This window comes from Ursus americanus, chromosome 24 (genome assembly GCF_024610735.1).
Source record: "Ursus americanus isolate L20-20 chromosome 24, mUrsAme1.1.p, whole genome shotgun sequence".
Taxonomy (NCBI): domain Eukaryota; kingdom Metazoa; phylum Chordata; class Mammalia; order Carnivora; family Ursidae; genus Ursus; species Ursus americanus.
Window position 1 is genome coordinate 39,945,777 of NC_142150.1, and position 121,896 is coordinate 40,067,672.

A 121,896-nucleotide genomic window follows, 5' to 3' on the forward strand; every position below is an offset into this window, starting at 1 on the left:
GTAATTAGGGGCTCCTGGGGGGCTCTGTCGGCTAAGCCTTCGGCTCAGGTCAGGATCCCTGGGTCCTGAGATGGAGGCCCTGCTCCGTGGGAAGTCTGCTTTTCCCTCTGCCCCTCCCCCTCTCATCCCCGGAAGCCCCCATGTGGCCCCACCGATGTCACTGCTTCCTGCACACCCGGTTTCCCGTCCGCCCGCCCCTGATGCAGCCCTCAGCGACGCGCTCACCCTACAGCAACACCAGTGTGCAGTTCTACAGTCTTCCACGGCTCACTCCCTGCAGCTCACTAGGACGTGACCCATCCTCACCGTGGACGGCTGGGGCACTTCGCTCCCTTACACGCTGATGAAGCTTGAAAGCGAGCCTGGAGCGGAGCACCTATGGGAACCCAGCTCCCAGCTCAGGCCCGGGGCCCCGTGCGCTGGGCCGTGAGTGTGGAGGACAGGCTGGCGCTGTGGTCCCACAGTGGCAGGGCTGGGTCTCCAGGGCCGGTGGCAGTGGTGGGAAGTGTTGACTGGATGAGAAGGGGCCTGTAAGGTCTTGAGCAAGGGCTGACATGATCTGACCGGGATTCTGAAAGGCGGCCTTGACCCCGAGGGGGCGGGGGGGGGGGGGCGCAGGGGATAGAGAACCCTGACAGAGCTGCGGGGCTGGGGGTGGGGAGCCCCCTCAGGCAGCTGTTGTGTCCGGGGGAGCCCCCTCAGGCAGCTGTTGTGTCCGGGCAACAAATGAGCCGCTTCAACCAGGGTGCCGGTGGGAGTGGTCGGAGGGAGGGCGCGATGTGGATGGAGTCCCCTGGACTGGGGGAAAAGTCAGGAGTGGCACTTGAAAGATAGGAAGCCTGAGGTTTTCTGGATGGCCACCTGCTGGGGACTTTCCCAGGTGGGTGATGACTTTTCCCCAAAGGGACAGTGATACTCGGGAACTCAAACTTCTGGGAAGAGCCGGGAGGGGGGTGGGTGGGCAGAGCAGGGCTCAGCCTCAGGGGCCCCCCCCAGGCCACTCCGGCCCAGACAGTGTTGCCCTGAGGCTTGAGCCCAGGGCTGCCAAGCCTCCCAAGTGTTTTTAAGTCAGAGGCCACAGTTTCCACGTGAAATCTCCAGAATATTCAATGTTGGCTCACTTGTTTAAAACACAGCGTCGGGGCCACACCACGCGTGTCTGGAGGAGCCAAGCCTCTCTCATGTTCCAGCTGCGCCAGGAGCCACATGAGGACATCTGGCCGGAGAGGTCACCGGGCTCCCACCACTCACTTTCCCAGGCCCCTCCGGCCAGACTTCCCAAGACTGGGGTCATCTGTGTAGTAGCAGACCCCTTTTCACAGCCAGCTGTGACCCAGCAGTCCCCTGTGCTGTCTTCCTGACGTCAGGACCTCAACACGGCCCACAGTGAAGTCTTGACCTTCCCCCAGACCCGAGATGGCCCTGTGTCCAGGCGATGTGGAAGCCAGAGATCTAGGAGTTGTCCTTGAACTCTCCCTCTCGCACCCCACGTCACCAAGTCTCACTGTCTCCCTCTCCGAGACATACCTGCCATCCATCTATGTCTGTCCTCACCATGGCCACCACCCAAGCCACTGTCCCCTCTCCCTGGACACCGCAGGAGCTCCCACTGCTGCCCCCCGCCCTCCACACTCAGCAGCCAACCACCACGTGCTCTCCAGGGCTCCTGTCACTGCCCCACAGGAAACTCTCCAGTGGCTCCCCCACCAAGGGTTCTCACCAGACCCCCAGGACCCTGTGTGACCTGGCCTCGTGCCCTGCCAGCTTCCCCCTCACTCACTTGGCTCACGGCACCGTCAGCGTGGCAAGTCCTTGCCCACCGCAGGGACCTCACACACGCTGTTCCCCTGCTGTTCTGCTCTGTCCTCAACACTCAGCCCCTCCCCAGCCTAGGGGTGAGGGCTCATCTGTCCTCCGCAAGGCCATCCCCACTGCTGGCTGAGGGGCCCTTCCCACCCCTCCCTGTTACTTCTTTGTTTCTTTCATTATTACCCTTACAGAATCTGTCTTCACCGAGTTAGTGGTTGGTGGGCCTGCGGACCTTGGCCCTCCCCCTCCCCCCCTCCCTCCACCTCAAAGGCGGGAATGGATCTGTCCCCAGAACTCTGCTCCAGGGCCTGACTCAAGGTATGTTTTAAATAAGCGTTGGTTGGATGAACAAATGAATGAGTGAATGAATGAATGAATGGGAGAGAAGAGAGTATGAAGAGGCCAAAGAGAACATTCCATTGTTCAGTGTCCATTCCCTTTGCCTCCACCTGCTGAAAGCCTAGGGCCCCACCTCCCCAAGCTCACTGTGTGGCCAGGAATCTCCAGGGCCCCCCACCCATCCACAAATATCCCCTTTTCCACCCCACCTCCAGGCACCAACGTCAGCTCAGGCTTCCTGCCCCTCCCTCTCCCCGCAGCATCCCTGGGAGGCACCATGTTCTTTGGGTCCAGGAGGCAGCATGTGCCCTCACTGGCCCACCAGAGCCCCCTCCCTCGGTGTTTCCAACCACAGGAAGAAAGAAAATCTGCCCTTTTCTGGGACCGGAGCAGCAAGGATTGACATTTTGGGGCATTGGCTGCCATGCTGTCCCCTGTGTAGAGTAAACAGATCGTAGCAGGACTGAAGCCAAGACGGGGGCGCCTGGGGGGCTCAGTGAGTTAAGCGTCTGACTCTTGATTTCGGCTCAGGTCATGATCTCAGGGTCTTGGGGATCGGGCCCCATGTCGGACTCTGCACTTGGCATGGAGTCTGCTTGTCCCTCTGCCCCTCTGCTCCCCTGCCCCATGCACGCTCTCGCTCTCTCTCAAATAAATAAATAAAATCTTAAAAAAAAAAAAGGCAGGGGGAGATTGAAGCCAAGAGAGAAGCAGAAGCAAGGGACAAAGGCTGTGCTCAGCCCCAGGGCCCCTCGCCGCCAGTGCACCCCCTCCTCCTGTTACCAAAACCCAAGTCTGGCTGCCCGTCTGTCGTCCTTAGTGGCTCGAAAGGCCAATACTGAAGAGACAGGTCTTGACTGGAAAAGAGGATGAGGGGAAGGTGGATTCTTGTCTAAAGGCCAACAGGAGGTATCTGCCTGGCCCGCAGATTTTTAAAGGGGTCTGTGGGGAGCGCAGGGGTCTGTGCTTTCCTTGCTTATGTGAGGACTCGGTGATGCCGCCTCCAGCGTTATCTCGGTGCTCGGAGGAGGCACAAGACGGTCTGGTGCCTCGGTGCCCCGGGTGGTTGAGCAAGGCTACTCTGTTCTCCCTGCGAAGGGGGGCAAGTCTTGCGCAAGGGGAAGGCAGTGAAGTCTTGGGTGTGACCTTAAAAAGAAAAAACATTTCACCGAAAGATTGCTGGACCAACCCGAGAGCCAAGGCAGCTTCGAGCAGACTTTATGGCCTCTTTGGCCTGGGAACGTTCTGGTCCCTTATTCCCCAAGGTCAGTGGTGTGCGAATCTCAAAGAAAGCAAATTGGTTCTGTTACAGATCAAGGGCCTTAAGTCAGCGGGCAAGGAGTGGGTTAACTTCTTCACGTTAAGACCCAGTGGAGTGCGGTTACCCCCCCAGCTCAGGCGAGTGGAGGCATGTCAGCCCCACCCCAGAGTACCTGATGACGCTGTGCTGGGGGCCCAGGCCTGGCAGCGAGTGGAGGAGGGGCCCCCACAGGAACTGAGAACCGACCCCCTCTCCTGGATACAACTGTCTCCAGGAGGATCCCCCCACCCCCATGCGGAGTCGCATGGGGGAAGGTGAGACCCTGAGGACACCTGGTTTTGCAGAAGGAACTACCCCACAAAAGAGAGGACAGAATGGTCCCCTGATGGAAGGAGCAGACCTCTGGGGCAGGAGGAAGCAGAGGCGAGAGAGGGGAGGGCGGAGGCAAGACTGTCCAGTTCCATCCAGACCTGGATGTTCTCATGGCTGCGGGGCAAACGCGCCCTCTGTGCATGCCAGCAGTGCGTGTGTGTGCGCGCGTGCGGGTGTGTGCGTGCGTGCACGCGTGCGAATGTACGTGTGCATGTGCACGTGTGTGCGTGTGTGCATATAAAGGCTGGAAGCTGGCTTTCGGTTTCTAGGATACAGAGCCATGGAGTGTAGACACGGAGGGAGAGTCACAGGCCCTGTGGCAGACAGAGACTCCAGTGTGGACAGGAAGTAACCAGGAGCCGGGAAGCCCCACCTTCACTGCCCACGCCCCCCCCAAACCCTCCTGCATTTTGTTCAAACAGCATGGACAGGGAGTGAGCCCCAAGGTCCAGTCCCCCTCACATTCAATTAGGTGCTCTTTCTCCAAAAGTACAAGTTCCTCATTAAAACGGCCAAGCAAAAATCAGCCATATGTGAAAAGATGAATCACATTCTGACCCAGATTTACCTCAGCCTGACTCTGCCGCGCACTGTCGACGCCCGTCCTTCAAACAACATCTATCCCTGCTTGACCTGATGGCGGGCCAACCCCAGCTTCCCATGACCCCTTCTCCAGTTAGCTTCCTGGGGTGACCAGGTGTCTCCCCCATCCTCATTGTCAGAAAAATGAAAGATGTTGGTAATAACATTAATAATGGGCATTCGCTGCTCACTGGGGGCTGTTGGAGGTGATCTGCTCCAACCTTGCTCTGTCCTCACGGGAGCTTTATGAGATCAGAACATCACCCCCATTTTTCAGAGGAGGAAACCGAAACACAGAGAGGTTAGACTCCTTTCCCAAGGCCACACCGCTTGGGCAGAACAGGGATTGAGATCCAGGCGTCCTACTCCAGCATCTGCGTGCATAACCTTCGGGCCACACTGCCCCTCGTTCCAGGGGAATTCACAGGTTTGTTAAAAACCTGGCTGGCGCTGGCTGCCTGCTTCTCATCCCCAAAAGCAGGAAAGAAAACTCCCGATCACACATTGTGTTTGCACGCTGCCGGCCAAAACCTGCCACTATGTTTTCTGGGTGAAATGAGAGGGATTTTGCCAAAATCCCTGTCCTGCCTTCCCCCCTCTCCCCCGCCCCGCATCCCCCCAGCTTGTCCTCACACCGGCTAAAATCACTGCTCTTGACAACAGGCTGAAACTCACAAAATGAAGAAGAGACAGGGCCCTGCTAGAGGACCAGGCGTTCCCAAGATGCGGCTTATTCAGTAAGGATGCTGGAATCCTGCCCTGAAGGCTGAGGACCATGCCCCCGCCCCCCCAGGCAGGGCTCTGGGGCCCCGGTGGGGGTAGGGGGTGGCGGTATTTGCACCAGGCCTTGTTAAAATGTGCCAGCTGGTCGCTGCCAGCGGTGGGCCGGACCCTCCGCAGAGCTAGGCAACGTTCAGCCTGAGCGGCCCGTGCTCTGACAAGTCCTATTCCGACAGCTGGTTAACAGCTCTCCGTTGAATTTTAACATGAAATATCTTTTTGACGCAGCAAGGAGAGCAAAGTCCCTTAGGTGAAGGAAGGCCAGGCGTGCCCGCGCCGCCAGGCACACGAAAGGGAAGCTGCCCAGCGCTCTCCTTGACCTATTTAAAGCACTTTTGTTCAATGGGCTGGAGGCACCTGGGCCGGGGGCTGCAGTCAGGAGGGCTGCGGTCAAGGCCACCGCAGCTCACACGAAGAGGCCAATTAAAGCCACAGTGTGGTCACCCGCGAGCCCCAGCCACCTGCCCGCGATGGCGCCGAGCCGGCCACTCGCAGATGCCGCCCACCCAGCATCCCCCAAGTTGGCGATGGCTACCGCAGGTGGCCGCCCACCTGCTCCCCGGGGTCAGCAGCCTCGAGGCCAGAGGAGAGCGCGCCCCAGCGCGGCCAACGCCTGTGACTGCTCTGGAGCCGTGCCAGGGACAGGAGGCCGGGCTTCTGGGCACCAGGGCCCGCTGGGGCCGCATCCGAGGCAGCGCCCACGCGGTGCAGCAAGGCGGCGGGGGGGGGGGGGGGGGGACTCTGCAAGTTGGCTTGGGGAAGGCCGCGTTTCTGTCCGAGGAAACCTCTGGCTGAGTCTCTCAGCCACACAAAAGCAGAGCTAAAATCGGGTCCAGTGCAAGGGGAGGCCGAGCTGGCGGCTTGGAGCAGCAAAGGCGTCTCTGGCGCAGGCACCGAGGGGCTATGACAGGGACTGACTCGGGGCTGCCCCTCGGGAGGTGCTGAGCTAGGAGATGGGGGCACTGGGGCTCCAGGGAGAGGATCTGAGGATAGGGGCTGCCAATGGGAGGGGAGCAGGACCCCAGGGAGAGGGACAGGGGCGCTGAGTCAGGGACACTTGCCAGAGGCTTTCAGCGGCTTCCCGACATCCTCCCTGGCTACCCACCAGCCTTCAGCTAACCTCAGAAGTTAAAAACAGAGCTACTGGAGCTCAACAGCCCCGGGCTGGGGTCCCAATTCTGCCACCGAGTGGCTGTGTGCCCTGGAGTCACTGCTCTAAGCCTCAGGTTCCACAGCAGTGAAAATGGGTATAAGAATGGAATATCTCATTGGAAGCTTGTTGGAAGGATTAAATGAGTTAATACAAGGAGAGAAGGTAGAATCGTGTCCAACACAGAATAAAGACTCAACGACTGTTAGCTATCGGCCCCATCACCGCCATCATCACGAGACACTGAGGCACTTCTCAGCTGTCCAGTGGGGAATTCGGAGTTGAGCCCGTGGCCCCATGGGGGGCACATTTGCTGGTGATGAGGAGGAGGGGGGCCACTGTGTCCTTCCAGAAAGGAAAGTTCTAGACTTTCAGAACTGCCCAGAATAGCAGTTTGGAACAAGGAACAGGCAGGAGACCAGACCTTCAGAGGTTCTGGAGACGTGGTAACTCCAGGCACTACCACGTGTGTTGGGGGCTGTCTGGAGAAGGTGAAGACCCCCTGAGAACCACGACGTCTTGTCCTGGAAACAACCCCGTGAAGCAGGGTCTATGATGCTCTTTCCACCAATGAGGAACTGGAGGCTAGTCAAGCCCTGGTCTGAACGCCGGGTCCTGCTCTGGGCTCTGTCCGGGGCACAAGGACTCCGACCCGGCCCTTAGGATCCATGGAGCCATTATCTGACGAGGGAAGAGCTCAAAGCCAGGGCAGGGGCAGCAGGGAGCAGCTGAGAGGGCGGGGTGGGCTTAGGCTGATGGGCTGGTGGCAGTGGCCCTCGGACAGAAGAAAGAGCAAACAAGAGGAGACCGCATGCGGGCATTTCAGGAAGGAGCCGTGTCTGTGGGGGCCGGGCCCAGGCCACGTGAAAGAAGCAGCCCAGCGAAGGCTCTGAGGGTGAACTGGGGAGCCAAAGACTCCAGGCGGCTTGGCCTTGCCTCTGGAGCACTGCGGTGTCATCAAAGGCTTTGCACGAGGGTGACAAGCTGGAGGCTGGCTGACACCTTCAAAGGGATCAACCCAGAGTACTCTCCCGGGATAGCCATCCTGTCTTAAGGAATCCAGCCCATGGAGATGAGGGAAGGGAGGAAGGAGAGCGGAGGCTCAGATGCCGCATTCATACTGTGTCCCCAGTTCTGGGGACCCTGGAGGCAGGAGCAAACCCAGCTGGCTCTGGCTGCCTCCTCCTCCAGCCTCCTGCCTGGATTCTGCCAGCCCTGCTAGCCGCCTGGGGAATTTGCTGAGTCACTGACACTAAGCACTCCCGCCTGCCCTTTCTCTTGCCTGGCCTGGGACCAGAGGCAGCTGCTGACACTGCAGGACATCGGGGGTTGGGAGGAATCACAAAAAAACCCTACTGCACGATCCAGCCAGAAAGATGTCCACAGTGCATCGCCAGGTCCAAGAAAAACCCACGGTGACGAACACGGCGTCTGTACCCATTTTCGGGCGGTATACGTTCTCTTGAGAACACCTGATACTCTCCAAGGCGGGTTCTGGGCAGGGGACTGCTAGGCCTCTCCACAACGCCATCTCCCCTCTGTCTTCTGCCCATCTGCCCCACCCTCTGCTCCCCGTCCCTCTCTTCTCCCCCTGTCACAAGCGAAACCACTCACTTTTGCGGGATCATCCTCTTCCTGACCTCTACAAATTGGCTACCAGGGGCTCCGTTTCAGACCTCATCTCTTTGCTCCCTCCGTGACCTCACCAGTCCGGGCTTGGAACGCCTTTCAGGCCTCACGGTATCAAGGGGCTGACCCACCCATCCGGCCGCATTGTCTTCAATTTGCTTCTTTTCATCAGGGAGAAGATCCTCAGCTGAGATGGACATCAAAGGACCCTTGTGTTCTCGGTGTAGAGCTGTTGTCTTTGGGAAGGCTTCTTTCTCTCTGGGTACATAGTTTCATTCTAGCTTAGGGGAGAAGGCCTTTCAGAAAGTTCCTATCAGCTTCCAATGTGACCAGTTTCTGACCGTAGAGCTCCTTTTTTAATCCCTTCAAATATCTTGTTAAGTTGCAGTGGGAGCAAAGAGTAAAGATTCCTGGTAGTATTGAAGGACTCCAGGGATGCAAGAGGTGTCCCCAGAGAGGGCGCAAAAGGTATCACCCTCCCTGAGGCGCCTGGGTGGCTCAGTCGTTAAGCGTCTGCCTTCGGCTCAGGGTGTGATCCCAGGGTTCTGCGATCAAGCCCCCCATCGGGCTCCCCGCTCAGCAGGAAGCCTGCTTCTCCCTCTCCCACTCCCCCTGCTTGTATTCCCTCTCTCGCTGGCTGTCTCTCTCTCTCTGTCAAATAAATAAATAAAATCTTAAAAAAAAAAGATACCACCCTCCCAAGATCCAGAGCCACTCCCAAAGACGGCCAAAAGAAAGAGGACTGAGATGAATACCCCGAGAGCTGGCAGCAGGTGGGACGACCCTAGCTGCAAATGGGGTGCAACCCATGCTTCTGTCCGACCATATTTTGGGGCCCCCAACGCAACGTGGAGCTGCCTGCCTATACCAGAACTGATAACCAGAGCGCCCTTTGTAGACAGGAAGTCAAGCAAGTTCTCGGGATGTGAAACCAGACAGACAAGGAGGCTATGGCTGTCCCCAAGAGAGAAAAGATCGACAACCACTGCGAACCTGAATTTACAAGAGTCTGGATTTGGAAAGGAAGGGACAATGTGAAATTTTACCTTCCTTTTCAACAGGGCTCTACAGAGATCCGGGAGAGCAGACTCTGGTCAGAATTCTCACCGTTTGCACCTGTACCCCAATGTTTCTAGCAGCCATGTCCACAATAGCCGAACTATAGAAAGAGCCCAGATGTCCATCGACAGATGAGCGAAACGAGTCAATCAGGGAAAGACAATTACCATATGATCTCACTCAGATGTGGAATTTAGGAAACAAAACAGAGGATCGTCGGGGAAGAGAGGAAGAAATAAAACAGGACAAAATCAGAGAGGGAGACAAACCATAAGAGACTCTTAATCATAGGAGACAAACTGAGGGTTGCTGGAGGGAAGGGGGGCAGGCGGATGGGGTAACGTCGATGGGCATTAAGGAGGGCACGTGATGTGAGGAGCACTGGGTGTTATATGCAACTGATGAATCACTGACCTCTGCCTCTGAAATCAATAACACATTATATGTTAATTAATTGAATTCAAGTTTTTAAGAAGAGGGGGGAAAAAAAGAATTCTCACCCTTTGCCAGCTTCTGCCAGTTTTCCCAGGACCCCACCTGCAGTCTGCTGACACGGTGCCCCGGGCAGGAACAGCTCCATCTGGGGCCTAGAAAGTTGTTCCAACAGGCCCCCAAGCTTAGGCGGTTGGATTAAAGCTCAGCCTTGCAAGGAGAAGTCCTTGAAGATGTGAATTGTCCCAACAACAGAGAAGAAGACCGAGGACCGGGAGTGTGTGGGGAAGAGAAGGAAACAGCGAAGGAGACAGAAGCAGGTGCGGACGGTGCAGGCCCAGGGTAGTGCCTTCCAGAGGGAGAAGGACCAGTGCTGTGCTGGCTCAAGTAAGGGGAGCCCTGAAATCATCACCGAATGCAGCCTCAGTGAGGTCATTGGGGACTGGGGCGTGACAGAGACAAAAACCTGATGGGAATCGATCCAAAAAAGAATGGGAAAAGAGACATCGGAGGTGAATGCCAGTAACGCTTTTGTGGGATTGTACTAGAAATGGTAGCAGGAAAAGAGGTGGGTGCTGAAGAGAGGCATTAAAAGGGAGGGGACTTTTCTAGGATTGGGGGGGATGGCATATTTGTGGGTTTTTAAAATTTAATTAATTTATTTTTTTAAGTAACCTCTACCCCCAAGGTGGGGCTCGAACTCACAACCCCTAAATCAAGAGTTGAACGCTCTTCCAGCTGAGCCGGCCAGGCGCCCTAGAAATGGGCATATGTGTACATTGGTGGAAACTACCCAGTAGGGAGGGAAAGACAGATGCCAAAGAGGCTTGAGCGGGTGGAAAGGTGAGCTGCAGGGCACATGGCGAGGGGGCCATGATGAGGGGAAACATGGGGGCCATCGAGGTGGCAGGAGCAAAGGTGGAATGGGGTGGGAGGCGAGGCAGGTCGGAGAACGAGACTGTTTGCTTCTGATGACTTCTATTTCCTTAGTGAAATAAGGAGACAGGACATCTTTTGAGAGAGGATGGAGGAGGAGGGGGCATAAAATAGCTCCAGGTAGGGGGGTAAGCTCCCATCAAAGGCTAACAGAAATGCAATGCACCATCGCCAAGCCAAGACAGAAGCGAAATAGAGCAAGAAAATGCAGTGGGTTCAGCGAAAATAGGAACAAGGAAACAAAGACGTAAAGGGACAATACGGCAAAGAAGAAAACATACCGGAAGTGCACACGTGACCAATAAATGTGAACAGCCTAGAATCGCCAGTTAAAGTCAGAGTCTTTTTGTTTGGGTTTTACGAGAGGAGACGTTAAGCTTGGTTTGCAGCCCCGAACTAAGAAGCTGAACGTGCCCATGACCAGAGTGGACTCTAGAAGTATTTATACCGAAGGGTCAACAGCAGCGATCACTGTGGGAGAGTTTGGGACTGATTTTTGTTTTCTTTGTACATTTCCATATTTTCTGAAATTTTTGGAAGATGTGTACATTAATTTTATACTCGGAAAAAAAAAAAAAGAAGAAGCTGCTGTTAAAACCAGCTGGAGCGAATTTTTACAGAGCCTGCACCGGCTGTCCAAATCCGTACTGGTCGCAAAGGCGCTTTACGGAAGGATCCTTGCCCTCCAGGACCTAGCTGGAAATGAGACCGGCAGGATGGTAATAGAAGGGTGCAGGCCAGTGCGAAGATGGGGCTCCACTCCTGACTTAGAGCCCAGGAGGGAGGCAAGAATAAGCCAGCGGAGCCCCCTGGAGAAGGAGGCACTTACGGTGCCTGCAAAACGTGGCGCAAGGGTGAGCCCGGGGATGGCATCCCAGGCTGGGAGCCCCGGCAAGGACGGGAGCCCATTAACCAGCCCAGGGCACACTGGGGAAGCAGTGGGGGGAGTCAGGGGACAGAGGCCAGGGAGGCAAAGAGGTTGTACCTGGTGCACTGTGTGGATGGGCAGAGGGAGAGCGGGCAAGACAAAGAGCTGTGGGAAGGGAGTTACTCCTAAAATAGACAGCCTCGTGCCCCAAAGCACAGGAGGAGAAATGGCTGGGTCACCGTCATTGCTCCCTTGCCCCTCCTCTAGCTGCCACACATCACACACACACACACACACACACACACACACACACACACACACACGAGACGCTGCAGAGCCCCATGAAGGGCTCGGAGAGGGGGACAGCCAAAGGAGCAGGGGCATCAGTGGAGCAGACAACAGAGTGGGGGGCTGGGGGACACCCACGGGTAGGTCGGGGTGCAGATGGCTGCCGACCACGATGACTCGGACCCAGGCCCCACACACACACACACACACACACACACACACACACACACAGAGAGGTCCTCCCAGCCCACAGATGTCGCTCCTGGCTCACACCAGTCCCAGGATCAGTAAGGTCCCCGGCCAGCGGCTCTCCTGCTTGAGCCCTGGAGAGTCCCCCTGTGAGGCAGGCAGGGGTGCAGAGGGGAGGCGACAGCCCTGCCGAAGCCTCCCCCACACCTATCAGAGACCAGGTGCCCCTGGCCAGGCCTCCCCGCCGGGCAGGAACAGCTGTGGTCTGGTCTCTGGGCCTCCCTCAGAGCTGGGTTAAACTTTGACTGGTTCCTAACCCCTGTTCTGTAAATGTCACCTGGTCACAGTTTAATTCCAGTGTGGGTGACTTCAGTCTCCACGTTCCCCACTTCCTGTAACCAGCTTCTCCTGGAGGTCCAGGGCCAGCCGCGTCTCTGGAAGGATGCTGGTGGCTTCAGGGTTATGCATCACAGCTCCTGGTCCCGGTTGGAGCCACCCTGAGTGACCGTTGCTGGAGAGACATCTGGAGAGCCCTGGCCCAGAGTCAGCGAGGCGGGCGGCCTCTGCCATGGCCCAGGCTTCTCTGCTGGAGAAGCAGGTGCTACTGTGAGGGAATCAGGCCCCCCGGCGTCGGCCCCTTTGCCTGGGCCAGCTTCTGTGACGTGGGCACCTCCACTGGACCCCCTGGGCAGGCTCCATGGCATTTTCTGAACTTCTGGACCAAGTGGGTGGCCTGGGCAGGTTCCAGGTTCTCCAGGTGGTGGCTCTGGTGGTCCCCATCATGTGGCTGACCACTCAGAGCATGTTGGAGAACTTCTCGGCCGCCGTGCCCAGCCACCGCTGCTGGGTACCCCTCTTGGACAACAGCACTGCCCAGGCCAGTGTCCCCGGGACCCTGGGCCCCAAGGACCTCCTGACCGTCTCCATCCCCCTGGGCCCCAACCAGGAGCCCCACCAGTGTCTCCGTTTCCGCCAACCACAGTGGCAGCTCCTGGACCCCAACGCCACGGCCACCAACTGGAGCAAGGCTGCCACGGAGCCGTGCGTGGACGGCTGGGTCTATGACCGCAGCACCTTCACCTCCACCATCGTGGCCAAGGTAAGAGCCTCTCCTGACACCTTCCTCGAGTCCTGGCACTTTAGAGGCCAAGGTCAGAGCTCCCATTTGACTGGATTCAGAATGGCCCCAGACTGGGAGGGACCCGCGTCGCCTCGGCAGGCTTCCTCACTCAGCACAGGTGGACTTCCTGCCCCTCCTCCAGCACATCGCCCTACAGGGGAGTCGGCAGCAGGGCTCCAGCCTGGAAGACTGGGTGGTACCGAGAGCTGGGGCCCGGGACAGCCAGGCGGGCCGGCTGCTGCTGCTTAGCTGTGACTCAGGCAGCTCTCCGCAGGGACCGCAGGGCCCACTTCGGTCGCCGGTCTCAAGGGGCAGGCGACTCCCCGGAGGCAAATCAGGCAAATCTGGGCAAGTGGGAGGGGCGGCCCAACCCAGCCAGGGGAAGGGGCCTCTTCACAGAGCCAGAGAGGCCTGGGGCAGTGGGGACGAGGCATGAGCTCCGGGTGGGGCTGCCGAGTGGGTGAGGCAGGGGAGAGCAAATGAGTCTCGAGAGGGCTTGACCCTGGACCAGAGGGCACTAAGGGGCCAGCCCTGCCCCACCACCCTAGAGGTCAGCAGGCCATCACACACACCTAGCTCCCACGGGCCTTCCCATCCAGCGCCTCCGCCCCCTCACCTCTGGGCTCAGCTCCCACTCCTCTCCCACCAGTGGGACCTAGTGTGTGACTCCCACGCCCTGAAGCCCATGGCGCAGTCCGTCTACCTGTCCGGGAGCCTGGTGGGAGCTGCCGTGTGCGGCCACACCTCCGACAGGTGAGTGCCCCCAGCTCGTGGCCTCGCGCCCCTGCGCTTCTACAGCCCTGGCGTCTTGCAGTGGGGGTGGGGAGAAAGCGCTCCTGGCGACAGGTGGAATGAATGCCTGCACATGGGTCTCGCTCCTGACACCTTCCAGCTCTGCCGCTGAGCCAGCTCATACCCAGCCTGGCCTTGGTTTCCTCCAGGGCTGTAGAGGGTTCTCTCTCCTATCCAGAGTTCATTGCCAAAACCCGCTCGGCCCCAAGCCTGCCTTCACATGTGGCTTGAGGGCTCCCGCTGACGGGGAGCTCATTCTCTGCCCGGCGCGCCTTCGAGGTGCCCGGACCTTGGGGGCACTGCCCGTGCATCCCAGCCTTCCGTGGGGGGTAACTCAGGTCCGGACGCAGGCGTCACTTCCGCCCCAGCTCAACACGCAAGCCCAGGGTGGCCCGGGGCCCCGGGGCCGGTGCAGGGGTGCGCTGCAGACCCAGCCACTGTCTGCGTGTCTGTGCGCCTGCAGGTTCGGGCGCAGGCTGGTGCTGACCTGGAACTACCTGCAGATGGCCGTGTCGGGCACGGCCGCCGCCTTCGCCCCCACCTTCCCTGCGTACTGTCTGTTCCGCTTCCTGGCGGCCTTCGGCGTGGCAGGCGTCATGATGAACACCAGCACGCTCCGTAGGTCACCTGACCCGGGCCCTGCCAGGGAGGCTGGCGCAGGCTCCCGGCTGATGCTTGCGGTCTCCTTGCAGTGATGGAGTGGACGTCGGCGCGCGCCCGAGCCTTGGCGATGACCTTGAACTCCCTGGGCTTCAGCTTCGGCCAGGTGCTGATGGCCGCCGTGGCCTACGGTGTGCGCGACTGGGCTCTGCTACAGCTGGCCGTCTCTGCCCCCTTCTTCCTCTGCTTTGTGTACTCCTGGTGGGTGCCAGCTCCCTCCTCCGAGAAGACCTGTGAGCAGAAGGCCGGGGGTGCAGGAGGCCAGGGACGCGGCTGGAGGGGGGCTGGCACAGCTGGCGGCCACAGGCCCACGCTGCTCACCCAAGTGCCCGCAGCGCCGCTCCCCTCCCTGCTCCTCCCAGGTGCCTCCTCCTCTACTCATCCTCTCCCACCCCTTCCTTCCCATCACCTCTTGGCCCTTTTCCCTCACGCGTCCCTGCGTGCCTCGGCCCGCTTCCCACCCTCTGTGTGACAGCTCCGTGACTGGGGTCTGGGCATCATAGATGTAACATCTCCTTGCACCTGCTGTTTCCCAAGGCTCCCCCAGCATGGATAGCAGCCCCCGCCCACCAGGTCCCAGAGTCAGAGTTGCCATGACACGTCCTGTCCCTCCCTGTCCGCCCACCCCAAGTCCAGCAGGTCGCTGGGTCTTGTCGACTCTACCTCTAACATGTGCCTTGAGTCCCCCTTCTCTCCCCAGTTCCGCTAACCCTGAAGGACCTCAAGGCCCCGTGCACGTGGCACAGGCAGCCCCAGCCCTGGCTGCTGCTCCCGGGGGGACAGGGGCCTGGATGGGGGACCTGCCTGAGCACAGGCCCGGAGGCAGGAGCTACCGTAGCGTGGTGGGCACAACTCAGTGGGCTGGGCCAGTGCAAGGGGTCTGGGCTGATGCGGAGGGCGGCGGGGGCCACGTTAGTGTTAGGGGCTGGGTCCAGGCGTGAGGAGGGGGAGCTGGGATGCGCCAGGCCAGCTAGCGTTCTGGCATGGTCGACAGGGTCCAAAGTGAGGCAACGGCAGTGGGACGGGTCAGGTGCAAGGGGTACTGGAGGTGACAGGAATTGCTGGCTGACTGGGTACAGGTGGAGGGGGCTGGGGATGTCAGGACCAAAGGCTCTGCTCCAGGCCTGAGCCCCTGGCTGGGTGTGAAGCCACGTGCAAGGAGGAGCCCCAGGAGAGGAGCCAGCTCCTGCTGGAAGGTGCGGCCTTGAGGGTGAGCAGGAAGTCTGTGTGACAGCAGGGAGGCACCGGACAGGAGGGGACACTGGGGGGCTTGCAGCCCATGCTAGGCTCACAGGCCTGCCCTCCTGTAACCGCTGGGACTCCTTACTGCACAAGGGCTCACCTGGGCCTGGTTTCCAGGTGAGGCAAGGGAAAGGCCACAGGGTCAGGAGGGAGGCAGGGGGGGGAGGACAGGGCCTCCCAACCGCCATCCATCCGAGAGGGAGAAGGAAAAAGGCAGAAAGGGGGGCCTGAGCCTGGGGCCTGTGCGGCCAGTGAGGCCACCCCCCAGGGCAGAAGGAGACAGATGGGCAGTGAGGCTCATCCAGGCCAGGCCCTGGGGGCCACAGGCAGTGCCCCTCCCATCCCCCCCCAAACCCCTGCAGGTGGCTGGCAGAGTCTGCCCGATGGCTCCTCATCACAGGCAGGCTGGAGCGCGGCCTGCGGGAGCTGCGGAGAGTGGCTGCCATCAACGGGAAGAGGGCGGTGGAGGACACGCTGACCACCGAGGTGAGGCCAACCCTCAGACCCTCCCCCTGCCCCCACACAGGGCCCCTGGGAGGACGAGGGTCAGTGGGAGGAGGGCCGGCCCAGTGCTGCCAGGGCTGACAGGGCACCCTCTCACCCCTCCACCTCCCCACCCCCGCAGGTCTTGCTCTCGGCCATGCAGGAGGAGCTGAGTGTGGGCCAGGCCCCTGCCAGCCTGGGTGCCCTGGTCTGCACACCTGGACTGCGCCTCCGGACCTGCATCTCCACTCTGTGCTGGTAGACACCCCTGCAACCCCGCCTCGCCCGTGGGCCCTGCCTCTGCCTCTGGCCTCCCTTGGGCTGTCCCCGGGGACCCTAGAATCAGGGCTCTCGCTGGCATCCAGTCAAGGGGCCTCTAATGATTCCCCTGTCGGTCCCACAGTCCTGACAGCACCTCCAGGACAGGGCGTGCAGCATGGCCACCTCTCCTCTAGCAGTCAGGCTCCCTGGAAAGCAGCCCAGGCCAGGTGGGGGCAGGTGGAGGAGAGGGGCGGCTGAGATGCTGGCTGGGGAGGAGCTCGCATGCCCCGCCCCCCATCTGGAGGGGCCAGGGAGGAGGGAGGGGGATTATCAGAGCCCAGGAGCCAGTGTCACCCAGCAAGGACTGGAACCACTGAGGCCACAGAGGAAGGACACGCTCAGTAGAAGCCTTAGCTCTGGAGGGGACACGGCACCCCGAGGGGGAGGGGAGGAGGGAATATCCTGGCCTTCCTGGCTGGCTGGTGCACCTGCGCCCCTCACCAGGGCCTCCATTGACCAAACCTCACCATGGCCAGCATCGGCAGGGGAGCCCAGGGAAAGGTGGTACAGAGAACACACCTCCGTGACACAGAGCGGGCAGGAGGAGGGTGGAAGGGGTCTGAGAGGAGCCAACTAGGAGCCCCGTCCCCAGCCTGACTCCACCGGCCCCGCCCGTCAGGTTCGCCTTTGGCTTCACCTTCTACGGCCTGGCTCTGGACCTGCAGGCGCTAGGCAGTAGCATCTTCCTGCTCCAGGTCCTCATTGGGGTGGTGGACATCCCGGCCAAGATCGGCTCCCTGCTGCTGCTGAACCGTCTGGGCCGCCGGCCCACACAGGCGGGGTCCCTGGTGCTGTCAGGGCTCTGCATCCTGGCCAACATGCTGGTGCCCTACGGTGAGCACGCGGCCTGGGCGCGCACGGCTGTGGCCCGAGGCTTCCCCAGCTGGGGCCTCCGAGCCAGGAACAGAGGCCCTGCCCCCCCCCCCCAGGGCGCCGGACCAGAGCAGCGGCCTGGTTAGGAAGGAGGCTGCTGGGGCATCCGGGAGAGAGGGCGGGGGCCTGTAGCAGGCAGCAGGGGCAGGGATGGCGTGGCGGGGGTGGCATCGTGACAAACTGCGGAGATAAAATAAGGCTCGGAGCCAGAGTGCAGGGGGGAAGGTGGGGAGCAGGGGGTCAAGGAGGACCCCCAGGGTCTGGCTCCGGGTGTCAGGGTGGGCGGCAGTTTGGAGGCAGTGAATGTAGCCATGAGGTCACTCGGCATGTGTTCTGGGGTCACCCAGGTGGAGGTGAGTCACAGACACTGGGAGGTCAAGGAGAGGTCTAGGCTGGAGAAAGCCCCCATCGGGGCCCTTGCCACCAGCTTTGCTAACCCCATCTCTGTAACCCCATCTCTGTCCTCAGAGATGGGGGCCCTGCGTTCAACCCTGGCTGTGCTGGGACTCGGGGGCTTGGGGGCCGGCTTCACCTGTATCAGCGTCTACACCGGTGAGCTCTTCCCCACCGTGCTCAGGTGAGGGGTCGCCTGGGGCTGGGAGGTCAAAGCCACAGTGGGCAGGCAGAGGGGGGGCCCTCACTGGTGTGTCTGCGGTGACAGGATGACCGCGGTGGGCCTGGGCCAGATGGCAACCCGCGGGGGAGCGATCCTGGGGCCTCTGGTCCGGCTGCTGGCCGTCCACGGCCGCTCGCTGCCCCTGCTGGTGTATGGGGGGGTCCCCGTGCTGAGCGGCCTGGCCGCGCTGCTGCTCCCGGAGACACAGAGCCTGCCACTGCCCGACACCATTCAAGATGTGCAGAACCAGTGAGTGAACTCCGCCCCGGGACCACGCCCTCCGTCCCTTCAGGGAAGCCCAGGATGGGGCAGACCTGGCCACCCACGCCTTCCACTGGGCAGAGGGAGAAGCAGGGGTGCAGAAAGGGACAGGCCTGGCTCAGAGTCACACCGCACGTCTATGGGAGAGGAGAGACCAAAGGCTGGGTCTCCTGGCCGACGGTGCGGACTGGGTCTCCTGCCCTTCATCCCGCCATTTGCGGCCCTGATAGGGGGGCTGCCCCCCCCCCCCCGCTCCACCGTAAGGGAAGTCAAGGGGAGGGAAGTGTGTGGTCCTTCAGAAGAGAGAAGGGCCAAGGGGCGTGACAGGCGTGGCTGGGAGGCCTCACAGGCCCCAGACTTTACCCCTGAAGCCCCGGATGGCTGGCAGGGCTGTCACCACTCCCCGCCGCTACCCGGGCTCCAGAGAGCAGCGTGGCAATACTTCCTGAGTCTCGGGGAGACACAGTGCAGGGGTCAGAGGTCACGCTGCTCCCACAAGATACAACCCTCTTGTCCTTTGTGTCTGAACAGGACAGTAAAGAAGGCGACACACAGCACCCCGGGGCCCACTGTCCTGAAATCCACGCACTTTTAAGCCTCCTGAGAATTCAGTGAGGCAATGCTGGGAGGAGCACGTTCCGTCCTTCGGAGAAGCAGGATGGCAGAGGCCGCCGTCTCCAGAAGAGGGTCCGGGGGCTGCCCCTCTCCACCTAAGGAGCCACCTTCAACAGTGAAAGGGCGGAGGATGGCTTCCCTGGCTGGGGGTGCCCCGCGCACCCTCAGGGGACCCTTCCTCGTGACTGCGAGAAGCGGGACCCGCTGGAACCTGTCCACCCCCTGCTCCCCACCTCACGGCACACGGCCCCGCGCTGTCCACTGCCCCCCGCCCCCCCCCCCAGCTCGGAGGCCACCATCACCCACGGTCAAAACTTCCCCAGCTCCTCCCACAGCCCCCAGGGCCCTGCACAAGTCTCGGCTCCTCCGCTGTTCCCAAAAGGGAGCTCTGGCCCCCCGGTCTTCCCTCTCCACATTCCAGCCACAGGACCAATCCTTCCTGCCCCTTCTCTACCTGACAAAGTCCCTCCGAGACCCAGGGCAATGGCCTCCTTCCAGGGGCCCAGGGCCCAGCCCAAGGCCCTAGTGAAACCCGTACCCACAGCCATGGCCCGGCACCTGACTCCCACCCCGCCAGCCTCAGAGTCTCCAGAGGGTTGGGTGGCCTGCTTACCCCTTGACCCCAGCTCCCACACAGAGCCTGGCAGGAGGGACATTGGTGCGAGGCAGACAAAAGAGTGAATAAAGGAACAAATGTCAGCCCCTCGCTGACTCCGGGGATGAGCTGTGGGTGGGGGTGGGGGTGAGGGTGGCGGAGAGCTCTGGGGAGCTCCTCCAGGGCCTGGCCCATTCCCAGGCCGGTTCGCCTGCCCTGAAGGCTGGGCCAGAGCGTCTGCCCTTCCCGGGCTTTGCTGCGGGCTAGCACCGCCCTGGACACCTCAAGGCACCCTCTGATCTTTTCCCAAACCCTTCAAGGAAGACAGCCCATTCTACAGAAGGGAAAGTAAGGCTCAGAGAAACCAGCTGCCCACGACCTGCAGCTGGGAGGGGCAGAATCAAGAGCCCAGCTCCGGTGTCCAGAGCCCCGCCCTGACTACGACACCCCCCCGGCCCCCCGGCCTCAGGCCGCACAACTGGGCAGCCAGTAATGCTTCTCGAGGCAGGCACCCCGCTCTCAGAACCAGCCGGGACCCCGCAGAGTCCACTGGCACCACTCACAGGAAAAGCCCGGGCAAGGGCTCAGGTGGACAGGGATGGACGCCCAAGCTCCCCTAACACAAATGCGGGTGCAGGCGGCCCATCGGGGACCCCAGCAGCTGCTGATCTACTGAGCTGCCCCAGACCTGTGCTCAGGTGATCTCTCCATTGCCTGTGTCACTGCTTCCGGGCACCTCCGCAAAGGGCTGTGCCCCTCCACACGTGCGTGCGCACGCACACGCACAGTGATGGACGCAGCTGTGCTTGCACACGCGGGAAGATGAATGGAAAAACAGAAAGCCCTCCTTGCCCCTGGGAGGCAGGATCACTCCCTGGCCTGGTCTTATCCACCGCAGCCCCTGGGCCTCTTTGGCGGGGGGGGGGGGGGGGGAGCGGGCAGAGGGATCGTGCCTCTCAGCCATTGGCCTGTGGCCACCCCTCAGTGAAGACCCCCAGGACAAGGGGGGTGGGGGTGGGGATCATGTTTGCAAAGCTGCCCGAAGGCAAGGGTGTCTCACCCTGCCCTGAACTTTGGTCCTGTCTGCCTGCTGCCCAGCGGAGCCCCAGCTACTTTCTAACCCTTGTTCAACATTCTTGGGGCCCCCTGGTGTCTAGAAGCTTCCAGAAGAGAGAACCTGGGGCTGGTGAGAGATGGCTCCTCCTTTCCCCTTACAGCGTTCTCCCATTCGCCACGTGGTCATAGCTATCCCTCTGCCCACATTCACAGCAGCCTTGCTCCTGGCCTTTCCAGGGGGTCCCAGTCTTCTAGAACCCAGGACCTACCTGCTCCCAACATGTCCTCCCCTCACTGAACTCCACAGGACCTGGAAGCTGGGAGGGTCCAGGGCCCTGCCCCTCTCGGGCAGCTGGGGGGTGAGTGTCATCACCATGGCGGAGTGGGTGCTGCAAAGGGAAAGGGGGCTCTCTTGGCAGCAGTCACAGGCCTGCTTTCCAGCTGCATGCCACCACCCAAATGGCAGGCCTTCACTTGGGACACCACAGGGAGCTCCTGACCCCAGAGACTACAGGGGCACCCTGAAACGGAAGAGCCAAGGGAACTGGGTATGGGAAGGAAGAACCCATCAACTACCCCCACAGCCTCATTCCCCCCATGGCGGTAGAGGCCTTAGGCAGTGGGGACAGGAAAGTGGCTCAGGACCCACTTTGGCCATTCTCCTGTCTCCAGCCAGGCCTGCAGCTCTCCCAGAAGGGTGTGTGGGGAGGGCAATGCAGGCTCCCTCGGCTCCAGAGCCTCCTCCAGGAAAGCGACATCTTCCCAGAAGAGTCCCAGCCCTGGCTGAGCCTGTGTTCCCTCCCCTGGGGGGTCGTGTGGTCTTCAAGGTCAAGGTATCAGCTAGACTCCACTTTGAGCTTCCTCCCCAACTCTGTCTTTGACCCTCCCCAGGTGGAATCCCCTGACATATCCCTACAAGTAGCAAATGTCAAGGAGCAAGCTTCCTGGAGTTTCTGTCACCCCCAGATGCTGTTTGCACAATCCTGGAGGTCACTGCCAGGCCAGCCAGACCCTGAGAAGCTCACCTCAGGCTCAGTGTTAAGTTCAACATCAGATGCCCAGACCAAGGAGCTGAGACTGAGGTGACTGTATCTCACAGATGGGTAAACTGAGTCAAAGGTAGAGTCCAGAAATCTTTCCTCTTACAACCAAGCCCTTGAGTGACAGGAGCTCTTAGCCTCCTGACACAGAGAGGAAACACCCAGTCCTATGGCCACACTGCAGTGAGCAGGACTGGGGCCTATCCTTCCAACGCCTGCACTGTCCCTCTTTCCTGTCCCCTACTCTGACAGACTGTTCAGGACCATTCTAGAAATTTCTGGAGTAAGAACGTTCCCTTCTTGGCACCACGGAACTCCTGCCTGCCTCTATTTGTTTTCTTTGGCTGGTGGTGATGGGGCAGGGGAACCTGAGATGTTTCCGAGCCTTAGACAGAAGGAGCAGCAGCCAAAGTCCCAGGGGCAAGGGACAGGATGCCCTGGCAAGACTGTCCCGAGTCAGGGCCTCCCCACCGGCTTCCACAGGGGGTTAGAGCTTACCTCAGTTTCCAAGACTGCGAGCAGTGGGGGACAAGCAGTGCCTTCCCCAGGTGTTGGTTCAGGAGGGCCAGGAGAGGCCAAGTCTATGGAAATCCACACCTGGGGGCGGCTGCAGGAGAACCCACTCTCCCGCCAGTGACAAGAGCCTAGGGAAGAGCCCTTAAAGGTCCCTGGGGAAACACCCCAAAGTAAGGAGGGTCCTCAAACAAAAGCCTCATTTCAGGATGGAAGGAAGGAGGGGGAGGCGGGGCTCCTGTGCACACCAAGCCCAGGACACTGAGCGGTGTTCAGGCCTACACAGACCGGGCTTGGGAGCCGGAAAATGCCGCAAGAATGAGCTGGCCGGCAACGGAGCCGCCCGTGGATGGCAGCTCGCGAAGCCGATCCAATTGGCGGAGGGCGATGGCGAGCCAAAGGCCCAGGGAAGCGGAGCCAGGAGGGGGAGGTGAGATGCACTGAGCTAGAAAGTGGAGGAGACCTGAGTGGCGGAAGCGTGGCTGAGTCACAGCTCATGTGTCCAGTGGCGGGGCGATCCACCGCCACCACCTGGGAGATGAAGGCCACCCACACTCTCCCCCTGAGATGCCTGCCCGCTCGGGTCCTCACGTGCAACCCTTGCCACTGACAGGCTTAGCAAATACACACCGGTGTCTCAGCGTGTGTGGGACCGTGGGCCTGTTCAGTGTCTCCAGGAAGCAGCACACACCTGGGGATGAGGTTCCGCAGCCCCAGGAGCCCCCCCAGTCAGCCAGCATGGACTGGAGGGGACTGGGGGAGGGGGGCTGCAGACCATGGGGTCCAGATCCTTAGGGATGCGGCGAAAGCAGGGACTTTGGAGTTAGGCAGAACTGGGGGCGAGTGCGGACTCAGCCACCGAAGCTCTTGTCACCCAGGAGTAAAACCACCTTCCCCCAGGGCCATAGCAAGATCCCTGCACAGGCAGCCCCCCCAGAGGCCTAGACCCCTGTGAGCCACTAGGGGGCCACATGATGCTCTTGCCTCTGGGGGGTTGTCCTGACCCGCTGGGGGGGGGGAGCCCACCCCATACACCAGCTGTTCCTCAGCCCCCTCCTCAGGCCAGGAGGGACGTGGGGGGGGACAAAGACAGGCCACCCCCAGGAGCCCAAAACCATGCTCAGCCCAAAACTCTGGAGGCTACTTACCAGCTCTCACCGGCCTCAGTTCGGGCCCCAACCCCAGCCCAGAGCCAGGACTGATGTCCCAACAGTACCCATCCCGAAAAAACTGCACAGGACCGTTGGATTTGGAAAGTTTTTGTTTTCTTTTCCCACACATTTCCGGGGTTGGGGTGTTTTCCAAGACTCAGACACATTTGTTAACAAAGAGAGAAAAAAAACTGGGGGAGCAGGGAGCCCGTGGGCAGAGAAGTGACCCCAGCAGTCAGCGGACAATGCCCGGCTCTCTCTTCCCTGGTGCCCGCGCCCAACGGGTGCCACAGGCTGCTGCTCGCGGTATCTAGATAATTTGTCTTTAATATATATCTGCATTTGCCTTTCCCCTCCCACCCGCCCCCCCCACCCCTGCTCCTCCAGCAGCTTCCCTATCAATGCACGTCGCCCGGCGGCACACAACAGAACAGGCCTTTCCCGGCCCGAGCCCCTTCCCTCGGAGGCACCAGGCCAGCGCCTCCTCCTGGTGGGCAGAATCGGGGCGCTGGGGGGGCCGCCCTACTGCCCCGCCCCGCCCCCGCTCCCCCTGCTGGGCTGCTCGGCCCACCCGCCCGTCCTTCTCCCTCCGACTCTGGAAACCCAAAGGTAGGAAAGGGAGAAACCAGACACACACAAAAAAAGAAGTGGAGAGGGAGGGTGGGGACAGAGAGACACAGCAAGCCTGGGATGGGGGCCGGCGGGCTTGGGAAGAGAAGGAAGGCAGGAGGGACGGAGGGAGGAAGAAAAATGGAGGAAATGAACAGGACGAGTGGTGGACACTTTACAAAACCCCCAGCCTTCCTTCCCGCCCAACCCCACCAAAATAAAACTACCCCCCCTTAAAAAAATAAATCAACCCAGGGCTGTGAGCACGTGCCCTGCCCGGGGCGGGCGCAGAGCGGAGAGGGACAGACAGCCCCAGGACTGACAGTGCCGCCGCCCAGGACGGCAGGAGGAAGGGGACGAGCACGGGGTTTCCTTTCCTATTTTTTTCTTTCTTTTCATTTTTTTTTCTTCCGTTCGTTTTTTTCTTTCTTTCTTTTCTCCTTTCTTTTTTTTTTCCTTTTTGTTTTTTCCTTTTTTTTTTTTTTTTTTTTTTTTTGCGTTTCCTCTTCGTGAGAGAAGTCTGAGGCAGCCAGGGAGCGGGTCCCCGGAGCCCCGGCAGGGAGAGGGCGCACCGTCCTCCCGGGCCCTCCCGGGAGGGGCAGCTGGCAGTGGGGTGCGGTGCCGGGGCTCAGACGTAGTACTCCTTGTCTTTGTTCTTCTTGGCCTTGCTGGGCGTCTTGGGAGCGGCCGGGGCCTTCTCTTTCACCACCGCCCCGTTGCTCTGGGCCGAGTTACTGATGTAGTTCCGGCTCTGGTCCACCTGGTAGGAGCCCTCGTCGCGGTTGCGGTACTTGTACATGGCGTAGAGAAGGATCAGAATGCAGAGCGCCGCTGCCGCCACGATGCCCACCACCATGCCCGTGGTGCTGCTGGACTCCCGGATCACCTCCACGGCGCCCGGCGGGCCCCGCTCCCCGGGCCCCGTGGGGTTGGCTGTGGGCAGACGGGGGAATCCGGGGGCGGAGGTCACGCCGGGGCGCAGGGGAGGGGGCCTCCGCGGCTCGAAAGACGTGGGGGCCCCGGGCCCCAGGGGTGGGTTCTCCAGCAAGGGCTGCAGCGGGTCTCGGTGGTTCATTTTGCCCGCAGGCAGGTTGGGGGCCGGGGCGGAGGGGGCTAGCAGCACCCCGGGGGCGCCCGTGGCCCCATCTGTCCTGAGGTTGGGCCGGGGAGCGGGTTTGCGGGGTGAGAGGAGGGTGGTGCGGTCCGTGACCAGGGGGAAGGTGGTGTAAAAGTCCTCGTCGTCCGTGGGGGGGAGGCTGGAGTCAAAGACCTCCCCGGACGCAAAGCCCGAGGCCTCGATGGGCTCCTCGCAGTCGCTGTCGTCCTGCTCGGCCTGGCACGGGCCCCCGGCGGGCGGGCGGCGGGCCGCGGGTGGGGGCAGGGTGTCTTGGGTGGCGCCCACGCCCGTGAGGAAGGGATAGAAGGTGGGGGGTGGGGGCACGAAGGGGGATCGGGTGGCCACGGGAGGGGGGTCTAAGGAGTCCTCCGTGATAATGGGCAATATTAACTCTCCTCCTAGAACAAGAGAGAGAAGAGAAAAGAGAGGGTGTCAGCGAGGGCGCAGGGTGCAGGCGGCCGGCACAGAGAGAGAAACAACAGCCTCACACACCCAAATCGGTTCCAATTGGCTTTGGCGGAGACTAGAGCGGGCCGGGCCCGCCCGCCAGCCGGAGCACTGCGCTTTAAGCGGGCAGCGGCTCAGATGCCCTGGGCACCCCACGCAGGGGCTCTGTGGCTCACTGGGTTTTGGTCTTTTGTTTGTCTTAAGAAACCAAAAGGAACAGAAAGGAAAGGAAATCGAAAAGAAACGGAAAAAAAAAAACTCTACTGGTTTAAGGCTTAAAAACAGATACAAGAGCAGCATTTAAACAAACCTAACAACAGTATCTTTTAGGGTTTTTTTTTTTTTTCTAGATTTTTCTCTTTTTTTGCTTTTTTTTTTTTTTTCTTTTGTTTTTAAAAAAGAAGATAGCATACCACGGAATTCAGGCAACTTACATCAACAAATAGGCCGTGTGATTTTAGCATGAAGAAAAAAATTACAAACAGAGCTGTGTAAGCGGGTTCTCCCGGAAAAAATAAGAAAAAACAACTTTTCCGTACAACGTTTTCTGTCTATCTGTTTGGTATCTCCCTCCCTCACTCTTCTCTCCCTGGACATCTTGCTTCCTCCTGAATACTCTCTCTCCTCCCTCACTTGTGCCCTCTCCCCCTCATTAAACACAAAGCTAAAATCTGCACAGTGCAGGCTGGCATTGAGAAACTGTTACCACCACTTGGTGTCAGCGTGCAGGGCGGGGGAGCAGTGGGAAGGAGGGCTGGAGGAAGAGGTGCATGACTGGCAGCTATGTAGGAATTGCTACATGGGTGAGAGGACTTGAGAGGGGATGATCATGGGAAGGAGCTCTGAAGGCTACTTGCAAGCCGGCCATGGGAAGATGAGAAATTGAAGGTGGGAGGTGACAAGGTCCATGAGAAAGAGTGGGCAAGGAGGAGACAGACACTTTGGAGAAGGGTCCTGTCCCATTGGACTTTGGGTGAGGTGGTGAGAAGCCATGTAGAGGCAGCGAGGTGGGGAGGGGGTGGGAGTGAGGGAGGGAAGTGGACAGGGACACATGAGTCCTGAGCTAACCCTAATTCCCCGACTTTCTCTTTCTTCACCCTCCACCTCTGACCCCCACTGGCTTCCCCCCTCCCCCTCCCCAGAACCCCCATGGGCCGCCAGGACCTGACCAGGGCTTGACTGCCTCTGGCCCTCTTATTATTGTTAAAACAATAATAAAACAACGGAAAGAAGAAGAAAGCAAAAAAAGAAAAGAAAATACATACACAGCCAACTGGGAAGGAAGCACTTGCTAATACAGGGCCCGGGGCGGGGGACTAGTGGGGAAGGTTTGGAGGGGGGTGATTAGGTCTCCTCTCTCCCTAGGTCTGATAACTGAGGTACCTTGGGCATAAACTGCAATTCCCATCAGCCCCAAAGAGTGAGAACTACAACTCCCATTAGCCCTTGGAGGGGTGTGGACTACAATTCCAAGCAGCCCCTGGGTCAACTCCCATGAGCCCACTGCCCTTTCCCCAAATACTGCAACCCACTGGCCTGGGGTAGAGCCAGCTGGAGTCTGGCTCTAGGGGGCTGCGGGGAGGGCTTCCTCCTCTTGGGCATCTCTGGGTCTGGCTGGGGTTGGAGATTTCCTCTCTAGCTTTCCCTCCACCCAAGCCCTGCCCCCATCTGATTGCGTCTCCCCAGTCTCTGCAGGGTGTGGTTTTCATAACTCCACAACCCCCTACCCCCTCCATCGGAAGCATCCCAGAGCCCCACTGCAGCCAAGCCAGCCATGGGCCACTGCCACATCTTTGCGTCCCTTCTCCTGCTCCTTGCACCCTAAGCCCTCCAGTCTCTGTGCTTGCTCTTCGAGCACTGCCGATCTTCACAGCCCAAGCTCCAGCAACCTGGCAGAGCTGTCCTTGGCCACAACTAGCCCACCACAGCCAAGATCTTGCCACTGAACTGACAGCCTGGCCGAGCTCCTCAGGCTGCTCCTCCTACCAGGCTCTACTCTCCCCCTGGGCCAGGGCTCACCTGCACCCCAGACTGTGAAGCCCCGGGGCACCTGGCCCTCCTGGGGCTCAGTCACACTGACAAACTGAGCCAAAAGCAGACAAGCATGTTCTGTGGAGCTGGGACCATCCAACACTGGCCTTTTATGAGGAGGATGCTGTGGCCTGCGGAGGGCAGGACTTCCCAAGATCACGAGGGCCACGTCTCACAAGGAGCCTGGAAAGGCCTGATTCACCCTCCCCGCGCCTGTGGTAATCTGCTGGACTCTTAGCTTGATTGTTCACCTGGGAGGTCGCCCCGTGTGACTGTGGACAAGCTCTTCTTACTCTCTGGACCTCAGCTTCCTCATCTATAAAATTAGGGTACTGGGCTCCAGGCCCAGGGTGAGGCCAAGGCCTGGCTCCCACAGACCTCCAGCCTATGGATGAATAATTTGTCCCCCTAACCCCTCCTGAGCCCTGGACCCACTATGGATGGCCCAGCACCCGGGTCCCTGGGTAAGGGCCGCACTCAGCTCTCAGCTCTTGGGGGAGGCTGGCAGCCTGTGTCCAATCATGGCAGGGTTCCCCTCCCTGCTGGACCATACCCCCTGCCCTCTTCCTGACTTTGCCTTCTGTTCGCAGCACCTTGCCCCCGCAGATCTCTCACTCATCCTTCAAGTCCAGCCAAATACCTCCTCTTCCAGAAAGGCTTGAGGCCCAATTGTCTGTCTCCCTAGCCCCAGCACTGGGCCTGGTACAGAGGAGGGGCTCATTGTGTTTTGACCAACGGAAGGGGAGGAATACTCATCAAGGATGTTCTCTGAACAACGCCAAGGCAACGGGGTTCTGAACGCCCCACGTCTCCCAGCCCATGGTCAGCAGGCACTGCTGAGTTCAGCCTGACAGGTGCCTTGCTCCATGGGCCCAGCTCTCATCCACAGCCGTCTCTACCTCTGATCTTACATGGGGCCACCAGCGGCTTCTGGCAGCTTCAGGATCAGGCTTGTGGCCCTCAACCAGCTGCCCATTGCTAGGGCCCAGGGAGGAGTCCCTTGTTGGGGGCACGTCATGCCCTAGAGGGGTTGATCAGACCAATCAGGGCACAGACCTTGTCTCTCTACTCTCTTTCTCACCCCCAGATAGACTGGGGGGGCGGGGGGTTTCAGGCCTTGGGCCACAGACAAATCCTGCCCAGCCTGAGCCCTGTGCAACCATTTGCCTCAACTGACTGGTTCTTTAGGTCCTTGGGGCACACAGGCCCCCCCCCCAAGTTCCCCCTGTGCAGTCTCCCCAGGCTCCAGAGCCCTCCCAGGCCTGGTCACACTGACTCTTGCCCCTGCCCTTCAACCCCAGCTGTGTCCTGGTCTCCATATCTGGGTCTCAGCCCTGTTCCTGCTCCCTCAGCGTCTGTAGGACCTGTCCCTGGGCCCTGCTCTGTGCGTGGCTGTGACAGCGTCTCCTGAGGGTGTCCTGCACTCACCCACATCCTCCACACCAGCCTCCATCTCTGTCCCCCGCAGCTCCTGCTCTCTCCACAAGATAGCATGCTACTGAGACCCCACACTGTCTTCCTTCCCCCATATTCACTCCAGCCGATCTGGGCTCTGCGGCCAGCAAGTCACATGCAACATAGGGTACTGGGTTCTCCTGGGGTCATACACTGGTCTGGGAGGGATCAGGCGAGCTTGCCCTCATGAGGGTCTAGAGGAGGGGAGGACCCCTCAGAGACTCCTCACTGTGAAAGTCCAAGCAGCGGCTCCCTGGGCCGCCCTTCCCACTGGGAACTGGAGGGAGCAGACTCCGGCACCACAGCTCTACAAGGGTGCACCCAGGGATGGGGTGCCCCTGGGAGTCTGATAAAGACCCTACGCCACTCCCGTCCCCTCCCCCACGTCAGGCAGCCACAGCGCTTGGAAGTACTCACAGGTGCATTTCTCACAGACGCCACCCCCCTCCACTCTTACGTTGAATGTCAGGGCATGTCAGTCCCACTTGCTAGAGAGAATTCCATCTGGCCAAGGAGACGAGCAGCCATTCCTGTGTACCCCTCCTCCCCCAGCTCCCCTACCTCTAGGGGCTGCTGCCCCAGCAAGCTGAGCTCTTTCTGCCTTTAGGACACAGAGGCTCCTGACTGGAAATCGACCCAAGAACCCCATTCCCACCCAAGCAGGTTGTGCCCACCCCCAAAGGAGCAAGGACAACTGAGGCCGAGTGTCGGAGCTCAGCCAGCAGCCGGCAGAGGCCTCACCCACCAGCGCTGGGTACCTGCCAGAAAGCCATTAGGCCACAGGGCATTTCGTGTGGGTTAGAAACAAGGCAGGGCCCTCGACATGGCCATGGCCCTTCGGGTGCATGACCTGGCCAACGGTATCTCTGTACACAATCAGAATAAGGTGTTCTGTCTTCCTGGGGGACACAGCCCTGCTCCCGGGACCGGGACAAGCGGCTTGGTGAGCAGAGAGCACGACTAGATTTCAGCCCTTACTCACCTGTTCCAGCAGGTGCGGTGGCTGGAAGGATGGAGCCCCACCCCGCTCAGACACCCCAGCCCAGCAACAGCAAAAATCAAGGCGGACGCAAGGTCAGGCGGGGGTGTGTGTGTGTGTGCACGCGCACGTGCATGCGCTCAGAGTCTGTTTCTGTGCACCTGGGCATTCGTCTCTAAGCCTGTGTGTGCGCGTGTACACGAACCTCGATGGACCTGAGCGCACGGACGGGGTGTCAGGGAATCTGCAGGTAAGCGAGCCTCTCACTGTGTCCACCCGCCTCTGAGCCTGGGTCAGAACTCGTGTGCGTGTGCGAATGCCCGCCTGTGCCGCTGAGAACGTGTGAGCACGTAGGCCTCTGTGAGTGCCCCTTTCCCCAAATTCAATTTCTCCTTTTCCTGGCCACTGAGACTACATTTCCCAGCATCCCTTGCGATTGGGTGTGGCAACAGGCCTGAGCCGTGGGCTCTGCTGGGTACTGGCCCACAGAAGTCTCCTGTGTGGATCTCCGTGCTCTCTCTCCTCCTTCCGGTGACCTTGCAAACCAGCTGAACGCCGGGGAAGAGCCATAAGATGGAAGGAGTCTGGATCAAGCACCCCCTTGGGGCAGAGCCACCTGCTGACCAGGAGAGCCCTGGTGGGGCTTCAGCTGACAGAGAAACCTCCCTCGAAGTACCCACTGAGATTTGGGAGCCATCTATTCCAGAGACCAATGCTACCTGAACTAATACAGACACTGAATCAGAAATGTGCGTCACAAAAAACGGCAGCATGGGGCGCCTGGGTGGCACAGCGGTTAAGCGTCTGCCTTCGGCTCAGGGCGTGATCCCGGCGTTATGGGATCGATCCCCACATCAGGCTCTTCCGCTATGAGCCTGCTTCTTCCTCTCCCACTCCCCCTGCTTGTGTTCCCTCTCTCACTGGCTGTCTCTATCTCTGTTGAATAAATAAATAAAATTAAAAAAAAAACAAAAAAAAACAAAAAACGGCAGCCTTCCCGTAACAATCCAAGGAAACGGCTGGAAAGATGCAGAACCATAAAATGCGGGGGCAGGACATCCGGTTCAGACCCTGCTTGTGATGACCATGTGCCTGTTGAGGCTCAGGCACAAAAGGAACCTGCCAGAAAGTCGGGGTGACAGTGCTGGCTTTTCCTGTCTGCTTTCAGTCACATACCACAAGAAGCTGACGTTAGGCAAGAGTGGGTGGGTTTGCAAGCAGAGAAGGGAACAGAGAGAGCCCAGAAACGTGGGGCTTGCCAAGTGTCAGAAGAGCCCCAGCTTCCAACCCGCAAATCACAAGAGAGGTCAGGAATGGCTTTGAGGGACAAAGACCCCGGGAAACCTCCACCTGAATGAGGAGGGCTCAGCCGCGCCCCACAGATCAGACTACGGACGTGGCCTCCCCACCTACTGTTTCAAATGCCCTCAGAATAGTCACGACTAAATTCAGAGACAGGCAAGGAATCAGAGAAACAAGGAAATAGACGCTTGACACGTCTGTCTAGGAAAGAACACGGAGTATAGTTACCTTGACTGCTTGAGCCTTTGGGCCCCCAAACATGTAGGAGCAGGAAGTGGGCTGCCAACACCATGGGGCCCCACGAAGGACATTTTACCAACACCCACTTCAGAGATGGCCATGGAGGACAAGAACTGGGAAGAACCTCACGCCAGGGCCACAGACAGAGACGAGGGAGTTTGTCTCAAAGACAGGAGAGGCAGGGTGTAAGAAAGAAGCTTCCCCACTGCAGGGCGGGGGGGAGTCTCTCGCAGTGCGAGCTGGCTGGATTTCCTCAACGCTTAGAACTAGGGACCTCTGGGTGTCGTCTTCCATCCCTCCCTTTTTTGAATTAGAGTTTTTACTGTGGTGGCTGCCGCTGGCCCACCCCTGGATTCGGGGGGTGTGCTGAGCTGTGTGGACAGTGAGATCCGGACCACATATGGGTCCTCGGGAGCAAGTCTGGACCCAACAAGTGGGCTGCCACCTGCCAGACGCCCTCACCTTTGCCAAGAGGGCCCCAAGTGGGTGGGGCTTCAGAGTGTCTCCCTCGGGGAGGGGTGGCTGTGCTCTGTGGGTGTCGGGAAGAGTGAAGTGGATGGTTGGTGACCCAAAGGCCACACTGGGCAGGTAAATTGCTAGCTGGTCCCCAAATCTGTTTCTGCTTCCTCCTGGGGGCACAGCAAGGCCACACCCTCCCCGCCTTCCTGGACGCAGAGCTGCGGCCACGTGACTAAGCAAAAGCAGCAGGTGTCCTGTGCGTCTGGCCCCCGGGCCTGACCCATAGAACCCACCCCTTCCTGAGCCCGCCTGTTGGTCACCTTCCACCACAACCGAGAAAGTCAGCTGGGGAAGGGGACGAGGCCCGGAATCAGCGCCTGCCGGGGAGCTGCCCACCCACCAGGAACACTGGTTTGTAACCTTCCATGAAGGACAATCACAGGTGTTGTGGAGGTCACCGTTACAGCAACAGGTGTCACCCGAAGAAACGCTGGGATGCGAGCACATTTGTGCCTCCATGTTTCTGAGCTAAGTGTGTAGGTCTGAGCGAGTGTGTCTGTGTGTCTGTGGACTTGAGCCTGTGAACACCTCGGAGGGCCTCGTGTGTGTGTGCATGGGGGCCAAGGCTCAGGAGGGTGCACACCTATGGGGTGAGTGCACGAGCTGCTCCCGTGGCCTGAGCACACGTGGGCGTCTGGGAATCTGAGTACGCACGTCCACGGGCACCCTTGTGGGTCTGAGCAGCTCGCACGGAGGTGGGCATTTTGCTGGGTCTGAACCTGGCTGTCTGGCCTGAGGGCCTGAGGATGGGAGGCCTTCCCCACGCAGCTCAGGCGTACGTCTGAGCACGGGAGTAAGTGTGTCAGTACCTGTGAGGGCCCCTGTGGGCAGTGTAGACACGAGTGTGTGTGTGTGTGTGTGTGTGTGTGTGTGTGTGTGTACACACCGCTGTAGGACTCAGGACGAGTCTGTATGTCTTGAGAGGTCTGAGCATGTGTGTGGCTCCCAGCATGTGTGTGTCTGAATGTATGTGTCTGAGTGTGTGTGCGTGTGTCTGAGCGTGTGTGTGTCTCTGAACACATGGGTGTGAACGCAAGAATGAGCCTCTGCAGGTCTGAGCTATGGGGGGCCTCGGAGGGTCCCTCTCATGGGGCCAGGGGAGGGGGCAGGCGTGGGTCTAAACGAATGTCCAGATGAGCATGGCCCCTGGGGTCTGGGGACACAGAGCCCACCTCGGCGGATGTGTGCACACGTACCCTGTGGGTCTTGGCACACAGGTGCCTTTGGTGTGCACGTGGGCGTGCCTCAGTGGGAATGAGCCACACATGCTGGGACACGACATCCCTTCGAGGCTGTGTTTGTGCGTCCTGGCGCCTGTGAACTTATTCTCGGATACCGTAGGTCACGCGGGATACAGCACAAGTGCACACTTGGGTGGAGCTGTGCCACATGCTCCTCTATGAGCCCGGGCACAGATGCCTGCCTCCTTGAGCACATGCAAATGGGTGTGCATGTGTGTGTGTGCACGTGTGCGGCTACACCTCGGAGGGCTGAGCACACGTTTCTGCACATGCGCACACGGTCCCTCTGAACCATCTGTGAGCACCTGTAAGTCCGAGCACGCACGGAGGACGTGGCCGGAGCACGTGTGTTATGCAGGTGGATCTGTACACATGTATGTGCCTCTGCGAGCTGACTGTGGGGTGGAACTCTGGGAGTCCGAGGACGCGTGTGGACAAGCTCATGCTGTCCACATGCAAGCTCGCACATGCACATCGCGAGCGTCTGAAATATGTGGGTGCCTCTGAGCGTGTGCATGTGATCCCAAACATTTGGTCTGTGCCTCAATGGGTGTGAGTGTGTGTGAGCGTGCCTCCGTGGGCTGAAGACGCCCCGTGTGTACACCTTGGTGTGACGAGCACATGTAAGTGTGAAACACTGTGGGTCTGAGCAAGTGGGCACCTGTGAGCGAGTGGGCAGGTGTGAGTTTGCTGCGAGATCCATAAATGTACATGCAGGGATCTATGTGTGTGCACCTCTGCGTGTGCACGTAAACGTGCGTCTCTGCGGATCTGAGTCTGGGTGTGCACTTCCTGTGCACCTCAAGGGGTGCACGCTCCGATCCCTGCAGGGGCCAGGCCCACAACATAATGTGAGGGTCAGGCTGGCTAGGACAGGGAGACATTACCCACTTTGCAGAGCACGCCCCGCTAACAGCGCTCCCATTCAAAAGAATCTAAACACTGTATCCGGCAAACAATACCCTTCTTTGACTGGATTGTCAGCCTCAGGTGAAATGCCCATGTTAGATGATGATTTCACCAAGCTGCAAGGAGGAGGAGGAGGAGGAGGAGGAGAAGAAGAAGTGGGGTCTGGGGTCTGTGAAGGGGCCCAAGTCAAGAGAAAGGGTGGAAAGCGAGTAGGGATGATCCGAGGCTTGACAGCTGGATGCAGGGAGGAGGGTCTGGCAGGTGGGAGGGATGCAAATGCCCTGGGGTCCCTTGGTTCAGCCCGTGGGTAGCCACTGTCTCCAGCCAGGCTGCCTTCACCTCTAATGCTGACCTTGGAGCCCAAGGAGCTAGAGGAAAAACCCTCCCTGTACGGGGACACAGGAGGGCCTCTGGCTGGAGTCCCCTTTCCCTCTAAGTAGGGGAGTGGCATGGTCTAGATCAGCTCAAGGGGCTCTGGAGTCATCTTGGTGTTCACCTGGCCTCCCATCAAGATAAAAATCCCACTTGAAGCATTTCAGAGTGCAAATGCAGGCATGCGCCCTGCACGTCTCAGGGAGAGCCGGGACCTTCGGACGGCTTCCTCTGGAGGCTGGAGCACACACTCTGCCCTTATTTTGAAGCCGGGTGCCGGGCTGCCCACCGGCCTCTCCCTACCCCCCAGCTTCCATTCCTCCTCTGCCCTCCATCCTCCCCTCCCTGGCTTGGCCCTTTGACTGGGGGAGGGCGGCTGACCCTGCCTGCTTCAGCTCCACCTCACTCCCTTGTCTCCATGCAGCCTGAGGGAGCTCGGCCCCCAGTGCATACACTCGGCGCCACAGCTGGGAAACTAGAATCTTGGTAGAGAGCGTGTGGCCCTGGTATGGCCCAGGATGTGCTGCGTGTCCCCGCACAGTGGCCGTCTGGCCCAACACTCCTCTCCGTGGGGTCCAGGGAGAGCAGACCCCTCCTCTCACCCGGCAGCCCCCGCCCCTGCAGAGTGAGCACACGTGTGCAAACACATGGGACGGGGCCAAATGCCCTTCTCTCATGACCCGCCAGCCCTTTGTCCCCAGAGTCGTATCCCAGGACTCTCACGGGGCCATTCATCACAGCCATTTGTGGCAGGCCTGGGCTCGAGCACGGCCTCCACCTCCAGGAAACCCCAGTCTGGACGAGTCAGAGGGGTAAAGCAGAATCTGGGGGGAGTGCCATATTGAAGCTGCCAGATGCGCAGAACCTCCCAGAGCAACGGCAGAGCATGAGGGTGCCTCCCTGAGCTGAGATGGCCTAGTGAGATGGAGCCAGATGGCCCCCCAGCGGAGGGGCCTCCCCACAGTGGAGGGCATCTGTTCCAGAAAGCACCAGCTCTTGGCTGTGGACACAGAGGCCTTTCCAACCCAATAGCCTACAGCTCCTCCAAGTGCCTCAGGGCACAGGACCACCAAACAACCCTCTGCAGCCCTGGCCTATGGTGTCGGGGCCTGTACCCCAGAACTGCCTCTGCCCTTGATCTCTGGAACCTGAGCCTCTGCCCCAAGGCTCCATGGTTTTTCTTGCTCTTCCACAGTTGCGGCCTGTCCTCAGCCTGAGCGTCTCCTCTGGGACTGGCTGACACCCCCCCATGCCCCCACCCCAGGCCAGATTCACAAGATATGCCCCAGTCACACTGCCTACCTCACCTGACCAATCACCTCCCCCAACCCTGCAGGCATCCGTCCCAACCTCCAGCCTTCCAGTAGCAACAGCCCAGGTGCCACGCATTGCAAGGTAACCAGGAGAAGTCTCTGGAAACCCAAGCCAGGGATGAGGCTCCCACAGGCTCATCCGGGCCACCACCAAGTCCTATGATCCCTCGCTGCGAAATCTGGCCACATTCAGTCCTTCCTCCCTCCCTGCGGCCAGCTGTGAGCACAAGGACCTCAGCCCCTCAGGCTCTCGCTCCCCCCCCCCCGCCCCCGGCTCCCCTCGGCCACCCCCAACCTGCTCAGCTGAGCAGCCTTTGCACCCCCAACCTGCTCAGCTGAGCAGCCTTTGCACCCCCCGCACGGCTCCGCTCCATCCCCACACTTCTCAGTTGGCACTCAAGGCCCACCCTTCCTTTGCCAGTCGGGTCTCTCTCTGGGGCCACACCCTTCTCTCCAGCTGAAAGGATCCAGCAGAGGCCTGGAATGCCACCCCCAGGAAGCCTTCCCTCCCAGCCCTGCTCTCCTGCAACAGCAGCTGCTCCACTAGAAATCTAGACCAGACCTCAGGTCCCAATCTCCTCAAGGGACCACACATCTGGCTAGGGGCGCCTCCCAGCCACACACTGCCTGACACAGCGCTGCCGTGAGGTTGGCCTGGCAGCCCTGGCAGAGTGTGTGGCCACCTCCCTGAGACCAGGAATGAGGAGGGTCCTGGATGCAGCCGAGATCGCCTCTACTGCTGACCCAGGGAAAATCAGGCCTCAGGGACTGATGGGAGTTGCAGTTCTGGACCCAAGAGCTGATGGGATTTGTAGTTCCTAGGCCTGCATTCCCCCACCTACCCCCCCCCCATACCCAATAGACTCATGGGAGCTGCAGTTACTCATCTTGCTAGGGAAAAGTCTCCCTCTTTCCTTCCCAGCATTCCTTGGCCCTGAACCCCAGGATCCCAAGCTAAGGACCTCACTATCTCATGGGGCCGGGGCATCAAAGGGCCATCAAACTGCCTTGCCGGAGGGACAATTTGAGGGACCTGGAGGGGAATGGCAGGAAGGCAGAGGAAGCTATCGGGGAAAGGTAAGGCCTGGCAGCAGGCCCCTTGGGCTGGGGCCAGGTGGCAGGGACAGTCGCCCCCCTCCCACCAGCGTCACCCGGGCCCGGGGCAGGGGAGGGGGGAAAGGCACTCACCAGTACTGGGCTCACACTCTTCCAGGTCCTCGTCATCACTTGGACACTCGGCAGAGGCCACCAAGAGGTCATCTGTGTTCTGTGGGCGAGAGGAGGGAGGGGTGGGGAAGAGGGTTCGGGGGTGCGTCAGTAGGCCCCAAAGTCACCTCTTGAGGCGTGGGGCCACACAGGAGATGGGTGCTGGGCTAAGACACACACCCTGGTCCATGCCCCATTTCTCCCATTGCTGGCTGGGTGACCAACAGCCCCCCCATTCCCCACTGTGCAAAGACAGACTGGCCAGCACCCACCCCGAAGCAGCTCCCACGGCTCCCAGGGATCAGTGAGATGGCTCATGCTGTGTCTTTTATTTCTAGGAAGCCGGGGAGACTGGACGCTGGACCTTGGGGTGCAGGGCTGGAGCAAGGGGGCCTAGGGCATCAGGGAAATGAGGCATGGGGGCCTCTGGAGGCCAGCACAGGCAGAGAATGGGAGCAGGACCTGGGGGGGGGTGGCTCTTGGCTCCAACCTCACTACCCCACCACCCTCATCTCTCTCCCAACCCCCTTCCCAGAGCCCGGAACCAGGCTGCACACAATAATTAGGGCTGTGGTTGCCATGACAACGGGAGTCGACTTTGTCAGCATTTTCTCTCCTCCTGATTGCAAAAAAAGAGAATCCCCAAGATGAGTGAATGTAAGGGGGTGGGGAGGGGAGTGCACTCAGGGTGTGTTAGGGAAGAGACCCAAGGAGGGAAACCCAGAGTCCAGGCAGGAATGGTGCCCAAGAGACTGCACGGTGTGGGGAGAGGCTCCTGAAGGCCAAGGGTGGGAGGAGTCCCGGGTAGGGAGGGCTGAAAGGGTCACACGGTGCCTCTTCTCCACTCCCACACCCCCCACTCCACCCCCCACCTTCAGAAGACGGGTTTTCCTTTTGTATCCTTGCTCCCCTGCACCAGCCTCTCCTGTGGGGTCTTCTCCAGCACAGTTGTGACCCCTAAGGCCCCCACCCCTCTCTTCCACCTGGATGGTCTGCCCATCACCCTCCCACTGAGACTGGGGGACCCTTCTTGCCTCTGGGCACTGGGCATAGTTGGTGCCCAACCTTGGGTAGGACCAGGCCTTTCTCCCAGGGCTCCCTGCTCCCTGGGGCAAGGCCTGGCACTCAGGGTCCCTAGCTTTTCTCGGCAGTAAAGGCAGAGGGGAAGAGGGTTCAGACTTATCTCTCCTGCCTGCATGAGGCTGTCAGCCAGTGCCCAGCCCCCCACAGCACAGACTGGCAGGGATGAGGGGACCTCGAACTCATTTACGAACACTGAAGGCAGGCTGATGGTGGAGTTGGGGCCCACCCCCCAGACCGCCCCCAGACCTCTCCCTCACCCTGGGAGCACAGAGTTCTCTCCAGGCACAGAGGCTCAACAGCCTTGGGCGATGAGGGACAGAAGTAGCTTGGGCAGGGCGGCGGGGTGACTGAGTAAGGTCTCCTATGCCAGGTGTGAGCCGTCCCTGAGCCACAATCATCAATGGCAACAACCAGAAAACTCAGCTGGGCCCCCGAGTTGCCTCCATAAGTCACACATGCTCAATTGGCTTTTGGCACCAGGAAAGCCAGGCCTGTCCTGCCCCATGAGAGCCTCATTCCCCAGATATGCCCCCCCTCCAGGTACAAGAGAATATCAACTCAAGTCACTTGGGTTTGACCTGATCCAGAGAGGGCAGCTGAGCTGGAGGGGCAGGCAGTGGGGAGGGTAAAGCACCAGGGAACTGTCCGCACCAACACCCCCCTCCGATCCACAGGCACAGGGAACCCTGAGGCTGCCAGGCCGGGGCACCCACTCAAGGTCCTGAGGAGAGGACCCGAGAAGGCAGTGGGCTTGGAGTCCCACTGTGAGGACACCGGCAATTGGGGAGACACTGTTCCGGGCCTCCGCCAGCCTCCAGAGAGGGGAAGCCACCCCCAGCTGAGCCTCTGGCCCCTCCAGGGCGGTCTCCTAGGTGCCTGGCCAGAGCAATGCCACCCTGGTTGTACCCATCTCCTGCTCGCTGCCCACACCACACCGGGCCCGGCCTCCAGTATGGGGCAGGCACACGGTCATTCCACCTTCACCCCAGTCCAGACTTCCTCCCTCTTAGGTGGTCTTCCCTGGTCTAGCTGGAGTACCGAACTCCCCCTTAATGCTGGGCCTGGCCCCTAGAAACAGTGACCACCTTCCCATGTATAACATCCCTGGTCCCCAGGGCAAAGGCCACTTCGTGAAGAGAGGCCTTTCCCACCTCACCTGAACCATCACCATGACGACAAGGATGAGAGAGCAGCCTCCAGAATCCCACCAGACCCCTCAGACCCTCCCCTGGGCGCCACCGTTGCTCTGCAGACATCAGCCCCATCCCCCACCTAAGGCCTCGCTCCTCGTGCATCAGCCCCAAGGGCCCTCACCTGGGTGGTGCTGTCCCTCAGCGTGGGGGAGCGGCCCCGGCGTGTGGTTGTGGTAGCCATGGTGGTGGTGGTCTCCATGATGGTGGTGGCCATGTCGGCCAGCAGGGTGGTGGCCGTGGTCTCTGCACTGAGCAGCACGGACGGCCCCTCCCCCACCAGGCGCAGGTGGCCCTCAGTCCGCACATTGGGGTCGCTCTCGGCGGCCAGCGCCAGCACCTTGAGCCCATTGTAGTAGAGGCCGGACACCTGGCCCTGGAAGGGGCGGCCCTGATCCCGGCCCCCGATCTTGATGGCAGCCTGGCTGTTGAAGATGGTCAGCTGGCGGCCTGGTGGGGAGGGGAATTGGTGGGGGCAACAGAGGAGGGGCAGGCAGCGGGGGAGAGATCAGAGAGGGATGGGGAGAACAGAGGGAAGCCAAGGGAAGGAAAGAGGACCGAGAGGGAAACCAGCAAGGGGGCGGGGATGGGGGGTTGGAGAAATGAGGAAGGGGCAGACACCAAAGGGAAAGTCCTCGTCAGCCACAGCCCCCAGCCCAGCCAGGTGGGGAGCCCAGAGGGGGAGGGTCCCCAAGGCACACATGGGCTGGGAAAGGGAGCCCAGCTCCCCCCTCTCCCCACCATGCTCATGCCTCTGACCTTCCCATCCCCCTCTCCTCTCCTGCTCCAGGGGCATCGCCCCCCCAATTTCTTTCCCTTCCCTCCATTTGATCCCCATCTTCTCCCTCTGCTTCCCCAAACGTCCCACACCCAGTATCCAGCCCCGAGCCATGGAGCCCTCGGAAGCAGCAGACAGAGGAGACAAAGAGGCAGAGACAGAGAAGGAAACTGCCAGGCTGAGTGGTCAGTGCGTGTCAAAGCAGAGAGGGAGGCGACACCGACGTGCCAGAGGTGAGGACGGTGCGCAGGAGGAGGGCTGGCGTGCGCGAGGGTGGGAGCAGCCACGCAGACCCCACTCTGCCCTGCCAGCCACCACCCAGCCCACTGACCTCTGGCCAGGCTCCCCTCTCTCCTCCCCCCTCCAAGGCCCAGCCGCTGCCCTGCCTGGGGAACCAGGCCCTGGAGAGCAGAGGCCTTCCTCCCCGCCAAGATGTGCAAGCACAGAGATGGAAAACGTTAAAGGGACCTTGCTTCGCTCGCTGACAGCCAAAAAACACCGCTCCAGCTCCAGTCTCGCTCCCCACTCAGCATGACACCTCAGCATTCCCACCTGGGTGGGGTTCGGCTGTTGTTTTTGGTTTTAGTGGATCTGGGGGTCGGTTTAACCCTCTGAGTTTGTTGCTTTGGTTTGGTTTTTAGAAAAGATATTTATTATGTTTAAGTTTAGATTTAACTTTGGTTTTGGTGTTGCTTATTTTGGGAGGAGGGGGGCAGAGGAACTACTCCATTGCCCCCTGCTCCCCTGGACCTTCAGCTGCGGGCGCTGGGGGGTTTAAGACCTGGCTTAGCCCTTGTTAGCCTCTGGTTAGTGCCTCATTAAAGATCTGGTTTAGAGTTAGGTGTCTGTAAGCCCTGCCCCCAAACCCTGGGCTGAGGATAGTCCAACTTGTGAAACCCACACCCTCTTTGGAAACACGGGTTCCCTGGGCCACCAACCATCTGTCTGGTCTGCAGTCAATGACCGTCCACGGTGGGGGGAGTCTGCTCGGCCCTCTGCTCGGCCTCTCCGCCTCTGACACCCTCCCTCTGCCCAGCCCCTTACTCCACCCTGGAGCAGCGTCCCCATCTTACAAATGGGGGAGCCGGGGCCCACAAAAGCTGAGCACTGGTTAGTAACAGCTGGAATACCAGACCCAGAGAGGAGCCTGAGGACTACTGAGCTGGAGACAGCTCCCAGGCATGAAGAGGAGAAGGCTCACGGTGGTCGAACAAGTTTGGGAAGCAAACACTTCACAATTAAACGACAGGTTTCTTTCTCACAGGACTTCTCAGAGCCTTTATTAAACCAACGTCCATGTGCTTCTCCAAGAGGAAGAAACGGGATTCGGCATTTCCCAAGCTCATTTTACCACAAATCTCTTTCTTGAGAAGCCTCTCGTGGGACTTAGGCCTCCCCGGACATGTTCTAGAACTGGAAATGGACTCATTCAATAAATATTTATTGAGCACCCACTACATGCCAGATGCTGACAGAAAATCATCCCTCCAAGAGGGCCCAGATCTTGTTCTTAAACACCTTCCTGCTCCTTACGTCATCTCATTCTCCCAGCAGCCCCCAGGAGGTAGGCTGAGGGGGCGGAAGGGGCTCACCCCTCCTGAGAAAGGGGAAACGAGCTTCTCCTTCCACACTCTGGGAAATACCAGAGCATTCTGCCCAATCTTTCACTTTCTAGAAGCGGAATTAGAGATCTAAAGAGAGGATGCGGCCCCACAGCTAGGGAAGGACCACTGGGGTCCACCATCCCCTCCACCACCCCTCCCCCCCAAGGGCCTGTCCAGCTCTGCCTACCTGGGGTCACAAGTTGTCCCAGCCTCAGCCCAGGCTGCTCCCCTGGCCTGATTCTGGGAGAGGGAGGTGGGTAATGGAGAGTAACCTACGTAGGTTGGCGAACTTGGCCCCTGCAGCCCTACCCACCACGAACTCCTCAAAGGGTTAAAGTTCACCCCGCTGGCGAGAGCAACCCAGTGCGGCTGGGGGCTGTAGGTTTTAGCGATGTCTGTGACAGTCCCTTTAACTTTTTGTCCTGTTATGGATTTATCACATCTGGTTATCAGTATGTTTAGTCCCCGCTGGCTGTGAGGGGGGCTGGAGGTGACGTTTGGGGGTTTTAGCTGGGGCAGGCCCCAGGGGACATTTAAAAGCACCGTTATCAGCTGGTTAGGTGGGGCTTTAACAGCTCTACTTCCCCCCTAGAGTTTAGCCTTAGAGGTACAGAGCTCGCCCCCTCTCCGAAGGGCATGGGATGGCTTTGCCCTTGGCCCCAACTTCCCTTGGTGACAAGCGGCCTTCTCCCTCACACCCAGCAGTGCCTCGCTGCTCTAGGTAGCCACTCGGCTAGCCCATGCTGTCTTCCTCACCAGCTCCGCAGGCACAGAAAGCCCTGTGGGACGGCCGCCCCTGCCCCTACCTCCTAGGGTCCCCCTACCCCCGCCTCTGTTACTTCTAAGAGGCCTTCTGGACCAACGTGGGCCCATTCCAGAGACTGTGCCCCACAGCCACTCCCTGGGGAGGGGGGAGCTTTCCAGTAGGATGCGAGGTCCCCATGCTTCCCTTTCCTCCTGGGACGACCCGGTGAACCTTTTCCACCCTCCCTTTGGATCCTAGGGTCGCACTTCCTGCTCCTCAGAGCCCTGTGGCCGGCCCTTCACCAAACCCCACCCCCGATCTGCACACCAGCCTGCTTTACCAGGGTGGGCAGCCTGCTTTACCAGGGTGGGCAGCCTGCTTTACCAGGGTGGGTCGGGAGGCTCAGCTCCATAGTCCCGCGGATTATCCTAGACCATCCTGGCTTCGGAAAGAGCCCAAGGACTCCCTGTCTCCTGAGCAAAACCCCAGCCCCGTCCAAAACCACCGCTCTGCTTCTAAAGACACAGACGACTGACTCCAGAGAGGAGAGGGGGGCATCCCGGTGGCATCATCAGGCCTCCGCTGAGGGGTGGGCGATGGGGAAGGCACGGTGGGGAAAGAGAGAGCTCTGCACCTTTAAGATAGTGTTTTTAAAGTTAATTAATTAATTAATTAATTCTGGTTAATTACCTTTGTCGAGCAGCCACTCATCTACTACTCGACCAAGCCGGTAGGGGATTCTCTGTCTAGCAATCGCCAGGCGCTCGTTATCAAAGTTTCCTTGGAAAAGTTTAGAAAGACAGTAGGTTTCTCAGGCGGCGAAGTCCAAAGGAGTTAGCAAAGTAATTACGCATTTCTCAGGAGACTCAGAGTAAAGCAGCAACACCCACCGGAAAGGGGGGGAAGGTCCACCCAAGGCGGGAGAAGAAGCGCTGGGTCCCTCGTCCTCCCGTCCCCTCCCTAGGCTCCTGCCCAGAGCCAGCCCCACCCGAGGGGCACGAGTGACCCAAAGAAAAAGACAGGGACATAGAAGAAAAGAAAAGGGGACGGAAAGAAAAGGCAGCTGGAAGGTCAAAGGTCAGAGGTTAAACAGGTTTATCTGCGCTCAAGCTGTTGTGCACACCTTCCTTCCCCATCCCAGAGGGGGGCGGTGGGGGCAGGGAGGGGCATTTAGCGGGTTTAAGTTAGGGGGGTGGGGGGCCTCAGTGGCCCGGCTGGTTACTGAGTTTAGAGGGTGGTTTAGAAGTGGGAGGGTTACGTGGGGTTTATGCGGCATTTAGGGGGTGGCCCGGCACTCGTACTTAACAGTGACATTTAAACCACTTCTCCAGGCACTCAGCTCCCTTTCCCTTCCGTGCTCAGCTCCCCGCGGCGCCCCCTTTGACAGCTCACCCCACATCCCTACCCCACCAGCTTCCGCCCCGATCCCTCGCTCCCTGAAGGGCCCACCGCCACCGCAGCCTTGTCACCCTGCCCCCCACCCCATCTGCCTGCCACCACTACAGGTCACCCCGCCACCCCGCCACCCCACCCACCCCTCTCCCCTTCTCCGCCTCTTCCGCAGCCATCTTGCTCCCCTCAGCCTGCCCTGGTTCCCTCCCTACAGGGCCCCCCAGCCCCTCTGTCTGGAGGCTCTCTTCCCCCGTCTCAGTCCCATTCCAAGACTCTCAGCCTCGGCTCTGCTCTGGTCCCCTTTCATTTCTGTCCTGGGGACCCAGCCCAGCTCCTGACCCGCTGTCACTCACTAGACTTTCTCCTTCAGGCTCCTTCCCCCAATTCCTAACCCCACCCCTTCTCCACCCTGCCTGTCCCTCTCTCCACTCACCATTGTCCAGGCCCTGGAGATGGGGAGGGAAGATTGTGCATGTGTGTGTGTGTATGAGAGAAACAGGGTGTGGAAAGGGGTTTGTCAGCGTGCCTAGGAGTTCGGAGTGCTCCTCCCCGCCCCCACGGGCTGTGGATTATCCAGTCTGTAGCTGTGGAATGGGAATGACTTCCTTTGGGAATCTGGCCACTCTTCCCATTGAATCCACATATAGTGCTCCATAACGTGTCGGGGGGCGGCTTTCCTGCTCCTCTCGCACTGCACAGCTACTCGGGCCCCCAGTGAGGCCTGGGCCCGGGCTGCCGTGGACATCTCCTGTGAACAAGCAGCACACGGCATGCCCGTGTGTGTGTGTGTGTGTGTGTGTGTGTGTGTGCGCGCGCGCGTGCATACGGCTGCTCCCTCCCTAGGTGTTTCTGATGCAACAAGACCCTGCCTTCCCTACAGATTGAGGTCACAAGCGTTTGAGTAAAAAATAGATTGTTCACTCATTTAGTCACTCAACAAACATTTCTTGAATGCCTGCTCTGTTCCTGGTGCTGGGTATTAGAGATGCAAAGGCGAAGGCCTGGCCCTTACCCGCAGAGTGCCCCAGCCAAGCAGGCGAGACTGGCAAGGGACCAGCAGTGTTCTTCGTTCTGCTAACGGTAGCACAGGGCATCCCAGCCTGGGGATGGGAGTGAGAGGGACCAAAGAAGACACTGGAGGAGAGGAGCAGGGGCCAGAAGGGAGTCAGGCAGGGCAAGCTGGGCGGGCACGTATGCAGAGCCACAGACTCAGGAGGGCAGGAGGCTCTTAGGGATCTCCTGGGTGTGTCTATGCAGTTGTCCCTGTGTGCGTCCCGAGGGGAAGGGAAGAATGTACACCTGTCTCACTGGAGCACGTAACAGTTCTAACCAAAGCTCCGTTTGTTGAGCACCTCCTCTATGCCATGCCATTCTAGAGCTTTCCTTGGGTTATCTTGTGGGATTCTCATGGTATTACTACAAGGTGCCTATTAGCCCTATCTTGCAGAGGTGGAGACAGATTCAGAGAGGCTGGACGCCTCGCCCAAGGCCACACAACTTGTCAGTAGGAGTCCAGGATTAAAGGAACTTGGAGTCTAATAGCTGAGTCTCCGTGCTCCCGAAAAGTCTGGAGGCCCAGGCTCTGGGCCGGTGCCCTCTGCCAAGCCAGCCTGACAGCATGGCTCAGGCTGACACTCGGCTTTGGTCGACCAGGTTTCTCAGCTTTGCGGGTGAGGGGGCACCCAGTCGTCTTCCCCACCCCGGCCAGGGGTCCCTGAGCGGAGAAGAGCAGGCATGAACCCTCCCACCTGGCCTCTGGCCTGCCGGGCTCCCAGGGAAGAAGGCCTGGACCCGAGTCACGGATGGATGTGGTGAACCCTTCATGTCTTCCCAGTACAACCCTATTCATCCCAGGCTGGGGACCGCACCGCTACTGAAGTTGCCCTCACGTGTGTGTGGCTGACAGAGAGATGACTGCAGGGCGATCACACCTGCACAGCCTGGCCTATGTACCCGCAAGACTTCACACAGGAGTGTCTACGGGCCCCTGCGACCCCACACGTGCCCAGAACCCGGGTGCAGGCTGGCATCCCTCAGTAGGGCTCTTGTTTCTCCTGCGTCGGTCTGACCTTATGAGTCTTTGCAGTCATCCGTGTGTCTGTGGTTGGCTGTATGTCCATCAGCCTCTGTATTTCTTGGGGCAGGGGCAGGGGGGCATGTGGTTCTCTTTAGCTCCAGAGAGTGTTGGGCACAAGCCTGCACGACTGGGAGCTGGGAATCTAGCTGGCGTGTTTCTGCCAGCTAAGCGGGCCCATGAGGGTTTGCACACCTGCACCGTCCCTGTCCTTCTGCCCACACCCTTCTCAGCCTCTCTGCCCCCGCCTCGGCTGTCACTTCTGCCTCAGGGAGGGACTGAGGCTGCAGATGCTCTCCCTTCTCCTCAGTCGCCCCCGGGTGTGACTGGGCGGGGTCGCTCAGCCAGATTATACCACCACAAGTCTGCATTTCTGCAGTTCTCCCTGCAGCGGCTTCTTTCCCCTCCCTCTCGGTCTCCCGCACTGGGCTCTCTTCCTCTCCCTCCCGAGGCTCTGTCCACCTCTTCTCCCTCTGGCTGGGTCCGTGCCACAACGTCTCCTTATATCTCTCTGCATCACTCCAGGGCTGCCTCCGTCTCTGCTCCTGTCCCAGTGACTGTTCCCATCTCTCTCCGTCGCCCCTCTCCTGGCTCCCCCGCACTCTGAGGCTCTTTCTCTGCCTCCTCATTTCTCCCGTGTCCTCATCCCCTCCCTCCCCTTGCTCCTCAGACCTGGGTTTGTCCTGGGCCACCACAACCATCACACTGTGTGATGCTGTCAAAAGAGGTTGTTTGCATTCCCGTGCTCCCCCCTCCTAGCCGGTGAGCTCCCTGCAAGCAGAGGTTGTGGTCTGCCCCCCGTGTCTCCCGAGGCTGCCACCCAGGAGGCTCCCAGTGAAAGTCTGTGGAATGCGCTTGCACTCTTGTCACTTGGTGTTCTCTCCCTTTCACCGTGTCCCTTATTCCCTGAGACACTGGGGTTCCTTTTCCCTGAGCCTCCGTGGTCACGTCTCTTCCTTTATCTAGATCTCCTGATATGAATCTTTGATTTGTTCTTTGTAAAGACCTTGGTTCATTCCTTGGTTCTGTCCTTGGAATCAGGCCTGCCTCCTCGCTGAGATATATTTCGGGTTACTTACGGATCTTCTCTCTTTGGTATCTGCATCTGCCTCCTCATTTCTGCCTGTCCCTCGATTCTAAACCCATCCTTTCCTCAATCGTGTCAGAGTCTCCCTACTTCTACCCCTCTTCCTCTTCTCTTCTCCCCCACCCCCACCTGGACCCTGGCCTTGCAGCCTTCCCAGCTCAGCTCTGCCCTCTCCCTCCTAGCCCACCGACTCCCAACTCCCACCACTGCGGTCTAGCTCCGCCTTGCGAATCCTGAGGTTGCTCTTTAGCCCCGCCCCCGCCCGGGTCCCCACTAACCTCAGCTTTCCCATGGCCTCTCCCCAGCACAGCCGGAAACCTCTCCGCTTAGCCCCGCCCCCAGTGCAGGCAGAGATCCTATAAGCGGCCGCCCTGTCAGCCCCGCCCTGCCAACGCCCCGCCCCGCCCGAAGCGCCTCCTCCGAGCGCCGGCGCCGCCTACCTGCCGGGTACCGTTCGTTGACCGGCCAGCTGTCCACCTGCAGGGTGGCGTTGCCACCACTTCGAGTGAAGCGCACCACGTGGTATTTGCCGTCGCTCACGATGGCGTTGGGCTCATCGATGGTAATGTCGTCCGTGCCCACGTTAAAAATCACCCCCACAGTGCCCTGGTCCTGGGGACAAGGAGGTAGAGGTCAGCAACCAGGAGGGAATAGCCGTTCACTCTTTCTAGAACTCCACCTGTGACCACCACCGGCCCAGATCCGTGGCACTTCACAGCTTCACAACGCACATCTCCCAGTCATGCCTTTGCTGATCCTCTCACCCGCCCAAAGAGGTGGGCAGGCTTGCCTCTTCCCCACATGCAGGCAAGGGAGTGACCTGAAATTCAGAGAGGTTAGCACCGCGGTGGGGTGCAGAGCCTGGACCGGGAGCACTTCCACTAACCATACCTGCCTCTTGTCTTTTGGTTTGTTCAGAATATTCACAAATGTTCACAGGGCATCCATTCTGTGCAAGGGCCACTGAGCCCAGGCCCCAGACGTGGTGCCAGGACCAAGCTGGGGGCCAAAGGGAGCTCAGAGGGTAGAGGCCTCCCTAAGGCACGACCAACAGAGAAGTCCGTGGAAGCCAGACCCGTGCCTGAAGAAAGTCTGGCCTCCCTGCTCCCCACAACCCCCAGCCTTCAGCCTCCCCTTCCCTGCATAATCAGCACTGAGCGGTCCCCGGGGACCCTGCACTAGGCAGCTCAGCAGGCTCCATGTTGGTCAGGCCTGAGTGTGAAATCATAGGAGTGGAGGCAGGGGTCTGAACTGTATATTCTGGGGTGGGGGGTGGGGAGGGTGGTGAATATGGAAAGAAATCAGGAGGACAAACCAAAATAGACTTACTAAGGAAAGGTGAGCTAGTGGGTGTAGGGTTAGAAGATGGGGCTGGGAGCAGAGGAAGGACAGGAGAGGAAAGTCAGAGACCCAGGCCTGGAGAAGGGGAGCAAAGAGTCAGTCTCAGTAACCTCTGGGACGCAGGGTCCCATGCTCTGGACAGGGCAGGGCCTGGGGGACCTTACAGAGGCCACCCAGGATCCAGTCCCAGAGGAGTTCCATCGATGGCACTGGTGTGAGAGGGAGCACTTCACTGAATCCCTAAAATGTGCCGGGCCCTCTGAGGATACCTCGCACGCAAGTTCTCGTCATCCCCACAGCGACCCTCTCAGGAAGCTTATGGCATTCCCGATTCACCAAGGAGAAAACTGAGGTACAGGGAGGTTGAGTAACATCCCCAAATCCACATCACAGGAAAGGAATCCAGATTTGAACCCCAGTTGGCCTGACTCCAAAGCCAGTGCTCTCTCTCCCCTACCCACGAGTCTAGGGAGACACTGACTCAAACTGCACGGGGGATGATCTGAGCAGCTACTGAGGCCAACCCACCTGAGAGAGGCCCTGAACCTGAGCCCCTATTCCATTCTCCTGCACTTCCCAGCAGCCACTTGAGCTCAGCCTCCTGAATCCCCCACCCCCCTCCTCCTGCACAGGACAGACACCCACACAGGCTCACTTAGGCCCCCTGAATCACACACAGTCATAGGACCCAGATCATCAGAGAACACACACACACACACACCTTGGGTCTTCCTGAAAGACTACCCCAGTCCAGCCTGGGCATGAGGGCCCATTCAGCTGCCAGCTCCTGTATCCAACAGAGCCAAGGAGCTTGGTGGCCCTGAGGATGGGATGGGGGGCCTGCAGATGGAGTGGGGATTGGGGTCTTGCAGAGACTTGGACACAGGGTGGCCAGCTATGGCTCACTTGGAGATCTAGGCCCAATCCTTTCCCCACTCATGGGTCTAGTTCTCCCCCTCTTAGAACCTGGGAAAGCCAGACACACACACACACACACACACACACACACACACACACACACACACACACAGATATCTGCATGTAGCGTCTCTCCTCAGATGCAGTAAAGCAGGGAAACTGAGGCTGGGCTCACCTAACAAAGAGTACTCGCAAGCCCCACGCACCCACCACCCACAGACTGACAACATCCCAGGGAGACGGGATGATCACATGCTCCCCACACACATGAGGGGAACAGCCGATGCTTCTCAGTACTATTATTAGCAATAACATCGCCCAGAATAGCATCAGCCCCTTGGACGCCTCAGAGGGTTTCTCCCCGTGAGGCTCAGGCCAGGCAGTGATGGTGGTCAAGGAGCAGAGGCCGCCTGGGAGCTGGGGTGTCGGGGGGCCAGCCAGGGCGACTAGAAGGCAGGACACCCGGGTTTCCTAGGAGGCAGCCGAGCTCAGAGCCATACGCTCCGGGGGAGAGGCAGCTCCCAGAGCTGCTCCCGACGTGAAGTCAGTTGTCACTTCTGTTAAAGTCATTAATTCCTAATTCCCCAATTACCTCATTAGGCGGCGGTGGGGAGAACGCGGCCGCTCCTACAGCAAATAATTATGGGAGTCAAAATTAATTTGGCAAAGTGGAGCGACGCTTTATTAGAAACGTCAAATTGCTTTTCTCTTATTTTGCTGCCGCCTCCCCACTCTCTGAGAGCTGCTAATGACGCGGCGGTGGGAGCTGGTGTGTCACCAGGAGAGGAGGGCCTTGGGGGCTGCCCCCCAGGGGCTTCAGCCCGTCAGGGCCCAGCGCTTCCCTCAGGGCTGGCCTCTCCCGAGGCTCCCACACTTCCTCCAGGGCGCCCACCCTCCCCAGGCGCCCCACCCCTGCCTTCAGCAGCACCAGGCACCAGGCCTCACTCCTGCATAACCCTAAGCCCGGTGAGGCCTGGGGGAACCGCTGGGAGAGAAGAGGGGGGTCCCTTCTCCTTGCACCCCAAGCCCCTACACTGTCTATTCAGTGCTGGGGAGCTCCGTCTCCTAACACCACAGGCACAAAGACACACAGGGGTGGTCAAGGAGGCAGACCCAGGGCACAGGAAGATCTAGATCTCCAAGTGGCCAGCTGTGGCTCACTTGGAGATCTAGGCCCAATCCCTTCCCCACTCGTGGGTCCAGTTCTCCCCCTCCTAGAACCTGGGAAAGCCAGACACACACACACACACACACACACACACACACACACACACACACACACACTCGTATCTGCATGCAGCATCTCTCCTCAGATGCAGTAAAGCAGGGAAACTGAGGCTGGGCTCACCTAACAAAGAGTACTCGCAAGCCCCACGCACCCACCACCCACAGAATGACAACTCCCCATATCCTCCTAGAACTTAGAACCACAGATGATCGGGCTGTGGGCTGACACCGAGTGCTTCCTGTTGGCTGGGCCGCGTCCCGAGGGCTTCACACACACAATCTCACTGGAACCTCACAGCCTCCCTTTGTCCTTTTACCATCCTGTTATCGGGCCGTGCCACAGATGAGGACGCTGAGACTCATGGGGTGACTGCACGAGGACAGAGCTGAGACTCAAACCCAGGCTGTCAGCTCCGAAGCCACGCCTGGCCTCTTGTGACTGTGTGGAGAGAGAACACAGCCCTCACTCACAGACAAGGCCATGGAGATACAGCGGCACCTGCCACGGGGTCAGGAGACTGGAGTAACAGCAAGTACCACTCCCCTGGGAAAGGCTCACATGGAGCGACACACGTGATCAGAGGCCATGAGCCTGTCCCCCGCAGTCCCCCAAGGTCCCACTGTCACTCCTGACTCCATCAGTATGCACCCAGCCCCACACGCCACACAGAGTCATGTGTGCCGTCCACAGCCACGGTCTCTCATATCCAGCCGGAGACACTGTCCCGCTCACACAGGCACGAACCTTCTAGGCCTTCTCCCCAGGCGACTCGCCCCTCCACACCCCTTCCCTACACGCTTCTCTGCCTGGCCTCCCCCATCTAGCGCCCAGCGGCTGCCGCTCCCACTCCTGCTCCACTCAGCCCACGGGACATCTCACGCCTCCTTCCTTTGCTCCCTGGTGTTGGGGGAGGGGTGTACAGCCAGGGGACCCTGAAAAGCTGATGGGCACGGAGGGGCTAGTTGCCACAGTCCAATCAGATGGGGAGGGGCCAGAGCCCAAACATGCTTCCTCGGTCCCCCTAAAGCCCAGGGCCCCCCACCCAGATCTTTCTGGCACATAGAGCCTGGCCGCCCTGCTCGAACACCCCGCTCAGGGGTCCTGGCCAGGGTCAGCATGTGGGATGCAGACTTAGAGGTAGAAGTGGAGATGGAGGTCAGAGGCCCAGGGTTAAGACCATGGGAAGAGGACAGGGGAGAGGCTAAGCGCAGAAATGAAACACAGCAAGGGCAGAGGCCACTGGGAAGCATGTGGGGTAGGACTAGAGATGGGGAAAGGGTCAAAGAAGAAAAGGGACTGCCTGAAGACCAGAGTTAGGATAAAAACTGAGAGGAGCCGTGAATATGTTGGGGGGGGGGGTCGGGGCATGGTATGACAAGTAGGGGGGTATGACAGGTAGGGTGTATGACGGGTAGAGGGGTACGGTGGGCAGGGGGTATGGCAAGAATGGTGGATATGGCATATGGTGGGTAGGGGGGTATCGCGGGTTGGGGGATATGACGGGGGGTGTATGGTCTGTAGGGGGGTATGGCAAGAACTGTGGATATGACAGGTAGAGCAGATGGGGGTATGGAGTGTAGGGTGGTAGGGCGAGTAGGGCAGATAGGGGCACGTTTGGCAGGAGGCCCAGAGGGAGACACTGGAAAGCAGCTGAGGTTGAGGAGGGGAGCTGGGCAAAAAAGGGCAGAGCCAAGTGGGACAGGAGGTCCGGGTGGGGATGTGGCGCTGGGCCAAGAGGTCAGAGAGGAGTGAGTGTGGCCAGAGAGGGTATAGGGGAGGCAGGGTAAAGGGGCCGCTGGGAGGGCAAAGGTCATGGGGACAGAGGTTAAGGGCAGAGCACAGGCAGCCGCAGGGTCCATAGGCAAGGAGCAGGCATGGACTGCTCGGGGGCCAAGAGGTAGGAACAGAGCGAGAATCCAGGCAGGACACAGGGGGCCGCCCTGGGTGGTCTAGCAGTGAACAGACGACGGCCCTGGGCAGTTACCATGTGGGGATGCTTCATGGCCTGCAGGAGAATGGCCAGAGGCTCAAGGAGGCCCTGTGTTCAGGAAGGTCAGAAGCCACAGATGGAATCAGGGAGTGGGGAGCTGGAGAGCTTCAGATCAGCTAGGGTGGCTCTAGGAATGCATGACACGAAGGGAGTGGGTCTCAGAGGCAGAGCCACGCAGAGGGACCTCCGGGAATTGGGGAATACATGAGGGAAGATTCGAGGTGCTGATCCCATGGCAATGAGGGGACGAAGACCGGGGGTGGGGCTGGGGCAGGGGCCGGGGCCCTGGACCCTTACGATGTGCAGCTGCAAGTAGTCTCCGAGGCCGGAGGCACTGTCCACCCGCACCAACACAGCACTCCGCTGGTGCGTGCTGAAGCCCACGGCCAGGCGGTCCATCCTCGTGCTGGGCCGGTCATTGGGGGGCCACGTGTAGGTGATGAGCGCTCCCCCCTTCCCAAAGATGTATGTAGTCCCGGCTGCAAAGAGAAGGGAGAAAGGGAAATATGACTTCAGGTGAGCGAAATTGGCAGGTTCTCGGGGCCGCAACCAGAGCACAGGGCCACCGGGCTTGGGCTGTGATACCCACAGCAGCCGCCAGGCCCTGCAGTGCTCGGGAACAGTTGGCGGGCGGGTGCCCGGTGAGAGCCCGTGCACGAGCACAGACAGATGTAGCTGCCTCATCAAGAATTCTCGCTTTAATTACAGCAAAACAGAGAGGCAACAGAGAGAGGGACACAGAGAGAGCCCGGAGCGAGGCTGCAAGGGGACCGAGAAGTGTATGGAGGGCAGGCAGCACCCGGAGGGCCTGGGCCCCACCAGCTCAACTTCTCCCCGTGCTGGCAGAGGTGACAGATTCGAGGTGTGTGCTTCTGTGGGGCCAGGCTGAGCGGGCACCAAGGCGAAAGGAGCCCCAGGCGATGGCGAGAGGCGCAGGGGCTGTGTTCAGCTCTGACTCATAGCCCACAGCCTGGCACCCTTCCACCACCTGCCCCCACCCACTCCCAAGCCCCTGGAAATCCTGGTCCCAGTTTGCCCAGGACTCCTTGCTTCAACTCCCAATTAGGGGGCTGCCTTCCCAAAAGAGGGGGTGCCTGGAGCCTTGCCCAGCAAAGAAGAGACAGATATTGGGGCTGGGGGGGGGGTTGGTATGGAATAGAGACTGACAGCCAGAGGAGGAAGGAGGCAGAGAGACAGATGGACAGAGAGGGACAGAGAAGGGTGTAGGTGAGAGAAAGTGGGAGAATGGGAGCCAGAGATGAAGGCTCCCTCTCCCTGCCCTCCCCCACCCCACCCTCCCTCCCCCTCTCAGTCTCCTCCATCCGGCTGCCGGGGGCGGGTGTGAGGTCCCTAACGATCTCAGCCCCAAAATAAACCCCATTAGTTGCCATGTTCCCTCCTGCGGCTGACTGGGCTCCCTGGGGGGGTGGGGGGTAGGGGCAGACCGATGGCTGGGGTGGGGGTTGGGGGCTGGTCACCCAGTTTCCGGGAAGGGAGTCTTGTCTGGGAAGCCTTAGAGGACTAGTACTCTGGGGCCTTCAGAGAAGGAAAAAAACAATCTTGCATTCTTTAGAACATAAATGGAGCAGATGAGATTCATAAAATGATTAATTAAATAATTAGCCACTAACGACTCCTCTCAAAGCACTTCTTGGGGGAGAGGGGTGCAGGGGAGGACTTATCCGGAGACAGGCAGGTGGGTCCTGACAGCAAAAACCTGAAGTAACCGGGGAGGAAAGTGGGGCCTTCAGGTAGGATGGCAAGCCCTGGGGTCAAGGAGCTAGGAGCCAGGGAGGCCAGGCTCGAGGAGGGCCTGAGGCCTGAGACACTTGGGAGGCACACACCCGCTCCGTCAAGCCAGCAGCCCAGCTGGTAATACTAAGGCCAGGCCCCTCAAGCACCTTGGGAGTCTCTCACCTCAGGGACTGGAGCCCCAGTGCAGTTTGGACCATCAGGGATGAGGGGGCGCTACTCCAGGAAGCTCCTAGGCTCCTCAAGGAGACTCGACTCCGAGGGCCTTGGAGGGAGGCGCCCTCTGCACCACCTGTGGGCCCAGGACCGAGCTGAGGAGAGAAGGGAAGGCTGCTGCCTGGGTCCCAGAGAGGCAGTGAGGCCAGCAGGGGCTGGGGGTTGGGGGGAGCAGGAGCTGTTCTCCAGAGCACTTGTCATCAATGCCCTCCATCTCCCCAGATCTGGCTAGAGAGGAGGGAGGACCCCGGCCCCAGGGCAGCGCAAAGCAGACAGGAAAGAACCACTCTGATGCTAATGACAGACCTGTCACTATGGCGGACAGAGGGAGCGTAGCGCTGCCCCCTGCCCCCTGACCAGGTACCCTTTATACCTGGGGGCCCTGGGGGCCCAGGGTGAGGGCGGAACCCTCAGGACGGGGCCCTGGGATTGGTGAGGAGAGCTGGCCGGAGGTAGGGTACACAGCGAGCCACACCCCCACCCCGGGCGGGTCACTTGCCCGGAAGGGGCTGGGCCTGCAGGCCAAGAGCAGGGTAGGCGGCAGCCGGTACGGCCTCTCCACTCCCAACACTGCAGCACTCTGAAAACCCGGCTGTTTCCATGGCAACCATCATACCCAGGGTCCTCCCTTCCCCCTCCACTCATAAGCTGCAAGTCCAAATTTGGGGGGTGCGGAGGGCCAGGGGAACTGAGATTGCTGACCTTCCTCCACACACCCCCCCTCCCGGCCTCCCTGACCCGAGGCCGCTGCCTCTTCACCCCATGGGCTCCAGGGCCCCCCAGTCAGACGCAGGAGGGGCTCATTGGGTCTCTCGGTCCCTCAGACCTGCCATACCCCACGTCCGTGGGGCCTGCTCCCAAACCTCCCAGGTCTAAGGGAAAGGAAGCCCCTTCTCACGGCCCCACCCCAGGCCTCCAGACAGCACATCAGCTTGGAGAGAACCCTGCCTGAGGCCGGAGAGGGTCTGAGGAGCAGGCAGGCCCCACGCCCACAGGGCAGGGAGTTCTCTGGGATCAGAGGCCCCGCGGGCACCCATCCCCCAGGGACGCACCCGCAGACCCCACACACAGGCGACGACACACCCAGCGGCACACAAAGACCAGTGCGGGGAGGCAGGCTGCGAGAGGAGACACGAGGCAGCCGGCGAACATGGCGGGGAGCGCACAAAGACGGGCCTCCGCAGGCAGCGAGGGCAGGGCCCCCGGCGCAGGACAGGACCGGCCACACGTCCCCGCCCCCGAGGCCAAAGGGCACCCCGCCCCCAGCCCTCCAGCCCCCAGCCCGCCCCCGGGGTTTACGGCCCAGCTGTTGTAACACTGCAGCCAGTTTATTACGCGGGGCGGGCCTGTTAAAGCCTAAGGGCGTTTATTACGCTGTGGGGGAATCGGGTGGAGGGATGCGTCTTGCTGCTTATTGGACTGGGGCAGCAGTAATTACCCTGGGGAGACATCTCTCCCCCCAGCAGGGCGCTTCTGCCAGGTGAGGGGGGCAGGCAGGCGGGCAGGGGGGTGGGGCCCCGCTAGGTCCCTCCCTGTGGCTCCGGGCTGGATCCTGAGTCCTGAAGGTAACACCGGGCTCCCCCCCCACCCCCCCGCAAGCTGTCCTCTACACCCTGGCCACCAGACTCCCTGGGGCATGGAGACAAGGAGCCCAGGACACCACACCACGTCCAGAACCTCTGAGAGGTTCCGGAAAGGGCTCCGGGGGCAGGGTCTAAGCCAAGTCCCAAAATGTTACTCTAGGATGGCCCAGACCGCTGTCTTTGACCTCCCCATGTAGCTAGTGAGCTACATAGTGCCTGACAGAGGAAAGGGGGGGCGCCAACAACCCTGAAGCCCAAGACAAGAGAGCCTCTGGCCACACACAAGGTGCCACGGGCCCAGGTGCCCACCACCAACGGCCCAGGGCTGGCGCCTTCTGTCCACACCCAACATAGTCTGGGCCTCCTGGACCCCGAAATTCACTGATCCCAGTAAAACACTGAATGATCAAGAATCTTCCATAGAGTTCCCACACACCTGCATTCTAGAAAAACACAACAACCAACCATTAACAATGGTTAGCTAATGCAGACCCAAACAATAAACTCATTCCACATAAAAAAACAAAAACAAAAAACCATAAAGTGATGCCCCGTGGTTAAAACTACCTGTGCAGCCCCTCCGTCTGCCCGCCTCCCCTGCAGCATCAGAAGCCATGACAAAAACCTTCTGGTAGACCTAGAATCACAAGAGGCTAAAACTCCTGTACAATCCAGAAAAGCCGTGGTCCTGGGTGCCCACAGCCCATACCAGCGGTTTATATGGACCTCCACAACCCAGGGGGACCCCCACAGGTCCACATCCCTGGGCTCAGCTCTCTTGATCGAGAATCCCAGAACAATATCCCCTCAATTCTTATGCCCATTCTTGGCCATAACCATCCAGTCAGAAACCCAAGGTAACACACCCATTTTCAGAATCAAAGTCAATGTCAGCCCCCTGTAGAAGCAAGCTGGAGGGATGAACCAGAACCGCTGGAAGGTACTGACTCAGGACTGAGGCTGGAATTGACCCCTCCACCCCTGGCTTCAGGGAGTAGCAGAAGTGAAGGTCGGAAGGTCTGAAAGGCTCCGAAACCAAAATCGGGGTCAAGGACCAGGAGAGTGACACCCCCTTGGGGCATTTTTAGGAGCCAGGTGTACTGGTCCCCCCCACGCCCAGACTGACATCAGGTGCAGGGGTGTCAATGGGTGTCTGGCGGGTCGGTAGGGATATTATGTAATAGGAGGGATTGGGGGTTGGAAGGTAAATGGAGGAAAGAGTGAAGAAAAGGAGGGAAGGAAGGCAAAGAGAAATACAGGGAGAAGCCAGGAGAACAGACATGGAGACGCGAGTGCAGAAGGAGAGGCTCCCTCACACTGGGGGATGCTAGGGAGATGGTGGGGCAGAGAGGACGGATCTCCCAGGGCCTAGAAAGCTCTTCCAAGCTGGCCTCTTCCTCTAGCCAAGCATGGGGTCCCAAGAGAAGCCTGCCCTTTCACCTCTCCTCATGACTAAGGTCAGCAGAGGTGGGGGTCAGCCATAACAGATGGCCTCCTCCCTACTCTTCTAGCTGCCCTTTGACCCTCTTCCCTCCTCTCACCTGCCAGACCCTTTCCAGCTCCTCCCTTCAGGCTCCCACCTGTCCTGCAGCGCCCTCCAGCCCCTCCTCTGCTGCCATGTGGCACTGGGCAGCCATTAGCCCTCTTGGGGCTGTTCTTCTCCTCTGCACAGCAAGGGGGTGGCCATCTCTGAGGCAACCCCAACACCAACATTTCATACACCACCACCACCACCCCCCCCCATGCTCTCTCCTCCATTTTCTCTCTCCTGGTCTCCCAGCTCTTTGCATCCTGACTCCAGCTCCATCATTGAGCCTCCCTGTACCACTCAGCTCCAAGCAAGGCCCCTCCTTCCAATCTGCTCACCTCCCCTGGGCCAGCTCCTCTCTTGCTCCCTTCCTTTTTCACCTCTGGCCCTCCCCCAGACATTCTCCCAATATCCCTGCCTCCCCTTCTGAATCTCACCCCTCCACGCCTCACCTCAGTGCCCACAAGGACCATGTCCTATCTGGGCCCCTTTGGGAGCAACACTGGGTCTCTGGGGAGCCAGAGAGAACAATGAAGAGGAGGGAGGAAGGCACAGAGGGCCAGAGAGCTCCTGGGGAGAAAAAGGGAGTCAAGAGCCAGAGAAGGTGCCGGCTGGGGAAGTGGAGCGAGAGAGAGAAGAGAGAGTGCTACATGGAGAGGACCCCAGCTGGGACAGGGACAGAGATGAGTGGGAGGGACACTGCGCTGGGGAAGAGAGAAGAAAGCAAGGGAGAGGGGGCTGGGAAGAGGCCACTCTTGGGAAGTGAACAAAGACAGCATAGAGGCATGAAAAATGAGCTAAAGACAAAGGAGGTGAGCAGGGGAGAGTAGAAACAAGGTGAGAAGATTGGAAGGGACATGGGGGCAAAGTTTGGAAGCAAGGATGGACAGATGTGGAGGGCACTGGGGAGGCAGAGGGGACCGCAGACACGGTAGGCCCTGAGGGGCATGGCTGGGAAGGGAGGAAGATACAGGCGTGGAAGATGAAGGGGGAACAAAAGTGGAGTAAAAAAAAAAAAAAAGAGAGGTGATGGATGGGCAGAAATGGGAAGTGATGGAAGTACAGAAATGGGAGGCAACAGGGTACAGAGTGAGAGCTGGTGGCAGCACAGTGATGAGGGGCCAGGAGAGTCAAGCTAAAAGGTGATGGGAGCTTGGAGATGTCAGGACACCATGGTAGTCAAGATAGGAGGTGATGGTGGGACAGGACTAGGAGGCAAAGGAGGTACAGAGATGGGAGGTGATGGGGGACGGGTCTGGGAGGCAAAGGAGGTACAGAGATGGGAGGTGATGGGGGACGGGTCTGGGAGGCAAAGGAGGTACAGAGATGGGAGGTGATGGGGGATGGGTCTAGGAGGCGAAGCAAGTACGGAGATGGGAGGTGATGGTGGGACAGGTCTAGGAGGCGAAGCAGGTACAGAGATGGAGGTGATGGTGGGACAGGTCTAGGAGGCGAAGCAGATACAGAGATGGGAGGTGATGGGGGATGGGTCTAGGAGGCAAAGGAGGTACAGAGATGGGAGGTGATGGGGGACGGGTCTGGGAGGCAAAGGAGGTACAGAGATGGGAGGTGATGGGGGACAGGTCTGGGAGGCAAAGGAGGTACAGAGATGGGAGGTGATGGTGGGACAGGTCTGGGAGGCAAAGGAGGTACAGAGATGGGAGGTGATGGGGGATGGGTCTAGGAGGCAAAGGAGGTACAGAGATGGGAGGTGATGGGGGACGGGTCTGGGAGGCAAAGGAGGTACAGAGATGGGAGGTGATGGGGGATGGGTCTAGGAGGCGAAGCAGGTACGAAGATGGGAGGTGATGGTGGGACAGGTCTAGGAGGCGAAGCAGGTACAGAGATGGGAGGTGATGGTGGGACAGGTCTAGGAGGTGAAGCAGGTACAGAGATGGGAGGTGATGGGGGATGGGTCTAGGAGGCAAAGGAGGTACAGAGATGGGAGGTGATGTGGGACAGGTCTAGGAGGTGAAGCAGGTACAGAGATGGGAGGTGATGGGGGATGGGTCTAGGAGGTGAAGCAGGTACAGAGATGGGAGGTGATGGAAGTGCAGAAGTGGGAGGTAAGAGAGGTACAGAGATGAAAGTGGTGGGGGTCCCCTCTAGAAAGTGATGGCAGTGTACAGGGAAGGGAAGTGATGAGTGGACTAAAATGGGAGGTGATGGGGCCTCTGGGATGGGAGGTGACAGGAGGTGTGAGGTGGAATGTGAACGAGGGACTGAGATGGGAATTGATGGGGTCTGGCACGGAAACGAGGTGAAATGGGAAGACGGTCGGACGTGGAGGTGATGGAGAGTGCACAGACTGATGGTGTGGGGTGCAGTGATGGGAAGTGAAGGGCCACAGAGACCAAGGAGGACAGAGATGGAAGGTGGCAGGTACAGAGTCACAAATGGCGTACAGAGACCCTTGGGGTTGGAGCTATGAAGTGATGAGGGGGCTGAGACGGGAGGTGATACAGGACAGAAACAAGAAGTGACAGAGATTGGAAATGGAAGGTGATGAGGTCTGAGAGGGAAGATGAAGTAGGTTTTGAGATGGAAGGTTATGAGGGGCTGAGATAAGAGGTGACAGTAAGTGGAAAGTGATAGAGGACTGCCACAAGAGGCGATGGGGAGACTGGGCAGGGAGGTGATGGGGAGCCTGGAGTGGGGGTGATGGGGTGATAGGGAGACTGGAATGGGGGTGAGGGAAAGACTGGAATGAGGGGTGATGGGGAGAGGGACTGGGAGATTACAGGGAGCCTGGGTTGGAAGGTGATGGGGAGCCCAGGATGGGGGAACTTAAGCTCCTAGCAATAGAGCTGTAGAGGTGAGAGATGCTGGGGGTCAGAGGTGGAGGTAGGGCAGAGATGAACGGACATGCAAAGGAGAAAGGAGGCTGAGAGAGGCTGGGACGGTGGAGCCATCTGGGAGGTGAGGGAAGGACGGTAGGGGGTAAAGAAGGGAAGGTTGCTGGAGGAACAGAGGTGAAACAGAGACGGACATGGCGAGGTGAAAGAGGAAGAGATGGGACATGTCAGAGGCAGAGATGACAGATGGGGCAGAGGGGAGCACAGATGGGGGGACACAGATAAGAACCCGGGTACAGAGACGCTAGAGCAGCCATGGGAAGGTAGGGAGAGGCAGAGGTGGAGGGAAGGTGGCTGAGAGATGGTAAGGGGCAGAGATGGAGGAGATGGTGAGGAAGAGAGACCGGGTAGGGGAGAGCCGGACAGAGGATGAAAGGACAGAGATGGGGAGGTGACGGGAGCGGAAACAGGAAGGTGATGACAAACCCGAGATGGAGAGAAGGAGGTGAAGGTGAGGCAAGAAATGAGTGATGGAGGCAGAGCTGAGGGCGAGGAAGGAAGGGGCTGATGGAGAGGCGAGGGTGGGGCTGAGAAGATGGGAGCCGGACATGGTAGGTGAGGGAGCGCGGGCCCGCAAAGCGGAGGGGCCGGGCTGGGCGCGCACAAGCCGGGGTGCGGCCCGCGGGGCCGGGGCCGCGCGCACTGGAGGCCCGGGGGGGGGGGGCGGGGGGGCCAGCCGGCCACGGCAGCGCCACTTACCGTGCCCGCCGCGGGTGAGGAAGGGCATGCGGTTGATGGCGATGGGCACGGTGCCGTGCTTGCTGTGGAAGTGGTGGACGTGGTGGGTGGTGCTGAGGCTGGAGGAGACCCGGGCCCCCTCGGTCGCCCCCAGCAACAGCAGCAGCAGCAGCAGCGGCGGCAGCAGAGGTGGCGGCGGCGGCGTCAGGGGCCCGGCCAGGGCGGGGGGGCGGCGCGGGCACCCCCCCGGCCCGTTCCCCCCGGGGGGCATTTCGGCCCGGGGGCGGCCGCCTCACAGCCCCATGGCCGGGGGCGGGGACGCGGGGCTGCGCAGCCCCGCGAAGCCCCCCTCCGGCTCCGAGCCCCGGGAGGGGGGTAAGGGGTGAGGAGAAGGAAAACCAGAGCCCAAGCCTCGGTCAGGAGCCAACGAAATCAACTGGATCCCGCCGGGGAATCCGAGGTCCGCGGAGCGGCAACGCCAAGGTCCAGGACGCCTGGGTCCATCTCGAGGAGCTAAGGGTCTGCCCGCATCCCGGCGGGGTCGGAGCGGCGCAGAGGGCCGTCAGAAACCCGGGGGAGCGCCCGGGGGAGGGGGCATGGTGCCGGGAGGAGAGGCAGGAGAGGCGCGGGGGCCAAGCAGGGATGGGAGAGCGGGGGAAATCCTGCGGAAAAACCGAACCGGGGGAGGGGCACTGGAGGGGAGAAGCGGGAGCCCGACGGAGACTAGGGCCGGCCGCGCCGCTGCTGCCGCTGCCGCCCGACGGAGGCCGGGGGAAAGGAGGGAGCGGCCGAGGTGGGGGGGGGGGGGGCGGGAGAAGGGAGGAGGGAAGCAAATCCGGGTGAGGGGGGAATGAAGGCAGGAGAGGAGGGGAGAGGAGAGGAGGGGAGCGGGGCTGAGCAGAGGAAAGGCGCGAGCCTGCGAGATTCCGGCGGAGAGATGGAGGCAGCGGAGTGTTGCTGCAGAGGCTGAGGGCTGGAAGGGAGAGGGAGGGAGGGAGACAGGGAGGGAGGAAAGGAGAGGAGTGGAGAGGGGAGGGGAGAGGAGCGCGGGAGGAGGAGGGGGCAGGGCAGAGGGACCCGAGCGGCTCCCGATCTGCTGGCGGCGCTGGGCAGCTCCGCGGCTCGGCACCTGGCTAGCCCGCTAGGCGCTCGCCTCTCCTCTGCGCGCGCCCCGCCTCTCCCCCGCGCCCGAGCGCGCGCTCCCCTCCCTCCCGCTCCAGAGAAGGGGCCCTGCTGAATAATTGAACAGGACTGAGGCTAGCAAGAGAGGCAGCTCTTTTCCTCCTCCTTCCCTTCCCCCGCACCTGGACGAACCCCAGTAGTGCTCTCTGGTCCAGCGCGCAGAGATGTGGCCACGGCCACCTCTGCACGCACCCCTCGGAACACACGTGCACGCTAGGATGTGGACGGGTATAGAGACACCCACGTGCCCATACAGGCACCAGTGAGCGCGCAGGCACACATAGGCTCAGACACATACATGCATACATGTGCTCATAGATACTGGCACACGGACTCACACTCAGCGCGGGGGAGGGGCACAGGGTGTACACACGCACAGAGGCACACATACATGTCCGACCACAAGCGCTGAACAGCCAACATACACAGACACCTCCTCCCAACTTACCCTCCAAAAACAATGACCCAGAGCCTCAAGGTATTCAAGAGTAAAACATGTCACACACGGATACAGTCTTCTCACCACCTCCCCAAAAGAATGCTCCCCCTACCCTCTGCACATCCCTTCTGGACTCCTCCAATCCTTCCTCTTGACTCCCCCTGCCCCTCCCCCAGCCTCAACCTCTCCATCCACAGAGTTTCCAGGACACCCGTCCACTGAGTGTCCCACATAGGACAAAACCCTTCCTGGGTCACTTATGTCCAGCTGAGGAAGCCACTTCTTCGAGGTGCCCCTCCACTGGGATCTGCCCCTCCCCGGAGTTTTGGGGTCTCTGGAAAGCACTTGTCATAGCCCAAGAAGTAAGTGCAGAAAGGCTCCCTTCCTTTCACCTGGATATGACCTCTGCACCCACGTCAATCCGGGTTGGGTTAGGACCAGGGAAGGGGTTGTGTGTAGGGCGGGGGGAGCCAGAGGGTAGAGAAAAGAAAAAGGAGGGAGGTGAGATGGACCTGGAAGGAGCCAAAGAAATAGTGTAGTAGAGTGGGGAGGAGAGGTGGTGAAAAAAGAGCAAAAAGAAGAGGGGGTGATGTGAGAAAGGGGAGAGAGAATGGGGGCACCCAGGGAGGAGAGGGCTGGCTCCTGCTTATCAATTCTGAATTCCGTCTTGGAGCAAAAACTGTCACCAAGAGCCGCACATGTACTTCGCGCCGCTCCCAAATGCCGTCAGCACCCGGGACAGCTCCTCTGTTGCCACTGCCACCTCCCCAACCTCGTGAGCTGACGGGGGCGGGGGGGGGGGGCACCCCGTTTGGCCCCAGGCTCAGAAGTGAAGAAGGGGGTCCTCAGAAGAGAAGGCTTCAAGATGATACAGGGCTCCAGGAGGGAGGAGAAATGGCAGCCTGGGAAGCAGGGCTGGGGTCCCCCAAAGCCTTGTCCTCCTGCCCTCTCCATCCCATTCTTATGCCCCTGGCTTGGGAATAGAGACTGACAGAGCTCTGAGCAGGCAGAAAATGTATGGTCCCAGAGGGAGGGAGGGAGGAGCCGGTGGCGGTGAGAGGAGAGGAAGGGAAACCGCCTAGAGGCCAATCAATATCAGTGAGTGGGAAGTGGAGAGAGTTGGAGGAGGTGATGTTGGGGAGCGAGGGGGGAGACAGAGGGTACAAAAGAAGAGAGGTGTGTGAGAGATCAATAGAGGCTGCAAAGAGGGACACAGCAAGAGGAGGAGCCGAGAAACAGAGACGAGAAACAGAGACGGGGCAGAAACAGAGATCGGGGCAGACATGGTGAAGAACTGTCTGTCTGTGAGGGACAGGCTCTGGAAGACAGAACCCTCAGCAGACCTGATGGTCCCTCCTTCTCTCTTCCCTTCCTCTCTCGCTTCATATTCTCTTTTTCGTTCTCTCCCCTTTCCTCTCTCTCATGGCAAGGATGGGCTCCCTCCTGTGATCTCTCCTGCCTTCCCAGAGCAGACTAATGAGCTTTAAAGGGACACAGAGGTCCCTCACACCCCTGTCACAGATGGAGAAACTGAGGTCACAAGTTGGGAAAGGCTGTCCTGAATGAAGGTCAGACGTCTCCTCATCCCAGTCTCTCCCCCACGAGACAACCCCACCCTCTAAGGACACCTTGGCCATGCCCACCCGCCTTCCCTGTCTTCAGGCACTGAGCCGCTTGATGCCCAGGGGCAGAGTGAACTGAACAGGCCTCTCGGCCAGGTTCCTGTGTGGCCTTGAGCCTCAGTGGGGCCCGGACGAGACCAGCCATAGAGAGGCAGCATGAACAAGAAACAGCTGAGGGAGCGTAGAGAATTAGGAGGCACCCCCAGGGAGGAAGGAAGTATGGTTTGGGAAGCAATGGCAGAGCCCCCAGCCCTAGGTTCCTCCCCTGCCCTTCTCAGAAGGTCCCCCAAGGCTGGCACTCGGAGAAACAGCAGGCAGAATACTGCCGGCTGCCAGGCTGCACCCACCTTGTCTTTACCTGCATGACTCTGCTCAGGCTCTGCCACCAGACACACACACCAGTGTTCGGGGATGGTGATTCTTCCTGGGACATGCCCTTCTCCCCAGCCCTGATTACCCCTGCCTCCCGCCTGCCTGGAACCTGGAGAAGCTGTTCGGGCCTCTCTTCCCACCCTTGCTAAAAGATGGCATGACTCCCTAAACCCCCATCAATCACTAGACCCACTTCCAGAAGGCTCCAGGGGGTGGGAGTATAGTAGTGACAATGGGCAGCAGCATTTCTTGACCTTGATCCCTTGCACCCCAGGCAAGAAATGCCCACTATTAGCACCACCAGCACCCGGGACTAAAAGAGCAGCAGGAGGTAAGAGAGGCAGGAGCTCCTAGGGCCTAGCTGCACTCTGCCGCTAGCAGCCTAGCACTTCGGGCATGGAAATGGCCTCGGTGTCCTCATCAGTTAAACAGGACGGTCGGTCTCCATCCCCCTGCCTTCACTGAGGAACAAATTCATAGGGCCTTGTAAGCTGCCAAACGCTAAACAATCAGCAGGCATTGCTACTATTACGCAGCAAAGTTACCACCATCTACAGCTCTCCTGTGCACAGCGAGCGAGCTGGTCAGAAAGAGGCCCAGCCCTGTCTTTATTCCCCGGCAGCCAGGGCTCGAGTGTCCCTGAGCTGGCCATCGTCTGGGGGCTTGGGAAGGAAGAGAGAGTCGCATGTCAGATGAGAAAATCCTGGAGACAGGAGGGGGATGTGGAGGTTCTCAAGGCTGGGCCATGCCTGAGAGCACAGGACAACGCTGAGGGAGACGGGCTGGGCATATTTCCAGAGGAGAAGGAAAAACCAAGGCCTGCCCAAGAGCCCAAGCCCTGGAACATGCAGGTTTACCCCGTAAGAAAGTCAGGACTCAGGCCCAGATGGCGAAGGCTCCAAGGCCTGGCACAGAGACAAAGGCACCCACCCCAGTCCTTAGCCCAGATCTGTTATTAACTACCCCCCAGAAATCCACCAGAAACCCATCCAACCTCCAGGCCTCAGTTTCCATCATTGTAAAATGAAGCCCAGTGCTGCGTGGTGTGTGTGTGTGTGTGTGTGTGTGTATCTTTCCACAGACCTCTGACATGTCACATCCCTGTTCTCTCAACAGGGCTACCCCAAGGAAGACCATTCAGGGGATGCCTGAGAAGGCTGCCCTCTCCCTGGCCACTGCCCCCAACCCAATCGTCCAAGAGAAACTCCACAGCCCCCCTCAGATAGGAGGTCGCCTCTCCCCACTGCCTGCCCCAAGCTCTCACCAGCTGCTGGCCACCAACCCACCAGGGAGGGGCCTCAAACAACAAGCAAGTTGGCAGACAGATGCCCAGATGGGCAGGAGCAGAACCAGACAAGGACACTATGGAGTGTCCTTGTGGCACCAAGGGACAACCTGCAGCTGAGATTCTCGGGATGGGGGTGGGGAGGTGGGGGGGGGAGAGACCTGTACAACCGGGGTCTAGAGAAGCCAGCTGGGCCTGGCCTCCCGGGAACCTTGTGAGCCTGCCCCCTTGGGAGTGGGCCCACCCTGGGCAGGAAACGAGAGATTTCCACTGCACGTTTCTGAGGGCCCCAGAGGAAAGGGGATGCAGGCCCCCCGTCCTGCGCCATAGCGTGTATGTGGGATCTACAAATAACACACGGAAGACCGTCACCCAGATCTCCCAGGGAGAGCAAGAGAGGCTGACGCCTTTGGTTATAGGCGAAGGGAGCAGTGTCCAACCAGCTCCGACCGAGGAGAGGAGGCCATCTGTCAACAGACCGCCCCAGACTCAGCAGCAGCAATCCTGCACAGGCCCAAAGGACAAGACTCCGAGAGTGGACAGCAGCCAGCAGCACCCCTCTTGCGCTCTCGTGACAGGAAGGGATAAGAAGGAAGCAAGCAGCATGGCTTTTGGAGACCCCCTCCTCCCAGACAGTCCCCGCAGCTGGGCACGGACCGGGACCACCCCTACCCCCACCCCCGGGTACTCACGGTCGTTGCAGACAGGGCCTCCGTAGGAAGTCATGGTGCAGTCACAGGTGAAGCCATCCCACTGCTGCAGGCAGACGCCCTGGTTGGCGCAGGACTCTTCGGTGCAGGTGGTGCTGGGGCCTGGAAGAGGCGGGACGAAGGAACACCCCCCGCTCAGCCAAGCCCCCTCCCTCCCCAGGAGGTGTGGAAGCTTCAAGCCAGACAGGAGGTCCGGCTCTCAGCCCTGCCAGACCAGAAGGGCCAAATCCTGACAGGGGCATGGGGGGTGGCAGGGTGGCAGAGGGGAGGGGTGCCCAGGGATTGCTAGGCTGGGCCTTGAACTGTGATAAGGGGCCAGGGTGAGGGGCAACAGGAAGGGCAAGCGACCCTTCACCCCCTGCGCCCCTGCCCCAGAGCCGCCCCGGGGCGCCCCTGCAGCTGGTCCTCCTCCAGCCTACACTCACCATCACAGCCCCTCTCCACCTGCCCGATGCGGTGCAGGGCGTCAGCAATGAGGTCTGGGAGGCGTCCGTTGAGGTCCACCGAGGCCAGGCAGCCCTGGAAGCCATCCCGGGAGGCCACCAGCTTGGGCAGGTTGCCGAACATGTTCTTGCTTAGACCACCGATGTACAACTCCCCTGCAAAGGGAGGGGGGTCAGAACCTCAGCGGCATCCTGGTCCCCGTTCCTCTCCCAGGACACCAGCATCTGGTTGACAAGTCCTCCCAGCCTGCAGCGTCCCCTCCCAGGCTCCAGTTTCCATACAGAGATCCCACGACCCACCCCCACCTCTTCCTTCTTCCTTCTCCACTTTGCCATCTGTCTGCTCCCCTCCCAGAGAAGCCCAGATGCCCAGGGCGGGCTTGCTGGCGGGGGGGGGGGGGGGGGGCAGCAGCTGGAGGAATGGGCTCCATGCTCTCTCCCACACATCTGATTCCAGTTCCGGCCTGTAATCAGGGCCTTTCAGAGATGGGAGGCCCTATCCGCGCCACTCCCACTCCCCCCCTTCTCCCTGTTCCCCCGAGCTTCTTCAGGCCTCTCCCAGCCAGCCCTCACGTCTCTCCCAGGTGCCCTAACTCAGCTCCCTTTCCCCAACAACTGGGGCTGGGCCTGGGACTCTGCGTGACTCCAGGAAGCAGTTCCCCTCGGGGACAGCTGACCCCACGCACCGCCGCCTGGCCATATCCCACCCGACTGCCTGCAAGTCTGGGCCAGCCCACAGCAGAGCCCATGGCAGACCTTGGGCAAGACCGTCTTGGACCCTGGCTCTTTGCAACATGCCAAGAGCCCGGCCCCTCCTCAGGGTTGCCGCCATGGATTATCTGTGACACATTGCCCCCTTCTGGGAGCCGGGGGGATTGTCAGCACTCTGGCGGCACCTGACCAGGCTACCAGCTCCAGCTCTGCCTCCGGCTCACTTGGTGACCTCAGGCAAGCCATCTAGCCTCTGAAGCTCCCACTTTCTCCTCTCCCAGGAGGGGGGTGAATTCGCTGATCTCAGACAGTCTGGGTCCCATTGACACGCAGGGGTCCCCATGGGGCTGAGGGCTGCTTGGGGCCGGTAGAGAAGGTCACTCATGTTGCCCCAGGGGGCTCTGAAGAAGCTACAAGCCTCGTCTCCACTCCTGTTCCAATGCCCGGGCTCTAGGCTTCTGCTCCTTCCATGCTCTCTCAAGCACCGTTCTGGGGGCAGGCAATGACTACGTCGAGAGCTTCCCCGGAGGCCTTGGGGAACGCATGACCCTGGTGTGACACAGAGCCTACAGGGAAGCCTGGGTCCAAAAGAGCCCCCCGAGTTAGCCTAGCCAATGCCCAATGTATACGACCAAGGCAGCAGGCGGGGAGCCCACAAGTGCTACTCCCTCTCTCCTTATCAACTGCCCCCTCCCACCCCACCCAGGGGAGACACCTGCCAGGACCATTCTCTTTCCAGCCCTCAGCCAAGCCAGGCTTCTCCAGCTTGGAGGCCCAAGAGGCCTTCAGAAGCCCTGGACTGCCTACTCCTAGCTCCAGAGTGAGGCCGCCAAGCTCCCCAAGAGGCACATCTTGTGGCCAGGCTTTCCATGTGGAGGGCAGCTTCATGGGAGAGCGGAACAGAAAATGTCAGGCCGGACATACAGCAGAGAATGGAAATGAGGTGGAAACCGTGGTGGCGAGGGAGCAAGAGGATCCCACAGCCAGCGGTGAGCTCGCTGCGGCCAAGGTGGGGGGGGGGGGGCTCTGGGTTAGGGCCAGGCCTTCTCCACAGGCCCCAGGCCCCACCTTTGAGATCGAGGTTTCGGGCGCCATTGGAGTGCTGCGTGACCGTGCGGGAGTCAATCTTGAGCGTGTGCACGTTGCCCGGGTCCCTGGACACCACCACGTTGTGCCACTGGTTGTCATTGACTGGTTTGTCTGAGTTCCCCTTCATCAAGGACGGGCCATTCCCCAGGTCAAACACGTAGTGGATGTACCTGCCCCGTAGTAGGGAGGAGACACTGGGTCAAGGCGGGGACCGTGCTGGGAGGGCAGGGTAAGGACGAGCTGTGGCCGCGGGGTCCCAGGTACCACGGGACGAAGGGATAGAGAGGGAGACCTCAGAGCGGAGGGACCCAGCCCCATGGCAAGAAGACTCTGGTGTGAAGTCCCATCATGGGGAGGACATGGGGATGGAGGGCCACGGAGGAGCCGGCTCCTGAGACAGCCTCAGAAGGGGAGCTGGTCCAGGGAGAGGTTAGTGGGGACAGCAGGGCCCTCTGGGGGCAGGACAGAGCTGCTCTAGACTGGGGTCCTCTCAGGCAAGAGAGGCCACAGGGCCTGGGCCCTGCCTTCTGCCTGCAGAAAGGACCTGCCTGAGCCCAGACAGTGAACAGAGAACAGATATAACTGGGAGCATCCCGGCGAGGCCATAACTGGGGAGTCACCAGGGTGCAAGAAGGGGGTGGTGATTTTCCATCTTGGCCTGTGGCTGGGGACCTGAACCTTGAGCTGTGGTTCAAGGGGCCTGGATATCTCAGCCAGCGGCTGGGGGCCGGATCGTGGTCAGCAGGGGAAGGGGATCCCTTCCTCGCCTGCGGTGCCGGGCCCAGCACCTCACCCTTTGACCAGCTCGATGACAATGAAGTCATTGCCGTTGCCCGAGTTGAACAGGAGAAGCCCGTCAGGAGCTGTGGTCTTGAACTGGAAGAAGAGGTGCATGGAAGCGTAGGCTTGGAGCGTGGCGAGCGCCAGGTAGCTGCTGCGACTCTTGAAGGTAACCGGATCGGCCACGATGGCCCGCAGGCCGAAGCGAGCATTGAGCTCACAGTAGGTGATGTCGCCGTCCTTGCACTGGTCCATGTAGGGCTGGCCGTTGAACACCAGCCCGCTCAGGTGCCCGATGAAGTTGGAGGGCACCACGGAGATGAAGCGCCGCTCCGTCATGATGCCGGTCTCGATGTTGTGGAACTCCAGCCGCGTATGGGCTCCCGCCATCTGTCCTGCTCGGGGCCAGAGACAGAGATGAGGCGGGCGGACTGGGGGAGCACTTCCGGGGCTGGGCCTCGGGTCCCCCAGGATCCTCCCCGCCACACCAGAGCCTCAGGGGTGGCTGGGAGCTGGGCCTTGGAGGAGCCATGAGACTCACTGGTCCAACGCTCACGGGCATCCGGGGCCATGCCACCTGCAAGGAGCACCCCCCCAATATACCACCCCTCGGGGAGAAATGGCCGCGGTAGCTTGCCAGGACGTTGCCCCAGAGAGGCCCAGGCAGTTGTCACCGAGAAGAGAGCCATCCACAGTTCGCTGGAGATGTACCCGCCTCCCTGGTCTCAGAGCGCTTACCCTCGACGGTGACGTTGTCCACAGACAGCTGCAAGCTCTTGCCACGCCTCACCACCCTCACCGTGTGCCACTCGTTGTCATTGAGCTTGTGGCCCGCGAAGAGCGTCTCGGGGCCTTTACCTGCGGCACCAAGGGGGGAGTGAGCACGGCGCCCCTGCGCACCCGCCTGTGCCTTCCTGTGCTGCCCCGAGTGCACGGAGTCTCACCCCTGTACACACAGGTGCGCACAGGTGCGCGCATACACCTACGGCCCCTATTCAGCCGAGCCACGCACCCACACACACAAGGACACACGCTCCCACGGTGGTTACACACTCCGTCATAACTCCAGAGAACAGTACTGCCACTTTGTGCGACTTCCCCGGGTGTCATTGGAAGGGTCCAATGGGAAAGTTGCCTCCAGCCCGGTGCCCTGAGGCCCTCACACCCACAACCGACATTCTCTTTCCAAGTCTTCTAGGGAGCTTCAGTGTCAATGTGGTCAATGTGTGTAGCCAGCAGGGAAATTCCCAGCATATAGGCATAGACCCAGAATTTTCCAAAATACAGAGCATCACCGTGCTTGAGCCCTCGCATAGACACGCAGCTCCCCCATCTACGGCGGACCCCGTGGGACCCTCCTGCACACAACTGGTTAACGCCACACACCTGGACATGTGACCACGCAAGTGCTGCCAACGTGGCCAGACAGGGGAACGTTTCTTAGGCATTATGACCATTCATTCGAGACCAGGATTATCCGATCCCAAGTCTAAGACAAAATATATTTCTCTTTAGAATGATGCAACACCGTGCTGCACGCCCGGATCACCGGGCCCCCCAAGGCTCAGGCCAGCGGGGACAGGGTTCACCACCACGCATGCGCACACAGGGACCAAACACACACAGAGACATGCTGAGCACACACAGCCCCTCTGCCCTCCTCTACCACACTCCTGTGCTCTCCTGCACAACATCGGGGCACGCTGTGCAGAAACACTCTCTGAGACGGCACATTGAGCACACTGGGATGCTCCACACCTGCTCTCCATCTCACCCCGGCTGAGAGCCGCCCTGTCCCCCTGAATGCACCTCAAACGTGGCAGAAACTCAGCCCTCATCCACCACAGGAGCTGTGGAGGGCTGAACTTTGAAGCCCTGACCCTGTTCCCCGCGCTCATCTTCTTTCTTGCGTGCCTCGCCCTCCCCCTTGTGGCCACCTCTGGAGATGCAGTGGAATGTCCCAGCTCGGCTCTGGCTTCTTCTGGCCATAGGGTGGTGGGCCATCCTGCGGCAGGTGCCACCAAGTCTTTGCCCCACCCTCCTGAGGACTAGAGATACAAGGTTTCCTGGCCGTCCTCTTCTCAGACCTAGGGAGCATGCTGACCCAGGGCCCTCCACCAACTCTTCCTGGTTCAGCGTCCCTGGGCCCATTCTGCCCTCCACAGCCACCCCACCCCCACCCACCCTCATGCCTGCTCCCCTCCCCGCACCCACTGCCCAAACCCCACACAAGCTAGTGAGGAAGGCTCTCCTCCCCCCGCGATCCCTCCCCAGATCCCAGCGTCCAGCATCCCAGGCCCCTGGGGGCTCTGCAGAAGAAGAGGGAAGCCACTTACTGGGTGCGCAGCCGACGCGCAGGCAGTCTGGGGGGGCCATGGGGCGGGCAGAGGGGGAGGGGAGACAAAAAGGCAGAACAAGTTTTTTTGTTTTTTTTTTTTTTTTTTTTTTACATCCTTCACAGGCAGGGGTGTCTGCGGGCGGGGGTTCCCCCCCGGGACCACTTTCCGGGGACCACGCGTGCCCAGGTGCCCTCTCCCCTTCCTCAGTTGGACCCCTGTCCCTCCTGCCCCCAAGAGGGCTCCAACCCTCCCCAGAGCTGGGAGGCAGGGCAGTCAGGCGATGGGAAGAGGGCTTGCATCTCCCTTAGAGGGGCCCAGGCCTCTCGTGTCTGAGGGAGATGGGCACCTTGGGAATCCCAGTCGTACAGGGGTTCATAGTGGGGCTGCAGGCTTGACCAACCCCACACCTCCACATCTCTGGGAGGGAGATGAGTGGGGAGGGTCAGAATCCCTGCATCCCCTGCTCTGGGACGACTCCCTGCTCAGAGCCCAAGTTGTGACACGTCACTCCCCATGGCCCCTGGACTCTGAGCAAAATGGAGGGGTCTGCCCCAGGGCTCCCTTCCCGAGGCCATCCACCTCCCAAAGTCCCAAGGGGCCAGCACCACCCCTCCAGGAACCTTCCTTCTATCCTTCCTAACATGGAGGATGCCAGGCTGCCGCTGGGGACTGGAGTGATCAGTCACCCTGAAGAGCAACTTGTATCAATCTGTTCTCCCAGGGAGGGGCCAGGGCCTCAGAGATGGGGATACCAAGGCCCCCAAAGTATGATTTCGGAGGACGCATAGCAAGTCAGGGACAGGCAGGCACCGTAGGCTAAGTCTCCTGTCCCTGCCCCACCCCAGTATTGTTATATCCTATGACTCCAGGGTCAGGAGGCCCCATGTGGTCAGAAAGCACTCTACACAGAACCACAGCCCCAGGGCCTTGGGACAAACCCCCCCTCAATGGGACACATTACCCACAACGTGTTAGACAGCCAGCCTTGCAGAGGGAATGGAACTGTAGGGTCCTATGAAGTTGGGACTTAGGGCTCTTTGGACACCTGCACCATGCCATCAGACCCAGGCAGCCTAGGGCTGCAGAAAGTCCTTCACCCTGAGGCAGAGGAGCTGGGTCCTAGTCTCATTATGTGGCTGTGGGCAAATCCATTTTCTCTGAGCCTCAGCTTTCCTCCCTATGAGCTGAAAACAAGAAAGAAGGGTTCAGCAGGCAGGCCCTTGTCTTTCAGAAAAGGGGCAGTTTCCAGCAATATCCTGGCATCCTACAGCTCCTCCCAGGCCAGGCTCTGCCCACACCTCTACACCCAGGAAGCAAAGGCAAGTGGGGGCATCTGGCATCCCTTGGGCCCCGGAAGGTTCCTGCAGTGGAGGTGAACAGATTCCCCTGCGGCTCTGGGGGCACGGGCCCCTCGGGCAGTACGGCTGAGCTCCACACGCGTTGTCAACCGCAGCAGAAGAGTGGGGGGAGCAGCCGGGACCCTGAGCCACAGCCTGACACCAAGGGAAAGAAGAGGAAGAAGAGGAAGGCCAAGGAGCAGATTCAGGGGGAAGTCAGAGGCCCAGTGAGAGGAAGGAGGTAGAGAGGATACAGAGAGAAAAGAGGAAGGAAGGGGGAGTTGAGGGAAGAAGCTAGACAGAGGGAGGGGAAGAATGTCAGGGTGAGGGTGGGAGGGTGCCAGGCTTAGAGTCAGGTCACGGGGGCTCTCTTTGGGCCAGCAGAGTCTTCACCAATGAAGGGTCCAAAAAAGAAAAAAGGGGCTGGAAGGACAGGCTGATCCCCTGTTGGGAAAAGCTCAGATCTTCCCCTTCCCAGCAGGGGAGCACCAGGAGTGGGGATCCATCTGTCCAGAGAAGAGGTGTCGGCTCCAGGTCCACCCCCTGCAAGGACCCCACCCTCAGAAGCCCCGCTCCAGTGGGGTTTGAGGACAGCGAACAGCCTGTGAAGACGGGCACTGCGGGAAGGAGCCAGCACCATCCAGGAGGCACGCATAAAGTGGGGGTGAGAAGGGGCACCAGCCCTCCGTGCACATGCCTGCCCAGAGCCCAGCTCAGGGAGCATTAGCTAGTGACATGTTAGCTAGTGATCTGTGCCTCAAATTCCAGGAAGGAACAGTGACAGGTCTGTGCAGACCCACCAAGGTCCTGGCTGGACATAGAGACCAGGATGAGGGCGTGAGTGTGTGAGGAAACAGGTGGGAAAAGTCACCTGCATGTTAAGGAACCCAGGATAAAGAACCAGGCTTCCCATCCCACGCCCCACCTGATCCCCCACCCCACCCAGACCCCACAGATCCCAGATTGGAGATGGTGGGTCCAAGGCTCCTGTGCAAGGAGCCTCAGGAGCCCACAGGCCAGAAGCTCATGTCAGAAGTGACATCGAAGAGCGGCAGTACGCAGCCCTTCAGAGCAATCTCCCCAGCAGCCCAGGCTATGGGAGGAGCTCGAGAACCACTGACAGTCGCCCCAGGGGGAATGAACCACCCCTCCGTGGCCTCGGGGATTAACAGGCTTTGGAACGTAACACGTATTCAGCCTGGCTTAGGACAAGAACGAGTCAGGCTTCCTCTGTATGGCCTGAGAGGGCAGAACTAGGTCCCCGAGTGGGAACTTCAGAAGGCGCGGCTGACACGAAGGAAGAATGACCCAATGATTAGAGTGGCCACCAGAGGTGGGGAGCCCCTGACCTGGGCAGACGGAGGAACTAACGGGTAATTCACACATGGGGCAGGGCGGCGGGTGGGGTGTACTGGCTGGAGGAGATCATTTCTAAGGGTGTTTCCAGCTTGGAGATTCTCTAATTATAATGCACCCTGCATGTCAGCCTCAGGGCCAGCTGGGTCTGCAGGGGCACGCCTGGTGGAGGGCAACAAGGGACAGGCCAGGCTGGGCAATGGCCTGAGAGCCCATACCAAGGGCAAAAGGACTCAGGAACACAGGTCACAGTGGAAGAGGGTGAAGAATCCAGGGGACTCTAGTGTTCTCTGGAAACAGAAATCAACCACCCTGCTCAGAGCTTAGAGTACTTGTTCAGTGTCTGCAGGCCTGGTGGGGGCCGAGGGACCGGACAGGAGACACAGTCTAGTGTCTCTAGCACCCTCTGCCCGGAAGGAGGCCTCGGCTCCTGGTTGGCCCTTTCTGGCCCAGCAGACGCCCCGCCTCCTGAAGCTGGCACCGAGGGCCTCCTCCCAGCTGCCCTCCCAGTGACCACCGGCAGCCCCCAGGCCTGTAAGATTTTCCTTCGAGAAGGCTGGGCGAGTTTCTACATATGCGTCTTGCATCTGTATAATGCCTGCACTCCCGTTATTCCATTTGAGTCTCAGAACTACCACAGAAGGTAAACAGAGTGAGGATCCTTAACCTCACTTTACAGATAAAACAGAGGCCCGCAGAGAGGGGAATGACTTACCCAGCAGGCAGAGACCGGGTCTGAAACCCAGATCTCCTGGCCCCAGGCCCAGCGCTCTTCCCATCAGAGCCTGAGGCTGAATGGTTGGGTGTGGATCACGGAGCAGCCACACGCCTCCCTGTACGCGTGTCCCTCGGTATTGTGGACCGATACATCTGCCCCGAGCACTTGGTCACAGCTCGTCAGGAGCCACATTAGAGATGGCATCTCGGCATGGGGCCCGGCACAGCCAGGGGTGAGCAGCAGGGACAGGTGAGGGGTGGGAGGCCTGTCTTGCTGGCCGGCATCCTGAGGGCCACCTTGTTCTCTGCCTTCTAAGTACTTCTGAGGCACAGACAGAAAAGCATGCCGATGGGAAGGAGAGGATAGATCCTAAGGGTGAAAGGTCCCAAGGACCCACCAGAGAGCATTTTCCGGGCCAGGGACACGGGCTCCTGTCTAATCTAAAGGAACCCAAGCTTCTTCCCCAAGCACCTAAGACAGCCCAAGTCAGGAAGAAGCATCTGCCTTCCCTGCAAACAGAAGGCCAGAGATGTTGCCTACTGTATCACTACCCAGCACACAGAGCCATGTGCTACTGTGTGGAGAACACACACTTCCCAGGGCGAAGGAGTATGTCATGCTGGGTCTGGGTACACAGTACAGGAACGTCTGAGAAGCACGGGGCCACTCATGGGGTCCTGGGCTGGTGCCTTCCTCCTGTGACCATTTCAGAGGGGCCAGGGGTGTTGTACAGACCATGGGACATTGGCCAAAGGGTGTCTCCCTTCCCACTTTCCCCCTGCAGCACTGACACACCACCCAGTCTGCGGGCTGTGATGATGGCCCGAAGCAGACCTTCACGGAGCCCTCCCGTTCCCCAACTCTGAGGCCCTGGCCGCCTGCCCACCTCCCCGCCTCCAGCCCCCGCCCTGCTCGGCAAATCCTTGTCCTGGGAGGACAAAGACCGAGTGGCCAAAAGGGGAAAGGGAAAGACATAGTACAAATTTATTAATGAGGCAATGGGTCCCCAAAAGGCCACAGTCTATCCCACAAACGGCCTAGAGACCAAAGTTAGGGTGAAACTCCAGATTGAGATTTAAAAGCTCAAAGCTCTGTGATCTGTCCAGGTGAATGTCCTAATCTGCTCAGAAGAATCCTACTTCCCTTCCTGCCCAAGACCCAGCAAGTGACCCTCGTGGACTGAATCTTCCTACATGGCAGGCTCTTGGGTGCTATACTTCTAGGCGCTTAGCGAGGCTAGTATGAGATGGACAGTCGTGAGCCCAGCCGGGATGGCTCAGGACCTCCAACTTCTAGTGTTCCCCTAACTGAAAGCCCCACCAAGGCGGGATCCTCGTATTTGCCACTGTCGTGGTCCAGGGGCAGAAGACACTGGCGCTTACAATGTGTCCCATACGGAGGAGCTGAATGAGTGCACCTGCTGTTTCCTTTCGGCCCCAATGGGCCTGATGGTCCCACCTGCACAGACACCCTGGGGACTGCCCGGTGAGGTGGGGCCTCAGCCTGCTCTGGGCAGGAGCAGAGAGGGCGAGCCATCTGATGGCAAGGGTCCCTGATGCCCCCCACCCCCCAGTCTGTTAGAGGCAATGGGAAAACACTGTACTTCTGGGCAAATGACCTGGGTTTGAGTCTGGGCTCCTTCCCCAACCACTGCTGGCTTCGTGATGTTGGATGAGTCAGTATGTGAATTTCATGATCTATAAAACAGGCAAAGCAAAGCCCACCGGGTGATCCTGTGGCTTCACGGGGCAGCCATGGGACTCAAACGCGAGAGCAGACAAGGGAATACACGTCCCGAGGCATCCAGCGTTGCCTGCGCCCCTGTGCACACAGACAGACACGGCCCTTCAAACACAGAGCAGGTGAGAGTGGCTGTGTACCGGGCCAGGTCCTCCTCACCTCCAGATGAGCTGCCCTGAGCCCAGGCTTAGCACCGCTAGGCATCTGCGAGTCCTTCCCAAATGAATGAACCAGTGCAAGAGAAAGTGGATGAGCCAACAACCAAGGATGAGCGATGTTGTGACGTGTGGATGCAGAACAGACGCCAGCAAACCCAAATGAGAGTCCCAGGAGAGCGGCGGTCACACCGAGACACACTTGGGTGGATGGCACGGCCCTATTGGGGGCACCCTGTCCCCAGTGCTGCCGGACATGGAGCGTCCCCTACGCTGCACACCCTTGCTGGGGACAAAGCTCTCAGGGGCGCTGACCTGGGGTTGGCACCTCCCCATTTCCCACTCTCGGGGGCGCCACCACCAGCTTCTCCAGACAGAGGGGGTGTGGTCAGAAGCAGGGACAGGGAAGGGACCAGAACATGGGGCAGGGTGGTTACCGAGGTTGACCGTGAGCTTCATCTGGCCCCCATCCAGCTCGAGGCGCAGGGTGTCGGCGGACTCCCTGGAGGTGGTGGCCATCATTAGCCCGTAGGCCCGCTGGGACATGAAGCGCAGGGACACGTCCTCTGCCTCCGTGTGCATGGCATTCGGCAGCATGATCTTCATGTACATGGAGCCATCATAGCTCAGGACCGTGGCCTCTGCCCCAGAAGTGGGAGAAGAGGGAACCGGGGGACAGGCGAAGGCCAGCGGAGGGAGAGAGAAGACCAAGAGGATCGTTACAAGGATGACACACCCAGGGCTGGCCTACGAGGGGCACCCCAAGGAGGAAGGGGCCCAAGGATGGGCAGCGGGGACACCTGGAATGAAAACCAGCCTCACCTCTCTCACAGACCCGCCCCAGAAAGCCAGTCCCAACGCAGTCACAGACGAAGCGGTTCCATCCCTCTCGACAGATGCCGCCGTTGCGACAGGGGGCAGAGGCACACTGCTTCAGCGTCTCCCGGGAGCAGAACGGGGCGATGCCCACTGCCCCCTGGGCTTCGGCCAGGCCCCGAAGGTCTCGGCTGCGCCCATCTATGAAGAGGTCCCGCACACAGCCCACGTAGCCAGCCCGGAGCGCCGCCGTCCACACTTCCGGGGGCAGAGGCAGGTCCACCCGCCCCCCCTCTGGGAGACCGCCTAGGTACAGCTCGCTCTCCAGGTCCAGAATTTCGCTCTCCCCAGTGGCCAAGAACGGTGTGCTGCGGCTGTTCACCGAGATGGAGCCTAGGGATCAAGGGAGAGTGGGCCTCAGTGACGAAGGCAGGGTGAGCGTCAACACGGGCCGGAAAGGGACCCCTGGCCTCCCACCCCACACCCTACAGCAGCCTTGGCCCAGAAGCTCAGCCTTATTTGCTGCTGCGGATACTACTCGACAAAGATTTCAAGTTCAGGAACTCAGGTGAGCCAGCCCAGCCCAGCTGCAGTGTGCCACGGGCCTCTGTCCACGCTCCTGCCTCTGCACCCGAGTGAGTCCTCGGGGGCTGCACAGGGGATGAACATGCCCCAAAGAGCTGGAGTACTCACAGGTCATTCCCCCGGCCAGTCCCTTAGGCCACAAACCAGAGGCAGAGGACCCTAAGGAGGCTGAAGAGCTTGAATCCAAAGTGTTTTCCTCCTACTACCATTTATTGAACTTTTATGACCATATGTCAGGCACTCGGCACTTCTCTATGTCAGAGTCTCAAGGTAACCCTAGGAAAGTAGCCCTTTACAATCCCATTCTGAAACGGCAGGTGAGGCTTAGGGAGTTTGGGGAACCTGCCCAAAGCGCCACAGGGCGTAAGGAGTAGAGGCAGAGTGCCATCCAGAGCCTGCATGGTCTAACCCTCTGCCCGGTGGACAAGATGGATAGGCAGATCCACTCCCGAGGCCTGACACAGGAGGACAGCCAGGAGAGGGGCGGCCAGGCACAGAGCTCCTGAGGTATAGGACTTCTTTAGAAGGAAAGGCTGGTTATCTTAGAAAAAAGATTTGGGGGGTGCCTGGGTGGCTCAGTCAGTTAAGCATCTGCCTTCAGCTTGGGTCATGATCCCCAGGTCCTAGGATCGAGCCCCACATCGGGCTCCTCACTCAGTGGGGAGCCTGCTTCTCCCTCTCCCTCTGCCTGCTGCTCCCCTTGCTTCTGTGTGCACATGCACGCTCTCTCTGACAAATAAATAAATAAAATCTTTAAAAAAAAAAAAAAAGAGAAGAAGAAGAAAAGAAAAAAGATTTGGGATGAAGTGGGAGCTCCAAAACCTTTACTGAGATCTCTAAGAAGTGGAAGCCTATGCATTACAAACTCTTCTGTTTATACATTTCTTTCTACACTTTTTTCTTTCTCTGTCCTTTCTCAAAAAGAATTCCTTTTTTATTTTTTTTAAAGATTTTATTTATTTATTTGACAGAGAGAGAGACAGCCAGCGAGAGAGGGAACTCAAGCAGGGGGAGTGGGAGAGGAAGAAGCAGGCTCATAGCGGAGGAGCCTGATGTGGGGCTCGATCCCATAACGTTGGGATCACGCCCTGAGCCGAAGGCAGACGCTTAACCGCTGTGCCACCCAGGCGCCCCTCTCAAGAAGAATTCTTAAAAAAAAAAAAAAAAAAAAAAAGTCTTTGGGTACCTGGGTGGCTCAGTAGGTTAAGTGTCTGCCTTCAGTTCAGGTCATGATCCCAGGGTCCTGGGACTGGGCCCCACATCAGGCTCCCTGCTCAGCGGGAAGTCTGCTTCTCCCTCTCCCCCTGCCCCACCCTCCCACCCACCCACCCCCCCAAACCATCCACTTGTGCTCTCACTTTCTCTCTCTCTCTCTCTCATAAATAAATAAAATTTTTTTTAAAAAGTCTGCCTGTCTGCACGGGGTTAAAGAGAGGTAAGGAGGGTTTGGTCTACATTAGGCCTGACTGGGCAGAGATCTCGGACAGGGTAGGGGGTGCAGTAGGAGATCAAAGCATGAGTACAGGGCGTCAAATTCAGGAAGGAGAATGAGGGCCTCCTCCATGGATGGGTCTCCTAACTTAGAGCACGTTCTCCTCTGCTCAAAACCTTTCCTGAGCCAGAGAAATCATTCTCTTGTGCCCCATTTTAATAACATGGCCCTAGCTTGTCTCCCCTGACAAGTGTCAGAGGCTCCAGGGTCTCGCTGCTAAAACTCACTCCCCTACCAGGCCCCCAAATATGGCTCTCTGATCACCCACATCCCTCCTGGTAGCAGAATCCCCAGATGCTGGCTCTAGCCACCTGCTGTGGGGCCTCCTGGACATGGACACTGCCCAGCTGGACTCAGAAAATGAACCAAATGGGGGAGAAGGAAGAAGGAGGGAAAGGAAGGGTTGGGAAAAGAATGTATAATAGAGTCAGCAAGAGGAGGTTAAAGTGAGTCCAGCCCTTCCTCCAGATCCTTGCTCCAAAACATGGAAATGTAAAACCCAAGTGTCCATGGACAGATAAATGGGCAAACAAAAGGTGGGGTGGTGGTGTTTATATGCAATGGAATATTATTCAGCCATGAAAAGGAAGGAAATGCTGACACCGGCTACAACATGGATGAACCTGGAAACACACGAAGTGAAATGAGCCAGACACAAAAGGACAATTATTATGTGACTCCATTTACAGGAGGCCCCTAGAGTAGTGCATTCATAGAAACAGAACGTAGGATGGTGGCTGCCAGGGGCCGGGAGAAGGGGAACAGGGAGTTAGTGTTTCACGGGGACAGAGTTTCAGTTTGGGAAGATGAAAATGTTCTGGAGGTGGATGGAGGTAATGTTGTACAACAGTGTGAAGGTCCTTAATGCCACTGAACTGTGCACTTTAAAAATGGTTAAAATGGTAATGTTACGTGTAATTTAACACAATTTAAAAAAAATCATGGAAAAGGTCAAGGAGAGCTTTGTTGGGATGACTGCCCCAAGTCTGGGTTTAGGTGCATAAATGAACGTGGGACATCAGAAATGGCCAGAGCTGGTCAAACAGTGACCCAAGGACCAGCCAGACCTGGTATGTGGGCTCTAGAGATTGGTGGGAGGCTAAGGAGACCACCTCATGCAGGGAGAGGGGAGCAGAAGGCCCTGGGGTTCTCTGCAAGGCCTGGGCAGACTTCCAACCTAGAGAGTCACTAGTCACCTATGGGGAAACCCTGGGAGACAGCGAGTGCTCTGTGAAGACCCCCGGATGCCATCACAAGACAAAACCAGGGGATGAACCCATGTAAAGCCTGGGGAAGGTGATGTTTCCCTGGAAAAGAGGAAGGAAGAAACAGCCAGCCATGAGAGGCTGATGTTTCCACGAGCCATAGGGCTCCTTCCTCCCAGGAAGGTGTGTGGGGGGAAACAGCCCCTCAAAGGCCTGGTGCAGTGACAACTGGGGGAGGGCACAACAATTTAGCTAATGTTGGTAAGTGCTTATGTTGGATAATGTGTCAGTTCTCCTTTACGTCAATTGGTTCCCTCGTGATCAACAAGATGGAGAAGAGTGAAGAGAGAATTGGGCAGAAAACAAGAGGATAGGAAAAGAAGACCAAAAAGGAAGAGTAGAGGGAAGGGTGGTTGGAAGCAACAGAAGTTTCAAGAAACAGCACCTGCCTGGCCCGAGCACTCTCTGCCCTGCTGCTTTATTGTGCTGGAAACCTCACCAGGTGGGAGTGTCGGGTGCTCCTGTGCCCCTCTCCCCAACAGCACGAGCTCCCTGGCAGCGAACAACTGTTCCGTCCGCTACCATCCCCAACCCAGCACCTTGGACAGCACCTGGCACACCGTTTGTACTCTGTTAAGTACTCGTTGAGTGATTTAAAAGAAAGTTGCATGGACCTAGCTAGAAGGGAGGCATGGCTGGGAAGATTTTTGTTTGTTTATTTAAAGGAGAATGGGGTATCTAATCTGTGTTAGGCACTATGCTAATGCTTTTACAGATATTCTCTTATTTTCTCCTCTTAAGGAGCCCAGTGTAATGGTTCCTTTTATAGATAATGAAACTGGGGCTTCAAGGGGCTGAGTAAGGGCCTAAAGTCACACACACACGGTAAGTGAGAGAGCAGAGGTAGGAACCCAGCTCTGTTAGCTCCAAACACTATGCTCTTCCCATCAATGCACCATGACAGGAGGGACAATGAAGGGGCTGATGGCCAGGAGGAGGGAAGACAGCAGTGGGAGGGGCCTGGAAAGGATGGAGGAGTGGCCAGGAGAGTGGGCATGGCCTGGAAAGGAAGTCAGGCGGGGGCGGGGGGAGTAGAAGGGGCCCCCACCCCCCAGGCCTCCTGACCTTTGCGCCCGTCCCTTTGGAAGTCCACGTGGCACCACTCGCCGTCATTGACCTTGCGGCTAGACGCCCGCAGCTTGATTCCCCCAGAGCCCATGTCCAGCAGGAGGTAGAGGTAGCCATCCAACAGCTCCATGGCAAAGTAGTCAGCCCGCTGGGCAGAGCTGTGGCTTCCGGCCCCAGCCCCAGCCCGCCGGCCCTGGCTGAAGAGCAGCAGCCCATTGGGCTCAGTGGTGCGGAAGTCTAGGGAGATGGAGCCAGTGCGTTTGGCACTCCAGCGGGGCAGTGCCACAAAAGCCTCAGGACTCTCGAAGGTCACGGGGTCGAGGGCAGCCACATCCTCGCAGCGGAATGACAGGTCCCCCTGCAGCTTCATCTTGGGGTCCCCTTCCTTTGCCAGGCGGGATAGTTCCAGCTTGAAGTCATTATTCTTATAGACCACCTGCAGGGAGGGGTGGGGTCAGGGATGAAGGGCAAAAGCAGCTCAGGGCCTGGCCACTCCTGCCCAGCAGCAGCAGCCACCGTGGGACCCTATCATGGGGGGCGGGTGGCCTGCTCAGTGCCACTGGATCACTGGCCTGGACCTCCGTTCTGGAACTTCACGCACAGAGGCTGTGAACAGACATCTCCCTTGCCCCACTTATGGTCTGTGCTCTGTCCTCCCACCCAGCCTAGCAGGTCGGCCCTCAGTACCTGCTGAATTGCGCATGGTTCATAATAATGGCAAGACAATCACTGCTCACATCTAGTGGAAATCTTCCAATTGACAAGGTATTTTTATTTACATTCTCATCTGCCCCTCACACCCACCCTGAGAACTAGGTACCAACTACTCATTTTTCAGATGAGGAAACTAAGAATTAGGCCAACAGACTTGGCCAAGGTCACAGAGCTAGTGGGGGGAAGAGCCAAGACCAAACACAGGTCTTTAGTCTTCACATCCCGTATTCTTTCCTCTGCACCACTGCTGCCCTCGAGGGTCCTCTGAGAGGACGGGGTACTTCGGAGGCTCACGGAAATGAGAGGAGAGAAACTTCTTGATGGAGTCAATGATGCTTAGGTTTTAAAGAGGGGAGGTCTTCCCCCACCTGGCCACTGGCCAGCTCAGATTAAATCACACTGAACACAGGAACCAAAGGGTTTTCTGGCTGACCCCAGACCCTTCCTAGCCCTACTCACGTCCTTGAGGCAGCCCATAAAGTTGTTGCTGACGGGTGAGCCCGGCAGGTCAGCCGTGTTGGGACTGCCCCCAATGTAGAAGAAGTCATCCGAGCCCAGCATGGTGTAATCCTCCTGCGTGTAGCCTGTGGTGGTCAGGATCCCGTCCACCGAGATGGTCACCTGCCCAGCCCAGGGAGGGAGGGGGAGAGACAAGGAGACAACCGGCATCAACTCCCTGGGAAAAGCCACGGGCTGGGCAAGGGAGGGGCCAGGGGGCTGTGGGGGAGGGGGACCCCCCATTTTTATGTCTGCTTGTCTTGGAAGAGGAACAGTGGGGGGAGAGAGGGAAGGCAGGAAAGGAGGTAGCACAAGATTTGATGGTTTCAGGGTGGGCTAAGGCCTGCCCCACAGCCCCCAACTCAGCAGGCAGAGGCCTGAAGGGTACTGGGAGTGCCCACCATGAAGAACAGAAGAAGCACGTCCTGGAAATGGCTCCAAACAGGAGTAGGGACCTCAGGACAAGGCCCCGTTATGGGGGGGGTGCAAATGGCATCCTCACTCCCCTCCTCTTGCAGTGCTCTCTGGACCCTCATGTGATTTAAGAGCATCTTTCATAAAGGAGGTAGAGAACACCAGTTCTCCTTGGATCTTGGTGGCTTTGTCTCAACCTGTGGCCGTCCCTTCGGGGCACTGAGAAGTCCTGTCTTAGACCGGCAGGGAAATGGGAGATAGCGAGGGCATGTGGGACAGGAGCTCAGATACTACTGGGGAGTGCTGGAACATCCTGGGGCATGCATAACACCCTCAGGGCTGATTCCCACCACCACCCTAACATCAAGCGTTCCCGTTGGTCCGTGCCTTCTTCCCGAGTCTGTGTCTTTATTCCCCAGGCTCCTCTGTATGCGGGTGGCTCTCTTGTCTCCAACGAGAGGGTAGCCCTTTATCTATTCATCAACCTGCCCTCGTTTCTTTGTTATCTTCCCTACTAACCCCACCCTCATTACTCACAGCCAGGTTAGGGAACAGGGGGACAGGGCTAACTTCACGATATCTTAGCCCTGGGCTGAAAAGTCAGCTAAGAAAGCAACGAAAGGAGGGGGGAGTACCCGATGTTCCAAGGAGAGGACAGGGGCTCAGCAATGGCCTGGGGAAGGCAGAAGTGACCTTGGCGGGGAGTGACAGATCCAGGGAACTCTCTGTCTACCCCCTCCCCAGACAAATGCCCACGTGGCCCCGGAAAAGTTTAGCCATAGGAGCAGCCCACAAGGGCTCCAGAGATCCAGCAAGACTGTGGGGGGAAAACCAAGGGCTTCAGGACCATGAGCGCCCCACTGTAGGGAAGCTGTGGCTTAGGATGGTCACCTGGGAAGAGCGGGCAGGCTCCTACAGGAGCCATCAGGAAGCTGGCTCACGGAGAACCCAACATTGTGCTTCCGCAGACCACAGCTCACCCCCACTTCCCAATCCCCAAACATGCTTCAGGACCCTCTTTTCAGGCACAGTCTGGAGATTTGGGCCTTCCAGTCACATCCTGTGATGTCCCCACCCACACTGGACCATACGCACATGTCACCAGCCATCTTCCCGAGACTGGTCTCCAGGGTTCCATTGTCATGGGGGTGGGAGGAGGATGTTAGGAACTCATAAAGAACATGGGCAGAATGAGGCAAGGGACCTTCCCCCACAGGGCCCTCAAGTCCCCCTCACTCACAGTGAGTGGGGGTACAGCTGAGCAGAGTGAGGGCTGAAGGGGCCCCCTCCTGGGAACCATCAAACCTTGTGCTGGGGGGACCAGGTTCAAGGACAGAAGGTCTTTGTGGGAGGGGGCAGTTCAAAAGCTTTTGAATCTTATTTTGAGGGGAGGGCTGGTCATTATTGTTTTTTTTTCTTCTTCCCTCCACCCACCTGAGGCTGGGAAGTAGGGATCGGGGTGGAAAAGGGAAGGGTCAAAGTATTAGTCACAAAAACATGCAGACAAGATTAGGATGGGCAGAAGGGGGATGGGGCAAGGGAAGAAGGGGACTGGGGTGAAGGGGTGGGATAGGACAGGGAGGGGTGGTAGGTGAAGGGGTCTCCCTAGGACAAATTCAGCTCTGTCCCACCCTGCACCTCCACTCTTGATCCCACACCAAGACCAGAAAATGGGCCACTAATTGGTTCCTGAGCCTGTGTCTGGTCACCGCAGCTAGACGGTCAGCTCCTGAAGGGCAGGAACCTGGCCTGACACGTCCCTGTAACCACATTAATCGCAGCACGATCCAGGGGACACATCATGGTCATTAAAGGCAAACATCAAGTCACCTCGTGACCCAGAGAAACACTGGGCTCTCACCACCTGTGTCCCATCTATAAGCCCAACACCTCAGGAGCCCTGAGTGGACAGAGCCTCCACCGTCCGAGACTGCTCTAATCGGGGGCCCTGGCTTCTGTGTAGGGGGAGGGCCCCACTGGCCCCCAAGGGCCTCAGGAAGAGGCTTCCCTGGCCTCCTCAGCCTTCCAGCTCCCCCGGAGCCACTCGGCTATGTCCTCCCTCCCCAGCCCCAGCAGCCAGGGCACCAGCTACGGCCATTTTCCTCATCCTATGGTCTCTGTTTGGCCCAGCCCATGCAGTGAGTTCGTCTGCCTTTGCCATTCTAGAGTTAGGAGGACCTGACCTGTGGGGAGCACGCTCCTCAATTTCCCTTCAGACTGGGTGAGAACCTGACCTTGCCCACTATCGCTCTATGCAAACCACCGCCATGCGGTGCCCCTTTTGGAAAAGGGCTGCCTTAATCACCCTCCTATCTGTCCCCCAAATTCACAACTACTTTCTAGAGCAGCCCTGGCCCAGGGGCTGAGGGAGAGGGTAGCAGGAGACAGGGTGACACAGGGAGGTGCATGGAGGAAGGGTGGGGTCAGCCTGGGGGTGGAGGAAGTAGAGGGAGAACGGGGGAGACGGGCACTGGGTGGAAAGGAAGCCGAGAGTAGGGGGAATGGAGGACAATCTCTGGGGAAGGCAAGGAGGGAGATGACGGAGATTAGTAAAACCCGACTGTTCCCTCAGACAAATCAAAGTCCAGACACAAAAATGGCGGGTTCGTTAGTAAAAGCAAGAAACAGGGGAGTAATTCCCCCGTCCCCCTCCACCCCAGGGGTTTGTGATGCCCCTGCCCCCCAACCCCCCCTCCCCGCGCAGCTTCTGGAAGGGGTGGGGCCGGCGGGGGAGGAGGGCAGGGGGGCCGTGCGAGGAGCAGCCTGTGCAGCTGGACACATGCGGGTTAGAGGGCCAGGGTTGGGAGCCAGGCCCAGCTGGAGAGGAGAGAGAGAGGCAGCCGCAGGTGAGAAGGCATGCGGGGCCAGGGGAGATGGGGAAGAGCAGAGATGGAGGCGAGGGAGCGGTGGGTGCAGGAAGGAGAAGCTTCCTTCCAACGGAGGAGGAGAGAGGAGCCACCACTAGGACAGAGACATTTATGGGTCGAGAAAGACAGGGGAGAGACACGAGGCTCAGATCTTCCTCACCAGAGGGTAACTCAGATGCTCATGCCCACCACCCATTCAGTACTGACCACTGACCCAGACACACCTGCTCACACACCACATCCCGCCGAAGGCAGCGGGAGGAAGTCCTGACCGGCTCATTTCCAAGCATCCTCCTTTCAGGCTCAGGACCACGGCTAGCACCCGAGACACAGCAGACACTCGGCACCCAGGCCACACCAACCCATCAACCTGGACAGGTAGGGTCCTGAGTGAGGACTGAGGAGGCCAACGGGAAGGAGCCAAAGCTCTGCCCTGGAACAGCCATGAACAGCCAGGGAAGAAGGGGTGAAGCACCCAAGACACGGGAGCCCAGCCTCCCTCCACACCCCAGGAGCATGGAGGGAGGCTGGAGGTGGCCGTAAGGGGCAGCCTCTGACCCGGGCGGGGTCGCAGCCCTCCCTGCTGGGCCCACCTCTCTTCGGCTCTACTCCGCCTGTCTCCTCTTAGGCAGGCCAGTGGGATGTGAAACCGGGTCCTGACCACAACGGTCCCTACAGGTGCACTCCATGCCTGTCCTGACCCAGGAGGAAAGGCTGAGGGACAGGGAAAGCTGCTCTGGCATCATCCAGAGCCCTTCCCAGCTGCCTGCTAGGATCACAGAGTCACTGACCCCCTTAGGAGGGGGATTTATTCAGGGGAGAATAAGATGAAGGGCCGATGTTTTTGACTTGTGGGTGGGCTAGATGGGTTTCCTGGGATTTTGAAGGCCGTCACCACTGTATGCAAAATTGTCTCATTTGTCCATTGCTGTCATCAGATTCTCAAAGGGATCCAGAAGACAATGGTGGTTAAGAACAACGAGTTTAGGAAGAAGGCCCAGGCCTCCCCTTAGCAGTAAGTGGGGTGGGAGGAGGGCTTGAAGACAGGATGGCCGAGGGAGGTGGTGCAGGCCCGCTACCTGCTCAAGTTCAGCCATCTGTTTGGGGTCGGGAGGAGCTGCAGGGAGAATCAGGTTGAAAAGATTCGCAGCAAAACGCCTCGGCCAGCAGTTACAGCCCTACAGCACCTCCTGACGTCTGGATTTGATAAAGTTTGGCGCTAGAGGGGAAAGACTTCGGGTCAGAAACCTTGGGTTCGTCTTTCGCCTTTACCATTTTCCAGAACAGTCTTTGCCTCTCATCTGTAAAGGGGGTGCAACAACCTCCATCACTCGTACTTCTCCCAGGCTGACGATGCGGATCGAATGAGATAACAGAAGTGAAGGCAGCGGACGCTCCATAACTGCTATGTGGTCCCCCCCGGCTTTCTCTGGGCCTCAGTTTCCCCATCAGTTAACTGACAACAGTCTCTGCCTGATGCCTCAACCTAGGCATTTGTCAAGTTTAAATCATATTCAGGATGTGAGAGCTATTTAGCAGAATCAAAGACCCCAGTGTGTGTGCAAAAAAAACTATTATCATTTCTACAAGAAAACTGCCATCATCCTGACCACACCTGACCCAAACCTCTCAAAGGGACTGGCCTTTTTGGTCTGTATCCACCCTCTCCCCCAAGGAGGAGCGCTCCAATAACAAGAAAAGAGACCATATAAAAATGAGTTAGTAAAAATAAATCCAAAGCCAGCTGGCACTGGGGCCGAGGAATGCCTGAGAGTAAGAACAGGGTGAAGCCCGTCTCTTTGGGGGCTCCATGCTCCAACTCCAGTCTTCCCCTGAAAGGGCTGATCCCTGGGGACAGATTTTCGAGGGTCTGTGAAGCTCCTCAGGCCACCGAGAGGCAACCAGCCCGGATCATCACGCAGTGATGCTCACACCGTGGACTTTAAAAACTTAGAATGTAGCAGGAGCGTTCCTTGCCAGGGCTGAAAGCGGACAAGGCCATCTGCCTGTTAACCAACTTTGCCACGTTCCTCCACCTTCCCTCCTCCTCCCCAGGCCAATTCCTGAGGCATTCTGGGGTTTCACGCAGTTATTTTGAGACTGATTCCTAAGAAGGGATGGTAATAGGATCTCCTGTGGGGCCAGAGATGCTGGATTCTCCGGGGTTTGCTATGGGAAGGGAATCACTTCTCTGCAAAACATTCTCAACCCTGGAAACCCTCAGATAGATAATCAGTTAACATGTTATAAAGATGAATAAAATCATAATTTCCTTTGCAGACTACATATGCTTTCACTTCTAATGCCCTGCTTGATCGGCACACTGACCCCACGAAACAGGCGATGTATGTTATCAGCTGTTCAGTAGACGAGCAGACTGAGCTTTGGCCCAAGTCCGCGTGGTCAGTTTTTAACTGAACCGAGACCAGAAGGAAAGTCTACGGAGTCCTGATTCTCAGATGGCTTTGCCCTGGTGTTTGGGGTGCGCCACACGGGTTTATCTTGCCTCCTTTCTGTCCCCAAAGTCACAGGCTGGCTGTCCAGTGAAGCTTTATAAAGAAAGAATTCCAAATGCACAGCTCCTGGACTGGCCTGGCCGGAGGGCTAGACAGCAGCTAACTTCTAGAAGCAGCAGCTGGAGAGCAGAGCCTGTGTGTGGCATGGCGCCGGGACCACCACCTGGTTCTACTGGAATACCAGAATGCCTGGGAGTGACCAGCTGAGGTCTTGGATCGGGAAGGGTTGGGATGGCTGCGGCTGTGGGCACTGTCTCGGGGACAGGGCAGAGGACAGGGCCACCACGGGTCTGTGGGTGCAGGGAAACACGGCCCACGGAAGCATCAGGACAGGCCAGACGGAGCCTCGCAGGTCGAGCCCCTGGGGAGGTGGGGGAGCCGCTCAGACTGGAAGCCCCAGCTAGCAAGCTTCCCTCGTGGCCAGCCAGCTGCCCCAAGCAGCGTGGGCCCCACGGGAGCAGACACGTCCATGTGCAGGGTCCCCAGCCTGGTGCTCAATCACTCTGCATTATTAATAGGCGATGACTAACTGCCGACTGCAGCAGAGCCGGGGCGGGCGGGCACGAGGGAATCCCAGGGGATGGCACACACCACAGCCCGCGGGAACACACTCCGAGCAAGGCGAGGAGCAAAGGGCCAGCCCCAGCTCCTGCGCTGCTCCTGCCCACCGTGGCCCCAGACTTGAGGGCCCGCCCCCACTGCTTGCCTCCACCCAGAGCCCTTCCCAGGCTCCAGCCTCCACACAGTCCCGCAGCCCGCAGCTCACACCAGCATTCACACGTGTGGAGTCACCAGCAGAAGCCCACAGACACACAGCACAGTCTCCCACTAACACCCCCTAAATGTCACACCAACATTTACCCACAGTCGCACCCACACACCAACACACACCAGCTGCGTTTACGCAGACACCCACATCGACACTCACCGGGACTGAGCCCAACCCAAACAGAGGAGTTTGGCAACAGCTAGCCCCGCTTCCCCCCTACTGCACCTCCTCCTTTCACCCCCTCACCATGGAAGGTAACCACCCCGTCAGAGGCCATGCGGGACAGGCAGGGGACTGAGGTCCGGGGAGATGGGGGGGAAGGAAGACAGTGTGAAACACAGTGTTAGTCAGAACAGCAGAGCGGTGGGGGGAACTGGCCGCTATCCCTCCTGGGGGGAAAAGACCATTCATGCCATGCAAATGTGGGGGGAGACGGAACCACGAACCCTCAAGGCTGAGGAGTGAGGGAGGGGATGCCACCTCTTCCCTGGAAGCCAGCATGGGACAGCCCCCAACTGGTATGAACTGGTCCCAGGCTGCTCCGCATCTCCCAAGGCCACCCTCCCCCCCTAAGGAATCTGCCCAGCTGGCTGCCACTGGAGGCTCAGCCCCAGCCCCGCTCCCAACCGGAGGGGCCGGTCCGGGAGCTGACAGTGAGCAGAGCGTAGCATGTCATGGGATGGTGTTTTCCATGGATTTTCAGGAGACCAAGAAAGAAACTAAATCAAAGAGAAAAAACGAGGGAGCGGGGGGTGTGGGGGGAAAGGAACAAAATAAAGCAACAGAAATCAGCAGCCTGGCATCGGGGCTGGTCTAACCAGAGCCCATGAACATGGGACCTGCCCCCAGGCCTCTCTGGCCAGGAATCTGAATTCAGGAGTCAGGGTTAGGGCAGGGACAGGCCAAATTCCTCAGTTTCCATTTGTCTTTTGGATTTGAGTTCGGACCAAGAAAGAAAGAAAAGGGAAAGAGGAAAACTAAACGAGAGAGAAGCAAAATCTAAAGATTGTCCAGGACGCCAAAAACAATCGGAAGAGCAAAACAACCAAAACCAAATGGGGAAAGGAAACAAAAGAGGGAGAATTGAACAGTTAAAAAAACCCACGGCAAACCAAACGGTAAGACAATTAGAGTGATATCTACCAGATAATGCAGTTTGTTTACCATAGCGTGTCCAATCCCTGCGTGCTTCACCGGAGATATGGGGGAAGGGTGGGGGTCAAAAAAAAACAACAACAACAACAAGACAACAACGAAAGAACAGAACGAAAAGAAAAGAAAAATAAAATGACCAACTGTGAAACTCAAGGAAGGAGGAAAATTATATATCCATATATATTTGGTTGGTTGTTCAGACCCTCCCACCTTAGGCTCAGCTGAAGCATTTTGTTTAAAGAAAATTAAATTATAATGGGAGGGAGAAAGAAAACACACAAAAAAATTAAATCCCTTCTTCTCCCAATCCCCCCTCCCAAACCCTCCTCTGGATTCCTCTGCCCCCCAACCCCTCCCGGAAGAGCCGGCTGCAGAGAAGGGGAACAGTTAAAGACCTTGGTTAGTAAAGAAGAAAACAACAAAAGAACTGGACCAGGAAAGCAACGACTTAAAGATGGCCGACATTCCGCAATGAGACAGAAAGGTTAGTTCGGTTTTTCACTCATACCTCACCCCACCTGTCCCTGCCCATCCCTTGGTCCCCTGGGTTATAAGCGTGTTAGTAACACACACAGAGTCGGCAACGGGGTTTTCCAACAGAGGGTGAGAGAGGGAAGGCAGGGGGTTAAGAAGCAGACCCAATTATGCAGTATTAGTAAGTCCTTTCAGCTGAAATGTTAGGGAGTTGAGGGGAAGGGGGGGGGGACAAGGGATGTAAGAAAGGGATGGGCTATTGACTCGGGTAATGGACAATGGGTTGTTGGCCAACTGGTCAACCAGACGGCCCTCTAGAGAACTGGCCGACTGGCTGACCAGCGGCCATATCGAGTTAATGGGTTAACTGGTTGGTGATGGGCCAGCTGGCTGTCAGGCTGGGAGAAGGGTGGCCAGCGCCCCTAGAGAATCACAGCACTGGCTAGAATGAGGCAGTTTCATTTGGAGGCGAAGGGAAGAGGTTCCCAAGGAGCGTAGGAAGGGATATAGGGGTCTGCTTTTCCTGGGCATGGAGGATAGGCAAATCGATCCAGGGAGTCATGGCAGGGAGGGGGCAGCTCCTCCTTTATTGTTTCTCTTCCTTGAGAAAAGAAGACAGAGTCGCCACCAGAACAGGGAAGAGGAACCCTTGCCCTCCATGGGCTGTCAGAGGGTTCACTTTCATGGCGTATCTCATCCCAAACCCGCCTCCCTCTCCTCCCACCCTCCCGCCCATAGCTGATCCCTCCTTCCCGCCTCATTTGACTTTCCAGAGCCCAGGTTTTCCCCAAAAGTCCCCCTAGTTCTCCAAATACCCCACCCTTATTGTCTTATGGTCCTCTAGGCAGCCATCCATCCTAGGATTAAATGCCCCCCCCCACACCGCCACCCCTGCAAGCCCCTGGAATTGGTAAGGCTTTCCCAGCAGCCCAGCCTCCTTCCATGTACACCCACAGACCCCCGAGCCTCCACTCCCCACAGGCAGCACCAGAAATCCATATCCCCCACATACCACACCATAAAAAGGAACACAGAGGCCTACCCACCTCTCAAACCCCTTACTCTTCCCTAAGCTATAAGCCAGCTTCTTCTATCCCGGGCTCTAGAGTCCCTAACCCTATGTGTCTCTGATTATTTTCTCTTCTCAAGGCCAAAGGCAGAGGCAACAATCACCTTCCAAATAACCCTTGTTTTTGTGGAGGAGAAATCAAAGGGACTGAGGCAGCTTTGCTGAGGGTATCAGAGACGGTGGGACACCATTGCTCGATGTCTATTAAACACTAACCTGCACACCCAAGAGTGTGATTTCGAGAAGTATTCCAGGGCAGCTCTATTAGTTACAGCTTTATTATCAACGGTGGGCACAGGACTAATTCAGAAAGACGATTAATAAGGACCTCTTATAATGAAAAATAACAGAATTCGATATTTACCAGCTAGAAGAAGTGCCGAATAACCAATATCAATTATTAGTGATGCAGAAGCCGTTTACATAACAGGAAGGCAAGAGTCGGATGTTGGGTGCAGTGACTGGCTCGAGGGGCTAACCCAAGATACGAGGATTAGTGCTGCTGGCTGGAGGGACTGTCTCCAAGTGAAGAGGCCAACCAGTCAGGACAAGGGACAATTAGTTTCAGGGCAGCTAAATCAATTGCATCCAAAAAGGTAAGAGTTGTCTGATATCCCTGACTAGTCAAGCAACACAGAAAAAAAAGACACAGCGGGGAGCAGGGAATTGGAGGTAAAAAGCCAACTACTATTACTCTTTCTGAACTAGAACTGGTTATGGAGACTAAAATAAGAAAAAAAAACAGTTTTCAACTTTCTTGGACAACTTTCATTTTTAACAAGTAGAACAGCAAATTCAGAAACAGGATGGAGAGGCAAGAAAGGTGAGTTCAAAGTCTGGTCCTGCCACTAATGTCAGGACATCTTGGCTTCCTCTGAACAGGCTGGAGTAGGTGAGGCAGGGGCGGGTCCAGAACCCAAAACCCACAGCGATTGTGGCCAAATTAACTGGAAGGGAGCGGGCATTGGAACCTATTCCTGCTGGCCTGTGTGCGGCACAAGGAAGGGGTCCACAGCAGCTGTGCCTTCCCGAATGCCAGGATGTAGAACACTAACGCTTCCCACTAGCACATGGTGAATGTCCCCACTCTAGGAACAGAGGGCTCCTGGAGTCCAGGAGCGCAAGAATGACAGCACAGGGGGAAGGAGGAAGGCATCAAGTCACGGAGGGGAGGGCTCCGCCGTTATAACCAGAGGCAACTTCGCCCCCTCTCCACCTTGAACTTTGGCTGTAGCGCTAACCCTCAAGAAAGCCAAGACGGGGACTCTACACAGAAATCATCCATCACAGAACTCAGGATGGAGGCAAGCTTTGCAGAGCTCAAGCAAGAACAGCTCGGGACAGAGAAGAGGCGCTCACTCTACTCCGGGATCGAGGGGACCCATTTTTCAGAGAGAGACACGGAATGCTCAGATGGTTTCAAGACTCCGGAACGTCCCAGAATGGAAGATCCGCAAGACAAATGACAAATTCAAGAGGCCTTTGTATTTTGCACCGGTGACAACTGCCAGGCTCTCCCGGGGAGGCAGGGAAAATGGGCGTGGCTTCGAGAGCAGACAGGCTTCCAATCCTCCCCCGTCCTGAGCGGATACCTGGGGGCAAGTTCTCTAACCTGCTGAGTCTCGATTTGCTCATTGATAAAATGGGACTATGTCCCACTGCACAGGATTGTTCATGAAAATCAGGCGAGATACAAAAAAGCAAAGAGATGATCAGCGTCTTCCGAGAAACGCTGTAAAAATAAAAAAATTAAAAAAAAGAACACAGTCCTGAGACAATTCAGAGGGGTGGAGGGAGAGGCTTTCTTTCCTCTGGCTTTGTAAGGGAAGAGGAGTCGTTCCCAGGCCATCAGAGGCAGTTCGATATTCGTGTGAAACGGATCTGCTGGGTCCTCGTGTCCAAAATCTCACCAACCGGCTTCAGAAAGCACCTAAAAAACCGCTTGAAAAACAAGTACAAATGCTCACCAGCTGCTGGTTTTAAGCCCTCAAGGAGCACAGCACCTGGTAGAGAGAAGAAAGGAACACAAATATTGACCACGCGGCAGGAATGTGATGACAGGGAACGCAGTGTCCCATCGGCAGTGTCTCCCAAGGGGGCCGGAGGGGACACACTGTCCTAGGTTGAGAACCACAGCTCTAGAGACCTTGTTCTGAGAAGCCCTGAAAAAACAGGCAGGGACTCGAAGGGCCTGGTAAGGAGGGACTCGGCCACAGGCTGGGCCTCGAGCGGGGTCAGGGAGCCCAGAGCACAAGCACAATGACCTTCTCGGGGATCGTCACAGTGATCCGAACAGGACTGCACCTCACAGGTACGGATGTGGATCCCTCCAGAAACCCTTCCTAAAGAGCATTCTCAACCAAAGCCTTTACCAGCACCCTCTTTGATCATGAAGCCTGTGTTGGGGTCCGCATGACCAGACTCTCCTCTGACTTGTCGTAAAAGAGACCAGGGGAAGGGGCGCCTGGGGGGCTCAGTCGGTTAAGCGTCCGACTCTTGATTTCAGCTCAGGTCATGATCTCAGGATCCTGAGATCGAGCGCCATGTTGGGCTCCACGCTCAGCTGGGAGTCTGCTTGAGATTCTCTCTCTCCCTCTCTCTCTGCCCCTCCTCCTACTCAGGCTCCCCCCCCTCAAAAAAATAAATAAATCTTTAAAAAGGGGGAGGGGCGCTAAGGGGAAATGATTTCCAGCAGTTAGCAGCTTGAACCCCGGACTCTGGGAGCCCCGGGAAGAGGCCACCCTGGGTCACTGGCTACACTCGCTGCTGCTGAGGCCAGGCCTCCCCCGCCTCCCCAGCCTCCTCTCAGTGACTCTCCAGTTTCTAGAACTTTTAAGGTCCCTGCGGCTCCCCGGGCACTTGCGTAGCTTTGGTCACTTTTCAGGGACTCATCCTGTCTCCTCGAGCACCGAAGGGCTGGGAGGGCACGGACTGCCTTTTTGCCCCGTGTACCCATTGCGGGTGCACAATACATTTGTTGACCAGCGACACGTGGATCGGGACCCTGGGCTTGCAGCGTGGTGCCAGAGGGCAGTACCAGGTGACAGCGCCGTCCCGTGGACGGAACACCAGCAAGAAGCGCCAGAGCGACTCCCCGCTCCCCCAGCAGGTGCCATGTGTGTGGCACCTACAAGTATGACAAATGTACAGGTCACACCCGGGTGTGCTCAGACAATAGTGGCAACACGGGACCACCCGCTGATGGGGTCAGAGAACGATGGACATGAAGCACGGCACTGCACCGAGGAGCCCCCCCCCCCAAGCTTGATACCTCTCGGAGCACCGGGACCACAGAGAACAGGCACTTGGGTAGGAGTCCCACAGCCACGGGGAACGGCAGGCTCGGGGAGGAGCAGCAGGGTTATTCACGGAGGCCTCCCAGCCGGGGGAAGGCGCCCAAGGAGAAGGGTTCCCCATTCGATCAGCCCCCAGTGGTGGTGAAGAACAGGTAGGAAGAATGTGAGGTCAGCCAGGATCCTGACTCGCAGGGAGGAGCCCGTCGGGGAGGAAGGGGGGAGAAGGAGCACGGAGAGGACCGTGCCGAGGAGAGGCAGCGGAAGGCTAGCTGCCGCCAGCTAGAACTAGGAAGTACAGAGAAGATAATAACTGGCAAGAGGAGGCCTAACCCAGCAGAGGTTACGTGCCTCCTGGGACAGAGACGGTCCACATTCCGGGCGGCCCTCAGCCTGCTAGCAATGAAGCTGGAAGAGCTTCCCTGCCACTCACTGCGAGAAAAAGCACTGTATCTGAGAGAAAAGGACCAGCAGAAGCCCGGGCCCCTGTCTGAGGGAGCGGAGAAAGCAGTCAGGAGGTGGAGATGGGCATCCAGAGGCACAGTGGCCACTCTGGGTTTGAAGAAGGGTCTGGCTGGGACTCTGCTTGAGGGGGGTGCTTGTCAGGGCCGAAAACAAGCTTGCGGGGCAGGGGGGGGCGTCAAGCAGAAGCCTGGCCAGAGAGATGGCCTCACCCACCATAGTCACCCTGGACCTTGTAAGTGGCACAGAGGCCACCACGAAGATGACAGAGCTGATGCCCTCTCCGGGTGGTCCATCTGGGAGCCGGAGCTGAGGAGCCACCGCAGAGAAGAGTCTCGTTCTTCCTGCAGGGGCTGACCCAAGAGTCTCCTCTGGGCTCCTGCCCCGGAGGAGAGGTGGGGCCAAGCATGCCCTGCAGTCCTGCTCTCCCTCACACCTGCCGCACCTCTACCCTGCCCGGACCCCATCCCTGCCTCTGCCCTGGAAAGGCCCCGCAGGAGGGCAGGCCACACTCTGTCCCCACGCCTACATTTGCACCTTTCTGCCCTAGAGTCAGGGTACCCACAACTACCCGGCCAGAGCCTTTCCACAGGCTCCCAGGGCCCACCCATCCAGGCTCTACGGCCCTCATCCCGTCTCCCAAATTGCCTTCCTGCCGGGTCACCTGACTTCTTAGCCTGGGCCCTGGAAACCCTATCCTCCACCACCAGTATGAGCCAGGCCCTTCCCCTCCCCCTTCCCTCAGGCCCCGGCCCCGGGCAGCTCTGCAGCTTCCTCTCCACTCGGCTTCCGGTGCTCGCAGCCTCCCGCCGCCTGCCCGCACCCTGAGCCTGGAACTTCTCCAGAAGCACACCTCGCGGGCCGGGCCCTGACGCCTCACACCCATGGGCGCAGGCCGCCCCCTCGCCGCGGTCCCGTTGCCCCAGCGCAGCTGGCCCCCGCCTCCTTCTTGCTCCCCCTACCTGGCGCAGGTTTCGGGTGACCCGGACGTCGTGCCAGGCGTTGTCGTTGAACTTGCCATTGACGGGTTCCACGAGCGCCTCGAAGGCCCCTGAGCCCAGGTTGATCACCAGCCAGACAGCGCCAGACTTGAGGGACAGGTTGACGTAGTCAGCCGACTTGCCCGTGTGCAGCATGAGCCCGTTGCGTTGCAGCGTGCGGAAGGCCAGCGTGATCTCGTCCGTGCTGCTCTGGATTGGGTTGTGTGACAGGTCGTAGCAGAAGAACTCGTTGCCTTTGAAGGTCGCCACGAACTCCTCCTTGCCTGGATGCCGCGGTGTGGGGAAACGGAGAGGCTGAGTGGGGCAGGGCATGCCAGACCTCCCACGGCCCCTCCAACGGCCCAGCGCAGGTCCCGGGCACCAACGGGAGCCCCGCGGTCCCACCGGCAAGCCTCAGGCCCTCTTCCATCCCCCTGCCTGTCCACCCTCCTCTCTGGACCCGGCCGTCTTGACTGTCGCAAGTCCGCTTCACCCACGTCCATTTCCAAAGCGGGAGGCTGCTAAGTGCTCTCACACTGACGGCTGACAATTTAGCTACCACAGGGCCAGGCAAAGAGGACGTTCACACTCTCTCCTCCCCGGGCAGCCCCCCGTAGGCCACTCCCCTGAACAAAGGGATGTGGAAGAGCCTCCACCTGCCTTCTCCCTGGAGGGCCTCCCCTAAGGCTGGGGCACTGACAGCCCACCTCCCACCCCTGCCTCTTCTCTGGTGATGGTCATTCTCAGTTCCCCAGGGCAGTTTCAGCCTCACGTGGGGGGATGGGACCAGCAGGCCTGTTGGGCAGCAGGGAGCAGAAGAGGAGATGGGGAACGGTGGGGTGGGATAAGGCATTGGGAAGACACATAGGAAGACAATGCAGGTGACAGCGATATGCACTGGGGAGCTGTGGGCCACAGCCTCAGGCCAGCTACCATCCCTAGCTGGGTCTTCTGCAGACAGGCCCTAGGCAGAGAGCCTCTGAGGGGCCCCAGAGGGCAGGGCTGGGACCCCTGAGTGCCAGCAGATGGCTCCGGGTCTTGCGTGTGTGCGTGCGCGCGCGTGTGTGTGTGTGTGTGTGTGTATGTGTGTAAGCACCCGGCACAGGGCTCCCTCCAAGGGCACTTTTCAAGCAGAAGCAAAAACAGACAGAGAGACCTTGGGGATGTGTAGCGTCTGTAAGTGGGTGACAAGTGACAGGACAACAGCTATGTGCAGGGACGCTGGGGTCCCAGCCCCACACTTTCACAAGCCAGAGCATGCACAGAAGGAAGAGAACGGGACATGGAGTCAGGCCAGAGCAGAGGACCTGGACGTTGGACAGGGACTCGCTTCTCCCCAATGCACAGCACTGCAGTGGCTCGTCCCACCCACCTCCCAGGGTAGATGAGGGTGGGGACGGCCGGCCTCAGGCCTTCGTGGAGCACAGGGGTTCTCAGGCCACCAGGCCCAGGAAGCAGCGGGGTGCAATGCTGGGCCGCACGCACAGCCCTGCGACGGCACCTGCGCCCCTGTGAGCCCGGCCACAGGAGCAAGCACCACGTGTGGGAGCGGCCACGACCCGGTTGCACTTCCCGCAGATGCCTCTCCCCGGCACACAAGAGCCCTGCTTCTCTCCCTCCGGGCACGCTGCCCGTAGGCTCCGTCCTCGCTGCATCCGGATGCCAAGGCACCAGCTGCTGCCCCAGAGCCTGGCACCGCACTCACTGCAGCTGGCAAGGCCCGGTTTCCTGAGGCCACGGGGCCGTGAAGCTGGGGGGGCAAGAGCAACATGGGGACAGTGGGAACCCCACTCTGCCTACCTTCGAGCTCCGGCGAGAAGGGCCAGAAAACGAAGGGAACTCAGGCAGAGACAGGAAGGGATGTGGGGAAGAAGGGCAACGCAGAGGGGGATCCACAGAGAGGGGGAAGGATGGCCATCAGGGGCAGAAGGGACATGGAGCTGCTCAGTGCGCAGACACAGCAAGAGGTGACAGAGTGAAGCAGTCTGAAGACAAGCGGCAAGCCGAGAGGGGACAGGTGAGGGGGACGGAATGGGGCCAGCAAGGAAAGGGGGACAGGGGCCTCTAGGGAATGGAAGCCAAGGCTTTCTCAGGGCCTGGCCGTTTCCATAGCAACCAGGCCTGCTGCCCAGGCCCTGGCAGAGCCAGGGGGCTCAAGGACCAGAGAAGGGGACGTGTTTGACCTTGGGCTTACCACACGTACTAGTCCTCCCCAGAAGCCAGGCCTCCCCTCCCGTTCCCTCACCTTCACTGCGGTCAAAGGAACTATCATTAAAGGGAAAGTCAAACAGAAAGAAAGAATAAAGCAATCACGTGAAGAAGTGATGGGGACAGAACAAAAGAGACCAGAGAGGAGGGCCAGGGGATGGACCACAGCTGCCAAGGCGAAATGAAGAAACAAGGCCGTTCCTCGATTCCTCCAGGCTCTGCCTCGGATCTCCTAGGAGAGGAGGCAAAGCCAGCCATGGAGTTGGAGCCGTTTACATGCTCTCCAATTCCGCCAGCGACCTGGATAGGCCCAGAGATGGACAGAGGCTCGGAGCAGCCAGACAGCGGGGATAGAATTGGAAGAGAGGGACAGAAAGGAGGTGAGCAAATGTGAGCAAGACACCCCAAGGATGGTGGGAAGGACAGAGACAGACTCCAAAGGGGGAAGAGGGCAGCAGGACCTCAAGGGATTGATGGGGGGTCTCTGTGGCCATAAGGATGCCCACCCAGGGTGCTCACGGAGCGCAAACCAGACCTGGGAGGAGCCAGACCAAAGCACCAGGGGGCGCTCTCCCCCACCACCATGCGCAGACCCCAGGGGACTACACCTCCCAGCAGGCCTTGAGCAACAATTGCAGCTCCTGATGCCCACCCCTCTCTCTGGCACAGGAAGGGGGGGTCAGGGCTGATGCTGGTTCACCTCCCATGGTCTGGGAGTGTGGAGCCCCACAAGTGTCCCCAGTCAAGCTGAATGTGGCTAGAGACCAGTTGTTACAGTCCTGGACTTGTAAGAGCCATGAGGGACAGAGCAGCAGCCTCCTTTCCCGGCCCAGCTCAGAGCCCTCCTCTGGGAAGGTCTCCAGCCCTCCCTCGCCCCTCCCTACTCTTAAGCACTACAGCTGTCTGTTCTGCTCATTTGGCACTTACTGCCTAGTAACATCTTGTACTGCTCCCTTGAGAGGAAGTGTGATGAGAGAAAGAAGACCTGGGCACTAATGCCGGCTCTTCTACCAGCTTGGTGACCTTGACCGAGAGGCAAATCTCTAAGCCCCAGCTTTCTCCTCTGGACAAAGGAGCTGACCGCCGGCCTACCTCACAGGTTGCTATGGCTTCTAGAAGGAGAACAGATGGGATGAAGCTTCATAAACTGTAAACTACTCCACTAATAAATGACTCTTGCACTGGTGTGACTTTCTCTGCGTGCGTGTGTGCGCGCGCACGTGTCTGCCTCTCTCTAGATGAATGAATAAGTTAACTCCTCTTGGACAAAGTCTGCACTTTTCATACACTTTGCGTGGACCACGCTTTCTTGTAGTGATTTGTCAGAATGTCAATGAGCCCCTTGAGAACAGAGACCACTCACCCATTTAAAATAAACTTGCTGAGCACGTGCCCACACAGGAGCCAGGAGCTGTGTGAAGCACTGGGGGTGCACACATGACAACACCCCACCCCTGCCCTCAGGGAGCTCGATGGGGGGGGGGAGGCAAACGGGGAAGTGACAGTAACGATGCAGGGTGGTGAGCGACAAAATCGACGTGTAGACAAGGGTGACAGCGAGCAGCGTGGGGGTTTGCGTGGAGCGTTCGGGGGAGACTTCTGGGGTGGAAGGCCCGGCCACTTTCTCAAGAGTGGGCTGAGAGAGATACGGAATAGCTGGCAAGAAGGCAGGGACGGCGGAAAGCCAACCACACAGCACGTACTAGCGAGCGCAGACGGGACTCGGGACTCCATAGCCCCAGCACCTGGCACCCCCTGAGCTCCTTGAGGGTTGCTAAACTGCCCCCCGAACTCCTTAGGAAAGAGCATCTCTTCAGGGAAGCAACCTCCATGCAGAAAAAGTCACTGAGAACCTATACAGCCCTTAGATGGCCTGAAGGCCTCGGGCAAGCGTCGGCTTCTGCGTCTGCAAACCCAGGGCCAGGAGGCCTTCCACAGAGGGTGGTGAAGGCTCATTTAGGGGATGCATACATATTATAAAGGTCTCATCTCCTAACCAGAATCCCCCTAGGCTGCTGGCATCTAGTGGGCTTCCAAAATTTGATGGTTAAATGGGGGCGGTACCCTGCTTCTTCACCCTGCTTCCCAGATACTTTCTAGGGATAGGCCTGAAATTCTGCCACCAAAAGACATCTGTGTTCTAGAAAAAAGGTCATTCAGACAACTGGGATTTGGGAAAGAAATGGAGGTTTGTGGCCCTTCACACCAGGGCAGGTCCCAAGGATGCAGGCCCAGCCATCTCCGTGGACCTCAGAGGGGGGACAAAGGGGTCCAGCTTTGTTGACTCAGCTGCCACCCTCCAAAGGATGTGCAGTTAGCCTGCAAGGGGTGAGGGCTGGGCTCTCTGGGGGCCGTGGGGTCACTGACCTTTCGTTGGCTGGTGCACCTCGCCGGCTCCTCCTCTCCCGGCCCCCCCCTCGGAGAACAGTAAGGACCCTACTGGAGAAGCAGAATTGGGGAGTCAGGCACAGGGGGCTACCCAGCCAGCCCCACCCCAGCCTTGAGGTGATGGAAGGTCCTCTCCAGGGTAGACATCCTGCTTGGAGGTACAGGTGGGGCACGGGGGTGCTGTTCTGGGGACTCACTTGCTTCGGGGCCTCTGGGGAAGGAGCCAGATGACAAACCCAGTCAGGCCCACAGACCGCATGAGACTCACAGCCACCAGCTCCTGCCCTTGGCCCAGGGTTGGGGAGACCGTGGGGAGGAGCGGGGGGGGGGGCCTCCCTGCTGCTTCAGGAGCTCCTTCTTCCCAAGAACATGCAAATAGGCCAGGCTTTAGGACCTACAGGCCCCTAACCTTCCACTGCCAGGTTCTGCTCACTGTCCCCCTCCCAATTCTGCATCTTCTCGCACCTTCTCTGCAGGGCGGGAGTTCATGCCTTTCAACTCCTTTAAAAGCCTGACACAGGCACCCCTCCTCCCAGGCCTTCCTGATTCACACACCAAAGGCCTCTTGTGTTCTTGGCCTGTCCTCAAGGCAAACCTGGTTCTCCGCCTACACCTGGTTCACATAGTAGTGAGTGTTCTTACTGTCACCTCTGTCTCCTGCTTTGCCAGTTAGATCACGGGGCTTCCCAGGGCCAGGGCCGTGGTTTCGGTCCTTTCTTTGTGCCTTCAGCAGGGCTACGCACACCCAGAGAGCTTCTGCCTGGCTGGACCTTGTCACGGATGTGGGGAAGGCCTTTCTCAGGGCTGACTTCCCACTCCCCCCGCCCCACCCCCACGCAGCTCATCAACACCCAGGCCTCCTCTGCAAAGCCCCTGCAGACACGTGTTATCACATCTGGGCTCCAGGCTGGCTTGAGCTCTCCACCCACCCCTGCCAGTGACTCGTGCACTCAGCGCCTGGCTCCCAGGCCCCCACACCTATTGCCGGACCGCGTAGGATGGCTTGCAAATGGAGTGTAAAAGTCCATGTCTGGGCCCTTATTCCACCTCAGTCCCAAATCCCCACAAGTAAAGCTAGAATCACACCTGAGCTGTGGACCTTTCGGGGGGGCGGGAGGGGGCGGAGCTCTGGATCCCTTGGGTCTCCATCTACGACAAAGGTGCGCCACCGCCAACACCCCCAGAACCAGGCATTGAGAGCCAAGAAGGAGGTAAGTGAGCCACCCGGGCCCTGACTACCCCCTCGGGACGTCCCCTTCCCCCACAGCTTTTGCCATAATTTCACATCCAGGCAAGAATCCCAGGCCCCTACCTTCCCAGATCTAAACATCCCAAATTCCAGATCTGAGTGTCTCCCCACAGCCCAGTCTTCATCCTCTAGGCCTCCCCTGCCTACACGCTAGAGACCCCCCTCTATGGAAGATGAGCCCTGACAGAGGACCGCCCTGGGCTTGGGGAGCCGCCCTGGACTTGGGGAGCCTAAGGGTCTGGAGTACCTGAGCTCAAGAATCAGTGATGGGGAGACCTGGGGGAGCTCGGCCCTGGGGGGGGGGGGTGTCACAGTCAGGATTCCTGGGCCGTCAGGTTTGCTGAACACCAGGACTTTTAAAGATGGTAGGGACTTGGTTGAAGGGAGGCTAAAAATAGAGAAGCAGCCCCAATGGTACCACCAACTGAAAGGCCACATAATCACTCACAAGTCACCTCCTCTCTCTGGCCCTGAAAGTCCTCATCTGTCAAACGGGGTCAAGAGATGTTGGTGAGGGTGGATGGTGGGACAGCTGTGCAAAGGGGGTGTCCCGCACCTCCATTCCCCTGTCTCTCCCCGTTTGCTGCCACTGTGGACAGAGGGGACACCCCGTAGCAGCAGGGGGAGGGCGGTGAGGCTGCCTAAACGCCTCTTCCTCCAGCCTGTGCTTTTCTCTTTGAACTTGGGTCCACGGAAAAGAAAGAATGATCAGAATGAGTGGAAGGAAATAAAACAGCACCATGAGAAGGGAAAAAGAAGATACACTACCAGGAAAACGCAAAAGAGTGACTGGAGACAGCGGCAGGAGTTGCAACATCTCTTGATGTCAGAAACCAAGGTGAGATGAGGGCGGATGGAGCGTGGCAGGGAGGGCGGGGGAGGGGAGAGCACAGATGGGGGGGCCAGCCCCGCCCCCACCCCAGCGCCCCAGTCCCGGAACACAGAGACAACAGAGGCAGCGGGCAGGAAGGGCAGGAAGGGCAGGAAGGCGCTGGGACAGGTGGAGGCAGGGAGAGGGGGCAGGGAGAGGAACAGAAAATCCAGTCGCAGGTTGGGGGCAATCCAATCCAATCCAATCCAAACCAGAACTTCAAACCATACCTTCGCTGTTTAACGTCAGGTGAGCCGGACCTTGGAAAGGGGAAGGGGAGAAAGAAAGAAAGGAAAAAAAAAAAGGAGAAAAAAGAAAGAAAAGGGGAAAGAAACAAAGAAAAACACGAGTCATCAAAATCAGCCAGAGAGAGGGGGGAAAAAAGCTTTTACTGCCACAATTTAAAAACCCTTTTTAACTTGTGACAGGCATCGAGGGGAAAGCCCCCAGCCCCGGAAGCTGAGGAGAGGGGCCCCGATGCCGGAAACAGGGTGGAGGGCATGAGGGGGGGACAGAGAGAGAGAGAGAGAGTGGGGGGTACCAGACGGGGTGAGGGGGTGCAGGCAGAACCAGAGGAAGGGTTGGGGCAAGGAGTCACTGCAAGGGGGGAGAGGAGATTTTGGTTTCTTTTTTTTCTTCTTGCCGGAAAAAAAAAAAGGAAAAGGAGGAGAAGCATGAGGCTGGGAGGGCTGCTTTTTCCTTTTTCTTTTTTTCTTTTTTTTTTTCTTCCGGGAGGCGGAGAGAAAAAAAAACAGTCAACGAGAAAAAACGATTCAGATGGAGGAGAAAATAAAACACGACACAAAAATCAAAGCCACCTGGAGAGAGAGAGAGTGTCCTGTTAGCGCAGGATTAAGTGGACAGAGGGGACCTCCAGCCCCACCCCCTACCCCGTGCCCTCACCCTGTGAGCCTGGCGGAGAAGGGAGGGGGGGGTGCGGGGCCTGGGCCTAGAAGGAATCTCCCACCAAAGTGGGCTGTGGAAAGGCACCTGTCCAGCCCCAGTCCTCCCAGCTGCCCACCTCCCCAACAACCTCCATACATCTGGCTGAGCTCCTGGATTCTACGAGGAAAGTGGGGCTCGGGAGGACAAAGTCAGAGCAGAAGCAGACAGGAGGACGGGAAACGCTGGGGCACAGATCCCCAGCTTGGACCCTCCACAAGGAGGACTAGGAGACTAGGGCCCGCACTCTGGGACAGCAAGAACCAAAGAAGACGGCCAAGGCCCGTGGGCAGGAGGTCTGGCTCTCTGAGAGGTCAGAATTACTCTACGGACGCCCTTTCTCTGGCCCCGGCCCTCTCTGAGATGAGCCAAAAGCTGAATTTGGAAAACGGAAAACAGAAGTCCTAACCCCAAGACTCTGGGCAAGATGGGCTGGGATTTTTTTCCATGGTTACCTTGACCCCTTGCAAAGGGCTTGTCAGCCCTGACCCAGGCCTTCCTAAACCTTAGGGGGAAAGACTCCGGCCCAGTGGACCAGCACCCTAGTCCCCGGAGAACACCGGTGGCAGAAAGCCCTCCCCCAGAGAGACTGGCAGCACCAAGTCCGGCAGCAAAGCTGAGGCCCTAGGGCTCCCTGACAGGACCAGCCAGGCCCTCCCTCTCCCCTCACCCTTCATCCCCGGTCTCTAGCCAAAAGGGTGGGGAAGGAACAGCCCTTGGAAACCATCCCAGTGCTGTGGCAATGAGAGGGTGGCCCTAGGGACAAAAAGCCAGGCCAGAGTGGGATTATCCAGGTAAAGAACTCCAGGAGCCTCTGAGACAAAGCAGAGGCCGAGATGCCTGTGCTCCAGGAGGTCAGGAAGGGAGTGGCCAGGGGCCAAAGGCCTGGACCCTGTGGGCAGAGGTTCACATCACCCCCTTCTCCTCTCTTGGGGCAAAGGCATGGGTCTTCCCCCACCTGTGCGTCTCAGGCCAGCTGGGGGAGGGGACCACAGCTGCAAAGGGCTGCATCAGGAGAGAACAGCTCTTGGGAAGCCAAAGGTTTTACCCACAAAACAGGGGAGGACCAAGCATTTGGACTGAGTCTTATTCCTTGCTCTGAACCCCCCACAAACTTTCCCCAAGGTCTACCAGCATTTTCTTCCAAACCCCCTAAATCCAGGAGCCAGATCCAGAGCCCTAAACCTTCACCCAACTCTTCCAGGCAGAAACAGCCTCGCCTGTGGGCCCCCATCCTTGGAAATCCAGGCCCAGGAGCTGGAGGCTCTAGGACTGGCCCTCTGTCCCCCGCAGGCCTGTGCGGCAGTGTGGGGTGGGGATGCAGCCAAATCTCTCCCCTAGCAGACCCTTCCACTGCCCAGCTCCCAGGCAGCCTCATTAGCATGCGGCACTCTCCCTCTGTCACCACGGCAACCAGCTGCTCAGCTCCCTCAGGCGTGACAGCACCAGCCATCTTGGTGAAGGGGAGGCCGGTTCCCTGCCCTGTCTACCCATGGCTCAGGCCAGCCTGGCCTGCCTACGCCCCCCACCGCCCGCCCCTGTCCCCCAGGCCTGAAATCTCTGCTCCTTCCTCGTGCCCAGCCGGCCTGGGTAACCCCTCCCCACATCGACCTGTGGCATCAGCCCCTCCTCCCACCCCCTGGAGAAGAGGCTACTGGTGATAGATGGCATTACCAAGGGTCCTTTCCTAGGGCACTTTATCTGGCTGCTTCTGGGTCCTCTCTCCCCACTACAAGAGGCTAGGGAGAAAGGAGAGGCAATCAGAATCCCCAAAAGGAGACGCTGTCGGGGGTGGGGAGCAGGATGGCCCAGTTCCTGGGGGAAAGCTAGGCCTGAGGCACAGCACTGAGGGATGGGTAAAGAGGGTGAAGGCGGCACGGAGGACTCCCAAGACCTCAGCGGCAGAGTCCAGAGCATTGTGCCATAGAGGAGGCCCCAGCCCCCCTCCCCAAAACCAGCCCCAGTCTCACTCCCTGCCCTTCTACCAGAAGCCCAAGAGGACCAGCCTTTAAAGAAGGAAGATGGCAACAGGGGACAAGATTGAGAGACACACAAGCAGACACGTCACAGAGAGACACACAGATGTGCCACACCCCTGGGTGTGCACACACACACCCCCAACATGCGGGCCCCTGCACTGCCACCCCCAAACCAGCAGGCCACCATGCCGCCCCCAAGAAATGGCTCGGTGGCATCCAAAGGGGCTCATTCCCCACTTGTCCCCAAGCCCAGCTTCCTTCCTTGTCCCCGTCTATCCTGCCTGCTTGGGAAAGAACTGATGGTCCCTCTTCTGTCCCCTCCTAGCTCGGTCACCTCTCCTCAGCAGCCCCTCCCCCCCTGCTTTCTTCTTTGGCCTAGCTGTTTCCCCTCCCTGAGGTCTCTCCTTTCTGTCCCTCCCTCCACTTCCTCTTCCTGCCTCTACTTACCCCTCCTTCCTCCCATCTCTCTGCCCCCTTCTTCTTCCTCCCCACAAGCCTCTCCCTTCAGGCTCGTTCCCCTCCCTTGCCCTCCCTCCATCTCTCCCTTTGTTCCGGAGGAGACATGACATCAAGAGCAAGTAAAAGTCACATCAGCACTAAATCTTATCTCCAGCCCTCAGAAGGCTGCGTCCACGCAGACACACAGACTCTGTCACGCACACGGAGGTGAACACCGACACACAGATGCAGACACAGATGCAGACACTCCCCGAGAGGCACCCGGAGATGGGGGCCACGCCACAGAAGACCTGAGGACAGAAGTGTTCACACTCCCGCACACACGCAGGCACGAGCACACACGCATAGCGGGACCGACATGCACAAAGGCACGCGGACACAACCGAGCAGCAGAGCCCGCAGAACACGTGTGCACACAGATACACGCTCTCTTTCTTGCTCACACACACACACACACACACACACACACACAGATGGGTGCCCGCCCTCCAGGAACCGAAGCCACCCAAGGAGAAGAAACATCAGTAAGAGGCAAGCCAAACCATGGACACCACAAGGAAAAATGGATTCCAGCCCGCACTCCAGCCAAAAGCCCTCCCGTTCTTTCTCACCCAGGACTCCCCCATCCTGGGCGCCGTCCTCTGCCCCTCTCATGCCAGGGCCCAGGCCCAGGGAGCTCCTTGCTGCCTCCCTCCCACTCTCACCCTCTTCTTGCTTCTCCAGGAAAAGAACACGGGACAGGTTTGGGGATGGGAGCCCACCTCCCGCCCACCTGGCTGCCTGCCTTCTCCCCGGTGGCCACGTGAGCTCCGGGGCAGCCCAGCCTCCACGCCTGGACCAGCCCACCGAGCCTTCCCATGTCCCCGACCTCGTCTGCCGAAGAGGAGGAAAAGGAGCAGGGCACACCAAAGCAAGAGCAGACAGCTCAGAGAATGACAGGAGCCCAGAGAGAGCCTGGGGAAAGACAGACACAGAGACAGAGGTCCAGAGACGGAGCCCTGGAGAAAAAGAAAAGTAAAGACAGAAACCAGAGAGAGTGAGAAAGAGAAAAGGCAGACGAAACAGAAGACAGGGAAGGAATGGACAGAGGGACTCCAAAGGAGGCCGGCTCCTGCCCTGGCGCCGAAGAAGCAGACCGCCCCTGCCTACCAGCCCAGGGGCCAGGGGCCTGCCCAAGTGTCAGAGCAGAGAAGCTGCCACCCACCTACACCCGTGGACCTGGGATGCAGCCCTCCACCCTCTGCCTGCAAACTTCAGACCCAGAGGGGACTCCGCCCAAGCAGCCCTCAGCCCCCGGCTTCGTGACCCTCTCAAGCTCCCTCCTCTCAAGCTCCCTCCGCTGGGCTGGGCAAAAGGGTGTCTCCTCACTCACTTCTGGGCACTTCAGATCCTCCAGCCCCGTCCCTGCACCCTCACTCCCATCTCCTCCCTAAAGAAGAGGACATGTCAGGAGGCAGACTGGCCCGTGGAAAGGCCTGCCCTCTGCCCGGTGGTTCTCCCCAGGAAACCAATAACGAGGGAACAGGCAAGAGGTGGGGTCGAGGTAGCCAAGAGGACCCCCAGATATCCTTCCCCGAGAGGGCCCCCAAACATGGGCAGGAGAGGGAGCCCTCAGGTGGCCAACGACACCCCCTCACAGACGACCCCACGGTGATTGATCTGCCACCCCAATGACCAAAAAGCATCACTCACCTTCCATGGGGTGTTCCTCTGCAGGCCGGCGAGGTTCAGGAGAGGGCAAGGCAGAGAGAGAGAGAGAAGAAAGGAGGGCTGGTTAGTGCGGGTACCAAGGACAGGGTTCCAAGGGGGGTGAGGAGTTCCCCGAGCCCACCTAGGGCCTGGCACAAGTCACCCAGGCTGGAAGGGCATAGAGACGGAGCTGTCACCTGAGTCAGGGCCTCACACGCAGGGTCACATGGTCCTAGAGGACCCACGTCTCATGTTACGTTTCAGGAAACTGAGGCCCAGAGCAGGGAAGTGACCCTCAAGTTCACATGGAGAATGGGAGACAGAGCCCGGAGTGGCAGGCAGGCAGGCTTGCCTCTCCCAGGCACGCTCCTCCCCTGCATTCCACGCTGCCTCGGAGACAGATGGGGACACGCTCACACAGGGCTTACCCGAGACACACTCACACTCGGTGACACACTGACACACATAGGCGCTCAGCGATCCGGAGACACGTGTCATCTCTCACACAACCCACACTCAAAGCCTTTGCACACACAGATGCAACCAGCCCCGCGCCCCAGGGGAGAAAAGTCATCCACACGCGGTCAGGTCAGAAAGCACAGCGCGGCCTCAAAGAGCCACGTGTCTCCCATCCCATCCCAGTCACTCCACCTCTCCGAGCCACCTGTCCCTCCTCTGTAAAAATGAGACAGGCAGACTCGAATGTTTCCGAGGCCCCTCTGGCTCCGGTTCTGTGATTCCAGGACAAGCAGCTGGGGGAGGTGAAGCGCCCCCCTCCTGCCCCCACCGGCTACAGGGCCCACTTCAGTGGCGGGAGGGGGTCAGAACATAGTGGACAACACTGGGCCCATCCCTAAGTCCCTAAGTCTCGCCACAGCCTTTGGGTAGCCAGCCCTCCCCTAGGCGGGGTCTGCCTGGGCCTGGGTCTTGACCTCAATGGGTCTTGACCCCAGTGGGTCAAGAGAAGATGGACACAGTTCCTTCCAAGAAGCTACAACACCCCAAGCAGGTCAGGCTCTGGTCTGCCCTGGGAGAAGGCCAGGTCACCCCCTTCCTGAACATCTCTCCCGCACCCACCTACTAGGAGACTTTAGAGGAAGCAACAGGTGGGCAGAGAAACAGCACAACCTACAAACACACAGACCCGACGGGGAAACAGGCACACACGCACACGCGTGCACACGCACGTGGGCCTGCAGGCCTCAGGATACACACATACACACCCAAACCGCCGCTCGGTGCACATTCACGCCCGCGTGCACGCACCGTCTCCTACCTCCGGCATATTTTGTGTTATTTGCTCAGTGGCTCTTAGGGGGTTAGCTCTACTCCAGAAACACATGCTGCCACTTATCAGACCTTATCCCACCTCCTTAATACACACACACGGGCTGAATGCAGAATCAATACCCACACAGTGGTCTAATACCTAATATTAGACACATACCCCACCGCCACACCCCACACTCCCTCCGCCGGCTGAAGACTCCTGCCCCGTGATGAACATGGCCCCCTTTCTCTCAGTCTGTCGACCGTCTCTCTGCATTTCACACAAGCCTTTACCTATCTGCGTGTGTCACAAACACAGAGCTGCTTTTACCTGCTTTTACCCCCCAAAAGCCGTGCCTACAACGATTTTCTTAAATAAACTGAATCGCATTGCATTTAGGGCAGGGGTTGCTACGCAGGCTAGAAAGGGGCCCTCAGGAAAACCCCTGGGTCTCTCGAGGACCTCAATGGGTCCTCATGGCGGGACCTCTTGGGCCCCGGTGTGCGAAGGCCCTGGTCAGGCAGCACCATCATCTCTCCAGCACCTGTACAAACAAAGAGGCATGGTGATTTCTAGAGAATCCAACATGGCTGGTATTTCCAGACGTATGGCCACATACATGGGCCACGCTATCTTCAGGAAGGGGCAGCGAGCAAGCTTGGTTTGCTGGCTGCATGAGCCCTCCCTCTCCTGGCTTCTGAGACGCAGCTCCTAGAGACTCATTGGCCTCTCCTTCTCTGCTGCTCCTAGCTTTCTGCTGATTCACCTGGGTCCCACACCTGCCATCACGGACCCTGCAGGCTCCGTCCTATGCCTTCCACACTCCTTCCTTCCCGCTGCCCTCCTTGGCGATGGCTCACTTCCGTGTGTTTGTACCCTGGGCTTCTTCCCCGGGTACAGGTTCCGCATCCCCATCTGTCCGCTCAGTAATTACTCAGACAGCTCTCCGACATCCAAACCCCACCACCAAAGCCAGGCTCGTGTCCGCCCCCGCAGCCAAGGGCCCGTTGCCCTAGATTTTGCAAAGGCACTGCTTTCAGCCAACACTTCTTGAACGCCCACTAGGTGCCCCCCAGTCTGCCAGGCTCGAGATGCCATTAGTGAGCCAAGTGGCCAGCACCCTACTGACCCCCAACAAGCGTCTCACGGCATTACCCTCCCAGCAACCTCATCAGCTTGGTGGTATTACCTACTTCCTGTGGGCAGGGAAAGAAACTTGCCCAGCAGCACAAAATCACCTCTGACTTTGACCACCGTGCTCCTAGGTCAGCCTAGCCCACGCCCCGCCCTTCACCTCTGGTTTCCCACAAGACCCTTCTCCTGGTTCGTCTCCCTGCCCATCCCCGACTAGGCTCTCTTGGCACGGGCACCGGATACAGCTGACGAAATACTGCTGTGATCAACACACACACACACACACACACACACACACACACACGTGAGCACATGCACACGCGCTCAGCACTTTTCAGTGGTTCAAACCTTTCTTCCGTGTTCTCATCCTATGTAGCCACCTGCCTTCAGAGAAGTTCTACCCGGGCTTCTCACACTCCACATGCCCAAGATGGACCTCCTAACCCTTCCCCCACAAGCCCTCTCCTCCCGCCTGCTCTCCCTGATCAAGGTAGGCAGCCAGAAATCAGCCTTGCTCTTGTTTCATACCAGTCACCAGGTCCTGTCGGTGCCACCTTCTAAAACCCTAAAAAAAATCAACAAAACTCCTAGAAATGCTTTACATCCCTCCATCCCTTCCCCACCGCTGTCCAAGGCCAGACCCTCCTCAGATCCTCTCCCCGAAACATTAATAAGCCTCTTCAGTGATCTCCCCCTACAGCCAGTCTTTCCCCCCTGAAATTCTTAGTCCACATACCACCAAAGCAGTCCAACCAAGCCACGACCCTACTTAAAACCCTTCCAGGCTTCCCAGTGCCTCCAGGATACAGTCTGATCCTCTCAGGCAAGTCCATTGGAGATTCAGCCATGCCTCCCTCCAACCTCCATTCCTTCAACAATCCAGGCTCCAGCCACACCCAACTGCTGTCCACTTCTCTAATGTCCCACATTTCTGCATGTACTGTTCCCTTGGCTCAAAACACCCTTCCCTATTCCCACTCCTCCCACCCTCAGCTCCCTGAGAAAGCCAGCTCCTGTTTTAAGACCAGGTCAGTATACCTCTGTTTGTGTTCCCAACTGGCCTCGCAGGCAGGGCTAGCCGCCCCTCCTCTGTGCCTGCTCTCAATACGAACATTGAATCATTATTTCACTTTATTGTATCTCCGATGCGATTGCGTTCCCACGTCTGCTTCCTGGCTGGACTGTGTGATATCCAAGAGCAAGGACAATGTCTCATTCATCTCTACCTCCAGCTGCTTGCACAGTTCCTGGCTCAGAAAAAGGCATGCCTATGTTTGTTGAATGAATAATCACATACTGAGTACTTCGTCAACGGATGCTGCCATCACTCTCTCGTAGAGTTGGGGAAACTGAGCCTCATGAAGTGGAAGAAACTTGTCCCATGTCCCACTGCTGGTGAGGGACAGAGTCAAAATCTGAACCCGGATCTGTCTGGCTTCCCATGGCCTATCTTCTTGGCCGGAAGTCAAGACTTTTAGAAGCTGACCTGACTCAACAGTTCTGATCTTATCGCCCCCAAAGCACAGCCATCTTGGTCTCCTCACCCGCCCCCGACACACACCAGACTCACATCGCCTAGACAGGCTGTTTTCCTGGAGGGAAAGCCCTGCCCATTCCTTTCCGCCTCCACAAATCTCCCTCAGTCCTTGTTCAAGGTCTAGCCAAGTCCCACCTCCTCCTTGCAGCCTTCTCTGATCACCGGGGTTAACGATCACAGCCGCCTTTATTGATCATTTAGAATAGCGCCTAGCCCATATAACTCACTGAGTCCTTGCAACAACATCATAACCTCCATGTCTCTGAAGAGCGATGTGCTTAAGTAAATTGTGCAAGCTGACCCACAGCAAGCAGCAAACTCGGATTGGACCCCGGCAGCCCTCGCTCTTAACCACGCTGCCGTTTGAGGCTTTCCTTGTGAGTATCTGTCTCATCTCTGGGTTCTCACGCCAGCCACTCCCTGAACTGCTCTCCCTCGAGCCCGGAGCCATCTCTCTCACAGCAGAAACTGTCAGGACCACGGGTATCGCATGTTACAGCCGAGAGAGTGGATCCACATACGTGACCTCATTGACTCAACTTTCACGCACGGAGGTCTTATCTGCCCCACCAGCGGGCATATTGTCTTGCCTAACATGAACTCAGGATTCCAGCAGACTCGTTATCAAGGACAGCGAGGAAGAGCAGAACAAAAGGAAAGACAAAGTTCTGAGCGGCCAAAACGAACATCCTTGGCAGAGGTGATGCATTAAAAACCATTATCTCCTCATAGGAGAACCTCTCAGACCTTACCCAGAACCCACTTACTGGGGGTGACCCACAACCCCAACATGCTTGGGAATGCTGATTTCCAAGTTTGCAGACAAAGCGGGGAGGGTGGGGGGAGGGGGAAGAGATGTGAGCTGCCGCCCGACAGCTTCTCCTAAGGGCGGAGGTGGCAAAACTCAGGAAAAGCTAATATAAGAACTCCAACTGCAGCAGTCAGCCATCGTTTCAGGCAGGGACAAACCCCAGGGAAGGAACCACTGTGTGACAGTCCAATGCCTAAGGGGGATTCACGACGTCCTGAGTCATCCGGAAAAGGTTAGATCACTTTCCAAATATTATGCTTAGGGGAGGCAGAGAGGTGTGCGACGTATCTCAGGAAGATTTCCATCTGAAATGCTTTCAGTGTTGGTGAGTTGTATATTTTAACGGGCTAATGCTCCACTTTCCAGGGTGAGTTTCTCCCCAAGGGCCCTGGAAGACTGGGGTTTTACTGATTGATTTCCACTGCCCTCTCTCGGTGCTGGGACCGCTGGCTGGCAGACACAGGAACACCCTCGTGGCATACTGGCTTAAGGGAGAAGCTGTGACCTGAAGAATGTGGGGCGGTTACTGACTTCTGATGAACACACTGTCCCTAAATACCCCCAATAAACCACACGCAAGTAATGCACAGACACAGCTGACCGACCGCCTGAGCTTTGAGAGGCAGCGTGGACAAAGGTGGGGGGGCAACCGCCCCCCGCCCCCCCCCCCCCGGAGTCAGCCCAGGGTTCAGATCCCAGCTCTTCCGTCTCAAGCATGAGGATGAGATGAGAAAGTTCAAGGCGCAGCAAACGCTCACTAGCTGTGAGGCCCCAGGCTCTCCCCCCTTGACTGTGTGATCTGGTCTCTTTTTGTTCTAATGGCTCCTTCACCATGTCTGCGGCCACTCCTCTCCAACTGTGGACTCCTCTGAAGTCTCTTCACCTTCTCCTTGGCCGCCTCATCCAATTCCAGAGCTTCAAATATTTTCTCCTCTACACACGCGCCCGTGGCACCCAGGTCTCCACCCGCAGCCCCGCCTTCAACGCAAAGCTCGGGTCTCACATTTCCAACAGCCTGGGCGCCTCTGTCTCGGAACACCGAGGGACATGGCAGTTCAACACGTCATGATCTGTGGCCCAACCCTGCTCCCCTCCCGCCACCACCCCCTTTCCTTTTACCCCTCTGCTGCCACTGCCCACCACCACCGTCCTTCTAAGCAAACCTGAAACATCATCACCTCTGCCTCCTCCCTGCCCCGCCACGTGCGACAGGCAGGGTCCCAAAACTTCCATGCCAAGAACAGCTCCCGAGCATCTTCCTCGCCACTCCCGAAGACCACCAAGATTCGGGGCCTCACAATCTCCCTCCTGAGCTATCTTCCAGCCGATTTCTCCACTGTCTAACTCTGCTGCCTATGGTCCTTCGACACCAGACTCCCAGCCTCTGATAAATGGCTCTGACTATTCACCTATCTGCTCAAAATTCCTTTGTGGCTGCATTTGCCGATACTCGGGACGCAGCACCAATAAACGTTGGTTGAATGATTTAAGTCAAAACTCCAACACCTGGCTTCAACCTGCTTCTCCTGCTTTAGAGTCCACCCGTTTGCTTATATTCTTGGGGTCCCCTCAATGGACGGGACGTACATGTCCCTCCCTCCCATGCCTTTACTCTTACCAGTGCCTGTGCATGGACTGGCCTCCTCAAACCAAGCTTACTCATCCATGGTCAAGGTCAGTCTTCAAAAGCATGTTTTTTATTACTGACCCCTCCCCCCCAACTTGTAAAACTATCCCCTTCCTCAAAACACCAATAACACTCTGCTGGTAATAGTAACTACCATCTACTATTATTACGTACCAGACATTCATTTAATTCCCACGACAGACCTCTGAGACAAGCATGCTCATCTCCATTTACAGGTAAGGAAAAATTCCTCTGAAGGTTAGGCACTCACCTGATGGGGCGGGCCTAGTGAGTGCGGAAGTCAGATTGAAACACAGACGTGAGACTCAGGAGTGCACGGTTTGCTCACTAAGCTGAATTGCCTTGCTACATCTCTTTGGGTATATACCACACCATTTTCTTTTAAAGATCTTATTTATTTATTTGTCAGAGAGAGAGAGAACGCATGCACGCACAAGCAGGGGAGGGGCAGAGGCAGAGGGAGAAGCAGACTCCCCGCTGAGCAAGGAGCTCAGGGGCTCGATCCCAGGACCCGATCTCAGGACCCGGGGATCATGACCTGAGCCAAAGACAGATGCTTCACCCACTGAGCCACCCAGGCGCCCCTAGACCACACTATTTTGTGTCTTGTTCTTTTGCTGGGGTTTATCGGGCATTTTCTATGTGCCAGTCACTATTCTAAGCACTTGACATGAATTAGCTGATTAGCTCCTATAACAAGTCTGTAAGGTAGGTACTATTATTGCCCCCACTTTCCAGAAAAGGAAACCAAGGCGGAGAGAGCTAAAGTCCAAGGTCACTGCCCAGGCAGTCGTGGCTACAGTCTGTGCTTTTTACCACGGACTGGACTGCTTTTTATCTGCTTCTCCAATTAAACAGCCGACGCCCACAGCAGCAACTTACTCATTTCCGACCCCCCTTCAGCCCTCAACACGAGGCTCGCACAAAGGAGGCCTTGATAACTACTTACTGAATTCCATCACCTACAAAACGTAGGAAACACACGTCTGAATGACATGCCTCTACCTCCCTGCCTACTGGCTTCACACTCCTCTCCCAAGCTAGGTGCACCCCTGCCCCTCCGTCCTACACATCTGTGCCCCCATTCCACTCAGGGTCTCCCAAACACCTGCACACCCTCTTCCCTGATCACTTTTCAGCCCTTTATCTTCACACGTGAGGGACAGGAGGCGTTCCCACGCAAATCACTGCACCAGCCCCGTCGACTCCAACCCCGCTTTGGCAGGTAATCAGCAGTGGGTACACACACTCAGTGACTCACACTTAGCTCTCTCTTCAATGACCTGTGGCCAGACTCTCCCCCCCCCCACCCAGAGAAAAAAGAAGCATATTTCCTAACAGGGAGGTTCTCAGTCACTGGGTAGGCCCAGACCCAGGAAGGCAGGGGCGTTATTCCAAAGAACCCCAAATCCAAACACACACCAGGTACTGAAGGCACGTTGCTAGGTCTTGCATGTAAGGCTACAAAACTGTCTTCTAATGTACATTGGATTAACCACAATGGCAACTACAACATGGAAGACATCGAAAAGCTTTCCTGAATTCATAGTAGCTTTGAGTTGTCTCTTTTCACAACGGACAGACACAAAAATAACTCCTATTTGGAAAGGGTCCTATGAATTACTGCTTTTTAAAATGCCCACAATTTCAAAAAAGTTGAGACTCATTCAAAGCAGATAATCATGACATGAGGGTAACTTCAGGAGGAAACTTGCGGACTCTGGCCCTCAAATCAGTCTCAGGGATGAGGAGCCAGGCCTATTCCACTTAAAGTCTTCCTCCTCAGCCCCCCTACCCAAGGGTGGGAGTGCATTCCTTTCCTCCTTGGCTAGATGAGAAGGTACTAGAAGTGTAATGAGCACAGGATATTACAAAAGCTGCCCAGGAAATAGGAACAAATATAAGGAGAGGGAATGAGGTCATGGGGTGGGGAGAGGGAGGCAAATCAGGAGGCTTGTCACTGTGCTTGTCACCTCCAGATACAATCAGTCTTTACGACCCTGTGCCCAACCACAGCGCCTATCTGAAAATATACGTAGACATATTTTCATATACACATACACAGCCTTTGTTCTCCCAAATACTTTTTAATATTTCTTCATTCTACAAATTTTTATCAAACACCCACTAAGTGTCTGGTACTGTATTAGGTACAAGGAATACAGAGAGGCAGATCCCTGCCCTTTTATCACAGACAAAGCACCACCCCTCCCTCAACAGCTACCAACACACACACATACACAGAGGCAACCCTGCCCCAACCAGCTGTCTGACACCCACCTAATACCCCCTTTCCCTCTTCTTCATGAATCTCACACACACACACACACACACACACACACACACACAATGGGTCAGATATGCAGCCATCTCTCCCAGCTCCAACACAGCTAACACAAACACTGATCCAGCACACCCGTATGATACACAAACTGTCCCTCCCACACACAGGTACTCCAGCACATCTCAGACACACAACCACACAACCCATACTCAGAAGCACACACCTTTTTCGCTCACTGGGAGCCTCTGGCCAATAAATCCTTTCAGGGGATGGACACGAGGGTCTGGTTGACCAATGTGCCCCTGGCTGCATTTTTCATACACTCGGGCCCAATTCTGCCAGTGAGTCCATGGGCCAGCTACTGAAACCTCTCTGTAGCCCAAATTCCCTTTCCATCAAGCTAGAAGGGTGGTTCATCGTATTTTCTTAGAAAGGCTTGGAGGGGAACGGTCATAGAGATCAGAGAATCAAGTTCAAAGTCATGCAAGGAAAGATTCCTCATGGAGTTCCAGTGTCTGACCGAGGTTTCCCATTAAGACACACGCACGTGGGTACCCGCACATGAGCACACGCCCTTACACTTGAGTACTACTCCCTCTCCTAGGCACTGCACTCCTATCTGCAATCACTGCTCTGCTGAAGCAGACCATCCGCACATAACACACACAGAGCCAGACCCACAGCCTCTGCGTGCAGGCAAACACACACAGACACATACTTTCACAGTTTAGGGAGCACCTGAACTCCTTGGAGAAAAGGTGAGAAGGTGTCAGGTTAACTTAATACACACAGTTCCTGAAGATATATCCCACAACCTTATACAAATAATCCCACAAAAGCAAGCCAAACACTTTCCTTAAGGATACCTCTCCCACAATCACAGATGAACAGTCAAAATACTGCGCATCCCAAACCCAGGGCCACACGAGCAGACTCGGCTCCTCCCATGGCTGTCCACATGCTGGCAGCCAGGAGGACACCCAGCCCCAAAGCAGTCCTCAGGCCTGGCCGTGCTAGCTTGAAGGCACACACATGCACACGCGAACACTCCCCAAAAGACTACCGCTCGGCGGAGGGGGCAGACACACATAGCTGCTAGGTGGCCCACAGCTTCTAGGAGTCAGGGGCAGAGGAAAGCAAGCCTGCCACCACAGACCAGGGTCGAAGGAGATGCCCACCCTCGCCCCCAAACTGACGGGGAACGTCTCCCTCACTGCCTCGCCAGACCAAGGTACAACAGGTGTCTTCAAGTCCCTCCTTCCCCGTCCCCCTGAACCACAGCCCGCAGGGACCTGGGCCTGGCACCACCCAGGCAACCTGTCCCCTCTTTTCACTCAGCTCCGCCTCTCGAAGCTGGGGAGCCGGTGGAAGCTCTCCCTCCCTGAAACCTCCCTTTCCAGGCACGACCTTGCCATCCCCACTCTCCCTCACCTGCCCTCGCTGCATGCCCTTCTCCCCACGCCCAGGCCGTCTTCCTCCCATCTGCCCCGCCCTCACCAGCCATACTTGCCACGCTTCTCTCTCAGAAGCTCTCAGATTCGCCGCCGGCAGCACGCAGCACCTGCTCCGCCCGCCTGGGCCCGCCACGCCCCCGCCTCGCAGGCCCCGCCCGTTCCGGCCCCACCCACAGCCCATCACGCCCCGCCCCCCGGGGAAGACCCTCCGGCCCCGCACACCGCCTAGCCTTCCAGGCCGCCCACACCGTCAGGGCTCCTCCCAGGCCCCAGACCTGACGCCCCTATAGTCCCCCCACCCCAAGCCACCCCCCCCCCGGACAGATCCGGGCCACACACTCCCTCACACACCCGGACCCACAAGCCCTCAAGCGCCTGGACCCTCGTCCTCCCGCCAGCCCCTCGCAGGACCAGACGACACAATACTACCCACTGGTCGCCCCTCACCAGCCACGTCCACACAGGTCACTGGCTAGCCACACGCTCCCTCTCGGGACCGGCGTCCTCACCCGCCCCTGGCAAGGACACGCCTCATGACCCTCGCGTGCTCGTGCACGCTGTCATACGTCCTCAAGCCCGAGCCCTCGCGCCGCCCGCACCCCCTCAGGCCGCGACCCCGCACCAGCGCAGGCAGCCCCTCACTCCCGAGCCCAGGTGCCCAGCGGCGGCTCCCCGGGGGCTCACCTTCGCTGCAGAACTTGCCGCCGAAGCCCGTGTGGCTGCAGTCACAGCCCACCTCGCCGGGGGCCAGCACGGTGCAGAGGCCGCCGTTGGCACAGGGGTTGCGCGCGGGCGCGCACAGGGGGTCGGCGGCGGCGCCGCGCAGGCCCTGGCTTCCCAGGAGCGCGGGGGGCCGCTCGCCCAGCTTCAGGTTGGCCAGGAGGCCGCGGAAGGGCGGCTCGTACTTGACGGTGCTGAGTGTGAGCGCTGAGAGGCGCACGTCGGGCGGGATGCCGCCCACGAAGAGGTCACTGGCCACCTGCATCTCACGCCGCTTCGAGCGCACCTCGGCGGCGCGGGCCTCGCCGTCCACCGCCAGCGCCGTGCGGCGCGCATCGCGGGTCAGCAGCACCATGTGCCAGCGGTCGTCGGCCACCGGCGTGTCCAGCTGCAGCGTGGCCGGCTCGGCGCACGAGAGCGTGAAGCGCAGCCGCAGGCGCCCGTCCACCAGCAGCAGCTCCAGGAAGTCGCAGTCGCCACCGTCGTCCAGGTAGAGCAGCAGCGCGCGCGTGGCGTTGGTGCGCAGGCTGAAGCTGAGCTCGCCGCTGCTCGCCGCGCCCGCCCAGCGCGCGTAGCGAGCCCACTGCCCGGGGCCGCCGCCGAACTCCAGGCTGCCGGCGCCCGCCGCCAGGGCCAGCAGCAGCAGCAGCAGCAGCAGCGGCGGCGGCGGCAACGGCGACGGCGGCCGCCACGGGCTCCCGGCCGCCATGCCTCCGGAGGCCCCGGCCCCGCCCGGCCCCCGGCCCCGCTCAGGCTTCAGAGCCGCGGGCGCATGGGGCGGGGAGGGGGCCGGGCGCCCCCCGCGCCGAGCGGGGCTCCCTCGCCGGCTCACAGTGCCATGGGCCCGGCCTCGGGGCGAGGCGCAGAGGCCCAGGTACCGACTACCCGGGGCGGCGGCAGAGGCGCCCCTCCCCCGCTGCGGGTTCCGACGAAAGATGGGGGAGGGATGCCTGCGGGGAAACAGAGAGGAAAGGGTTAATGAGAGGTTCAGAGGAGGCTGACTCCCCCATCACACCAGCAGGCAACCAGTTGTTTCCTTTTAGGACTTGAGGAGCCGGCCCTGACCCGGAGAGGGTCCCAGAGCAAGAGACACCACCCTAGACGGTAGGACTGGGGGCCCAGCACTTGCAGAGAAATGGCACTCATCAGGGTAATTATTAATTTGAGATGCGAGCGGGTGGGTAGTAGCATCTTAAAGTTCGATAGAGAGCCCAACCCTGTCGCCCTCACCCTCGCCTGCCCTCAGGCCCAGGGCCAGCTCCTGTGAGTGAGGCCTGGAGACCCTCCACCCGCTGGTGACCCCAGCCCCTTCCACTCTGAGCCACCCAACCTCTGTGTGATGCTCCCGCCACCAGCCAGCCAGTCGAGGCTCTCTCATCAGCTCCTGATGCTGGATAATGAAGTTGCTAAATAATTCATTGGGATTAATTAAATGCCAATTCGTCAATGGGATCATTGGGTAACCTGGCTGAGAAGGGGGCTAGGGAGAGAAGCCAGCTAGGACCCAGGCATCCAGGCCCCAAACCCTCTCCATCCATGCAAGGACACACATCTCCAGTTCCCCCCAAACAACACTCACCTCTTCTGGGCCCCAACCCCACTGCTCACCAGCCTAGATCCTTCCTAAACCTAAATGTCGGTCACCCTCAACCTCCAGTTCCCAGTCCTCAGCCTCAGGCCTGGCCCAATACCTGGGTTCTCTTCACCCTTCCGTTCCACCCCCT

General features: G+C 58.7%; 2 protein-coding genes across 11 annotated transcripts; one reads left to right on the plus strand and one right to left on the minus strand.

The window, feature by feature from the left end:
* Positions 1–11,857: 11,857 nt before the first annotated feature.
* On the plus strand, positions 11,858–19,376 carry SLC22A12 (solute carrier family 22 member 12). 3 transcript variants are annotated; one of them, XM_045775523.2, is made up of 11 exons: positions 11,858–12,793; positions 13,464–13,567; positions 14,070–14,224; positions 14,299–14,467; positions 14,967–15,108; positions 15,871–15,994; positions 16,134–16,249; positions 17,008–17,146; positions 17,654–17,762; positions 17,847–18,050; positions 18,594–19,376. In XM_045775523.2, the coding sequence occupies exons 1-11, from the start codon at positions 12,392–12,394 to the stop codon at positions 18,655–18,657; spliced, it is 1,728 nt and encodes a 575-aa protein (XP_045631479.2). In that variant the 5' UTR covers positions 11,858–12,391; the 3' UTR covers positions 18,658–19,376. The 3 variants fall into 3 exon arrangements, with proteins under 3 accessions (XP_045631479.2, XP_045631486.1, XP_045631481.1); XM_045775525.2 differs by lacking the exon at positions 14,967–15,108 and having other exon boundaries at positions 11,878–12,793; positions 16,932–17,146; XM_045775530.2 differs by lacking the exons at positions 14,070–14,224; positions 14,967–15,108 and having other exon boundaries at positions 11,863–12,793.
* A 4,334-nt stretch (positions 19,377–23,710) lies between these two features.
* On the minus strand, positions 23,711–120,896 carry NRXN2 (neurexin 2). Of its 8 annotated transcripts, none has more exons than XM_087854993.1 (22): positions 120,137–120,881; positions 109,318–109,335; positions 104,476–104,505; positions 102,105–102,176; positions 97,512–97,813; positions 91,240–91,284; positions 83,492–83,653; positions 82,316–82,754; positions 77,915–78,301; positions 77,530–77,733; positions 71,784–71,810; positions 70,186–70,305; positions 69,461–69,842; positions 68,647–68,837; positions 66,850–67,023; positions 66,407–66,526; positions 52,500–52,681; positions 47,166–47,337; positions 42,863–42,952; positions 39,170–39,495; positions 36,755–36,833; positions 23,711–24,574 (listed from the first exon to the last, which is right to left on the minus strand). In XM_087854993.1, exons 1-22 carry the CDS (start codon positions 120,879–120,881, stop codon positions 24,270–24,272), a joined length of 4,572 nt encoding a protein of 1,523 aa, XP_087711119.1. In that variant the 3' UTR covers positions 23,711–24,269. The 8 variants fall into 8 exon arrangements, with proteins under 8 accessions (XP_087711119.1, XP_087711118.1, XP_087711117.1 ...); XM_087854992.1 differs by having other exon boundaries at positions 23,711–25,156; positions 70,186–70,314; XM_087854991.1 differs by lacking the exon at positions 91,240–91,284 and having other exon boundaries at positions 23,711–25,156; positions 120,137–120,896.
* Between the last annotated feature and the right edge of the window lie 1,000 nt (positions 120,897–121,896).

Bases quoted from the DNA above. Each gene is read 5' to 3' on its own strand.
- NRXN2 (XM_087854992.1), bottom strand. From the start codon at position 120,881: ATGGCGGCCGGGAGCCCGTGGCGGCCGCCGTCGCCGTTGCCGCCGCCG. The intron at 68,838-69,460 runs GTGAGGTGCTGG...ACTACGGGGCAG, and splicing joins GTCATCGAGCTGGTCAAAGG to GTACATCCACTACGTGTTTG. The intron at 36,834-39,169 runs GTGAGGGCCCTT...TCTCGCCCACAG, and splicing joins TGAGGGACAGCACCACCCAG to AACACAGATGACCTCTTGGT.
- SLC22A12 (XM_045775523.2), top strand. From the start codon at position 12,392: ATGGCATTTTCTGAACTTCTGGACCAAGTGGGTGGCCTGGGCAGGTTC. The intron at 14,225-14,298 runs GTAGGTCACCTG...GTCTCCTTGCAG, and splicing joins GATGAACACCAGCACGCTCC to TGATGGAGTGGACGTCGGCG. The intron at 17,763-17,846 runs GTGAGGGGTCGC...CTGCGGTGACAG, and splicing joins CTCTTCCCCACCGTGCTCAG to GATGACCGCGGTGGGCCTGG.